This window comes from Dama dama, chromosome 1 (genome assembly GCF_033118175.1).
Source record: "Dama dama isolate Ldn47 chromosome 1, ASM3311817v1, whole genome shotgun sequence".
NCBI lineage: Eukaryota > Metazoa > Chordata > Mammalia > Artiodactyla > Cervidae > Dama > Dama dama.
This window is the reverse complement of record NC_083681.1, coordinates 83,697,275-83,822,415: the sequence shown is the minus strand read 5'-3', so window position 1 is coordinate 83,822,415 and position 125,141 is coordinate 83,697,275. Positions and strand designations below refer to the sequence as shown.

At 40.6% G+C, this 125,141-nt stretch overlaps 1 protein-coding gene across 1 annotated transcript; it reads right to left on the bottom strand.

Annotated features, from left to right (window-relative positions):
• Positions 1–56,276: 56,276 nt before the first annotated feature.
• On the bottom strand, positions 56,277–114,676 carry MS4A13 (membrane spanning 4-domains A13). Its single transcript, XM_061142698.1, has 10 exons — positions 114,236–114,676; positions 108,975–109,178; positions 106,923–107,071; positions 93,084–93,205; positions 91,789–91,929; positions 88,461–88,517; positions 87,376–87,495; positions 74,309–74,404; positions 69,419–70,224; positions 56,277–56,389 (listed from the first exon to the last, which is right to left on the bottom strand). The coding sequence occupies exons 4-9, from the start codon at positions 93,138–93,140 to the stop codon at positions 70,165–70,167; spliced, it is 531 nt and encodes a 176-aa protein (XP_060998681.1). The 5' UTR covers positions 93,141–93,205; positions 106,923–107,071; positions 108,975–109,178; positions 114,236–114,676; the 3' UTR covers positions 56,277–56,389; positions 69,419–70,164.
• Between the last annotated feature and the right edge of the window lie 10,465 nt (positions 114,677–125,141).

Here is a 125,141-nt window from a genome sequence, read left to right as displayed (position 1 = left end):
AACCGTAGGTGTGACATTAAAAAAGAGAAAAGACTGTCCACAGTGCAGGAGCCCTCCCCAGATACATGGGGCCTCTACACATTAGGGTTTTCATGGCATATTAAAGTATGAAGAAAACAGAAAGGCATGATGTGATAGAGGATACCATGCGGGTGAATTTTAAGAGGTTTTTCAAAAAGGTCTCTCAGAGAAGGTGCCGTTTAAGTTGAGATCTGCATGATAAGCATTAAGACTTAGTGAGTGAGCCCTCTGGGAGAGGAAATTGCTACTGCAAAGGATCGGATTAGACCAGCTGAAAGCAGCACTGAATGAAAAGTGTCCAGAATTAGTCAACAGAAGATGCTTAATCTCTCATCAGGATACTGCAACAGCACGTTTCTCTGATGACCAGGCAGAAACTGTTATAACTTGGCTGCGGAGCTGTTTCATCTGCTGTATTTTCCAGGCACTGCACCTTTGAATGCCCATATATTTCCGTCTTTACAAAATTCTCTTCGTGGGAAAAAATTCAGTTCTCTGGAAGACTGCAAAAGGCACCTGGAACAATTCTTTTCTCAAAAAAGATAAAAAGGTTTTGGGAAGATGGAATCATGAAGTTGCTTAAAAAATGGCAGAAGGTAGTGGAAGAAGACAATGAAGACATTGCTCAACCAAGTTCTTGGTGAAAGTGAAAAATGTGTCTCTTATTTTTACTTAAAAACATGAAGGAACTTTTTGGCCAGCCCAGTACTCACTCTCATATAGAGCTGACCTTACCTCATCCTCTCCCGTAGACCTGGCCTCCTGTCTGCCGGCCTCAGCTGGCCCCCTGTCCTCTCAGCTCATCCTCTCAGACAGAGCTGGCCTCCTCTCTGCCAGTCCTCTCTTAGCTCGGTCGGCCTGACCACACGGCCTCCCCGGTGTCCAGTGAGCCCTACAGGGCGGCTCCCAGTCCAGGTCCTGCTCCCCTTGCACGCTTTGCCCCCGGATATCCCTGGGGCTCACTGGGTCCACTCCTCCAGGTCTTTGCTCAAATGTCTCTTCTCAATGAAGCTTGAATACGCTGTAAAAAACTGCAACCCACACTCACCTCATACCTCCTTACCTTCCCCTACATTTTATCCGCCCCCCCACCCCAATCCTTTTGATCTAAGGTAAGGATCTAGGTGTGTATAATAACTGAGGCACTGAGAACAGAGCCTGGCCCACATTAGGTATTTGGTAGATATTTGCCAAGCCAATGAACGGACAATATTTTTGTGAGATAGGGAGATATTATTGAGAAATCCGGGGGAAGGTCAAGAAGATGGAACATTTTACTCTGCTGTAAGACAATCTGCTAGTAATGCAGGCGGTGTGGGTTCGATCCCTGGGTTGGGAAGATCCCCTGGAGAAGGAAATGGCAAACCACTCCAGGATTTTGTCCTGGGAAGACAGAGGAGTCCAGCAGGCTACAGTCCAAGGGGTTGCAAAGAGTTGGACATCACTTAGTGAGCAAGCAACAACAAGAAGACAACACGAATGCCTTAGAAACCCCTGCTGAGTCCTTCCAGATTTCTCTCATGCCAGTAACACCCTGCTTTCTCACCTTTGCTCTTCTGACAAACTACTTTTAAAAGTCCCTTCTGTTGCCTGAGCAGTTAAGCTCTGGCTGTTAGCTTGCTTATTTCATCTGCAAACACGAGCCTTGTAGGGAAGCCCAGCAGTCACCAGCCATCTCCTTCTTGACTAACATGCTCTTTAAGAAACTTACCATTCCTTGGGCCCAACATTCACTTAATTAAATAGAGTATTTGAATGCAAGAATTTTATATATAAATGTATCATTTAAAAATGACTTCAACAGATACAAGAATGAATTGACAGCAGGGACTGTATGTTTCCACTGATGGTATCTCTCTCGTATTGCCTGGCCACAGAAGCAGTCACTAAATATCTTCAAGAAATGAATGAATGCTCACCAGTGAGATTATTTACTTACAAACAAGAATGTCCAAAATGGATATCCTGATAGCAAGGCCATAGCCTTATAGTCTCTTGAAAGTGATGCAAATTGTCTGGTATAAAAAAATAGCCAGATACGTCCCAGAGCACCGTGGATCAGGCCAATCATTACTTGGAAAGCTTACAAGAAAAGAATATCACAATCAATTATTCAGACATAAAATTCCAAGAAAGTTACAATTTGGGTGCTAGGAAGGGCTTAGGGGAGTATAGTTGCCATGTTTCTGAATCATAGGGGTCTCCACTACTATTCTTACTTGGCCTTAGACATTATCAAAAGCTGGGAGAATCCAAGGGGAAGGAGGAAGGTGGCAGCCATCAAGGCACTTGGCGTCTCTGTCTGCAGCGCAGACAGGGGTCACTCACGAGAGCTGTTAGTGATGTGTGCAAGTGTGCTTGTTCTCAGGCAAATGAAGGTGTCAAGGGACTGTCAAGGTGTCAAGGATGCTGGCCCTGGGCCCTCGGGCTCTCAGAGAAGAGTTGAGGCTCTGTAGGCCCTTCTGCCTCTCCTTCCTCTTGCCTGTTTGATGTTGCATGCACCATTCTCGGTCCCAGTTCTTTTCTCTGATACATTTCTACCATCTCCACACCCTTTAGCCAGTTAATGGGACAATGCTTTCCTTCTGGTAGCAGTTCCGACTTTCAGCAATATGAGGTGGGGGGACCCACTCAAAACCAGACCTGCTGAATCTTAAGATTCCAGCCCCAGTGATCTTAGACACTTTCCTGAGGTGTGATGTATCATCTTACAGCCCTGGTTTCTGATCTGACTCAAGGCCCCAATAATTAGGGGGTGTGATGAAGAAAGACACAGCATGCTAGGTTCTGTTGGGACAAAGGAATAGAAAGAGTGGCCTAGAAATTCATCTTCCCCGAAATAAATGTACAAGGAGTATGTCAAGAACACAGAGCTGTGAGGCGATCAGTGTCCACAAAGCCCTGCGATCCAGCTTATCTCTTGACTATAACCCCTGACCTCATCATCTCCTCTAGGGCCCACAGTCTCAGATTTACTTCAAACTCTTTATAAACATACATAGATAGATAGACGAGAAAATCATAGAGGTATGATTACTGCAACTCATTCCATCAATTCTCTTGCATTGGGTAGCTGAGACAGAGGAGTCACTGTCTCTTTTTTAAAATAGTTGGAACTTGCAACATCACCATCATGTATCCACTCAAGTAGCATTTAGTCCTTACCCCCAACATTCTGGTTTCTGTTTTCAACACAAGGTGGCCTGGTGGCATCTTATCCAAAACGTAACATAGGCATTAGAGAGAATGAATGAAATCTATTTCTAAAAGAAAATGTGAAAAAAAACCAACATAATGATTTTCCTGTATAAGCCACTTTAAAGTCACTGAGAAATTTATTCTTGCTTTCTCTAATTTTTCACAATTAAATAACTCCCTGAAATAATAACTAAAAATCAACTTATTAATATGCTGTCCTGGAAAAAGCTAAAAAGTTTTAATTGTCCTGTTAGATTTCATCCACTTTTCACCAAACTTAAAGATTCTCTTCTTAAAGAGTCCTTAGGATTCTTAGATGCAGACAACATAATTTAATCTGAATGGCTTAAGCAAGATAGGATATTAGGTACTAGTGAGCTCAGAGGGCCCAGAGCCAAAGCACCAACCTAGACTGAGGAGACGAATACCCTTGTTAAATCCCTTTGCAGGACTCTGCTGCAGAGGTCAAATCTTCCCTGCTCCCTGGGGCACATCTGTGCAAGCAGAACTGATGCCCAGTGTAGAGCAGGTTTTGTTTTTCTCTTCCAAATTCAATTCCAGGGCATGAGAATGTGATTGGAAGAACCTCAATCAAATGCCCTCACTCTGACTACAGGGGAGGCAGCAGAATTTATTTATTTACTTTTTTTGATTTAGCTTTCGGAAAGACAGTTTTCACAACTTCAGTTCAGTTCAGTTCAGCTGCTCAGTCAGTGTCCAGCTCTTTGTGACCCCAGGAATCGCAGCACGCCAGGCCTCCCTGTCCAGCACCAACTCCCGGAGTTTACCCAAACTCATGCCCATTGAATCGGTGATGCCATCTAGCCATCTCATCCTCTGTCGTCCCCTTCTCCTCCTGCCCCCAATCCCACCCAGCATCAGGGTCTTTTCCAATGAGTCAACTCTTCGCATGAGGTGGCCAAAGTATTGGAGTTTCAGCTTCAGCATCAGTCCTTCCAATGAACACCCAGGACTGATCTCCTTTAGGATGAACTGGTGGGATCTCCTTGCAGTCCAAGGGACTCTCAAGAGTCCTCTCCAACACCACAGTTCAAAAGCATCAATTCTTCTGCACTCAGCCTTCTTTATGGTCCAACTCTCACATCCATACATGACCACTGAAAAAACCATAGCCTTGACCAGACGGACCTTTGTTGGCAACGTAATGTCTCTGCTTTTTAATATGCTATCTAGGTTGGTCATAACTTTCCTTCCAAGGAGTAAGCATCTTTTAATTTCATGGCTGCAATCACCATCTGCAGTGATTTTGGAGCCCCCCAAAAATAAAGTCTGACACTGTTTCCACTGTTTCCCCATCTATTTCCCATGAAGTGATGGGACTGGATGCCATGATCTTAGTTTTCTGAATGTTGAGCTTTAAGCCAATTTCTTCACTCTCCTCTTCCACTTTCATCAAGAGGCTTTTTAGTTCTTCTTCACTTCCTGCCATAATGGTGGTGTTATCTGCATATCTGAGGTTATTGATATTTCTCCCGGCAGTCTTGATTCCAGCTTGTGCTTCCTCCAGCCCAGCGTTTCTCATGATGTACTCTGCATATAAGTTAAATAAGCAGGGTGACAATATACAGCCTTGACATACTCCTTTTCCTATTTGGAACCAGTCTGTTGTTCCATGTCCAGTTCTAACTGTTAGCAACCAATAAAAAAGAAAAGATATTCAAAAGAGGTGCAGCCATGCATGACTGATCTCTGATGGACGCTTTTGGGGGTATATGGTCCACTCACCGCAGGTTCATGCTCCACATCTGGAGGAACTATTATTCCCTGATCACATCTGATTGGAGGGGGAGGCGGAATCTGCCTCCAATTGGATCCAGAAGTGCCTCTTTCCCAGGAACTGTATACTCAGAACAAAGATAGTTTGTTTTAAACATACAATTTAATCTGGGATTGTCTCTTGATAAGAATATATAAACTCTTAATGAGCACTGGCATGTTCTACTATATGGGCTGAAAGGATATCCAGAAAAATCAGAAATGAGGAAAAAGAACAAGAAAACTGATGACTTTCAACTTCCTAGTTCCAATCCTTTCCTGAAACTTAGAGGGCTTTTTGCTCTTGGGTGCTGGATGACATATACATATCCTTAAAACACAGTTTCCTTTGTTTTGCTTACTCTAACATGAGTATTTTCTGTCACTTGCAATCAAAGTAATTTTTTTTTTTAATCTGTGCTTTGTCTTTCCTATAACTATCATCCTATGACTTTGAGAATTCACTTTTTGGTTATCCAAAATCTGATGGATCTTCATTCTCTCCCCGGTTTAGATTTTTTCCTCAATCTTTTGTCAATAGCCAACTCTGATATCTAAGTTCTTGATTTCAAAATTGTAAAGATTTATATTTATTTCTCTTCCAGTTTACATCACCCATCAATTTTCAAGGATAAATTATCAAATAGATGTACCAGAGACATATGAAATAGAGAAAATGGAATATATTCCTGTCAGACAAGTGACACACGTGTGAGCTCACATCTTGCTTGTATCAGTCACTAGTGCGTGCTCAGGGGCTCAGTCGTGTCCAGCTCTTTGCGGTCCCATGGACTGTAGCCTGCCAGGCTCCTCTGTCCGTAACATTTTCCAGGTAAGAGTATTGGAGTGGGTTGCCATTTGAGTAGTAGTGGGATCCCTTACTCAAAGGGATCGTCTCAAGGCAGGGATTGAACCCGCATCCCCGTACTGTCAGGCGAATTCTTTATCACTGAGCCACCCAGAAAGCCCTTATGTCAATTACTAATTGACCCAAATCCTACTCAAATATTTCCGAGAACTAGTTTTCTGATCCCACAGAGTTGGTGTGAGAGGCCAATAACAGGAACTGGCACATACTTGAAAATCAAAATGGATTCACAGTTGACTGTTCTTTCCTATTTCCCTTAACCTTTCTCCGGTTACTTGAGTGTGAGCGCCCACTCGCCTGTTACAGTTTTGGATACTTTTTTCGATATCTATTCTCTATCTTGTTAGAAACAAGTTCATTGATTATTTCATGTAATTATTTTAAATTATTCCCTTGCATTTAGTATCTCCCATCATGAATTTACTCCCAGGTCACCACAGCAGCAATCCTAGTGCGCTTCCATGTTAATTCAGCTCATACGAAGTTGTCTGTAGACCACACACCCAATACGACAGTGGCCGCTGCCCTGTTTATGACTCCATGAGGCCGGGAGACTGAGGTCCCCCTGCCTGCATCTGCCCTACGGCTCCAACACGGTGCTTCATTGCAACAGTGCAGCTTCACGACCCCCAACTGTCTGATGGTCCAAACTGGGTACACCCCTCCAATTATGACCCACTGAAGAACAGGAAAATACAAAACAATAACCCAATGACCACAGGGGAGAAACCTAAAGCCTTAAATCCAGTCTCTGGCCTATGACCACAGTGACATTTCTAAACTGGGGATCAAATGTGGAAATCACTCACTTAAATTCAGTGGCTCCTGGTTCCCTCAGGTCCGGGGGCTCTTTCTGCTGTGTGGAGTGGCTCGGTAGAGCAGGGTATGATTTGACCTCCACTCTCGTCTCCCTACATGGCACCCTGTCCGTGCCTGACCGTGGACATTTTCACTACCAAGTATTATTACACTCACATTTTTAAGCATCTTCTTATATACAGCTTTGCTGCTGCGAAGCTTCACACAGTGTTAAAGTGTCTGGCTCTAGCAACGTATTTGTAAATTGTTGGAATTTGATAATTGCTTGGTAAATCAACCTGACAAATAAAATAAAATTCTGTCTGTTAATCCATTACCACAAGTAGATAGATTTGTTTACACTGGTCATGTAACCTATGTTTGGGAAGGTCACCCTTACAGTGTAGTTTCTCTGGCATTTATTGAATTAAGTTTGGGCGTCCCAGGAGATTACCACAAAGACAAATACAGCCATTCTCTGGAGCAAGTGGATTCAAGAAAAAAAGAAGAGGCTGAGTGGGACTGTGGCATGTACTAAGAGCCTGGGGCAGAGAAAACAAACTTTGGTTTTTATATCTAGTGTCAAACTGAACGTCCATGGGCAGATCAGCTGATTTGCAATAAATAATTCCCAGAAGAACCACTTTTCAATTCTCTGTGGCACATTTACGGAGCTAGTGGGAAGCTGCTATATAACATAGGAAGCCCAGCCTGGTGCTCTGCGACCACCACAGGGGTGGGTGCGAGTGGAGGGGCGCTCACGAGGGAGGGCATATATATGTACATGTATATATATATGTGTATACATATATACACACACAGCTGATTCCCGTTTTCAGCAGAAACAAACACAGCATTGTAAAGCAACTATCCTCCAAATAAAAAAAAACAAAAAAGATCCTCCCAAACAATGCTTATGAATTCAGCTAAGAAAGAGAGCACACAGTCAGAGAAAACTCTTAACTTGCTGTGTTTGGAAATCAACCATTCCTATCATCAAGAATATGAGTTTCTGTTCCTGTATTTTTGATTGCAAAATCGAACACCTATCTCCTGAAACCACAAAAAACATGGGAGTGTGGTCGAAAGGTGGAAAGCAAGAGTTACTATTGCCGCTCCTTGCCCCATGATCCTGGGATCCCCAAGTCACTAGACTCTCTATTCTGTAAATTAGCCAACTTGTTTGTATCTTTGAGGATGCTGTGTGTGTAAAATGGTTGAGTTACTGAAAACGCGCTTTGAAGAGGGGATATTGAGAGGAATAAACAAAACGTAGCAAAACGAATACTTGGGTTCTTCCCAGCTGTAGGTGGTTTGGGAAGTACTCTGGCCGTGGGGTTACTGGGAACATCCTGGCGCTCCCCCCGCACCGTGAAAGTTTATCCCCAGCACCAGCCACCCACCGCCCAAGGTGCCCGAAACTCGGGCGCAGGCCCACAGCGGCGCGACGCTGCAGGCTGTGCCCGGCGGGCCTCGCAGCCGGGTACCTGGAGGGCGCAGCTTCCCCATCCCCCTCCGGCCGGGCTCTGCGGTTGCCGCCCGGCTGCGCCTGGCTGCGGGGTCGCTGCGCGAGGGGACCCCCGCGGACTCCAGCGGGCCCCGGGCTCCAGGCGGAGGCTGGGGTGGCGGCGGGCACGCGCGGAGGGCACGGGCCGCGCGCTCACGCCGGCGCTAACTGCCGGGTCCTCGCGCCCCCGCAGCTGGGCGTCGGCTGCGCGGCGCCGCGGCGCCCGGGAATGCCTGTTCGTAGATGGCGCGTCTGACGTGATTCGGATCAGGTCCGCTGTCGGCATTCGGTCCTCCGTTTATTCTTTTGTGGAGCGGAGATGCTGCTGAATCCGCACAGGCCCATGCGGTAGAGCTTTGAAGAGCGAAGTTTTTACAGACTCCGCCCTATTATACAGTCAGGTACGCGCGCGCGCACACACACATGTAAATGAGGGCAGTCAGGAGAGTCTTTCCTCCAGAGGACATCTCATCAGAGAAAGGCCCAGAGGAGGTGAGGCGAGAACCCCGCCGGCACGCGGGAGGAGAAGACGCAGCACCGGGCCGCCAGCAGGGCGGCGTCTGCGGGCGCGCAAGGAGCAGGGCGCGGCTGAGGGGGCGTGGGGGGCGGAAGCCAGGTCGCACTGGGCCTTCCTAGGACTTTGGCTTCACCTGTGAATGGGATGAGGTGCCTTCGAAAGTTTTATGCTTAACATTTTATCATGGACCATTTCACACGTGCAGGAAAAATACTGTGGGTCCCATGGAGTCATCCCTCAGCCTCAACGATGGCACTTGGCGACCTTGTTTTATCAATCGTCCCCCTTCTCGTTCATGTTTTCCTGGACTGGGCAACTCATCATTTCACTTTTAAATAGTTCAGTATGTGTTCTGAAACACACTGTAAAGAGTTTTTGTTTCTTTTAAACAATATCATTATTAAACTTAATAAAACAGTAGTTTCTTAAAGACCACCTCGTTCCTGGTAGCCTTTAAAACCGCCGCCTCAGGAGAATGGTAGCTGTGAAAACCAGCAGCCTAGCCTGTTACTGGAGGGGAAAACTCCCCCAAAAGCCTTTCTGCCAGAGAACTGTCACTCCTGGGCCAGTAATGGCAGCTCCTTGGAAAAGCCCTAACCACAGGGATTATCTTAATTATGATTTGACTCAGAGCTCATTTAATGACAAAGCCCTAATCCAAGGTGATCTGTGGAATCCAGTAGGAGGCTTTTAAGAATACCAGCTGCCAGGTTACTGAGGAAGCAATACCAGTCGCAATATTAACAAAATTGATGCCGGACAAAAAGTCTGCAGTGAAAATTTAGGGGATAACGTGTTAACAAGCGCTTTGTAGAGTTCTGACGTATCCCTTGAAATCAGTCAGTCTCACACACGGTCAGGGTTGTGCGTGTGCCAAGGAAAGACCTGGGAAAACCCTAATTTTTGCTGACCTTGAGGCTCTGTGTGAGCAGAAAGTACAGGCTAAGGCAGAGTTTTAAACTCTCAAAATCTTGAAGGAATGAACCAGCACGCTTACACATCCCTTCAGCAATGGGTGGAAAACTTGTAGGTTCAAGCCACTTAAGCACGTCTCATTCCAGCCATTAGCTGACCGCTAAATTAATCAGGCAGGAACTTCAGCGTTGTCACATGAGGAAGGATACAGACTTTACAATTAGCCGAAGCAAGCCGCTAAACAAGCAGCGACAAGAAATATTAGAAATCTAGTGAAAACTCTCAGGATCTGACTTCCAAAGTTGCCTAATTATATTATTCAGAGTGTTCAGTTTTAAACAACAACAACAACAAAATTATGAGACATACAAAAAATTAGGAAAATATAGCCCATACATAGGAAAAAAGGTATTAACAAAAAGTATCCCTGAGGAAGTTCAGATAACAAACCTAACAAAGACTTTAAATTAGCTATTAGGAATATATTCAAAGAGCCAAAAAAAAAAAAACACCAACTATGTCTGAAGAATAAAAGGAAATGTACAAGAAGTACAGAATGTCAGTTAGGAGACTAAAATGATAAAAATAGGACCAAATAGAAACTCTGGAGTTGAAAAGTACAATAACTGCAATGAAAAATTCACAAGAGGGGGCTCGATAGCAGATTTGACCGGCTGGAAGAAAGAATTAGAAATCTTGAAGCTAGGCTAATTGAGATGATATAGGTTGATGAAGAGAAATAAAAAGGATGAAGAAAAATGAACAGCATCTCAGTGTTCTTAGGGGTTCCACCCAGAATACCAATACAAGCACAGTGGGAAACTGAGAAGGGAAAGAGAGATAAGGGCATACAGAAGAGCTGAAAAGATGATAGCCAAAATTTCCCAATTTTGATGAAAACATTAAGCCAAGAATCTCAACAAATTCCAAGTAGAGTAACTCAAGGAGATTAATATCTAGACACATCAGATTAAAAATAATGAAAGTCATCTACATCAAAGAAAGAATCTTGAAAATAGCAAGAGAAAAGCAAGTTATGTGCAAGAGATCCAAAACGAGATTAAATAGCTGCTCTCATCATAAATCTTGGAGATCAGAAGATACTGGAATGATATCTTCATGGTGCTGAAAGAAAGGGAATATAAAAGTGAGATTAAATAACTGCTGTCATCACAAACCGTGGGGATCAGAAGATAATGGAATAATATCTTCAAAGTGCTGAAAGAAAGGGAATATAAAAATGAACTTTATATCCAGCAAAAGTAAAAGTAGCCCTTAGAAACTGGAGAAATTAGACATTCCTATGCATATAAAAACAGAGAATTTATTGCTAGCAGATCTGCCTTAGAATAAATATTAGAGAGAGTACTTCGTGCAGAAAAAAAAACTCTAGACATGAAATTAACTCCATTTGAGGAAATAAAAATCATTTATAAAGGTTACTAGATAAATATAAAAGTCAGTATAAATATATTTTTGTTCATAACTCCTCTTATATGATTTTAAAGATAATTTTATAAAGCAATAATTAAGAGGAGGGAGAATATTCCTAGAATAATGAAAATAAAGATAAAAATAAACAAAACTTGACTATACTTAGAAGCTTTTGCACAGCAAAGGAAACCATAAACAAAATGAAAACCCACAGAATGGGAGAGAATATTTGCAAATAAAGAAACCAACAAGAGATTAACCTCCAAAATATACAAACAGCTCATGCAATCCATATATTTATATATACATTTTAAAAAGTATATATATCATTTATATAGGCAGTCAATTATATAGGCAATCAAAAATAGGCAGAAGCTCTAAATAGGGATTTCTCCTAAGAAGACATACAGGTGGTCAAAAATCACACAATATGTGTATATGTATAACCGAATCACTTTGCTGTACATCTGAAACTAACACAACACTGAAAATCAACTAAATTCCAATGTAAAATTTTAAAAAATGTTTAAATGGAGGAGGACTATCACAACTCATTCTATTGATTTTTGACAAGGTTACTTAGGCAATTCAATGGGGAAAAGGATAGGCTTTTCAAAAAATGGTGCTGGGGTAGCTGAATATTTATATGCAAAAGAATGAATTTAGATTCCTACCTCACAACATATGATAAGTTAACACAGAATTGGTTAAGGACATAAATGGAAGAGCTGAAATTCCAAAATGCTAAAAAAATGTTAATATTGATGACCTTGAACTGATCAACAGCTTATTAGATATGATACCAAACTCAGAAGTGACAAAAGAAAAAAATAAGTTGGACTTCATCTAATTAAAAACTTTTGTGTAGCAAAGGAAACCATCAGGAAAGTGAAAAGACAACTCATATAACAGAAGAAAATATTTGCAAATCATACATAGAATAACGGAAGCTTCCCTGGTAGCTCAGACAGTAAAGAATCTGCCTGCAATGTAGAAGACTGAGGTTTAATCCCTGGGTTGGGAAGATCCCCTGGAGAAGGGAATGGCTACCCACTCTAGTATTCTTGCCTAGAGAATTCTATGGACAGAGAAGCCTGGAGGACTACTGTCCATGGGGTCACAAAAGGCCCGACACGACTGAGAGACTAACACACTCATATCCAATAAGGGACTTGTATTGAGAGTATGTAAATAATTCTTAAATGGAACAATAAAAAGCCCCCCCAAGTCTAATTGGAAACTTGGTAAAGGCACATTAAAAGGTGCTCAACATCACTGATCATCAGGGAAATAAAACCTGTTGATAATCAAAACCATAAAGAGCTATCACGTCACACCTGTTAGAATGGCTGTTCCAAAATTGACAAAAAACGTTTTGTGCCCTGTTGGTGGGAACATAGGCTGGTGCACCAGCTATGAAAAGCAGTGTGGAGGATCCCTGTGATCCAGCAATTCTGCTTCTGAGTATATAGCCAAAGAGTACGAAATAATTATGTGAAAAACAGCCAAGACTTAGGTTGACTAAGTGTCCAATGACAGATGAATGGATTTAAAAATGTGCTACCCCAGCACCTCTCCACACAGAAAAAATAACCATACTTATCAATTTAAGCTTTTATTAATGGGGGAAAGGAAATACTGAGATGAATTTAATTAAAATGTATTTCCCCACAAGCCTCTTGAATAAAATGAAGTTCTTCATTCGCCACTAAACTTGCCTCCTTGACTGAGGTCACAATGGTTCTTTAATGTGTAGATAAAGGATCCTCTTCTGCCGTGTACCTGAGGTAAGTTAGATGTTAGCAAATTGATAGTTAATATACTCTTAAATAAAGAACTACAGAATTGGGGGTAGAAATTTGGAAACAGTGCTAACTGGAATATTCTCAACATTGAGATTTTAAAAGAATGCCATATTTTTGGTTTCCTTCCTTCCTTCCCTCCCTCCCTTTCTTCCTTCCTTCCCTTTTGCATCTCTAGGTTGAAAGCCAAAGACCACACAAAGATCTCTGCAGAGAGACAGATTCCAAAACACAGATTGATCATATAAGAACATATATTTTCCTTTTTAAAATTATGAACATTCTTAAATTTTAAAAAAGTTTCCATTATTTTTCAAATTCTTTTCCCATTTAGGTTATTAAAGAATATTGAGCAAGTTTTCCTGGGCTATGCAGTAGTCCCTCTTGGCTATCTCTCTTAAATACAGCAGTGTGTGCACGTCAACCCCAAACTCGGGCTCTATCCCTTCTACTCATACTTTCCTCCTGCGAACCGTAAATTCATTCTCCAAGTCTGTGAGTCTGCTTCTGTTTGTAGATGAGTTCATTTGTATCCATTTTTTAGATCCCATGTGTAAGTGATATATTTTTGTCTGTCTGTCTGACTTACTTCATTTAGTATGATAATCTCTAGGTCCATCCATGTTACTACAAATGGCATTGTTTCATTTTTTATGGCTGAATAATATTTCACTGTGTGTGTGTATCACATTTTCTTTACCCACTTCTCTGTTGTCGACATTTAGGTTGCTTCCATGTCTTGGCTATTGTCAACAGTGCTGCAACGAATCTTGGGTTGCATGTACACTTCCAAACCAAGGTTTTCTGTGGCTGCATGCCCGAGTGGCAGGGCTGCATCATATGGTGGCTCTATTTTTAGTTTTTTAAGGAACCTCCACATTATTCTCCACAGTGGCTCTACCAGTTACATTCCCACCAATAGCATAGTAGGGTTCTCATTTCTCCACACCCTCTCCAGCACTTACTGTTTGTAGATTTTTTGATGGTGGCCATTCTGACTGGTGTGAGGTGGTATCTCATTGTAGCTTTGATTTGCATTTCTCTAAAAATTAGTGATTTTGAACATCTTTTCATGTGCTCCTTGGCTATCTGTATGTCTTCTTTGGAGAAGTGTCTATTTAGGTCTTCTTCCCATTTTTTGATTATGTTGTTTGTTTTTATGGTATTGAGCCATGTGAGCTGTTTGTAAATTTTGGAGACTAATCCTTTGTCACTCACATCATTTGCAAATATTAAGAACATATATTTTTCTACTCAGACTAAATTACATTATTACTTTGTACAGTGTGGTTATATATCAGTTTATCTATTTCAGTAGAAAACTATACTTCTCATATGTTCATGTTTTTTTTTTTCTCTTTTCATGAGAGCCTGATCATATAGCACAACATTTATTTCTGAAATAATTCAGCCCAATCTAATTTCTTGACCCCCGTTTCCCACTACTCACCCCCACAGAGATTGTATTTTAGCCTCACTAATATACTTACCATTCCATAATGATGCTCTGTTTATCTTAATCTGCAGATTGCCTTGCTTAAATAATCTTTATTTTGAATCAGTCTGATAAAATTAATTAGAAGTAGAGAAGGAATCATCAGAATTCCCTTGGATTTTACAGTTTCTCTTGATACAAGAGCTGCATCTCCATTTGTACTGCAAAAGGCATTTCCTTTTAAGCATATATGAGTCACGTGTTACTCCAGAGAAATTTGGGTTTTTAAAGCCTAATACCTCTTGAGCACTGGTTGCCTTTCAGTAAATTTTCTGTAAAATTTTCCTTCCTGTTGCTAGTTTTTGAGATCCTCAAAAGGATGTCATGTGTGGAAGTTTCCCCATATTCTGATTTCTATAATTTCTACCATTATACTTATCATATAGTGACACTTCTGCTTGGAAAAAAAAAAATCAATAGTGTTGGGTATAACTTTTAGCTTGGAGATTTACCTCTGTTATTCCCACTGCTTCATAGCTTAGACCTAAGGTTTCCTTGGCTTTCTTTCTTTTCTTCACATTATTTGGGCATTTTGTTCTCATTTCCATTATCCTATCAGAACAGTGACTGACTTGATCTCAGATATTTGTGCTTCAATATTTAGTTAGCATTGTCTATTCTCAACAGATGCTTGAAGTAGAGGAAAGTATTAACTAGGTATCAGTATTTTCATCCAAGTATCCATGACGTCCCAGAACCAGAAATATTTGAGACTAGGATCTGCTTTCCTCTTTTTTTTCTCAACTCTCCTTTTCCTTCTTTCACTTCAAGATTCCAGGTCCTAGTCATTCCATTCTTTCTTGTTATTTCCTAAATCTCTCTATGTGTCTGTTCTAGGGCACATGGACGAATCACTGTCTCTTTAATGTTAACTTTGTACTTCTGAGTTGTTCTTATGATTCCATTGATCCTTAAGCCTGGACCTGTGCTCTGGCAACTGGGGAGGAAAGAACAGATGTATCTTCCATGAAAGTTCTCTGATTCCGTGATGCTGCAGTCAACTGGAGATAAAGTTTGCCTTTAGACGTAAAGTAGTAGGTATGGAAGAAGTAAGAACATAGCTTTATTTAAAAGTTTTATTATCTTTTCCAACTTCCCAGTTATCACCCCCAAATCTTGGTTCCTGAACCACTGAAAATACTAAACGTCCTGAGCTTTAAGATTCAACTTCTCTAAAATTTTGAGAAGTAAAGTTACGAGCTTCAGCATTTGAATATCCCTATGCCTGATAGCAATCTTTATAAAGTTTTTGTTGTTGTTGTTGTTTTTCAGGGGACTATCTACTGAATTAAACAGACCTGAGCCAGAAAACCATATATCTTTTATCTTATTCTCTTATGAGGTGTGAATATAAAAATATCCTGTAATATAAAACACCTTTGCTACAGAAGGTTATTTACATTTGCATAGAAACCCATGTAGTAAACAACAGTTAGAGCAGAGTGTATTCAGTTACCTATAGTTGCTTCTTAGAGATGATACCATTTACACTTAATTCTTATCAAAACCTTAGTTCTTCAAACAATATTCATAACAGAAGACAACATTTTCTGATTCACCAGGGGAGAAATGAGATACCTACCACATCTTTATCATCTGCTATGTTTTGCTTTGTACAACCAATGGATCAATGTCGATGCCACACACAACTCCAAAGTGGTGAATAGGAACAAATAGTTTGAAAGGATTTTACCAGCTCTCTGTTTTGAAAAAGAAAACGTCATTCTTATATATCTTTATATGTTAACACTTAAAAAAATAAAAGTATAATAAAATTTCAGGAAGATGAAAAAGAGAATAGAAAAACTACTCATATTCTCCCACCCTCAACCATTATGGTTATATATATATATATATATATATAAAATTACATATAATTATATATGATTACACATACATATGGTTGCATATATATATCATACTATGGTTATTAGTTAATTAACTAGTTCCACAGCATATATTAGCTTCCATTTTTCTGAATTTTTCTTATTTCTACATAATGAAAATGATTTTACAGTAATTGGGAAATGCGGTATCCCACATATACCATATCCATATCAATATATGGTTACATATATACATGTCTAGTCAAGGCTATGGTTTTTCCAGTAGTCATGTATGAATGTGAGAGTTGGACTATAAAGAAAGCTGAGTGCCGAAGAATTGATACTTTTGAACTGTGGTGTTGGAGAAGACTCTTCAGAGTCCCTTGGACTGCAAGGAGATGCAACTGGTCCATCCTAAAGGAAATCAGTCCTGGGTGTTCATTGGAAGGAATGATGTTGAAGCTGAAACTCCAATACTTTGGCCACCTGATGCAAAGAGCTAACTCACTAGAAAAGACCCTGATGCTGGGAGGGATTGAAGGTGGCAGGAGAAGGGGATGACAGAGGATGAGATGGTTGGATGGCATCACTGACTTAATGGATGTGAGTTTGGGTAGGCTCCAGGAGTTGGTGATGGACAGGGAGGCCTGGGTGTGCTGCAGTTCATGGGGTTGCAGAGTCGGACACGACTAAGCGACTGAACTGAACATATATACATATATATTAAGTATAACTGATAATTATTGAGGATGATTTTTTTTCATTTATTTTTATTAGTTGGAGGGTAATTACTTTACAATATTGTAGTGGTTTTTGTCATACATTGTCATGAATCAGCCACGGTTTTACATGTATTCCCCATCCCGATCCCCCCTCCCACCTCCCTCTCTACCTGATCCCTCTGGGTCTTCCCAGTGCACCAGCTCCGAGCACTTGTCTTATGCATCCAACCTGGGCTGGTGATCTGTTTCACCCTTGATAATATACATGTTTTGATGCTGTTCTCTCAAAACATCCCACCCTCGCCTTGTCCCACAGAGTCCAAAATTCTGTTCTGTACACCTGTGTCTCTTTTTCTGTTTTGCATATAGGGTTATCGCTACCATCTTTCTAAATTCCATATATATGTGTTAGTATACTGTAATAGTCTTTATCTTTCTGGCTTACTTCACTCTGTATAACGGGCTCCAGTTTCATCCATCTCATTAGAACTGATTCAAATGAATTCTTTTTAATGGCTGAGTAATATTCCATGGTATATATGTACCACAGCTTCCTTATCCATTCATCTGCTGACGGGCATCTAGGTTGCTTCCATGTCCTGGCTATTATAAGCAGTGCTGCAATGAACATTGGGGTGCACGTATCTCTTTCAGATCTGGTTTCCTCAGTGTGTATGCCCAGAAGTGGTATTGCTGGGTCATATGGCAGTTCTATTTCCAGTTTCTTAAGAAATCTACACACTGTTCTCCATAGCAGCTGTACTAGTTTGCATTCCCACCAACAGTGTAAGAGGGTTCCCTTTTCTCCATACCCTCTCCAGCATTTATTGCTTGTAGACTTTTGGATAGCAGTCATCCTGACTGGCGTGTAATGGTACCTCACTGTGGTTTTGATTTGCATTTCTCTGATAATGAGTGATGTTGAGCATCTTTTCATGTGTTTGTTAGCCATCTGTATGTCTTCTTTGGAGAAATGTCTGTTTAGTTCTTTGGCCCATTTTTTGATTGGGTCATTTATTTTTCTGGAATTGAGCTACAGGACTTGCTTGTATATTTTTGAGATTAATCCTTTGTCTCTTGCTTTGTTTGCTATTATTTTCTCCCAATCTGAGGGCTGTCTTTTCACCTTGCTTATAGTTTCCTTTGTTGTGCAAAAGCTTTTAAGTTTCATTAGGTCCCATTTGTTTAGTTTTGCTTTTATTTCCAATATTCTGGGAGGTGGGTCATAAAGGATACTGCTGTGATTTATGTCGGAGAGTGTTTTGCCTATGTTCTCCTCTAGGAGTTTTATAGTTTCTGGTCTTATATTTAGATTTTTAGTCAATTTTGAGTTTCTTTTTATGTATGGTGTTAGAAAGGGTTCTAGTTTCATTCTTTTACAAGTGGTTGACCAGTTTTCCCAGCACCACTTGTTAAAGAGGTTGTCTTTTTTCCATTGTATATTCTTGCCTCCTTTGTCGAAGATAAGGTGTCCATAGGTTCGTGGATTTATCTCTGGGCTTTCTATTCTGTTCCATTGATCTATATTTCTGGCTTTGTGCCAGTACCATACTGTCTTGATGACTGTGGCTTTGCAGTATAGTCTGAAGTCAGGCAGGTTGATTCCTCCAGTTCCATTCTTCTTCCTCAAGATTACTTTGGCTATTCAAGGTTTTTTGTATTTCCATACAAACTGTGAAATTATTTGTTCTAGTTCTGTGAAAAATACTGTTGGTAGCTTGATAGGGATTGCATTGAATCTATAGATTGCTTTGGGTAGTATAGCCATTTTGACAATATTGATTCTTCCAATCCATGAACACGGTATGTTTCTCCATCTGTTTGTGTCCTCTTTGATTTCTTTCGTCAGTGCTTTATAGTTTTCTATGTATAGGTCTTTTGTTTCTTTAGGTAGATATACTCCTAAGTATTTTATTCTTTTTGTTGCAATGGTGAATGGTATTGTTTCCTTAATTTCTCTTTCTGTTTTCTCATTGTTAGTGTATGGGAATGCAAGGGATTTCTGTGTGTTAATTTTATATCCTGCAACTTTACTATATTCATTGATTAGCTCTAGTAATTTTCTGGTAGAGTCTTTAGGGTTTTCTATGTAGAGGATCATGTCATCTGCAAACAGCGAAAGTTTCACTTCTTCTTTTCCCATCTGGATTCCTTTTACTTCTTTTTCTGCTCTGATTGCTGTGGCCAAAACTTCCAAAACTATGTTGAATAGTAGTGATGAGAGTGGGCACCCTTGTCTTGTTCCTGATTTTAGGGGAAATGCTTTCAATTTTTCACCATTGAGGGTAATGCTTGCTGTGGGTTTGTCATATATAGCTTTTATTATGTTGAGGTATGTTCCTTATTCCTGCTTTCTGGAGAGTTTTAATCATAAATGGGTGTTGAATTTTGTCAAAGGCTTTCTCTGCATTTATTGAGATAATCATATGGTTTTTATCTTTTAATTTGTGTGATATTGAGGATATTAAGGAATCCTTGCATTCCTGGGATAAAGCCCACTTGGTCATGATATATGATTTTTTAAATGTGTTGTTGGATTCTGTTTGCTAGAATTTTGTTAAGGATTTTTGCATCTATGTTCATCAGTGATATTGGCCTGTAGTTTTCTTTTTTTGTGGCATCTTTGTCTGGTTTTGGAATTAGGGTGATGGAGGCCTCATAGGATGAGTTTGGAAGTTTACCTTCTGCAATTTTCTGGGAGAGTTTGAGTAAGATAGGTGTTAGCTCTTCTCTAAATTTTTGGTAGAATTCAGCTGTGAAGCCATCTGGTCCTGGGCTTTTGTTTGCTGGAAGATTTCTAATTACAGTTTCGATTTCCTTGCTTGTGATGGGTCTGTTAAGATCTTCTATTTCTTTCTGGTTCAGTTTTGGAAAGTTATACTTTTCTAAGAATTTGTCCATTTCTTACAAGTTGTCCATTTTATTGGCATAGAGCTGCTGGTAGTAGTCTCTTATGGTCCTTTGTATTTCAGTGTTGTCTGTTGTGATCTCTCCATTTTCATTTCTAATTTTGTTAATTTGGTTCTTCTCCCTTTGTTTCTTAATGAGTCTTGCTAATGGTTTGTCAATTTTGTTTATTTTTTCAAAAAACCAGCTTTTAGCTTTGTTGATTTTTGCAACAGTCTCTTTAGTTTCTTTTGCATTTATTTCTGCCCTAATTTTTAAGATTTCTTTCCTTCTACTAATCCTGGGTTTCTTCATTTATTCCTTCTCTAGTTGCTTTAGGTGCAGAGTTAGGTTATTTATTGACTTTTTCTTGTTTCTTGAGGTAAGCCTGTAATGCTATGAACCTTCCCCTTAGCACTGCTTTTATAGTGTCTCATAGGTTTTGGGTTGTTGTGTTTTCATTTTCATTCATTTCTATGCATTTTTTATTTCTTTTTTGATTTCTTCTATGATTTGTTGGTTATTCAGAAGCGTGTTATTTAGCCTCCATATGTTTGAATTTTTAATAACTTTTTTCCTGTAATTGAGATCTAATCTTACTGCACTGTGGTCAGAAAAGATGACTGGAATGATTTCAATTTTTTTGAATTTCCCAAGGCTAGATTTATGGCTCAGGATGTGATCTATTCTGGAGAAGGTTCTGCGTGCACTTGAGAAAAAGGTGAAGTTGATCGTTTTGGGGTGAAATGTCCTATAGATATCAATTAGGTCTCACTGGTCCATTGTGTCAATTAAAGTTTGTGTTTCCTTGTTAATTTTCTGTTTAGTTGATCTATCCATAGTTGTGAGTGGGGTATTAAAGTCTCCCACTATTATTGTGTTACTATTAATTTCCTCTTTCATACTCCTTAGCATTTGCCTTACATATTGTGGTGCTCCTATGTTGGGTGCATATATATTTATAATAGTTATATCTTCTTCTTGGATTGATCCTTTGATCATTATGTAGTGTCCTTTGTCTCTTTGCACAGCCTTTATTTTAAAGTCTGTTTTATCTGATATGAGTATTGCAACTCCTGCTTTCTTTTGGTCTCCGTTTGCATGAAATATTTTTTTCCAGCCCTTCACTTTTAGTTTGTATGTGTCTCTTGTTTTGAGGTGGGTCTCCTGTAGACAGCATATATAGGGGTCTTGTTTTTGTATCCATTCAGCCAGTATTTGTCTTTTGGTTGGGGCATTCAACCCATTTACATTTAAGGTAATTATTGATAGGTATGGTCCCATTGCCATTTACTTTGTTGTTTTGGGTTCACGTTTATACAACCTTTCTGTGTTTCCTGTCTAGAGAAGATCCTTTAGCATTTGTTGAAGAGCTGGTTTGGTGGTGCTGAATTCTCTCAGCTTTTGCTTGCCTGTAAAGCTTTTAAATTCTCCTTCATATCTGAATGAAATCCTTGCTGGATACAGTAATCTAGGTTGTAGGTTATTCTCTTTCATTACTTTCAGTATGTCCTGCCATTCCCTTCTGGCCTGGAGGGTTTCTATTGATAGATCAGCTGTTACCCTTATGGGAATCCCTTTGTGTGTTATTTGTTGTTTCTCCTTTGCTGCTTTTAATAGTTGTTCTTTGTGTTTGATATTTGTTAATTTGATTAATGTGTCTTGGGGTGTTTTGCCTTGGGTTTATCCTGTTTGGGACTCTCTGGGTTTCTTGGACTTGGGTAGCTATTTCCTTCCCCATTTTAGGGATGTTTTCAGCTATTATCTCCTCGAGTATTTTCTCATGGCTTTTCTTTTTGTCTTCTACTTCTGGGACTCCTATGATTTGAATGTTGGGGCGTTTCACATTGTCCCAGAGGTCCCTGAGGTTGTCCTCATTTCTTTTGATTCTTTTTTTCTTTTTTCTCTCTGCTTCATTTATTTCCACCATTTTATCTTCTACCTCACTTATCCTATCTCCTGTCTCCGTTATTCTACTCTTGGTTCCCTCCAGAGTGTTTTTGATCTCATTTATTGCATTATTCATTTTTAATTGACTCTTTTTTATTTCTTCTAGGTCTTTATTAAACATTTCTTGCATCTTCTCAATCTTTGTCTCCAGGCTATTTATCTGTAACTCCATTTTGTTTTGAAGATTTTGGATCATTTTTATTATCATTATTCTAAATTCTTTTTCAGGTCAATTCCCTATCTCCTCCTCTTTTGTTTGACTTGGTGGCTATTTTTCATGTTCCTTTACCTGTTGGGTATTTCTCTGCCTTTTCTTGTTTAGATTGCTGTGTCTGGAGTGGGCTTTCTGTATTCTGGAGGTCTGTGGTTCCTTTTTATTGTGGAGGTTTCACCCAGTGGGTGGGGTTGGACTGTTGGCTTGTCAAGGTTTCCTGGTTAGGGAAGCTTGTGTCAGTGTTCTGGTGCATGGAACTGGATTTCTTCTCTCTGGAGTGCAATGGGGTGCCCAGTAATGAGTTTTGAGATGGGTCTGTGTGTTAGATGTGACTTTGGGCAGCCTGTATGTTGACATTCAGGGCTACGTTCCTGCATTGCTGGAGAATTTGTGTGGTATGTCTTGCTCTGAAACTTATTGGCTCTTGGGTGGTGGATGGTTTCAGTGTAGGTATGGAGGCTTTTGAATGGTCTCTTATTACTTAATGTTCCGTGTAGTCAGGAGTTTTCTGGTGTTCTTAGGTTTTGGGCTTAAGCCTCCTGCCTCTGGATTTCAGTTTTATTCTTCCAGTAGTCTCAAGACTTCTCCAACTATACAGCACTGATAATAAAACTTCTAGGTTAATGGTGAAAAGATTCTCCACCGTGAGGGACACCCAGAGAGGTTCACAGAGTTACATGAAAAAGAGGAGAGGGAGGAGGGAGATAAAGATGAGCAGGAGGAGAAAAAGGGGGACTCAAGAGGAGAGAGACAGATCTACATAGTACTCTGTTCCCAGAGTGTTCTCCGTAGCCCAGACACCCACCAAGATTCACAGAATTGGATTGGGAAGAGAATGGGGAGGGAGGAAATAGAGGTGTTCTGAGGTAGAAAACAGAGAGTCAAGATTGGGAGAGAATAATCAACACAGTCCTGAATAAAAATGGGAACTGAATATTGGATTCTTAAATGTCCAAAATTTATATCACGTACTGAAAAATAAAGATTGAAAATCTAGAGCAGAGGTTAGACTCTTAAAAATACAATATTAAAAACAAAAACACAAAAAAATTTAGAAATATATATGAAGTTTGGTTTAAAAATAGGGCTTCTCTCTCTTTTTTTTTTGCAAGGTTATAGTGAAATGATAATGAAAATTAAGGAGTAGTAGAGGAGTAATAGAGAAATTTAAAAGAAAATAAGAGAAAAAAAAGAAAAGAAAAATAAAAGAGAAAAAAAACTTTTTTCCTAATTAAAAAAACCATAAAAATATATGAAAATGAAAGTTAAGGAGTAATGGGGGAGTAATAGGGAATTTTAAAAGAAAATAAAAGAGAAAAAATAAAAAAGAAAAGAAAAAAAAATTTTTTAATTAAAAAAAAAAGTAAAAATATATCTAGGAGTTTCTCTGGAGCTGTTGCGGTCAGTGTGGGTTTGGCTTAGTTTCAGATAGCTCCTCGTTCCAGCTTACACTTCTCGATATCTACAGGCCTCTTCCGGTGTAGATGGTGTTTTCTAGAGGGATTTTAATCTGTTGCACCAGTCCCTTCTGAAGCGGTTCCCTTTGTTTATTTGGCTTCTGTTTGCCAGTCTCTTCAGTGCTTAATTTCCGCCTTGACACAGGCGGGCGGAGGTGGTCTCTTGTTCAGGTTCGCTAGTTCCGTCGCGCTGTGGGGAGGGAGGGGAACTGCTTTCCCCGTCTACACTGCTCAGGCTCCCGGCTGCTCTATATGGAGCGTGCCCTGCGCTGCGCGCGTTTCCAGTTTTCGGGTATTCCACAAAAGCGCGGACTCGGTTGCGCCTGCGTTTTGTGCCTTCCCCGCCTGAGCAGCTCAGGCAGCCAGGAGCTTGATGGGCGCACTCTCCCTGGGTGCGGGGTGCCTTCTCCCCTCCACGGCCCCAGCCTCAGTTCCCGGCTGCGCCAGTCGGGTTCATGTGCCTTGTGTTTAGCTGCGACCCTCCCGGCGGATGTCGACCATCCAGAATCTCAGGAAGTCTTTGGTTAGAAACTGGAGGACTGTTTGCAGTACGGTAGGGGATGCCGTCTTTGGGGCCAAGTTTGCCCCTTTCCCCTCCCCCCTGCCTCCTGCCTCCGGCGGGGCTGGGCCGGTCCGCAGCCGGCTAGCTCCTCTGGACTTGCTCGGTCCGTTTGTTCTGTGAACGGCCGGCAGTGTGTTCCGGCCGGTTAATTTTCTCTCTCTCTTTTACTATCCCACAGTTTAAGTTGCCATCTCACAAAAGCTCCCTCCGATTGCCCTCAGGGCACTCAGGCCTGGTCCTTACCCTAAGCAATGCTGCCCACGCCTCTCCGTTCTGCCCCCACTTGCTGGTGGCGGATGCAGGTGTCTGGGGTACTTTTCTGCTGGGAGTTGTTTTTAGGCACATAATATGTGGGTTTTGTTTATTTTTCCTCCCAGTTAGGTTGCCCTCCAAGATTCGAAAACTTCTCCCAGACCTGCCAGTGCGAGGGTTTCCTGGTGTTTGGAAACTTCCTCTATTAAGACTCCCTTCCTGGAATGGGTCTCTGTCCCTAGCTCTTTTGTCTCTTTTTTTATCTTTTATATTATGTCCTACCTCCTTTCAAAGACAATGGGCTGCTTTTCTGGGCGCCTGATGTCCTCAGCTAGCGATCAGAAGCTGTTTTGTGAAGTTTGCTCAGCGTTCAGTTGTTCTTTCGATGAATTTGTAGGGGAGAGAGTGGTCTCCCCGTCCTATTCCTCTGCCATCTTGGCTCCTCCTCTGAGGACGATTTTAAGGTAACAGATTTCACCAAATGAATAAGAAGAATCATTGTGTTTTCCTCTGTTGTTGGGTATATTATCAGTACATTTTCACTGAGGCTAATGTACTTCTGAAGAAGATGGAATTGAGACATTTGAGGTTCAGTGTTACAGAATTTTTTTTAATGGAGAGATGTTTAAAATCAGGCCTGTTGTTAGAAAAGGGTCATAAGGAGGAAGTCACAGTGAAGAAAGAGGAGGTTTGGACTGGTGACTTAGGCTCAACACAAAGACTTATGTGTTGGGGGTAGGTGGAATAGACCCATATCCTTGCAAGATATTTGGGTTGGAAACAAGAAAACAGAATCTGTAATTCTGAAAACCAAAACCTGAAGGACCCTTGTGACAAGGCCACCATGGGTTATGGGGATCAGTTTTCAATATTGGCACCATTTAATAGTATCTGAAACCATGACTTCAGATGAAGATAAATTGAAAGTGGTCAAACAGAAGATGACAAGAGTGAACAGTGATGTTTTAGGAATCAGTGAACTAAAATGAATCAGAATGGGCAAATTTAACTCAGATGATCATTATATCTACTTACTGTGGGCCAGAATCCCTTAGAAGAAATGGAGTAGCCCTCATAGTCAACAAGAGAGTCCAAAATGCAGTACTCAGGTGCAAGCTCGAAAATGACAGAATGATCTCTGTTTGTTTCCAAGGCAAACCTTTCAATATCATGGTAATCCAAACCAATACCCCGATCCGTAAAGCTGAAGAAGTTGAAGTTGAACGGTTCTATGAAGACCTACAAGATCTTCTAGAACTATAACCAAGAAAAGATGTCATTTTCATTATAGGGGACTGGAATGCAAAACTAGGAAGTCAAGAGATCCCTGGAGTAACAGGGAAGTTTGCCCTTGGAGAACAAAAGGAAGCAGGGGAAAGGCTAAGAGAGTCTTGCCAAGACAACACACTGGTCACAGCAAACACCATCACCCAACAACACAAGAGAAGACTCGACTTATGGACATCACCAGGTGGTCAATACTGAAATCAGATTGATTATATTCTTTGCAGCCAAAGATGGAGAAGCTCTATACAGTCAGCAAAAACAAGACCAGGAGCTGAGTGTGGCTCAGATCATGAACTCCTTATTGTAAAATTCAGACTTAAATTGAAGAAGGTAGGGAAAACCACTAAACCATTCAGGTATTACCTAAATCAAATCCCTTACAATTATACAGTGGAAGTGACAAATAGATTCAAGGGATTAGATCTGATAGAGTGCCTGAAGAACTGTGGACAGAGGTTTGTGACATTGTACAAGAGACAGAGATCAAGACTATCCCCAAGAAAAAGAAATACAGTATAAAAGGCAAAATGGCTGTCTGAGGATGCCTTACAAATAGCTGTGAAAAGAAGAGAAGCGAAAGGCAAAGGAGAAAAGGGAAGATATACCCACTTGAATGCAGAGTTCCAAAGAATAGCCAGGAGAGATAAGAAAGCCTTCCTCAGCGATCAGTGCAAAGAAATAGAGGAAAACAATAGAATGGGAAAGACTAGAGATCTCTTCAAGAAAATTAGAGATACCAAGGAACATTTCATGCACAGATGGACACAATAAAGGACAAAAATGGTATGGACCTAACAGAAGCAGAAGAGATTAAGAAGAGGTGGCAAGAATACACAGAAGAACTATACAAAAAAGATCTTCATGACACAGATAACCATGATGGTGTGATCACTCACCTAGAGCCAGACGTCCTGGAATGTGAAGTCAAGTGGGCCTTAGGAAGCATCACTACGAACAAAGCTAGTGGAGGTGATGGAATTCCAGTTGAGCTATTTCAAATCCTGAAAGATGATGCTGTGAAAGTGCTGCACTCAATATGCCAGCAAATTTGGAAAACTCAGCAGTGTCCACAGGACTGGAAAAGTTCAGTTTTCACTCCAATCCCGAAGAAGCAATGTCAAAGAATGCTCAAACTACCACACAATTGCACTCATCTCACACACTAGTGAAGTAATGCTCAAAATTCTCCAAGTCAGGCTTCAACAATACATGAACCGTGAACTTCCAGATGTTCAAGCTGGTTTTAGAAAAGGCAGAGGAACTAGAGATCAAATTGCCAACATCTGCTGGATCATCAAAAAAGCAAGAGAGTTCCAGAAAAACATCTATTTCTGCTTTCTTGACTATGTCAAAGCCTTTGACTCTGTGGATCACAATAAACTGCGGAAAATCCTTGAAGAGATGGGAATACCAGACCACCTTACTTGCCTCCTGAGAAATCTGTAGGCAGGTCAAGATGCAACAGTTAGAACCAGACCTGGCACAACAGACTGGTTCCAAATCTGGAAAGGACAATATTCAAGGCTGAATATTGTCACCCTCCTTATTGAACTTATATGCAGGGTACATCATGCGAAATGCTGGGCTGGATTCAGCATGAGCTGGAATCAAGATTGCTGGGAGAAATATTAATAACCTCAGATATGCACATGACACCACCCTTATAGCAGAAAGTGAAGAGGAACTAAAGGGCATCTTGATGAAAGTGAAATAGGAGAGTGAAAAAGCTGGCTTAAAACTCAACATTCAAAAAACTAAGATTCATGGCTTCTGGTCCCATCACTTCATGGCAAATAGATGGGGAAACAATGGGAACAGTGACAGATTTCATTTTCTTGGGCTCTAAAATCACTGCAGTTGGTGACTACAGCTGTGAAATTTAAAGACACTTGCTCCTAGGAAGAAAAGCTATGACAAACTAGACAGCATATTGAAAAGCAGAGATCTTACTTTATTGACAAAGGTCCATATAGTCAAAGGTATGGTTTTTCCAGTAGTCATGTATGGATGTGAGAGTTGGACTATAAGGAGAGCTGAGTGCTGAAGAACTGTGGTGTTGGAGAAGATTCTTACGAGTTCCTTGGACAACAAGTCGATCCAACCAGTCAATCCTAAAAGAAATCAGTCCTGAATGGTCATTGGAAGCACTGATGTTGAAGCTGAAGCTGTAATATTTTGGCTACTTGATGTGAAGAACTGACTCATTGGAAAAGTCCCTGATGGTGGGAAATATTGAAGGCAGGAGGAGAAGGGGATGACAGAGGATGAAATGGCTGGATGGCGTCACCGACTCGATGGACATGTTTTGAGCAAGCTCTGGGAGTTGGTGATGGACAGGGAAACCTGGCGTGCTGCAGTCCATGGGGTTGCAAAGAGTCAGACACGACTGAGTGACTGAACTGAACTGAAGCCATGACAGTGGAAATTACAGGTATGCTGGGGGACCCCTAAGATGTTCCAGGATTGTATCAACTAGAGGTATAGAGTCACTATTGAATTTAAGGATCCCATGTTCTTGAATAACTTGAGAGTATAAACAGGGATTGGACCTCAACGAGATCTCAGATTTATTGCTAATATGAACAATGGAGGTTCAAGAGAGGAATTGGAAAAATGAAACAGTTAAGATTGTGATTGTACTCCAATCCAGTAAAACAAACATTCTTGTTATGCAAAAATAGTCTGAAGCAATATCTAGAGGTTTACATTTATTTACAATTTCACTTTAAGTTTTCCTTCAGAGTAAGCATCATAAAATATTAACATCCTGTACACCAATAAGACAGTTCTTTGATGTGCCATTTAATTGATTTCTCTTAAGGTTCAATTTCATGTAGTGAAATAATTTGGAATTTAGGCCATCCTGATTAGTTCATCAGGATGGCCATCCTGACAAGTTCAGCAAGGGACCAGCCCTGTGGCCCTCAGCCAGTAGGTTAACATTTCTTAAAGTTGTTTCTTAAAGTGAATCAGACATAAGTCATTCCCTGAGGAAGTCTGCTATGCTGATTACTGTAGCTGTTTTCATTATGTAGAAATAAGAAAAATTCAGCAAAACGCAAACTAACATAAGCTTTGGAACTAGTTAATTACTCAAGAGTTTGGGATTTTGAAGTAAGGAGAGCGTGCTGAAAAAACAGGCAATATCCAATGGGCTCTATTCAGAAAAGTTGGTTTCTAGGTCTTGGTTAAAGGCCCAGCTGTTTCGACCTCTGTCATGCCCTGGGTAGATGGGATAGAGCAGAAGAGGGAATCTACAGAGAAGGCTTCAGTTCCTACACAACTTGCTTAGGACTGACTTCCATCTTCTTTCCCCTCTTAGCTTCTCCTCTGCATAGCAACAAACCTATACAGATAAGAGCACGTATGTCTGCCCAACGTCCCACACGCTTTGAAACAGATATACACGGATACTGAACTGCAAACACAACCACACTTAAACAGACTCACACAGACCTGCTGGCCGACAGACACAAGCAGGCAACGCACACACGTCCACAGCCATGTGCATACAGGACCGAGTACACCCGTATTCCAGACTACTTGCATCTACAGAATTCAGCTTTATTCTGCCTATAGACTATACTGACAAAATATATACAGCCCTGATACTGAACATAAATCCTTGGATATTGAAAGTACACAGGATGTTATTTCCTTCACTGAAGATCAAATCTTGCTATAATTACCTTGATCTTCTGAGGCCTCAGAAAGTTGGCCTCAGAGATGCAGGTAGCTGAGAATGCAGGTAGCAGGTACCTGAGATGCAGGTAGCTTATGAACTACTTATCATAAAACTATCTTGGTTACAAGGCGGGGCTGGAATTCAATATAATGCTAAGTCACTCGAAATATATCTATTAATGTTTATGATACATTCCATGTGGTTACTTGAGGTTTTGGGTGATCTGAGGTTTAGGAATGTGAGTATCCCTGATGGCTCAGTGGTAAATTATCCACTTGCCAGTTCAGAAGATGCAGGTTCAATCCCTGGGTTGGGAAGATCCCCTGGAGAAGAAAATGGCAACCCACTCAAGTATTCTTGCCTGGGAAATCCCATGGACAGAGGAGCCTGGGGAGGCTACAGTTCACAGGGCACAAAAGAGTCAGATACGACTGAGTGACTAAATAGCAACAGCAGATTTAGGAATACAGGCTACAGGTTGAGCTGTGTTTATCGTAGGTGCATATGCAGAAGATTTTGGTAGATGAGCGATTTACCAAAGTAAGCACTATGCAAGATATGGAGGTGACTTTCATCATTACTCTTCTGCATATGCGCCTACTATAAACACAGCTCAAACTATAGCCTGTATTCCTAAACCAATACAGTATACTAACACATGTATATGGAATTTAGAAAGATGGTAACAATAACCCTGTATGTGAGACAGCAAAAGAGACACAGATGTATAGAACAGTCTTTTGGACTCTGTGGGGGAGGGCGAGGGTGGGATGATTTGGGAGAATGGCAGTGAAACATGTATATTATCATGCGTGAAACGAATTGCCAGTCCAGGTTCGATGCATGAGACAGGGTGCTCGGGGCTGGCGCACTGCGATGACCCAGAGGGATGGGATGGGGAGGGAGATGGGAGGGGGGTCCAGGATGGGGAACACATGTACACTCATGGAGGAGTCAAGTCAACGTATGGCAAAACCAATACAATGTTGTAAAGTAACTAGCCTCCAACTGAAATAAATAAATTTATATTTAAATAAAGGGTGGGATGGGGAGGGAGGTGGGAGGGGATATAGGTAAACCTATGGCTGATTTCATGTTGATGTTTGGTAGAAACCAACACAATACTGTCAAGCAATTATCTTTCAATTAAAAATAAATTTTTAAAAATAAAAAAAAAGTAGTTGTAAATTTGTGATGAAATTCTCATAGAAACCTGGTACTTACGTGTGGCCAAGCAGCACTTTTAGCTAAAGCAAAGATTAAAAATTCAAGACATAGTAAAAGCAGACCGATCACTGCACTGCAGGCACTCAAGATGTTCAGTACTATAGAATAGGTCATCTGAAATAAATAAAGGAATCACTAGGTCATTGGAAGTTAAGTATGTTCAAGGAGAAGATTTATATAAATTCTGATCTTTCAATGGTAAGGTCATTAAAAGGACAGTCAAAACTGCAGATTTTTCAGAATATCAGTAAGACTGAACTTTTTTTTCCCATTTATTTTTATTAGTTGGAGGCTAATTACTTTACAATATTGTAGTGGTTTTTGCCATACATTGACATGAATCAGCCATGGAGTTACATGTATTCCCCATCCCAATCCCCCCTCCCTCCTCTCTCCCCACCCCATCCCTCTGGGTCTTCCCAGTGCACCAGGCCCGAGCACTTGTCTCATGCATCCAACCTGGGCTGGTGATCTGTTTCACCCTTGATAATATACATGTTTTGATGCTGTTCTCTCAAAACATCCTACCCTCACCTTCTCCCACAGAGTCCAAAAGTCTGTTCTGTCCATCTGTGTCTCTTTTTCTGTTTTGCATATAGGGTTATCGCTACCATCTTTCTAAATTCCATATATATGTGTTAGTATACTGTATTGGTCTTTATCAGCAGATGAATAGATAAGGAAGCTGTGGTACATATACTCAATGGAATATTACTCAGCCATTAAAAAGACTGAACTTTTGATGTGAAAGTGAAAGTCACTCAGTCCTGTCTGACTTTTTGCAGCCCCATGGACTAGAGCCTGCCAGGATCCTCTGTCCATGGAATTATCCAGGCAAGAAAACTGGAGAAGGTAGCCTTTCCCTTCTCCAGGCCATCTTCCCCACCCAGGGGTCAAACCCAGGCCTCCCGCATGGCAGGCGGATTCCTTACTGCCTGAGCCACCAGGGAAGCCCGAGAATACTGGAGTGGGAGCCTCTCCCTTCTCCACGGGGCCTGCCCAACCCAGGAGCTGAACCAGGGGCTCCTGCATTGCAGGCAGATTTTGTAGTATTTATATATTTATTCCTTCAAAGACCAATAACTACTGAACTGTGCTCTTTGTGAATAAAGAGGTAGAAAAGATATGGTCTCTGAACTCAAGGAGCTTTCAGACTAATGAGGAAGACAAACAAGTGCATGTTAAATGTGAATAGAATATTAGAAAGAGGTTAACTCTATAAGCAAATCCAGAGTGCCTCCCAGGGTCAGATTACCAGAGAGTTAATATTCCAGGAGTTTGCCATGGTGCATTTTATAGTGCAAAAAAAGGGGAGCTGAGGGAAATTGTTAGAGAGACATATGCTATCTAGATAAGAGATTTAGGGTTTTATCTTGAAAAATAGTGGGAAATTAAACTGCTCGGCCGGCCTACTCTGGTTTCAGGCCATATTCTTCTTAGACTATGTACTCAAGACAGTATCTATGTAAAATGTTGCTGCGTAATTACATTTTGTTCATATATGATGTCAGAGAGGTGCTAAGATGTGATATGGCTATAGGAGACATTATCTTATTCTTATTTTATTGTTCTAATTTGCATCAGTAGGATTTATTTTTATGTTACATAACTTAGATAATGAGCAGGATAAACTAATGGATTCTGAAACTTATTTCACCAGATCGATCATATGTTTATCTATGTTGCTGTCCATGGTTATACAGTGATCTCAGTTTATTCTTTTGGAAAAAAAAATCTGCTTTTAAAAAGACAATCACATTGAAATAATATATTCATTATTTCACTTTTATAATTTAGACATTCAAAATCATTGCTTAGTAAATCATAGTATAGAAATATAATTCAATCTTGATTTTAAAAAATTGGACTATATTTTCTTTAAGATGTTGTGTTAGTTTCTGCTGTAAAACAACGTGACTCAGTTACGTGTATACACACATCCCCTCCCTCTGGGGCCTCTGTCCACCTCCCATCCCACCCCTCTGAGTCACCGCAGAGCCCTGAGCTGAGTTCCCTGACCTATACGGCAGGTTCCCACTAGCGATTTTACATGTGGTCGTGTATATATGTCAATGCTACTCTCTTAATCCGTCCCACCCTCCTTCCTCCACTGTTTGGACGTCTGTCCTTTAATGTGGGTACTATTCCTGTCCTGCAAATAGGTTCATCAGTACCATTTTTTTTTAATTCCATGTCTATGCATTAATATACAATATTTGTGTTTCTCTGACTTAACTTCACTCTGGGTGACAAGACTCTAGGTTCATCCATATCACTACAAATGACCCAATTTTGCTCTTTTTATGAATGAATAATATCCCACTGTATATATGTTCCACATCTTCTTTATCCAGTCATCTGTCAATGGACATTTAGGTTGCTTCCACGTCTTGGCCATTGTAAATAATGCTGCAATGAACATTGAGGTACATGTGGTCTTTTTGAATTATGGTTTTCTCAAGGTATATGCCCTTGAGAATCTCAAGGGATTGCTGGGACATATGACAGTTTTATTTTTAGTCTTTTTTAAAAGAACCTCCATACTGTTTTCCACAGTGGTTGTATCAATTTACCTTCCCAAGAGGAATTCTTGGGAACAAGAGGGTTCCCTTTTCTTCATATCTTCTCCAGCATTTATTGTCTGTAGACTTTTTGATGATGGCCATTCTGACTGGTGTGAGATGATACCTCATTGTAGTTTTGATTTCCATTTCTCTCATAATGAGCAATGTTGGTCATCTTTTCATGTGTTTGTTGGCTATCTGTATGTCTTCTTTGAAGAAATGTCTGTTTAGGTCTTCCACCCTTTTTTTTTTTTTTGACTAGGATGTTTGTTATTTTTTGCTATTGAACTGCATGAACTGCTTGTATATTTTGAAGATTAATCCTTTGTTTGCAAATATTTTCTCCCATTTTGAGCATTGTCTTTTAAGTAATGTTTATGGTTTTCTTGGCTGTATAAAGGCTGTAAAGTTTAATTAGGCCCCCTTTGTTTATTTTTGTTTTTATTTTCATTACTCCAGGAGGTGGGTCAAAAAGGATCTTGCTGGGATTTATGTCAACGAGTGTTCTGCCTATGCTTTCCTCTAAGAGTTTTAGAGTGTCTGGTCTTACATTCAGGTCTTCAATCCATTCTGAGTTATTTTTGCATATGGAGTTAGGTAGTGTTCTAATTTCATTTTTTACATGTAGCTGTGCAGTTTTCCCAGCACTTTGTATTGAAGAGGCTGTCTTTTCTCCATCATATATTCTTGACTTCTTTGTCACAGATTAGGTGGCTGTGTGTGGGGGCTTATTGCTGGGTTTTCTGTCCTGTTACATTGATCTGTATTTCTGTTTTTGTGCCAGTGCCATGCTGTCTTGATTACCGTAGCTTTGTAGTATAGCCTGAAGTCAGGGAGCCTAAATCCTCCAGCTCTTTTCATCTTTATCAAGATTGCTTTGGCTGCTCAGGGTCTTTTTTGTTTCCACACAAGCTAAACTTTTTTGTTCTAATTCTATGAAAAGTGCCATTGGTTAATTTTTTTAGAATTTATTTTGTAATTGAAGGATAATTGCTTTACAGAATTTTGTTGTTTTCTGTCAAACCTCAGCATGAATGAGCCATAGGTATACATACATTCCCTCCCTTTTGAACCTCCCTCCCACCTCCCTCCCCACCCCACCCCTCTAGGTTGACACAGAGCCCCTGTTTGAGTTTCCTGAGCCACAGAAAACAGACTTATGGACGTGGGGAGAGGGGAGGAGAGGGTGAGATGTATGGAGAGAGTGACATGGAAACTTACATTACCATATGTAGAATAGAGAGCCAATGGTAGCTTGCTGTATGGCCACTGGTTATTTGATAGGGACTGCACTTAATTTGTAGATTGCTTTGGGTGGTATAGTCATTTTCATAATATTGATTTTTCCAATCCCAATCATATTTGATTTCTTTCATCATTATCTTATAGTTTTCTGAGTATGAGTTTTTTGCCTTCTTAGGTAGGTCTATTCAGTCATTTTATTCTTCTTGTTGCAGTGGTAAATGGGATTGTCTTCCTAATTTCTCTTTCTGATTTTTTGTTTACAGTGTATAGGAATGCAAGAGGTTTCTGTGTTTTAATTTTATATCCCACAGAATTACTAAATTTTAACTTTACTAAATTCATTGATTAGCTCTAGTAGTTTTCTGGTGGCCTCCTTAGGATTTTCTATGTATAGTATCATGTCATCTGCAGAGAGTGACAGTTTTATTTCTTTTCCAATTGGATTACTTTTATTTCTTTTTCTCCTCTGACTGCCATAGCTAGGACTTCCAAAACTATGTTGAATAAAACAGTGGCAAGAGTGGACAGGCACCCTTGTCTTATTTCTGATCTTACAGGAAATGCTTTCAGCTTTTCACCATAGAGAATGATGCTTGCCATGGGTTTGTCATATTTGGTCTTTATTATGTTGAGGTAGGTTCCCTCTTTGCCTACTTGTCTGGAGAGTTTTTTTGTTTTTTATCATAAATGAGTATTGAATTGTGTCAAAAGCTTTTTCTGCATCTATTAAGATGATCATATGGTTTTTATTTTTCAACTTAATATGGTGTATCACATTGATTGATATATGTATCTTGAAAATCCTTGCACTCCTTAGGATGAATCCCACTTGATGGTGTATTATCCTTTCAATGTGCTGTTGGATTCAGTTTGCTAGTGTTTTGTTGAGTGTTTTTGCATTTGTGTTCATCAATGATATTACCCTGTAATTTTCTTTTTTGTGTGATATCTTTGGTTTTGGTAGCAGGCTGATGGTGGCTTCGTAGAATGAATTTGGGAGTGTTCTTCCCTCTGTAATCTTTTTGAAGAGTTTGAGAAGGATAGGTGTAAGCTCTTCTGTAAGTATTTGATAGAATTTGCCTGTGAACCCATGTGGTCCTGGACTTTTGTTTGTTGGAAGATTTTTATGCAGTTTCAATTCCATTACTTCTGATTGGTCTGCTCATATTTTCTTTTTCTTCCTGATTCAGTCTTTAGAAGGTTGTACTTTTCTAAGAATTTGTCCATTTCTCCAAGGCTGTCCATTTTGTGGGCGTACAGTTGCTTGTGGCAGTCTCTTATGATCCTTTGTATTTCTGTGGTGTCAGTTGTTAAGCTTCTCCTTTTTCCTTTCTAATTTTATTGATTTGGGCCATCTCCACTTTTTTTCTTGCATCTGGCTAAATGTTTATCAATGTTGTTTATCTTTTCAAAGAACCAGCTTTTCATTTCATTGATCTTTTCCATTGCTCTCTTAGTCTCTATTTCATTTATTTTTGCTCTGATGTTTATGATTTCCATTTGCACTGAAATGCAATGCAATATCTTTTTCCATTCCCTCATTTTCACTCTGTATGTGTCCCTAGGTCTGAAGTGGGTCTCTTGCAGACATCATATAAACGGGTCTTATTCTTGTATCCACTGAGCCAATCTGTCTTTTGGTTGGGACATTTAATCCATTTCAGGAAATTATCAGTATGTATGTTCCTATTAGAATTTTCTTAATTGTTTTGGTTTGTTCTTGTAGGTCTTTTCCTTCTCTCATGTTTCCCACCTAGAGAAGTTCCTTTAGCATTTGTTGGAAAGCTGGATTGGTGGTGCTGAATTCTCTTAGCTTTTGCTTATCTGTAAAGCTTTTGATTTCTCCATTGAATATTAATGAGATCCTTGCTGGGTAGAGTAATCTTGGTTGTAGATTTTCCCCTTTCATCACTTTAAATATATCATGCCATCCCCTCTGGTCTGCAGAGTTTCTGCTGAAAAATCATTTGATAACCTATGGGGAATCCCTTGTATGGTATTTGTTGCTTTTCCTTGGCTGCTTTTAATATTTTTCTTTGTATTTAATTTTTGTTTGTTTGATTAATATTTGCCTCGACGTGTTTCTCCTTGGGTTTATTCTATATGCGACTCTCTGCAATTCCAGGACTCTTCTGCACTTCCTGGGTTGACTATTTCCTTTCCCATGTGAGGGAAGTTTTTGACTATAACCACTTCGAGTGTTTTCTCAGACCACTTCTCGTTCTCTTCTCCTTCTGGGACCCCTATAATTCTAATGTTGGTGCAGTTAATGTTGTCCCAGAGGTCTCTGAGACTGTCCTCATTTCTTTTCATTTTATTCTGCTCCACCATTATGTCTTGCAGCTCACTTATCCATTATTTTTACCTAAGTTATTCTGCTATTGATTCCCTCTAGTGTATTTTTCATTTCAGTTATTGTGCTGTACATCACTGTTTGTTCTTTAGTTCTTCCAGGTCCTTGTTAAACATTCCTTGTATCATCTCAATCTGTACCTCCATTGTATTTTTGAGATCTTGGATCATCTTTACTAATATTACTCTGAATTCTTTTTCAGGTAGATTGCCTATTTCCTCTTCATTTATTTGTTCTTGTGGGTTTTTACCTTGCAACTCCATCTGCAACATATTTCTCTGTCCTCTCATTTTGTCTGAATTACTGTCTGTGGTCACAGTTCCCCTTGCTTCTGTTGTCTGTTCCCTCTTGGGTAAGATTGGTCCAGGAGCTTGTGTAGTCTTCCGAGTGGGAGGGACTGGTGTCTGCAGTCTGGTGGATGGTGCTGAGTCTTTTCCCTCTGATAGGCAGGGCCACAACAGGTGTGTGTTTTGAGGTGTCTGTGAGCTTCGTACGGCTTTAGGCAGCCTGTCTGCTGACAGCCAGGGCTCTGTTCCTGTCTTACTGTTTGGTGTGAGGTGTCCAGCACTGGAGCCTGAAGACAGTTGGGTGGAGCCAGGTCTTGGCATCATGATGGGTACTCACTCCAGACGGCTTTGGGTACAGTGGCCACAAGTGAGGTGTGTGTGTGAAGCGCCTGGGGTGCCAGAGGCCAGCAAAAGCTGCAACAAACTCTTACCTTGTCTGATATTATTGATCCACAACGTTCTTTCATGTGTAAACTGTCTCCAGGAAGATGACCTCTCTCAATTCCACATTCATACGTTGGAGACTTCAGAAAACAACGAGGAGGGAGGCAGCGTCAGAGGTTCCAAAAGTCAGTCCTCCGAAGTGGTCCCAGATTCACCCTTCAGTGACAGCATCCAGAAGGAAGGCAGTGGAAAGGCCTGGGGATCTTTATGAAAGGTCAGAAGTCCTCACCTAAAGGCAAGCAACTCAGAAGTGCCATCATCCTGCAACTGCTCAGCAATCTTCAAGGTCTCCTTTCTTTGATGCAGATCATGTTAACCGCCCGCCAAATTATGGTGAGCATCCCCCTGAGTGTCAGTGAGAAGATTGAAAAAGGAAGAGATGAAGGGAAAAGAAATGGTGGTAGGAAGCTACTGTCTCCTTCATTTTGGAAGGATAATTTGCCTGGATAAAGATTTTTTGACATTTCCCCCACTCCCCCAAACATTGAAAATGTCATCCTACTACCTCAACTTTCTATGATTTCTGATAAAGCCAGCTATAATATTATTGAGGATCTCTGGTACACTATAAATCATTTTTTCATTTGCTGTTTTTGAGATTTTTCTCTTTATTCTTGAGTTTCATCAGTTCAATTTTGGTAAGTCTATATGTGGATTTTTTCAAGCTTATTCCACTTGGAGTCTATTGATCATCCTTAACATTTAGATTATTATTTTTTCATCAAGCTGGAAAATTTTTTGCCAGTATTTCTTCAAATATGCTTTCTGTCCCTTTTACTTTCTCTTCTCTTTGGGGGAATCTCTATTATACACATACATTCGTATGCTTGATAGTGAGCTTCCCAGGTGTCTCAGTGGTAAAGACTTCACTTGCCAATGCAAGAGATGCGGGTTTGATTCCTGAGTCGGGAAGATCCCCTGGAGTAGGAAGTGGCAACCCACCTCAATATTCTTGCTAGGAGAATTCTATGGACAGAGGAGCTGGTGGATACAGTCCATGAAGTCACAAAGAGCTGAACATGACAGAGCAAATGAGCACACACGTGGTTGGTGTCTGATGGTTTTCTGAGTTTGTGTTCATTTTTCTTCATTTTCCATCTTTATGCCCCTCTTATTAAATAATCTCTATTGACCTATCTTCAAGTTTTCTGATTCTTTTTTCTGCCAGCTCTAGTCTGTTCTTTATTTCCTGTAGTGAATTCTTCGTTTATTTAGCGCTTGCCCTTTTTAATTACAGAGTATCTGTTTTTTTTTAAACAGTTTCTCATTATTGATATCTATTTGGTGAGACATCACTTTTATTCTTTCTTTTACTTCTTTAAACATCATTTTCTTTAGTTCTTTGAACATGTTTTTAACAGATGATTTAATATCACTGACTATAAGGTCCAAAGTCTGTGCCTCATTAGGGACATTGTCTGTTGGTTGCTTTTTTCCCCTTGAATATGTGAAATATATTTCAGAGTCTTTGCATGCTTTCTATTTTAAATGGACATTTAACATCATATATTGTAACAAATTTGGCATTAGATTCTTCCTTTCTCATCCAGAATTCATTATTTTTGCTGTATTTTTTGGTTGTTGCTTTCTTGTTCTTGCTTATTTGTTTAGTGACTTTCCTAAATTCATTTCCTAAAGTTTTGATTTGGGGTCTCTGAATTCTCTATTTTTTGAAGAAGTTCCTTTAAAAAATCCTTATATGTATATGTATAATTGATTCACTTTACTGCATACCTGAAATTAACACAACATTGTAAATCAGCTATACTGCAGAACAAAACAAACCAAACTGACTTCCTAGGGGTTACTCCTGGATCAGTATAATTTAGTGCCTTTACCAAGGGGAACCTGTGTGAAAATACACACTTTAAAATTTCAATAAGTTTAGAACACAGTCTTAACTTCCACTTTTTGCTTGCCCAGGGTTTCAGAGCCAGCCAGAATGGGTATTTCTCCTTTCCCAAGTCTTTCCTCTTAGACATGCATAGTCTTCCACATGTATACAGTATTTTTGATCACTAAGAATATGCCGAGGCTTCTCAAAGCTCCCTGTGGTTTTCTAGTTATCAAAGATTTTCTTTTAAATTTCTGACCAAGCTTTGGTTCATTGCAACTGAACTCACAGCTTTATGCAACTGCACTGTAGTCAGTACACTGATATTATTTCAGTACTTTCCTAGTGATAGGACTTTGTTTTCACTTTGTATCTACACGAATAGCCACAACAGCCTGGGGACAGAGATTTTTCAGAATGTTGTAAATTAAGAAAATATCGACTGTGCCCAGAGAACGATGATTTTAAGAGAGCATCAGAGGATGTCCGTCCTCTCAGCTGGCTGCAGGACCTGGCTTTCCCCGGCCACTGTGCAATGAGCTGGGGATTGAGGTGGAAGTGGGAGTGTCTCCAGGTTAAAACATCACAGATCTCTGTTTCCTGACACTCAGTAGTGTCACCTGGATAGACAATTTTCAGTTTTTACTTTGAGTTTGGTTAATGTCCACCCCAGGTGGCGCTGGTGGTAAAGAATCCGCCTGCCAGTGCAGGAGATATAAGAGACGCGGGTTTGATCCCTGGATTGGGAAGAGTCCCTGGAGGAAGGCATGGCAACCCACTCCAGGATTCTTGCCTGGAGAATCCCATGGACAGAGGAGCTAGGTAGGCTCAGTCCATAGGGTCACAAAGAGTTGGACACAACTGAAGTGACTTTGCAGGCACATGCATGCACTTTGAAATTATTAATTTTAGGGTCTTTTTTTCTTTTTTTTGTTGACATTTTCATTGTTTTGGGGAGACTCAGGGACCTTAACTTGGAGGCACGTGGTTCCAGGTGGGAGGGTGAAAGCTGAGCCGTGGTTCAGGCCACAGCCTGTGACTGGGTGGTGGAGGTGGGGGGTGGGCAGAATGGAAGAATGACATCATAGCGTTGCTTGTGCTGCCATCCCAGAAGTCAACCTGCCAGCACTAATATTTATAGTTACTCCAATTTCTTATCTTTCCATCTTACTACCCGTCAACATAAAACTAAACACTAAAAAAAAAATCAACATATTCCAGACTATTTACAATATCTCAAACATATTTTCCATCATACAATCAAATGTTCCTAGAAATATGAAAAAGAAGAAAGGAACAGGTAATAACAGACACTGGATCATTTCGAGAAATCCAAATTCAAGTGTGATAAGCAACATTTTAATTTACATTAAATGATTTATCATAATAGAAATTTAATTCCATGATTAACTTCATACATCTTGACTTATTTTTATGGCTAATGAAATGTAACAAAGATTTCAGTAATTGCAGTATATCCTTTTCATTTTGATAAAGATTCAGTAGAAAATTAAAGTTCTTATATCTTAATCTATCCTCCAAAAATTTGGGTAGGTTTCCAGTGATTCAGAGACAATGCTACTTCCTTATGGACTCTCATCTTGTCAAATAAAATCATCTTTAGAGTTGCTACAAACATTCTGACTTACCAAAGACCTTGAACGCTTCCTCTCAAACAATACTGTAAAGATTCCTGACAGCAAAAACTGGAAACAAAAATCACATTTATTAATACCTTGTCATTACATCTCCATGTAATCAACTTAAAAAGCAAGAGAACTCTGGAATGCCATAACATGAACAGCATCATATTCACTCTTTTGTGGGACCATTGAGAAAATCATGGACCCCTCGAGGTGACTTTATGTGTAAAAAGACTGTCAAAAATTTTTTTTTTAGAAGACTGTCAGATTTTACTTGGATTTTTTTTCAATCACGGGCTTATTTTTCAAGCATGGGCTTATTGAGCCCATGAGGTGAATTACAAGAAAATGCATCTAGTTGATGAACTTACTACTAAAAATGCTATACCTTAGTGATATCACATGCAAGTATGTTAAATATAATGCTGAAATATTTTATTAATAGAAAACATCACATTTAGAAAGTATTTGATTCATTATATATATTTAAATGTAAGAATTACATAATGTCTTCAATGAGTAGCTTGTTCTGTGACCTTCCATCAATCCTAAAACTTGTTAGAAAGATGGCAGTTATGGTGCATCAGAAATTTATTTTTTCCACTGGTGCAACTTTAATGTATGCATGGAAACTTTCAACAGCATTGAAAGAATAACTGTTCAGTTAGTAGTGAAGGAAAAGGAATATTCTATCTCCCCAAAATGGCACCACTAACAAGCCAGTGCATGCATGTGCACTCAGTCACTCAGTCGGGTCTGACCACAGACTCTAGTCTGCCTGGCTCCTCTGTCCACGGAATTCTCCAGCAAGAATACTGGAGGGGGTTGCCAGCTCCTACTCCATGGGATCTTCCTGCCCCAGGCATCAAATCCACATCTCCCGTGTCTCCCGCATTGGCAGCTGGATTCTTTACCTGGGAAGCCCAACATGTCAGTACTAAAGAGCATTTTGGGGTCAGAAGGATATGAGTTTGAATTCTCTGAACTGTGCTTTCTATGACACTCAAGAGAAATTATGTGGCTTGTCATTAAGTTTTTCCTTTTTCATTAGTTAAGTGAGAATAATATTTTCTAACTTGTGTTACTAAGTGGTTATTGTAACAGTTATATATGAAGTAATTTGCTGAATTATTTGCAGTCAACTTGGTCCTACAGTTTTCACCTATGACTCAGAACTACGTTTTCTAGAATTAATTTCTGTTATTTTCAGTTACAATAGTGTGAGAGAAAATCTCAAGCAATATTTGGAAGGTAGAAGGGAAGCAGAAACTGTAACTCTCAGAAGATCATAGTGATCAGACATGGCAGCCATGGCCTCTTTTTTCTCCCCCTCCTCTGTATATTTTCATGTTATCTTACAGAGAAAGCAATTTCTAGATCAATTCATGATCTTCCCTTTGCAACCCCATTCTGGTGGCCTAGAATCCAGAGCTTCAAGATTTAATTACATACACTCTGCCTGCAATGCAAGAGACCCTGGCTCGATTCCTGGGTGGGGAAGATCCGCTGGAGAAGGGATAGGCTACCCACTCTAGTATTCTCAGGCTTCCCTGGTGGCTCAGATGCTAGAGAATCCACCTGCAATGTGGGAGATCTGGGTTCAATCCCTGGGCTGGGAAGATCCTGTGGAGAAGGGAATGGCTACCCACTCCAGTATTCTGGCCTGGAGAATTCCACAGACTATACAGTCCATGGAGTTGCAAAGAGTCAGACACGACTGAGCGCCTTTCACTTTCAACTTGTCCATTCGTGCTGGTGCCTTGTGAAAGTGAGTGTTAGTTGCTCAGCTGTGTCTGACTCTGTGATCCCGTGGACTGTAGCCCACCAGGCTCCTCTGTGCATGGAATTCTCCAGGCAAGAATACTGGAATGGGTTGCCATTTCCTTCTCCAGGGGCTCTTCTTGACCAGGGATCAAACCCGGTCTTCTGCACTGCAGGCAGAGTCTTTACTGTCTGAGCCACCAGAGGGGCCTTAGGCAGGAGCAATTAGTGATCTTTTTTTATGATCCTCTAACCTTTGTTTCCACATCTTGTCTGCAGGAGCTCCCACATTTACAAAGGCTCCAATTCTTATTCCAGTTTCTATATTCCCATAAATACTATGGTAGCCCGTTTTTCTTTACAAAACCCTGCACTAAAATAAGTACCTTATAATAAGCCCCCACATTTGGACAAATGGTAGTCTTAATTTTTATTTCTTTCTCTTACATTTCTATGTCCACATACCTTCCTCAGGATTCTTTCTACTATTTTGAAATGGGTGCTACCTTTGTCTTTCAGCTACTCATCTTAGCCATCCTACACACAGCAAGAGAACACTCTCTTCTCAGCATCCTGGGATTCCTCCATTTGAGGTGCTCATTCCAAAGTGTCTCCCAGAAAATCAAAACATACAACAAAGTCGTCAAAAAAGAAAACAACCACTAGAGCAGTGTTTTCTTTTTTAATCTCCAGCAAAATCAAACTCATAAAGGAAATTATTGTAGCTATTTATCACATGTTGCCGAGGCTTCTTCTGAAGGACTGAAGCATGTATGCTCGTTCTCTCTTGTAGCTCTATTTCTGATCAATGAGAAATTAAGGCATCAAAAGGGTATATAAGCAATAGTGAATGCCAACTGATTTACAGGTAGATAATCAACTGCTTCAAAGGTGTTGATTCCCAGTTTAGTGGGGCTCTGAAGGAGGGCTTATGGCATGCAGACCAGTTAATGGGATGCAGTATGGCAACAGGGAAACCTTGATTATATGGGACTCAAATTGATTTATGGCATTTCTCTTTCCTCTGTTAGTACATTTGTCAGGTAAGGACTAGTGATATGTGGGAGAATAGTTGGGGGACACCTTAAATAGATGGGCCTAAGAAGGTCTCTTGAAAGAGAGACATCAAAGCTGAGATAAGAGTAACCTGAAGTCTTGAAGACTAGAGGAGTTTTCCAGGGAGAGGAAATAAAAACACTTACAGAGGAGAAATCTTTACTGGTTTAGGGAATAGAACAAAGACCAGTATGCCTGGAACATAAAGAGGATTATCACTCCTATAAGACTGCTCTAAGACCAACTGTCATCTTGCAGAAAGTATGCTGTTTATTTCCTTTCTAACACTAACATTTAGAGATCTTAAAATAATTGCTCTCTTGTTAACTTTTGTCTCCTTAACTGAGAGAGTGAGATCTATGAAAGTGTTGTTGGTTTTTTGCTAAGTTGTAACCAACTCTTTGCGACCCCATGAAATACAGCACACCAGGCTCCTCTGTCCCTCACTGTCTCCCAGAGCTTGCTCAAACTCATGTCCACTGAGTCGGTGATGCCATCCAACCATCTCATCCTCTGTCATCCCCTTCTCCTCCCGCCTTCAATCTTTCCCAGCATCAGGGTCTTTTCCAATGAGTCATCTCTTCACATCAGGTGGCCAAAGTATTGAGAGTTTCAGCTTCAGCATCAGTCCTTCCAGTGAATATTCAGGGTTGATTTCCTCTAGGATTGAGTGGTTTAATCTCCTTGTAGTCCAAGAAACTCTCAAAAGAGTCTTCTCCAACACCACAGTTCGAAAGCATCAATTCTTTGGTGCTCTGCCTTCTTTACGGTCCAACTCTCACATCCATACGTGACCACTGGAAAAGCCATAGCTTTGAGTTATGGACCTTTGTCAGCAAAGTGATATCTCTGCTTTTTAGTATGTTGTCTAGGTTTGTCAGAGCTGTCTTTTCAAGGAGCAAGCATCTTTTAATATCATGGCTTCAGTCATCATCCACAGTGATTTTGGAGCCCAGGAAAATAAAATCTGCCACTGTTTCCACTTTTTCCCCATCTATTTGCCATGAAGTGATGGGACTAGATGCCATGATCTTAGTACTTTGAATGTTGAGTTTCAAGCCAGCTTTTTCACTCTCCTCTTTCGTCATTCTCAAGAGGCTTTTTAGTTCCTTTTCACTTTCTGCCATTAGGGTGGTATCCTTGATAGCTCAGTTGGTAAAGAGTCTGCCTGCGATGCAGGAGACCCCTGTTTAATTCCTGGGTCGGGAAGATTTCCTGGAGAAGGGATAGGCTACCCTCTCCAGTATTCTTGGGCTTCCCTTGTGGCTCATCTGGTAAAGAATCCTCCCGCAATGTGAGAGATCTGGGTTCAATCCCTGAGTTGGGAAGATCTCCTGGAGAAGGGAAAGGCCATTCACTCCAGTATTTTGGCCTGGAGAATTCCGTGGGCTGTATACAGTCCATGGGGTCTCAAAGAGTTGGACACTACTGAGCAACTTTCATTTTCACTTTTCATCTATGAAAGTAGAGGTACTTTTTATCTTACTTCAACTTAGGTGTGTATCTTATTCATTGTTTTATTCAAGTCCCTAGAACAGTTCTTACAGATAGTGGCTGTCCAGTATGTTTCCTTACTGAATGAGTGAAAATATAACTTAAACAGTGTAATTCATTTTAAAAATGAGGTCAAACAAACAAGTGAAAAGCACTTTCAATAGATTCCATGTCTTCTGATTCATTCTTCAGAGTTCATCTTCAACTAGTTCCCAGATGGTAGAGACCATGAAACATAGCCTCCTGTGAAATACCAATCACGATCCCTTCAGGTTTATTTGGTGTGTGTGTAAATTACAAACTGACTCCAAAATTTATATGGTAAGGTGATACAAGGATAGCCAAGTTAATATTGAAGAAGAACATGACCACCTGTACTGATATTAAAACTTATTTAAAGACACTGTAGTGAAGACACTGTGATATCATCACAATTATAGAAAAATAGGTTCAGAAATGGATTCAACCCTATGTGGACATTTGATTTATAGAAGCAAAAGAATCTTCTTCCCAATAAATGACACTTTTGAAAATTCATATTCTATAAAAATATAATTTGATCCCTAATGTATATCATAAAAATAAATTCAAGGTACACTGGAAATCCAAATGTAAAAAGGTAAAACAGTTTAGATTCTAGTACATAATATAAAAATAACTTCCAAATCTAAAAGCAGAAAAAATTTATTAAATTAGGTATAAAAAGTACTACCTATAGAGGGAAAATTATCATAGTGGGTAGCACTGAAATTAATAAATTATTTAATTGAAAGACATCCTTTAGCCACAGAGTGGAAATGACAATTAGAATGCATAAACTGAAAAAGAGTTTGTGTCCAGAATATATAAAGAATTACAGCAAATAAGTACAAGACAGAGAGAAAACCCAATTAAAAAATGTGAAGAAACTTGTATAGGTGCTTTTAAAAGAGGATGTCAAAATAGACAATAAGCAAAAAACTTCCCTACCTTATTAGTTAGCAAGGCAAGCTAAAACTCCAAGTTTAGAAGCACTAACCAGAATGGATAACATGAGGAAACCTGGCAATTCAAAGCACCGCGGAGGGCACGCGCGCTTGTGTGCTCCGGAGCTCAATCGCGTCCACTCAGTGTGACCCCATGGACTGTAGCCTGCCAGGTGCCTTTGTCCACGGAGATTTCCAGGCAAGGACACTGGAGTGGATTGCCATTTCCTCCTCCAGGGGATCTTCCTGACCCAGGGACCAAACCCACATCTCCTGCGTCTCCTGCACTGCAGGTGGATTCCTTAGCATGGAGTCATAGAGGGAAGCCCTGAGAGTCTATGAGGAAGCCCACAGAGGATACAGAATGACAGTAATTTACTGCCTCCTAAAAAGGATGCAAATCAGTAAAACTACCTAGGAGAGGTTTAGCATTAAATACTAAAGCTGAGTATGTGTGTAAACCTAAGATGTTGCAATTTTGCTTTTGTATATATACCTAAAAGTCATACCTGCACATGTGTGGCTAAAGGCATAGACAAGAAAGCTACTAATAGCCCACACTGGAAGTTCTGTAATACTTCAAACTGGAAGCGACCTAAATGTCCATTCATTAGATTATACAAACTACAGTAGATGAATACAATGAAATATTAATCAGCAATAATCATGAATGGACTACAGCTATATCACAGCTATATCAATAACAAGGATGGATCTCACAATCCTAAGCTGAGCAAAGCAGCCAAATACAAAATAATACATACTGTCTGATTCTACTTACATAAAGTTTAAAAGCATGTAAGAGTAATGTACGATATTAGAAGTCAGGCTAATGGTTAAGACAGGAGGGAGAGGTTATTGATCAGAAGGGACATGAGAGGAATTTCTAAAGTGCTGGAATTTTTTTTATCTGACCTGGGTGTCAAAGTGAAAAGTGAAGTGAGTAAAACTATGGAAGCAAAAAGAAAGAAAGAAGCTGGGTAGGGTGAGACAAAATGGAATTGCCGGTACCAAAGGGAAATGGGTTATTGTTTCAAACTGAATGGTTCAGGTAGGCCTCATTGAAAAAGTTATTGTTGATAATCGATTATTATAGTGGGTTGGCCAGAAAGTTCATTTGGGTTTTTCCATAAGACCTGATGAATGTTTTGTCTCACCCTACCCAACATTTTCTTTCTTTCCTTCTATAGCTCCATTATCTTCTAACATTTGACTCCTGGGTAGAAAAAAGCTGTGAAAGGGCTGGGATCTTTGCTTTGTTTACTGATGCATTTCATACACCTAGAACAGATACCTGATACATAGTATTAGTATGTATTGGTTGAGTGACCAAATTTCAAATGTATTACTATTATCATTCGGCATTTTGTGGGGATAATAGCATATCACTCACCATACTATCAGACATAATAAAATTTACTTTAGAAACTTCCGTTCAATTCTACCAAATGCTTCTTGGACAGTAAAACAAAAGATTTCATTTTTATTTCCCTGTACAAATTCTATATATTCCACTATTTCCATGGCAATAATGTTCTCACATCTTGTTTGCCCCACTGGAAAAAATAAATGCCCTGTGAGCGGTGGAACAATTTCCTATTTTCCCAAAATGTCCCTCGTGCATCTTACCACTATTTCCCCCTATTGAAGAGCGTGTAAAAAGCGGATCTTTAACAAAACAGTCTCTTATTATAGAAGAATTTTACTGGTATGATCTAAGTTTTTTTCCATATTGGTATATGCCTTTCAACTAGATATAAGAATAAATTCCTTGAAAACAGTGGTTGTGCATTTTTAGTGTAGCATACTGTCTGGTATGCGACACAGCTCAGAAACAATCATCAAATGAATAAATTAATAAAGAACAATAAAGGAGTAGATTATTTACTCACAAAACCAGCTGCCCAAAACGGGAATCCTGACAGTACTGCAACAGGAATATATACTCTTTGAAATGCTATAATTTGTGAGATTAACAAATATGTCCAGAGCAGTCCCAGGGAGTGAACAAACAGACCAGTCATTATTTGCACGGCCTGAGAGAAAAGAACACCATTAATTACTTACTTCTACTCCAGTCCAAGCTTTGAAAGGGACACACATCAAGAGAACGCCGAGGTGGACAGGGAACGTGATAACCTAACATAATTTTAGGGTTTTCAACATTTCATTCAGATGAGGAGGGTTTGTTGATATTTCAGAGCAGTGTGCAGATACAGTGGCTATATACATGTCCAATAAAACTGTACTAAAAGCCTGTTTATCTGCTGCATTCGAGAGACTGTAGGGCACGAGCCTTGGAGCCCTGAACACGCTGATCTCAATACACCTCCGTCCCTGCACGTGGTCAGCGACCGTCGCCTGCAGAGGCGGCTCGTCGGTTTTGCAGGCCACTAGCCCTGCCTTTCGCTCATGGTCCCAAACTGGGACTTGGGCTTTGACTCCTTCTGTTTTGCCCACCCGTCATGCCACGTGCGACAGTGGTTTATATCAGAGTCCTGGGTCTTGTATAAATAAGGGCTAAAGAAAGAGCGTGAACCCTTGAGTTACCTGGTTTTCTACAGCTCTTCCGGGGGCTTGTTACCTGGTGTGGGGATTGTGGAGGATTTCTGCCCACTGAAGTCAGGCTACCTACGGCAGCTTCAGAGCCACAGGAGAAGGACAGTTCTAAGCTTGCTGTGCAGAGCCCCCTAACGCCTCACTGTAGGGCCTTTCAGTGGGTTTTCAAACAGATGTTTCTCAGCCGTGCCCGCTTCTGCCACGGCTGAATAAGGCACCCCTCCCTGCTCCTGGGCGCCCACCAAACATAGGAATTCAGCTTAAAAAAAACTAAAGGAGTTACACTGGCATTCAGAACAGAAATCTCTTGCCTTACTATATCTCATACTTTTTAAATAATTTAATTTCTTTCTTTCTTTCTTTCTTTCTTTTTTTTGGCCACACCTGTGTGGCACAAAGGATCTTAGTTCTCCGACCAGGAATCGAACCTGCGTGGAGATACACAGAGGCTTAAACGTTAGCTAGCCAGCAAAGTCTGTGCAACTCATATTTCCAGAATGTCTGGGTAAACTGATATCCTTTTCCTCAAAAAACATATCCTCTTAAGCAGGATAACTTCAGCTTGAAGTCTGCAGTAGGCTTCTGTTCTGGTTATGTGATCTAAGAAGCGGCTAGTTGGCGCGATACTCCCCTCTCCTGGAGAGGACTCAGGCGCAGCTGGAAACTACGCCTTTAGCGGCACTTCCGGAAGGCTGCAGTGGAAGGAAGAGGCAAGGGGGCGCTGCATTCGCCAGGGCTTCGCCCGCTACTGCAGTGGCACAGAGTTTTAGCTCCTTGCTGAAGCTGGAATACACTGACGTTTTCTAAAGTCTGAGTTTAGAAGATCGAAGGATAAAAAAAAAAAAAAAAAAAAAAACTTTCATATCCAAATAATTATAGATTGCAAAAATATTACAGAGAGGCCCTGTGCCCTGAACCTGGACGCTCCCAGCGGCCGCATAACCGTATCACACCGCCAGGATGCGGAGATGGAGCTTACAGTTCTGTGCCATTCCTTCTGTCTCCCACCACCATGCTCAAGAAACAGAACCTCCAAATTACTACAAAGGCATCCTTCATCCCACATCTCTATAATCACTCTCCTTCCAACTTCCTTAATGTCTGGAAGTCACTAGTGTGTTTTCCATCTCTACACTTGTGTCATTCTGAGAATGTTATATAAATTGAATAATTCAGCATGTAACTTTTGAGACTGACTTTTTTCATTTAGCTCAATGCCCTTGAAATCCATCTTAGTCGGTGTGGGTCTCAATGCATTTTCTTTTATCCATGATATGGATGACTATAGTTTATTCAGTTATTCACCTATTGAGGTGATTTCCACTTCGATAATTTCGACATTGAGGGCTATTACAAATAAAACTATTGGCTTCTTCTTGTGTACTGTCTTTGGTTATAGCATCAGAGTAATATTGGCCTATTCAAGTAATTCAAGAAGTGTTCCCTCCTCTTCCGTTTTCTGAAAAAGATTATGAAGAACTGGTGTTAAGCATTCTTAAATTATTTGGCAGAATTCTTTGGTGAAATATACATGCCTGGCAATTTCTTTTTTAGGAGTTTTTAAATTACAAATTCAAGAGCATTTTATATCTTTCCATTTCTCTGTATCATTTTCAATTTCTTTTATCAACATTTTATAGTTTTCAGAGTATAGGTCTTTTACCTTCTTGGTTAAGTTTATTCCTAGATATTTTTGATGTAATTTTCTTCCTTTCTATTTTTGATAGTTCATTATTAACACACAAAAAAAGAATTAGATTTGTGTATATTAATCTTGTGTCCTGCAACTTTACAGAAACCATTTAGTATTTTTAATAGTTTTTGGGAGCAGATTTAGTGTTTTCTCTATATAGCATCATGTCATCTGCAAATAGTGACAGTTTTGCTTCTTCCTTTCCAACTTGGGTGCATTTTCTTTCTTTTTCTTGACTGATTTCTGTGGCTAATACCATGTTAAATAGAAGTGGTAAAAATGGACATCCACGTCTTATTCCTGATTTTAGAGGATAAGCTTTTAGCTTTCCACCATCACGTATGCTGTTAGCTGTGGGTTTGTCAAAAATGGCTCTTACTATGTTGCTATGTTCCCTTTACACCCATTTTGATAAGTATTTTTTAAATCATGAATGGGTGTTGAATGTTGTTAAATGCTTCTTCTGTGTATTGAATTGATCATGTGATTTTTATCCTTTTTAAAATTGTGGTGTATTATATCGGTTGATTTGCAGATATTGAACCATCCTTGGGTGTGATGGTTCATCATCCTGGGTAGGATCCTCCCACTACTGTGCTCTCTCCTTGGCAGCAGCGGCCTTTGCCCTAGTGCCGAGCAGTGCAATAGGGGTCAGAGTGAGGTGCTTGGCTGAGATCAGTATGTACACTGGGGGTAGTTCTGGAATGCCAGTCAGGGTTCCAGGCAGCTTCTGTCTGCTTGGTCTGCCTTGTTTTGTGATTAAGTAAGCGTGTGAACACCCTTTATGAGTAGAGGTTTTTCACAGCTCTACTGTCAGTCTGGAGCTAGTTTTCAAACATGTTAAGGAAACTTGCCCTCCCTGTGTTGGGCTCCTGGTTTGGAGTGCCTGATATGTGGTTTCAGTTGTTCATTTCCCAGAGAGGATCTCTGAGCCTGTGTGACCCCCTCTGTCTGTGTCGGCCTCCTAGAGACATGGATCCTGACCTGACCTCTTCTTCTCCCCTCAAACCTGACTTTGTGTGGTTCTTCCTATAGCCTTGGCTACATAAGAGTTTTTCCGCCAGTTTCAGTTTGCTTTCAGTGAGAAGTGCTCCACACATAGATGTATTTTTGATGTGGTTGTTGGGGGCCAAGAGCTGCATGTGCTTCTGCTCTGCCATCTGGATCTCCTCTCACATGGAATAATTTTTAATGTTATACTTAAAGTTTACTGATTCTTTTCTCTGTCCTGTCCATACCCTCATTGAACTCGTCCAGTGAGTTTTTTTCCAGTTATTGCATTTTTCAGTTATAAAATTTCCATTTGGTTTTCTCTATTTCTTTTCTTTGAATTTTTATCTATAAACTTGTTTTAAGTATGTTCATAATTGCTTGTTGTTACATTTTTCTAACAGCCACTTAAAAATTCTTATCAGATAATTCTAACAACAGTGTAATTCTGGTATGGGCATCTATTCATTGTCTTTTCTCATGCAGGTTGAGATTTTCCTGGTTATTTTTTGGATGAGTGATTTTCAGTTGTACCGTGGACACCACTTTGCAAATAAAGGTCCATACAATCAAAGTTATGGTTTTTCTAGTAGTCATGTACAGATGGGAGTTGGACCATAAAGAAGACTGAGCACTGAAGAATTGATGATTTTGAACTGTGGTGTTGGAGAAGACTCTTGAGAGTCCCTTGGACTGCAAGGAGATCAAACCATTCAATCTTAAAGGAAATCACCCCTGGATATTCATTGGAAGGACTGATGCTGAAGTTGAAGGTCCAATACTTTGGCCACCTGATGTGAAGAGATGACTCACTAGAAAAGACCCTGATGCTGGGAAAGACTGAAGGCAAAAGGAGAAGGGAGTAGCAGAGGATGAGAAGACTAGATGGCATCACTGACTCAGTGGACGTGAATCTGAGCAAGCTCCGGGAGACAGTGGAGGACAGGCGAGCCTGGCGTGCTGCAGTCCATGGGGCTGCAAACAGTCAGACCCAGCTTAGCAACTGAACAACAACATGGCTGAAAAAATAGGCTTTCCTTGTTTTTTTTTTGTCTGTGCCTAATGGTGTTTTTAGGTTACAGGCTTCTTGAGCACTCAGTTCTGGAGATGTGAAGAAAAACAAACAAATAAAATGCCCCAGGAAACTCACCACCATGTCATTCTTTGGATTTCAAGGTCCCTAGCTCTTCTGCCTTCTGAAAATCTTTCAGTCTTCTTTGTCCAAAGTTTTAGCTGTAACTAGTGGCAGGAATAGAGAAAAGTCTATCTATTTCACCTTGTCCAAAACTGGAAAGTAGAATTAAATGAGATCTAAACTCTTAGATAATGGTAGATCTCATCAGAAGGATAGTAACGTGACCAGTAACATATATATTCTCAGAAACACTTTATTCCTTCTCAGTAACCATATCAGATTAGCAGAAAAGGGGGTTAGGAATCTAGATCTTAACATCAGAAAATTGGGAATGAGGAGTGGAAACTTGGGTTCATTGTCTGCTTTATGCAAGGCTCTTAGTACAATTCTTGTTGAGGTCAGGTAGATCTTAAATAAGGGAAGACAATAATAGAATTGAGGAGTCAGAAACATTCCTGGGCCAAACTTTAATCCTGTTGGTTTAATCCCTAATCTGGTTCCATCATCCAAAAATGTGGGTGGCTAATGAAAAAGGATGTAACCTGCTAGATTTGATGAGTTGATTGGGATAACAGTGCCACATCTGTAGGATGATTTCAAGAATATAGTGCCATTATGATCACTGTCCACAATGCTGTACAGTCTGCAGATTTTCCTGAATATTATTCCCACAATCTGACCATTTCATTTGGGACCACTGTCATCATCAGCTCAGCTCAAAATAATTTATAGATGCCAACAAGGGATTTTTATACCTAGTTCCAGACTCAGAGTATATTTCTTGGGAGTATGACTAGGTTGCAGTGGTTTGGGGTTATTTAAATATAGTTGATAGATTCATAATTTTTGCTCTATTTAACTTTAATATAGTTGATACTTTCAGGTGGCATGTGGAGAATGCAGATATTATTACATAATCATTTCAGGACACTTTCATTACCTCTCTTTCATTTGGGGAGTTCATAATGGAGGTGGTTAAAGACCTCTCCTTTTTATATTTAGATACCTATTTTATATTTAGATTCATACTGATGTTTGACAGAAAACAACAAAATTCTATAAAGCAATTATCCTTCAATTAAAAAATAAATAAATTTTAAAAAAGAAATTGCAACATTTTAGTCATTTATTTGCTTAAGTAGCCTTTAGTTCTTACCCCCAACATTCTTGCTTCCTGTCTTATCCACACAAGATCTTGTGGCATTTTTCACTAAGGATACAAGAGAGAAATGAGAAGATAAATGCTTCTTTTTTATAGGAAAATACGGAGACAAATAAATACTAATTATGTCCTTGAGTAAGATGCTTAAAATTGAGGGAAATTTAATACTACAGCTGCTCATTTTTCACTGTTTCATAATTTCCTGAGAGATGTTTTTCATCAAACCACCAATATCACTATCTTGAAAAATCCAGTAATTAGTTCTCAAATACTTTTGTTCATTTAACAACCTTAAATAGGACTCTCTCTGTGTGTGTTAGTTGCTTAGTTGTGTCCAACTCTTTGCAACCCCACGGACTATAGCCCACCAGGCTCCTCTGTCCATGGAATTCTCCAGGCAAGAATACTGGAGTGAGCAGCCATTCCCTTCTCCAGGGGGTCTTGCCCACCCAGGGACTGAGCCCTCACCCCCTGCATTGCCGGCAGACTCTTTACAGTGTGAGCCGCCGGGGGGGCTGTGAAAACCAGTTTACGGGGGCTGCTCCCGTCCATCAGCCCCTCTAAGTATTACCCACATCCCCACATTTACAGGGTCAAAAAAGCGGGATTTTTTGTCTTGCTGAGTTTCTCACGGCACCTGGCTAACTTCTTGCCTTTAGATTATGTAATCATATCTGTTCATACAATACAATAAATGTACACATGTACCTTCCTTTTGCTATTGCTAGTAAGAGATGGTTTTTTTCTTGCAACCAAATTGTCTTTTTTTTTTTTTTTAATCACCTTGTCCTCTAATTTTTCTCATATGGCAATCTACTCTCACAGTCTAATCTCCCGAATCTCCAATGTCTGGCACCTTTTCTCCCCGTCAACCTCTTTATTTTATAGCCATATCAGAAATATAAGACTTTGTCTTTAAATTCACTAACAAACTTTTCCTTCAATTTACACGAACTCTTAAGGTCTGAGTTCTCTTAGCTGGCCTCCTGAAGCCTGAAACCGAAAGAGGCAGAAAGAGCCAAATTTGAGTCCATCCTTACCCATATCCTTTATTCTCTCAGAGGGTGATTCCTCAGCAGCAAAACCCCTCTAGAATTGCGCAGGGGGGCAAATAAGACCAACGGGCACAAAACGGAAACTCAAGAAGACCTTGCTTGGGGAATGCCCGCCCTCGGCATGGTCTACACCAACCGTGGGTCCCTGCTCACTGAATCACAGGGCGAGCCAGGGGGGGCGCGATCTCGCCGGCGGTGCCCTTCGTTCCGGACCCAGAAGCCCGGGCGGCAGCACTGGCCGAGCCGGTCCTGCCTCCCCGGCCGGGCCCCGCATCCCCCTCGCGCGGCTCCAACGCAGCAGTTGTGGCCGCGCGAGGCGCCGCCCGGGACGCCTGCGAGGGGCGGCCTCGCCCGGAGGTGGAGTCTGCAGGTTCCCGGGACACGGATAAGGATGGGATGGAGCGGCAGAGGAGAAGGGAATGGCAGCCCACTCCAGACCTCCTGCCTGGAGAATCCCATGGAGCCTGGCGGGCCATGGTCCATGGGGTCGCAGAGAGTCGGACACGACTGAAGTGACTAAGCACGCACGTAGGCGGTTAACAGAGACAAACCCTTTGCTGCCTGTGCTGGCATCACACTCTGCGTTTGTGAGCATCACAGTCTGCGCCAGGCCTGATTATTCCCTGGCTGCTTCAGCAGAGACATCTCCATCAAACACACGGTCTCCTCTCCTTCCTCTGTTAGGTTTGTACTAGCAACGGTCGTTCTTTCTGCTTTTAATTTTCACAAGTTGTACCGGGAAGAGAACTGCTCAGCAAAGCTGAGTTCTAGGTTTTATTAGAGGCATGGGTGCTTCAGCAAAATATTTCTCTTTCTTTTTCCTTCGGTTGTTTTCCTGTACAATGAGATAATATATTTTCTGTGTACCTCCCGTGTTCACACTGTTACTCTGAGAACTGAAATCGGGTTATACAAGTTTAAAATACGCTGTAAACAGGTCCCAACAACTAATATATTAGAATTCTAGCTTGAGAGCCATCTCCATGATGACATGATACTGGGCACCATCAGTTCAGTTCAGTCGCTCAGTCGTGTCCAACTGTTTGTGACCCCATGGACTGCAGGCCTCCCTGTCCATCACCAATTCCTGGAGCATGCTCAAACCCATGTCCATTGAGTCGGTGATGCCATCCAGCCATCTCATCCTCTGTCGTCCCCTTCTCCTCCTGCCCTCAACCCCTCCCAGCATCAGGGTCTTTTCCAATGAGTCAGCTCTTCGCATCAGGTGGCCAAAGTATTGGAGTTTCAGCCTCAGCATCAGTCCTTCCAGTGAACACCCAGGACTGATCTCCTTTAGGATGGACTGGTGGGATCTCCTTGCAGTCCAAGGGACTCTCAAGAGTCTTCTCCAATACCACAGTTCAAAAGCATCAAGTCTTCGGCACTCAGCTTTCTTTATAGTCAAACTCTCAATCCACCACATGCTTTTTAATATGCTGTCTAGGTTGGTCATAACTTTCCTTCCAAGGAGTAAGCATCTTTTAATTTCATGGCTGCAATCACCATCTGCACTGATTTTGGAGCCCGGAAAAATAAAGTCAGCCACTGTTTCTAGTGTTTCCCCATCTATTTGCCATGAAGTGATGGGACTGGATGCCATGACCTTAGTTTTCTGAATGTTGAGCTTCAAGCCAACCTTTTCACTCTCCTCTTTCACTTTCATCAAGAGGCTGTTTATTTAGTTCTTCTTCACTTTCTGCCATAAGGGTGTTGTCATCTGCATATCTGCAAAGTAGAGGCCAAACCCTAACTGGAATAGATTCAAGAGAGAATGGGTGAGAGGAGATAGTTTGGGAATAGCCAAAATGGAAAGTTTTTTTGAGTTTCGTTTTTAAACAAAGGAAAGAAATGTTTTCAAAGAAAGGAAAGTGGTCAGGAAGTTTTTGTTTTAAACAGGAGAAACAACATCCTTTATATATTTGTGAGAGTGATCCAGAAGAGAGGGAAGACCTGAAGTCATCAAATGAAGTGAGGATGGAGTGGGAAGTCTTTTTGACTGTCTCCTGGAATCTGCATTTTATTGGGCACAGACATCTGTATATCTCTAACCTCTTCACAGCAAACATTCTGTATCTCCTTTTCCTGAAAACCTTCCTTTCTTTTGAGGGCAAGACTTTTCTAAGCATTTGCTCACTTTCTGGAACCAAGAGTCCTTAGGTAGGGTGAATGATGAATACATTTTCTGTGAATTCTACTGAAACTGCAAGACCCACATTGCCCTTCAGTAGCCACATGTGGCAATTAAGCCTTTGAAATGTAGTTCGTCTGAGCTGGCATGTTAAAATGCACACAAAATTTTTGAAGACTGGATATGATAAAAAAGAGTGTAAAATATCTAAATATTTTTGAAATGTATGGTTAATGAAATATATTATTAAACTTAATTTCACCTATTTCTATTCACTTTCTTAGTGTGGCTACTAGAAAATTTTAAATTACACATGTAGCTCATGTTATTTTTTGTTGGATAGAGGCACTCTAGATCTTTTCACTCTCCTATAAGCCTCTTCCTTCTTTCAGTTCATCTCTTCTTGATGTCTTCTGTCTGCATTTACATGAAATCTTAACAAGGCCCAAAAGGCACCATGTGAGCTCTGCCTGTCTTTCCAACTTTGTCCTTAATCACCTTCCTTTTTAATCAATGAGTTCTAGACATGCTATCGTCTCAGACCAGCCAATCTCTTTCCTTTCTCAGGATTTTATTCTATTGCCTCTGCTTAGAGTACTTGTCTTCTGACTTGGAAAATGGCTTGAAAAACCACCTTCTTAGATAAGCACTTATTTTCTTTCTTTTTTTTTTAAATTTTTTTTTCATTTATTTTTATTAGTTGGAGGCTAATTACTTCACAACATTGCAGTGGGTTTTGTCATACATTGACATGAATCAGCCATAGAGTTACATGTATTCCCCATCCCGATCACCCCTCCCACCTCCCTCTCCACCCGATTCCACTGGGTCTTCCCAGTGCACCAGGCCCGAGCACTTGTCTCATGCATCCCACCTGGGCTGGTGATCTGTTTCACCATAGATAATATACACGCTGTTCTCTCGAAACATCCCACCCTCGCCTTCTCCCACAGAGTCCAAAAGTCTGTTCTGTATTTCTGTGTCTCTTTTTCTGTTTTGCATATAGGGTTATTGTTACCATCTTTCTAAATTCCATATATATGTGTTAGTATGCTGTAATGTTCTTTATCTTTCTGGCTTACTTCACTCTGTATAATGGGCTTCAGTTTCATCCATCTCATTAGAACTGATTCAAATGAATTCTTTTTAATGGCTGAGTAATATTCCATGGTGTATATGTACCACAGCTTCCTTATCCATTCGTCTGTTGATGGGCATCTAGGTTATTTCCATGTCCTGGCTATTATAAACAGTGCTGCGATGAACTTTGGGGTGCACGTGTCTCTTTCAGATCTGGTTTCCTCAGTGTGTATGCCCAGAAGTGGGATTGCTGGGTCATATCGCAGTTCTATTTCCAGTTTTTTAGGAAATCTCCACACTGTTCTCCATAGTGGCTGTACTCGTTTGCATTCCCACCAACAGTGTAAGAGGTTCCCTTTTCTCCACACCCTCTCCAGCATTTATAAGCAGTTATTTTCTATCTAAAATAGTGCCAGCTATCCACACCATCTCTCTTCCCATTATCCTAGTCATTTCCTAAAAACATTTTCTAACGCCATGCTTCCTAAAATTCTCCTGCAAAGTCATTAAAACAAACAAACAAACATATGTATCATTTATCTTCTCCTTGACTCCATTAGAGCAGGGATCTTGTCTGTCTTGTTTACAACCAGGATCTAAAACAAGGATGGATATCTAAATAGATGATACATGAGCACAAGCAATAAAAATTGATTATATGTATGATAACATAGGAATACTTAAATGTTTTAGTCAAATTTGGTACATGTCTGTTTGGGTAGTATGTTATTGGAAATTATAGAAATTAAAAATAAGTGATTAAAGCTGCTTTAAGTAATTACGGCTGAAACAGCTTGCGTTCTCACCACTGTCTGTCTGCTCCTTTAGTTTCAGCACTTGACTCTCCTAGTTCTCTGAGCACGCGTAGTGGACTCCTTTCCATGGCCTTAAATGAAATTCTTCCCTAGGATCGCTTCCATTTTTACTCTTGTCAAAAATCATAACTAGAGAAGACCCTTTGTCTCTGATTTTAAGGCCATTCGATGAGGCCTGGATTCTCTAAGAGGCCATCTGGTCCTTACTTTGTAACCTTTCATACCTGGTTTCTCATGGACATTTGATTGCTGAATCTGGGCTTTCTTGATTAGAAATGCCATTTGCATATATGGAGTGCACCATAATCCTATAAATAACTTCCAAAGCTAAATTACCATTTTAGAATTCTCTACTGAATTCCTAGTCTCATATTTCCAACTTCCTAATAAATGCTTCTACATAGATTTTCCAAAAGCACCTCAGATTAAAAAAACAATCCTATCTAAATGCATCATCTGCCTGTGATAAACCTTTTCTTTCCCCTCTATTCCAGCTAACTCCCAAGCCCCAGCACTGGTATCACTTGCAAATATAACCAATCTCCAAATTCTACTGATTTTTTCTTTCATATACATCACGAACTTTTCACTCCTTGTCTTCATCTCCCATATTCTAGCTGTAATATGCATCATCTCTCCTCTAGAAAATTGCAGCAATTGTCTAACCTAGATATTCCATTTTTAGTACAACGGCCACCTCAGTTACATTCTTCACATTCCCACTTCAAGAACTAACCAAAAGTCTGTGTTTCCACAGTACTCCATCATGGACTGACTGGAATTCCAGTGCCTTAGCATGTCATTCAAATCATATTTTATTTTCCCCTTGTTGACTGTACAGCCTCACTTGCTACCTTCTCTCCACAGACACTGTGGTTCATTTATCAAACTACTTTCCAGTCTACAAATATGCCATACCTTCTTCCTTCAGTCAGAGCAGGTCAAGTAGCCATTGAATATGAACTCATTTTAATTAAATCTCTATTTTTGAATGAATTTGACTAAGTCTAGTGAGTAGGGAGATACCATTATCAGACATTAGAACTCGTGTGTGTGTGTGTGTGTGTGTGTGTGTGTAACATTATTTTCCTTTTCCACTCAATTTCAGGGGCTGGCTCATAATATTTAATGACTGAAAACATTTTGTTTTCTTAAAATGTATGGGCTTAATGTCAGTTTAGATAGTTTGAGTTCTTAAAATTTTGGTTGATTAATAAAACTGAGGCACTAGGGTCAAATTATCTGTGTGTTTTCTTTTCCCTTATTGGTTTCTTCTATAGAATTGTCTCTCTGGGAAGTTTTTTCATATTCAAGATACTATAATCTTTATTGATGACTATCTCTGTTATCTGACATATTTGTTTTGAGTAAAACTGAAAAGTCTTAGGCCTAACTTGGTGAGTGTGATAACCTGTTCTTCTAGACTAAAACTCATTTTATTTCTTCACAAAATGTGAACTCTGTTTTTACATCCTGTCTTCTATCAATCACTTGTGCTTTGAAGTGAAAGTGACAGTTGCTCCGTCGTGTCCGACTCTTTGTAACCCCATGGACTATATATAGTCCATGCAATTCTCCAGGCCAGAATACTGGAGTGGGTAGCTTTTGCCTTCTCCAGGGGATCTTCCCAACCCAGGGATCAAACCCAGGTCTCCCACATTGCAGGCAGATTCTTTACCAGCTGAGCCACAAGGGAAGCCCAAGAATACTGGAATGGATAGCCTAGTATTCTTTATTTGTGCTTTTATATGAATGAATTTCAGAATTGGGACTACTATTAGTCTATTCCCGTGAGAGCCTAGGATTAGAAAGAATGATTATCTGGGGGAACTGTGGTTTGACTCAGACATACATGGACCACCTAAAAGTAGGCCTCTTTTATCATCTGGTTCCTAATCCCCTCCTGCTGCTGAAAGTCCAACCCTCAGCCCTTCCTTCAGTTCTAATGTTGCCAGGTAGCAGAATTTTTCTCATAAATTCCTAACCCCCATACTCCTTTGGAGAAAAGATATGCTGTCTCTGTTGGACCCTGGTATTGCCTTTGGATTTTTTGTTAAGTGTGAGTCTGTGGCATGGGCCTTAAAAACAGCTGACATGGAAATTAATTGCTGGGTAGTAGCAGGGACGGGGGAGCCTGGTGGGCTGCCCTCCATGGGGTCGCAGAGTCGGACACGACTGGAGCGACTTGGCAGCAGCAGCAGCAGCAGTGTTCCTCACTCAGTCGTGTCCGACTCTTCGCGACCCCATGGACTGTATCCTGCCAGGCTCCTCTGTCCATGGGATTCTCCAGGCAAGAATCCTGGGGTGGGTTGGCATTCCCTTCTCGAGGATCTTTCTGACCCAGGGATCGAACCCGGGTCTCCTGCACTGCAGGCAGATTCTTTACCGTCTGAGCTATCTGGCCCTGAGATTTTGTTTGTTGGGAGATTTTCGATTATTTATTCAACATCCTTGCCTGTTACTGGTCTGCTCAGATTTTCTATTACTTCATGGTTCAGTCTTAGTAAGTTGTAGGTTTCTGGGACTTTATCCATTTCTTCTAAGCTATCTAATTTGTTGGCATGTGATTGTTCACAGTATTCTCTTATCATCTTTTATAATTGGCATCAGCTGTAATGTCTCTTTTTATAATTTTATTAATTTGAGGCATCTATTTTTTCTTAGTTTAGCTAAGACTAAGAAAAATTGTCAGTTTTTTTTTTTTTTTCAAAAATCTAACTCTTAGTCTTGTTCATCTTTTCTACTGTCTTTCTAGCCTCTTATTTACTTCTGCTCTAATCTTTACTATATTCTCTTTATTAACTTTGGGTTTAGTTTGTTCTTTTTCTGTCCCTGAGTTGTAAGATTAGATGTGTACTTGAGATCTTTTTAATGTAGGCATTCATTTCTATAAACTTCCCTCTTACAAGGGCTCTCACTGCATCCATTTTAACATGTTGCATTTACACTTCTATTTATCTCAAAATATTTATTTCCCTTTTGATTTCTTGACACTTTGTTCAGAAGCATTTTTTTCATTTTGTGTAAAATTTCCAGCTTTCCTCAATTTCTTTGTAGTTTTATACCATTGTGATTAGAAAAGATATTTGGTATGTTTCAGTCTTCTTAAGTTTGTGAAGACTAGTTTTTTTTGACCCAGTATATGATCTATCCTGGAAAATGTTCTATGCTCCCTTGAGAAGAATATGTATTCTGCTGCTGTTGGATATGATCTTCTGTATATATGTTAGGTTCAATTGTTCTAAAGTATAGTTCAAGTGCATTATTTCCTTACTGACTTTCTGTCTGGATAATCCATTATTGCTATTAATTTCATTGCTGTCTATTTTTGCCTTGAGATCTGTTAATAATGTTTAATATATTCACGAACTTCAAAGTCACATTCCAGAGAAGCATGCAAATGGGGATGTGAAGAATTTGTGATCGTTGTGCAATGTACCACTTAACCAGTTTTATCTTCTTTCTCTTGGCCTGTATGCAAACTTAACTTTCCCCTAACCTAAGAGCATAAATCATATAAATTAGCATATGCTCTAGTGTTTACATTTTCATGTCCTGTTAAGTATTTTTAACTTCCTGCAATTTGGCCCAAGATGTAAGTACTGAGACTTTATTATTTGCCCTTTCCATTACTGACTTATTTGACTAACTTGAATCCCTATCTTGGGACTCCTTTGGTTTCATGATACTATAATTCCTTCATTTTCTTTTTTCCCCCCTATGACCACTTCCCAGATTCTGCTGCATCTTCTTTCTGGTCATGATCTTAAAGTTAGTTTTTTTCAGAGTTCTTCCCTTAGTACTCTTTAACTATTCACTCAATACTTTCATCCTGTTTGGTTTTATCCATCCTCATACTTTTAAAACCAATTGAAATTGTTAGTCTCTCAGTCAGGTCCAACTCTTTGTGACCCCATGGACTGTAGCCTGCTGGGCTCCTCTGTCTGTAGAATTCTCCAGGCAACAATACTGGAGTGGGTTGCCTCTTCCTTCTTCAGGGGATCTTCCCAACCGAAGGATCAAACTCGGGCCTCCTGCATTGCAGGCAGATTCTTTACTGTCTGAGTCGCCAGGGAAGCCCTTAAAAATAATTGGGCTGAAATAAATATACCAGAGGCTATCCATATCAAGTATACAGTTAGATGAATTAAGCAAATTGAAAATCCATGTATCCTTCACCCAGTTTACTAAAGAATCACTCACTGGCTCTGTGGTATCACAACCCATATCTTTTCTGGTTTTAACTTCGACAAGGCTTACACAGTGCAGAGAGGTCCCACGTCGTCTTTACCCAGTATCCCCAGTGGTTACGTCTTATGTAGTACAGTACAATATTCAAACTAGGTATTTCATGTTGGTACTATGTGTGTAGTCCTATGCCATTTTATCACGTATGTACAGATTTCCTCTGCCACCTGAAAGTAGAGTGTTCCCATGAAACCTTTTGTAAGCTGAAATGGCGTCAAGTGGAGACTCAATTACCTTAGGATACATCTTACTAACAGATACACAAAATAAATCTAGATAAAGCACAAATGCTCAGAGACACAATTCAAAGCTATGGTGACTTGATGCTGAGATGCTGAGTTCTGGAGAGGGAGCTTGGCAGTACCTCTCTTGCTGCTTGAAGTGCTTGCTGCAAAATAAACACTGGATGCTATTTTTGCTTTCTGCCCTTTTTTTTTCTTTCATAAAATTGAAAACACTCTTCAGATTTCTTTCAATTAGGTGAAAACAGGTTCTAATGTAGGTCTTTCATAAAAGTGAACATAAAGTGAACTTTTAGAAAGTGGGGGAATGCCTGCAGAGTCATGTGACATCTACAGCAATCAAGACCCAGAGCTATCCCATTACCACAAAGATGGCCCTCACCTGCTCCTTTGCAGCCACACCCAGCTCCACCACCCTCAATCAGCAATCTGTTTCCCGCTATCTCCGTGTTTGCCATTCAAGGATATTTATACAGTGGACCCTTGAGCAACATCAGGGATTGGGTCCAGGACTCACCAGGGACACCAAAATCCACAGATGTTCAAATCCCACAGTTGACTGTTTGTGGCTCTGCATCCATGAATTCAACGAACCACAGTTCATGCAGTGCTGTGGTATTTATTGAAAAAAAATCTGTGTGTAAGTGGACCTATGCAGTTCACAACTGTATTATCCAAGGGCCAACTGCATGTGCTGCGCTGTGCTTAGTCAGGTCTGATTCTTTGCGACCCCATAAACTGTAGCCCGCCAGGCTGCTCTGTCCATGAGGATTCTCCAGGCAAGAATACTGGAGTGGTTGCCATGTCCTCCTCCAGGGGATCCTCCCAACCCAGGGATCAAACCCAGGTCTTCTGCATTGCAAGCCAATTCTTTACCATCTGAGCCACCAGGGAAGTCCAAAAACAAACAAACAAAAAAATGTGGAATGATACAGTACGTGACCTTTTTGAGACTGGCTTTCACTCAGAGTAATGCTCTTGGGATCCATTCAAGTTACTATATTTGCTAATGGCATTTTGTTAAGAATTTTTTTTTTTTGCATTCTAATGAAGGATATGGTCTGTAATTTTCTTCTTTTGGTATTGCTTTTTTACTATTTTACCATCATGGTAACAGTGTTTTGCCTGTTCTATTTTCAGGAAGAGATTATGTAGAATTGGTATTACTTTTTCTTAAAATAGTCCATAGAATTCTCCAGTGGAACCACGTAGGCTTGAAAAATTATTTGCAGGTAGTTTTAAAATATACATCAGATTTGAAAAATATAAGAATATTGAAAAGTTCTATTTCATTTTAGCAAGTTGTGGCAGCTTGCACTTGTCAAGGAATTGATCCATTCAAGTAAACTGTCAAATTTATGCATAGAGTTGTTTGTAGTGTTCCCTTACCATCCTTTCCGCTCACCACAGGTGGAAAATGCTTTATATTCCCCTTGAACTGATGATATTCTACACGTGGTGGAAACTATCTTAGAGTATGGGTAAAGGATCCCAACTGCGAGATCAGCACCCAGGAGCACTGCAGCGTCCAAATATATCACCATGTGATGGAGAAACATGTCATCTGCTTGATTTTACAGAAAAAATGGGGGATTTTCAAGTCTGTAAAGGAGGACGGCTGCAATACCATTCATCTCTGTGTCAAGGAATGCAGGGCTTTCATGAATCCAAACACCAGAACCCACAGTCTACAGAGCTGGACTTCACGGTGACAGGGTCCAGGGGCTGCCAGATGGCCATGGAGCAGTCATAGGCCACTGTGATCAGGAAATTTTTGTCCAAATCTGCAAAGTGTAGGCAAACACGTATTTGGCCGAGTTTGCTTTCTTTGGGACCCCTTCCCATCCTTTTCATGTCTGTGGGCTTTTTAGTGATAGATCTCATTTCATACCTTCTGTTAGTAATGTGTTTCTTCCCTTCCTTAGTCTTCCTCAAGTTTAGTCAGTTTCATCATCAATCTTTTCCAGAATTAGGTTTTTTTTCCTGGTTTTGATTTTTCTAGTTTCCTGTTTTCAGTTTTATTGATTTAATTTTTCTGTTTCCTTCTGCTTGCTTTTGGTTCCTTTTTTTTTTTAAAGTTTCTTGAGTTCAAACATCAGATTGATTTAAGGCGTTTCCTATTTTCTAATGTAAACATTAAATGCTATAAATTTCACTGTTTTAGCTGTATCACAATAAATTTGGTATGTTGCATTTTCATTCCCATGTTGTTTGCATGCATGCTAAGTCACTTCAGTCATGTCTGACTCTTTGTGACCCCATGGACTGTAGCCCGCTATGCTCCTCTGTCCACGGGATTCTCCAGGCAGGAATCCTGGAGTGCATTGCTGTGAAACATTTTTAAAAATTCCCTTGAGACATCCTCTTTAACCTGGGCATTATTTATAATTATGTTGTTTAATTTCCATCTTTTCTTCTGAAAAGTTACTACAATCTTGACTTCCAATAGGTATTTTGTTGGTTTTTAATCCTTAAACAAATTGAATCATAAAGCATGTAATACTTCATGCTTGATACTTTTGCTCAACACTAAATTTACTTCGTGAGATTATTCTACCACTGATGGACATTTGGATTTGGAATTTTAGATTATTTTTCCAGTTGGGGTTTGGAATACAGATTCTAGGACTATTCTATGAATATTCTTATCTTTTGTTAAGAGCATATATATTAACTTTTACACTTTGAATCTAGGAATGAAGTTTCCATATTGGATATTCTCAAATTGGTATCCAAAGTGGTTTAAGCAATTTATATAATTCTATCAGCAGGGTATGTAAATTACAGATTCTACACATGATTCCAAAGACTTGGTATTATCACTGCTAAATTTTTTTGCCATTCAGGTGTGTGAGTAGTGCTATTTTTTACTAAAATCTTCAACATATTAATGGTTTTTGTCTGCTTATTCCATCAATTATTGAGAAAAGTTGCTAAAATTTTTCCAGTATAATCATGGATGATTACTTATTTTAGTTCAACTTGCTTTATGTATTTTAATATTATTCATATACAAATATAGAATTATATCTTCCTAATAGATGGACTCTTTTGACTGAATTTCCTTTACGTCTTCATTTTTCTTGCTTTAATATTTTCTCTAAAACTACTTAGTTTACCTCTCCTTTTCTTGCCTTCTTTTGAATTTTTCACGTATTTTTATTTCATTTTTAATGAAATAAAATTTCATTTTATTTAGTTATTATAGCTTTTATTATTCTTTCAGTGTTTGCCTTAGAGGTTATAACAGGCAACCTCAATTTATTAGGGGCTGTTGTAAATTGTCTGCTTTACAGACAAGGCAAGACCTTAGATACTTTAATGACATTTATCACCTGCCTTGTGCTATTTCACTCTCTTTAAAGGTAGTTTAGTATGCCTAGCGATGACCATTTATATGGTCACTATTATTTACTCAGACATTTATCCTTTTAAATTTGTACATCTTTTCCTTTTCTGCTTCTTCAGGTTTCCATCTGAGATCATTACCCATTTGTCTAAAGAACACTTACTGAAATTTTAGTTCAACGTTGAAGGCTTTTGGCTTTTATTGGTTTTGGTTAACAAGTCAGCCATCATTCTTTTTATCATTGTTCTTTGAAGCTAAAATGTCTTTTTACCTTGTCTACTTTTATGACTTTTCTCTTTGTGGCTGGTTTTATGCAGTTTTACTATATTGTACTTAGATGTGGGTTTCTTTATATTTACTTAGCTTAGGATTGTAGCTCTTCTTGAATCTATAGCTAGTCATTTTTAAAAATAAATGGGAAAATTCCAAGATATAATTTCTTTAAGTATTACTTGTTTTCTCTTATCTCTACTCTCCTTCTGAACTTCCAAATACACGGTATTGGACCTTTCACCAGTTATCATGTCTCTTACCTTGTCCATTATTGCATTTTCCAACATTTATCAATGCTTCAGTTTTATTTTTCCTTTTGCTTTTTCTTCCAGCTTACTAATTTCTTGTCAGTTATGTCTACTTGCTGTTACATTCATATATTTATATATTAACTTCAGTTGTAGTGCTATTTCTCATTTCCATTTGATTTTTTTTTTTTTTTTTACAGTTTTCATTTCTCTGCTGAAATCCTGTCATTTAAAGTTTTATAGTTCTGTTATTTGGTCTATTGTGGGTCTGTATTTTTTTATTGGAGTTCAATTAATTCTTGTTTTACTTTGATTGAATTCCAGACATTGGGTATGAAAAACTGTAGTGATAACTTGATGCTTTGGATAATGCTATCTTCCTCTTGAAATGATTTATACTTGCTTTGGTCAAATGTTAGATTTGGGGAAGCTTATTTTCATACAGTCTGCAATTGAACTGAGCATCAGTCTATGAGAGGGATGGCTCATTTTTGTTCACCTTTACTGTTAGGATATAGTTCTTTTTTTTTTCAAATTTAATTTTTTTTCTAAATTGGAGAATAATTGCTTTACAATGTTGGGGTGATCTCTGCCGTACATCAGTGAGAATCAGTCTCATCATATAGATCTTCCCTCCCTCTTGAGTCTCCCCCCTCTCCCACCAGCCCACCCCTCTAATCACAGAGCACCAGACGGGGGCCCCCCGTTTGACACAGCAGCTTCCTGCTAGTTCTCTATTTCACACATGATAGTGCATATATGTCAACGCGACTTTCTCAGTTTGTCCTACCCACTCCTTCCTCCACTGTGTCCATCAGACAGTTCTCCACATCTGAGTCTCCATTTCTTCTCTGTAAGTAGGTTTATCAGTACTATTCTTCTAGATTCCATATATATGAGCTAATATACAATGGAATATTACTCAGCCATAAATAGGATATAGCTTTTATAAGGATCATAATAGGAAGTCCTGGGTGTCTATGAGCTTCTGGTGGGCATGAATTCCAATTATTACCTTCATAATTCTTTAAGAATATGAGAAGCACTTAAGTTTCTTAACACTTATCTGTTGTTTGCAATTCAGAAAATGCATCTGCAGGAAAAGCTATGCTAAAAGTCTGTATCATCTCTTGGTTTCAATTCTGGAATCTTGGTTCCTTAAATCCCAGCTCCCTTAAGTCCTAAATTTCCAGTACCTTCAAACAGACGATGCTTTAAAATTTTGACTTGCTTCTATTTATTCTTTGTAGGAGGCTTGGACTTCAAGAACTTAGTTTTTAACTGCTGGAAATGGAAACCCTCCTATTTCCATATTTGAAACTGTCATCAAATCATTCTCCTTCTATATAGCTAACCTTTTCCCCAGCCTCCAATTGTGTATTTTCAACTGCCCAAGAGACATCACCACTTTAATATCTCATATCAATCTCAAATTCAACTATCTAAAATGGAACTTACCACTTTATGCAATCCTGCTGTGTCTTCTGCATTTTGTATGCAAAAACTGAGGGTCATTTTAGACTTATTTTTCCCCTTAATACCTTATTTTTAATCAGTCAACAAAACTAAAACTTGTCCTTTTTTCTCTGCTTGCTTGAGTCATTGCATTAATTAGCCATTACTCTCACCCACAGTCTACTTGTTCTTATCAAAGTTTTCCTCTTTAACGCATTTCCCTCCATTTATTACTTTTTTCTCAGGTGTAACGTCAAGCTTATTGTCTCCTCCTTAAAAGCTCTTCAGTCATTTTGTACTATCTGCAAGATGTATTTCAACACTTTAGTCATAGGTCTTTGATGATTTGACTCTATCATCTGGTCTCTTCCTACTTTTCCAACTTTTACTCTCGACCTATTTCTCCCTGTCATTATGTTTTAATGATACATATTTATTTTAGCTATTAGAATATGCTGTGATCTTTTTCACACATCTTTTTTTGCATGAGCTAATCTTTTCATTTCAAATGTCTGTCACATTTCAATCTGCTTGGTAAACTATGATTACTCCCCCGCTCAGAGGTCACATTCTTCAACTTTATTCCTTCCTATTTCCCAATAAAAGAATCATTATCTTTTTTCTTCTGTTTTTCTCATAATTATGTTAATAAAGTGTCACACTACAGTATTGATTTGTTAACTGTTTGTTTCCTTCCTTAAAATAAAAACTCTTTGTGATGAGGTGCCTCATTAATTTTTGATACTACAAAGTTTAATGTATTTGTTGGTACATTGTAATCACTCAATTAATGTGTGTAAGATAAGCACTAAAATTCTTAGAACAACAAAATCTTCATTTGTATTATTAGATAACAATTGATGAAACTTCTTGAGAGACAAGATAGAAAACAAACAAATAAAAAACAGTAGCACATTTAAAAGAGAGCTACATATACTCACTGGCATGATTAATATTGCTGAGCAAGGCTCTCTGAAGTTCTTTTCCATATTTGAAGGAAGGATGACTCTGAAGTCACAACAGATCCTTGGGAAATTTTCCTTAGTATGGAAGAGCAGCCTGTTGCTTTGAAAAGCAATTGAACAGGTGATCCAAGCAATGAAAAGAAATAAGAAGCAAGGGGGAAACAAAAGGGAAAAAAGACAGCAGAGACTTTTAGGGCAGAAAGGAATTTTAATGAGGAGAGGAGCCGTCAATGAGGGGACTGAATCGGATGCCTTTTGATTTGTAATTTGTTCAGGCAGCTAGCTCGGGTAGAAGAATTCAGACTGAAATGTACCCTTTACTCATAGAATCAGAATCTTAAGTTATTTAAAATTTTCCTGAGAGTTATACAATATCATGCTCCAAGTCTGTGTAGCTTGTACTCTAGAGACAATCGCAAATCTTTTTAACGGTTTCTTACAAAAGCTCTGTTAGGAAGAGTTGACAGCTATTCAGTGTACCTAGAAAATAATTTTTTCCTTGTAACAATATTATATTTAATTGGGAGAAAAGCTTTCCAATTGGAGCCTACAAAAATATGTGCAAAGAATTTTCTTGAATACTGAAAAGGAAAATTCAGCTTGTTTCATATTTTCTTTTGCACAAAAACCTGTGGACTTTGCAGCAGCTTTGTCACACAAATATATCATTAGGGCCCACGTCAGGTAAGAGCATCAGGAGAATTCTCACATTTCTAAGGTTTCTATAAAGCATCCTCAACTTCCTCTGTGACAGCCGTATGAGCATCTTCATTTTTGCGACACTGAAAAAAAAATTAACATCTTAAAAATCACATTATGATTCCTAAAACCATACATGTAGTAAATACTTAGTTTTTTAAAAATACAAGCAATAGTGATGTTTATAGAACAAAATGTTAAAGTGCCATTTGTCCTCTTTTGGTTTCATCTCTATCTCAACCCACTCTCTTAATTGCTACTGAATCACATATAACTTTTGGTATACTCCCAGACTTTTAAAATAAAATATTCATGGTCTTCTACAACATCAACAAATGCCAGCACTCCAAATGGGAATGTCATGACATTCCCAATTATTACCCATTCCTTTCCTCTGAAAGTAATGCCCTTTTCACTTACAGGCAATCCATCCTTTCTTTTCTTTCTAATTTTACCAATAGCTTCCAGCCCTCCCTCTAAACATAATTTAGCTTTAGTTTTGCGTGATTTCAAATATTCTCTGAGTAGAATAAAAAAGTATGCATTCTTTTGAACTTACTTTTTAATAGTCAAGATTATTATATAGGATTGATCTATCTTGTTAAGTGTAGTTATTCCTCATTTTAATCACCGTGTAGAACTTTATTCTCAATATATTCACCACTCACTGAATGCATTTCCACTTCGGGACCATTGTGAATAATACTGATACACATGTTTATTTTTTTCCCTAGAAGTTTATCTTGCTTCATGTGTACACACATTTCTGTTGGGCACATAATAAGTTACTGGTAGGGTATGCATAGCTTAACCTTCAGTAAATAATGCCCCGAAGATTTACAAAGTTGTTGCAGTAATTTATGCTCCAACTAGGAGTGAGAAATTTCATTCATACACAGTCACTGCTGCTGCTGCTGCGTCGTTTCAGTCGTGTCCGACCCTGTGCGACCCCGCGGACGGCAGCCCACCAGGCCCCCGTCCCTGGGGTTCTCCAGGCGAGAGCGCTGGGGGGGCCGCCATTGCCTCCCCCATACACAGTCACTACCACCACTCAAAACTGCACTCTGAGATTCAGTCATTCTGTCGGGCACTTAATATCTCATTGCAGCTTTATTTTAATGTTATGTCTGACTGCTTGCTGCGTGTTCTCTACATGTCTCATGTCTTTTATATTCCTCCTTTACTTGTTTTTCTAAATAAAATACTTTCTACGTATTATTTTAATTTCTTTGTTAATTTTACTTTACTATAATTTTGGGAATTTTCTTAGTCATTGGTCAGGGGTTACAGTATGCATTTTACCTTATCACAATTTCCTTCAGATGAATGCTAATTTAATTCCAGTAAAATACAGAAACTTTGTTCTAATGTGGCTATATTCCTTCCCCTTCCTTTGTGCTATTATTGCCACATGTATTACATCTACATATGTGACATGAAGAAGGAAATGACAACCCACTTCAATATTCTTGCCTGGAAAATTCCATGGATAGATAAGCCTGGAGGGCTACAGTCCATGGGGTCACAAAGTGTCAGACATGAGCACATGTTGTGTAACCAATGATAGAGTGTTATAATTCTTGCTTTTATAATCTTATCTCTTTTAAAATTTCATATAAGGAAAAAAAAATATACCTATAGACACAACAGTTGGCAAACTACAGCACATGAACCAAATCTGACCCATTACCTGTTTTATAAAGTTTGACTGAAACAAAGCCACATCTATTCATCTAAACACTGTCCATGGTTGCTTTCATGTTATTAAGTAAAACTGAGTAGCTGGGACAAATGGAATTAATGTTGATCATAAACATGAACTTAAAATAAGGAGATCTTGGACTAACTGGGTGAGCTCAATGTGATTTATGCAACTGTCTTTTAAGTTAGTTAAGAAAGAACAAATGACATATTTAGACTATTTTTTAAATAGTTATCTGCATAATTACCTTTACTGATGCTGTTTCTTAATGTGTATTTGAGTTCCACCTGGTATTATTTCCTTTCAGTCTAAAGAGCTTCCTTTGATGCTTCTTGTAAAGAAGTTCTGCTAGCCACACATTCACAGTCATTGTTCATCTGTATGTCTTTATTTCACAGTCATTTTTGAAGGATAGCTTTAAAGGATATAGAATTCATGCTTGGCTGTTTTTTTCTTCCAGCACTGTAATATGCGTTCCTACTACTTCAAGGCCTCCATTGTTTTTGATGAGTTAGTGGTTAATCTTATTATGGATTACACTTACACTGCCCATGAAGTCATTTTTTCTTGCTGCTTTCAAGACTTTCTTCAATTAGTTTATTTCTGAAGCACCTAGGAGTGCATCTCTTTGTGTTTATTCTGAGATCACTGAGCCTCTTAGATGAATGCATGATGCATGCTAAGTTGCTTCAGTTGTGTTTGACTCTGTAATCCTATGAACTATATCCCGCCAGGCTTCTCTGTCCATGGGGTTCTCCAGGCAAGAATATTGGAGTGGATTGCCATTTCCTTCTCCAGGGGATCTTCCCAAACCAGGGACTGAACCTGTGTCTTAGATGGACAGAATAATATTTTTCCTCAAATGTGGGAAATTTTGGGCCATTATTTTTCAATTTTTTTCCTCATTCCCTCCTTTCTAGTATTCTCATTATGCATATGTGAGCGCAGTGGATGGGGTCCCCCACAAATCTCTGAAGCTGTTTATTTTTCTTTTTTTTTCAGTTCTTCAGACTGGATGATCTATATATACTGTTCTATCATGTTTGCAGATTTTGTCTTCTGTTGACTCAGATTTGCCCTTGGGTTTTTCATTTCAGAAAGGATGTCAGTCCTGAATATTCACTGGAGGACTGATGCTGAAGCTGAAACTTCAATAATTTGGCCACCTGATGAAAAGAACTGACTCATTTGAAAAGATCCTGATTCTGGGAAAGATTGAAGGTGGGAGGAGAAGGGGACGACAGAGGATGAGATGGTTGGATGGCATCACTGACTCAATGGACATGAGTTTGAGTAAACCCTGGGAGTTGGTGATGGATAGGGAGGCCTGGCATGCTGCAGTCCATGGGGTCTCAAAAAGTCGGACACAACTGAGCAACTGAACTGAATTGTGCATCTTCTGGTCTGGCTGGTTGTCAATTTCTTGCCCCAATAGTATTGTAATCTTAGTTAGGCCAGGTGTTAGATTGGCTTTTCCAGATTGTTTGCAACTGAGATCACCATTGTTTTAATAGTACCCTGGCTCAGAGGTTAAAGCATCTGCCTGCAATGCGGGAGACCTGGGTTTGATCCCTGGGTCAGGAAGATCCCCTGGAGAAGGAAATGGCAATCCATTCCAGTACTCTTGCCTAGAAAATCCCATGGACAGAGGAACCTGGTGGGCTACAGTCTATGGGGTTGCAAAGAGTTGGACATGACTGAGCGACTTTACACACTCACTAGTCATAAAAATTTCTTTGCTCTACTCCAAATAAAACCAGTCCTCTGCAGCAGTGAGACTGCTGGTCCCCACAGTCTGACTCACCCAGGTAAATTTCTGTAAAATGGAACCTGGAGTTGAGGGGGCAAGTTGGAAGGAATTGGAGAAGTCCCAAGTTAAACTGTCATAGACATCCACTGCTCTTACCCAAGGTTTAGTAAGTTTTTTTAAATAAACACTTTTCAATTTGTTGTGTTGTTGTTTAGTCACTAAGTCATGTCTGACTCTTTGTGACCCCATGGACTGTAGCATGCCAGACTTTCCTGTCCTTCACCACCATTGCTCAAACTCATGTCCACTGAGTTAGTGATGCCCTCCAACCAACTCCTCCTCTGTTACCCCCTTCTCTTCCTGCCCTCGATCTTCCCTAGCATCAGGGTCTTTCCCAATGAGTCACCTCTTTGCATCAGGTGGCCAGAGTATTGGTGTACTGGAGCTTCAGATTCAGCATCAGTCCTTCCAATGAGTATTCAGAACTGATTTCCTTTAGGATTGACTGGATTGATCTTGTTTTATTTTTGCTTTAATATTGTTTCATGTATTATTTTTCTAATTTTATGAACAGAAAAAACAGAAAGTGAAATAAATATTATATTTTATTTTTATTAGTACCAAACATTATATCAGAACACTTTATCTCCTCATAAAGTGTACTTACTAGAAATTACATCTCTAGTTTTGCCAGCGAGTTAGATAAAACACTTACCAAACCAACACAGCCGAAGATTGTGTATGTGAATGCAATACACAATTCCAATGTGTAGAAGCTCAGTAAAACACGTGAAATCTCTCTCCCAAGCTTCTGAAATCAGAAAATAGAGAGACATTTTGCATTATTATCTTTTTTAAAACTTAGAGAAAATTTTGGTTGAAGTCTAGTTAGTTCACAACGTTGTGGCAGTCTCAGGAGTATAGCAGTGATTCAACCACACACACAAATGCACAGATGTACGCACACGTGTGTGCTCAGCGGCGTCTGACTCTGCGACTCCATGGACTGCAGCCCACCAGGCTCCTCTGTCCCTGGACTCTCCCAGGCAAGTGTACTGGAGCCGGCGGCCATCTCCTCCCCCAGGGGAGCTTCCCGCCCCGGGGATGGAGCCTCTGTTTTGCATCACCTGCAGTGGCAGGCGGATTCTTGACCACTAGCACCACCTGGGAAGTGGTGTACATATGTATATATTCTTTTCCCTTATAGGTTATTACAAATATTGAGCACAGTTACCCATGCTACACAGTAGGTCCCTGTTGGTTACCTACTTTATATACAGTAGTGCACATATGTCAGTCCCAAACTCCTAGTTTATCCTGCACTCCTCCCTTTGGTACTCTAGGTTTGTTTTTGATGTCTGTAAGTCTGTTTCTATTTTTTAAATAAGTTCATTTGCATCTTTGAGATGATCATACAATTTTTACTCTTCAATTTTCAAATGTACTGTCTCACACTGATTTGCAGATATTCAAAAATCCTTGCATGCCTGGGACAAATTTCACTTGATCATGGTGTATGATCTGCTTAACGTATTGTTGGATTTGGTTTGCTAGTAGTTTGTTGAGGATTTTTGCATCTATTTTCATCAGTCATACTGGCCTGTAATTTTCTTTTCTATGGTATCTTTGGTTTTGGTATCAGGGTGACGATGGCCTCATAGAAGGAGTTTGAAAAAGTTCCTTCCCCTGCAATTTTTGTAGTAGTTTCAGAGGACTAGGTGTTAACTCTTCTCTAAATATTAGAATTCACCTGTGAAGTCGTCTGGTCTTGGACTTGTTTAATGGAAGTTTTTAAATCACAGAATCAATTTCAGTTCTTTCAACTGGTCTGTTCATATCTTCTATTTTTCTTTCAGTCTTGGGAGATTGTGCCTTTCTAGGAATTTGTCCATTTCCTCTTGGTTGTCCATTTTATTGGCATATAGCCGCCTGTAGTCATCTCTTTTGGGCCTCTGTATGCCTGTGGTATCAGTTGTAACTTCTTTTTCTAATTTTATTGATTTGGGCCCTCTCCCTTTTTTTCTTGTTGTGTCTGGCTAAAGTTTTATCAATTATTTTGCTTATATTTTCAAAGAACTAGTTTTGCATTTCATGGATCTTTTCTCTTGCCTTCTTAGTCTCTACTTCATTTACTTCCGCTCTGATGTCTGTGACTTCCTCCCTTCTACCACCTTTGGTTTTTATTTGTTCTTCTTTCTCTAGTTGCTTTAGGCGTAAGGTCAGTTGTTTGAGATTTTTCTCATTTCCTGAGGCAATCTTGCATCACTATGAGCTTCCCTCTTTAACTACTTTTGCTTTGTCCCATAGGTTTTATGGATTATCATGATTTTGTTTTCATTTATCTCTTAGGTATTTTTATTTCTTCAGTGACTGTTTAGTTTATTATTGTTTAGTTGCCACGTTTGTGTTTGTTTTTTTCTTGTTGTCTTTCAGTCTTTAAGTCATGTCCGACTCTTTGTGACCCCAAGGACTGCAGCATGCCACGCTCCCCTGTCCTTCACTATCTCCCAGAGTTTGCTCAAATTTATGTCCACTGAGTTCTGTGATGCTATCTAACCATCTCATCCTCTGACATCCCCTTCTCCTTGTGCCTTCAATCTTTCCCAGCTACAAGGTCCCTTCCCAAAGAGTACGCTCTTTGCATCAGGTGGCCAAAGTATTGGATCTTCACCTTTAGCATCAGTCCTTCCAATGAATGTTCAGGGGTGATTTCTTTTAGGATTGACGGGTTGGATTGCCGTGCAGTCCAACGGACTCTCAAGTTCTTTATAGTCCAACTCTCACATCTGTACCTGACTACTGGGAAACCCAGAGCTTTAACTATACAGATCTTTATCAGCAAAGTAATGTCTCTGCTTTTTAATATACTGCCTAGGTTTGTCATAGCTTTCCTTCCCAATAGCAAGCGCCTTTTAATTTCATGGCTGCAGTCACCGTCTGCAGTGATTTTGGAGACCAAGAAAATCAAGTCTGTCACTGCTTCCACCTTTCCCCCTTCTATTTGCCATGAAGTGATGGGACTGGATGCCATGATCTTAGTTTTTTGAATGTTGAGTTCTGAGTCAGCTTTTTCACTCTCCTCTTTCACCTTCATCAGGAAGCTCTTTAGTTTCTCTCCACTTTCTGCCATTAGAGTGGTAACATCTGCATATCTGAGGCTGCTGATATTTCTGCCAGCAATCCTGATCCCAGCTTGGGATTCATTCAGCCTGACATCTCACATGATGTGCTCTGCGTGTAAGTTAGATAAGCTGGGCAGCAACACACAGCCTTGCCACACTCCCTGCCAAACTAACCAGTCCACTGTCCCATGTCTGCTTCCGTTTCTTCTCGTAGCTTATTTCTAACCTCATAGCTGGAATAGATGCTTGACTGACATGATTTCAGTTTTCTTAAATTAACCGAGGCTTGCTTTGTAGCCCAGCATATGATCTCTCCAGAAGAACATTCCATGTGCACTTGAAAAGAATGTGTATTCTCCTGCCTTTGGATGGAATACTGTATAAATACCAGTTAAGTCCATCTGGCCTAATGTGTTATTTTTAAAGCCTATGTTTCCTTATTGGCTTTTTGTCTAGATGGTCTGTCCACTGATGAAAGTAGGGTGTTAAGTCTCCCATTATTACTGTGTTATAGTCAATTTCTCCTTTTATGTCTGTTCACATTTGCCTTACATAGTGAGGTGCTCTATGTTGGGTGCATATATATTTACAATTACATCTTCTTGGATTGATGCCTTGATCATTTTGTAGTGCCCTTCTTTGTCTCTTAGAATAGTCTTTATTTTAAAGTCTATTTTGACTGATATAAGTATGGCTACTCCAGCTTTCTTTTGATATCCATTTGCATGGAATCCCCTTTTTCATCCTCTCACTTTCAGTCTGTATGTGTCTCTAGGTCAGTGGGTCTCTTATAGACAGCTTATATATGGATCTTGTTTTTTATCCATTCAACAAGTTTATTGCTTTTGGCTGGGTCATTTAATCTGTTTACATTATACATGGTTGAAGTTGCTGATCTCTTTATTCCCAATGCACACTAAATATCCTTCATTTGTATTAATACTTTCTTCCTCTTACAGTTACTGGTTTTGAAATCATATTTGGGTGTGGATTGTTTCCTACCTTAACTATCTGTTTGACTTTACCATGAACTTTCCCATTTTGTAATTTTCTTGTTTCCAGTTGTGGCCTTTTCTTTTCTGCCTGGACAGAGTCCTTGAGCATTTGCTGTAAAACTGGCTTGGTGGTGTTGAATTCTTTTAGTTTCGGTTTTCTGTAAAGTTTTTGATATCTCCATCCTAAAATCTTAACATGAGGCTTGCTGGGTAGAGTGTTCCTGGTTGTAGGCTTTCCCCTTTCATCACTTTAAATAAATCATGTCCTGCTCAGTTGATAGTTTTATGGGGATTCCCTTGTGTATAATTTGTTGCTTTTAATATCTTCTTTTTATCTTTACTTTTTGTCAGTTTGATTACTATGTGTCTTGGCATGTTCCTCATTGGGACTCTGCCCTTCCTGGTCTTGGGTGACAGTTCTCTTTCCCAGTTTATGGAAGTTTTCAGCTATTATATCTTCAAGTATTTTCTCAGGCTCTTTCTTTCTTCGATGGGACCCCTACAGTGCAAATGTTGGTGCATTTGATGTCGTCTCAGAGGCATGTTAACCTGTCCTCGTTTTTTTTCATTTTCTTCTTTTCTATGGCACTGATTTCTACTACTCTGTCTGCCAGCTCACTGATCCATTCATTTGCCTCATTTATTTTGCTTTTGATTTCTTCTAATATATTTTTCATTTCAGTTATTGTATTCTTCAACCATTTTTGGTTGTTCTCTATATTTTCTAACTCTTTGTTAAAAACTTTTCCCTCTGTGCATCCTTCTTTTCCTGAGCTCTTGGATCATTTTTACAATCATTATTTTGAACTCTTTCTTGGGTAGACGGCCCATCTCCACTTCACTTAGTTGTTCTTCTGAGGTTTTGTTTTTCATCTGGATCATGTTCCTTTGCTGTCTCATTTTGTTTAAACTTCTTTTATTTTTATGAATGTGGTAGGTTACATTCCTCAATCTTGGAGATCCTCTGTAGGGGGTAGTTTCTGTATCCCAGAAGGACATTCCTCTCTCATCATCCAAGGGCAAGGGACCAGCTGGCCCCAAGATAGTTTCTGATCTGTTTGTGGACTCATTTCTATAGGCTGTGGGATCAGTTTCCTTGCTCCTGGTGTCTGCCTTTTGGTGGGTTAAGCTTGTTTATAGGCTCATGCAGCCTTCCTGGCAGGATGAGTTGGTGTCTGCCCACTGGTTGGTGGAGCTAAGTTTTGGCCCCCTGTGTAGGGCTGTGTTAAAGGGCTATGGGCTCAGAATGTCTTTAGGAAGCCTGGAGTTGTGTGTCAGTCTACTTAGCTATTTGGCCAGAGGTGTGCCAGCACTGGAGCCTACAGGCTGTTCAGTGGGGCCAGGCCTTGGTGCTAAAGACCCAAGCCAGATGTCTGCCTCAAGGAGAGTTCATACAGATGAGTAGTCCGAGATGTCTGCCACCCACTTTTATGACCTCAGAGGGAACAGCTACTCTGTGCTTCCCTAGGAGACCTGCTAAGACCAGCAGGTAGGTCTGACCCAGGTTTCTATGAAGTCCTTGCTTTTGTCCTGGGTCCTGGTGCTTGCAAGGCCTTGCATGTTCCCCCCAAGAGTGGAATCTGTTCTCCCCAGTCCTGTGAAGCTCCTGTAAGCAGCCCTGCTGGGCTTGAAAGCCAAATACTCTGGGGGTTCCTCCTCCTGATGCGACCCCTAGGCTGGTTAGCCTGATGTGAGGCTTAGAGCTCTGACTCCCGTGGAAAACTTGTGATATATTCTCCAGTCTGTGGGCCGCTCACCGTGGAGGTGTGAGATCTGATTACATCATGAGTATGCCCCTCCTACTGTCTAGCCGAGGTTTCCTCTGCATGTCTTTGGAGGCAGAGTATCTTCTTTAGTAGGCACTGGTCTTTTTTTATCCATAGTCGTTCAGCAGTGATTCTGTGATTTTGGTGTGCTTTTGAGAGGAGGTGAGCTCAAGTTCCTTCTCTGCCATCTTGTCTCCTTCAAGTTTAAAGTTTTAAGATACCTAGAAGATCTTGAAAACTAGGTTTAAATGTGTAGGGATGGCAGAGATCTGCAGTGAGATCCAGTCTTGAGCCAAGTCATAGCACCAGAAAAGTGCTCGGTCCTTATGTGGTTCTCTTAGCTAAGAATCTGGGCAACCTGAAGAAACAGAGAGGAAGCACAAGAAGATTGGTGCTTTGCTCAAGTCACAGAAAAGCCTGGTGGATGCAGTGACTTTACTTGCATTATTATCTTTAGTGAGAGCAGATATGTTCATAGAAGTAGCTCCTAATATGACAGTCAAGGAAAAGAAGGGAAACAAAAGAATAAATCAGCTCCTTTCACTATCTGATTTCCCTAGGCATTCCTACTGCTGTGCCTTCTGCTTCACTTTCCTAGCTTTCATTCCCCCAATTAGTCATCTACAGCTTTAATTCTTGATCTTCTTCACTCAGCAGTCTTACCTCAATTCTTGCATCTCTTCATTCTCATTCTTTCACTACAGTCTCTGGTATAGCTCACTAGCCAGACTCATCAGTCAACAAGATTTGGCTCACGTCTCCAATGATAAGAAGACTACCAAGAAATTTTATTGAACATCAAGCAGTTCTCATTATTAAAACAGCTATTATTACAAATACTTAAATTTACATGTGTGAAAATCTCACATAGAAATTGCTAGAGTATCAGACAGAAGAATCAGTTCAGTTCAGTTCAGCTGTTCAGTCGTGTCTGACTCTTTGTGACCCCATGGACTGCAGCATGCCAGGCTTCCCTGTCCATCACTAACTCCCAGACCTTGCTCAAACTCATGTCCATCGAGTCAGTGATGCCATACAACCATCTTATCCTCTGTCATTCTCTTCTCTTCCTGCCTTCAGTCTTTCCCATAGACAGAAGAATGAGTAATTTCAAAAAAGAGAACATTTCACTTAGAAGTATAAGGTGATTGTGATTTCTGTGATAAATACAGCAGATCCCTTTTGTTGCTACTGGAAAGATACTTTAAACTACATATGAGGATGAATGATTTGGTACTAAGCCTGAAAATAAATGTAGTGCTTGTGCTGGCTGTGAAAAGACAAGAATGAAATACTGATCTAGATGAAATAACATCACAATTCTCTCTCCTTCAATTCCTTCACCTTCCCCCTTCTCTTTTTCTGGCTTTATTTAATACCTTTTATATGCAAGAAATTATTGGGTGATAGCCATTATATGGTAAGAATGAAATGACAAAATTCCTGATTTTTCAGTTTATATTCCTGTAGAAAATACAATAAGGATAATATAAGGTTATATATGAAAAGGTTAAAGATGTCAAAATGAATGAAAAACTTGATCAGTAATCACAGGGGATAGGAGACTCATCTTAAAGTCATTCACATCTAGGAAAGCTTCATAAAGAGGTAGGACATTTGAAGTAAGGACTAAGAAAAATGAAGGAGGAAAACAATAGTCCAGGCAGCTTTAATTTACTTGTTTTTCTGTAACCTATTTTGTTTAAGATATATTTAATATATCTTAATTATATATATTTAATAAATAAATACATATATTTAATAAATAATATTTTAATAACATAAATTGGGACAAAAATAATTAAGAAATGGAGACATTAAAAATAAACCCAAACTATATATCATATGATCTACAGTTTGATAATGTGAGCAAAAAACTAAATGCAAGAATGAACTAAACATTTTTTGAGAAAATTATAAAACAAGTTAAACAGGAGTAAAGTGTTCATTCAAGTTGATATTAACAGGAAAATAAAGAAAAGGCTGTAGTGGGTTTGAAATAGCAAAGTAAAGAATTCTCATTTAATTTTACTGACAGAAACATAGTTACAGCATTTTAGTGGGAAAATACTTGTAATCTTTTAGCTGACAAGACTGTAAAAAGTAATTTTGCCCTCACTCCTTAATTTCAGACAAAGTCTTCTCCTACAAGTGGAAAGTTGTGTATCTGAGAAAAATAATAGGAAGCATGACTGACTTCTTAATGTATTATTTAATTCAGCTTAAGTCAGTAAGTACCCCTTTTCTGGAAGTCAATTTGGGTTGTATTTCTTGTCTCCACTAAGTGATCCTTAATTCATAAAAATTTAAGTAAATGATACACAGTAGTTGGTAACTGAGAAGACAGTGTAAAGCTAAGGGTGAGGTTTAGTTTAAGGCTTTGAGACTAGGATATCGAAATAAGGGAGTCTTGCAATACAGTATTTTTGAGGAGGCAAATATTTTCTATTTTATGTATGCTGAGTTGAGATAATGGCAACAGAAGCAAATCCAAGTAGAAAAGTCATTAGAATGTTAAAACAACAGGCTTGGCATCTGGGGAAGACAGAGCAGTTAACTAACAGATATGTGATAGCATTTTCTGCACTTATACATACATCAAGGAACAGGGAAGTTAAACTTGTTCAAGGGGTTACACACAGTGAGTATGAAAGGTAGCGTCTGAATAAATGCAGTTTATTGGTTTTGGATTTATTGTACGAGAAGTATTTTTCAGAGGCATGAACTTTTGAGGACTGCTGAACCTACATGAGAACACTGATGACTTGTTGAGTTTGTGAATTTAGTCAAGCCACTGGTTTATGTTAGAAAAGCTGGCATTTAGAAAATCTTGTGAAACACTGGCTACCTTAGAAAATGTTCAGTTCAGTTCAGTCGCTCAGTTGTGTCCGACTCTTTGCAGCCCCATGAATCGCAGCATGTCAGGCCTCCCTATCCATCACAAACTCCTGGAGTTTACTCAAACCCATGTCCATTGAGTTGGTGATGCCATCCAACCATCTCATCCTCTGTCATCCCCTTCTCCTCCTGCCCTCAATCTTTCTCAGCATCAGGGTCTTTTCCAATGAGTCAGCTCTTCGCATCAGGTGGCCAAAGTACTGGAATTTCAACTTCAACATCAGTCCTTCCAATGAACACTCAGGGCTGATCTCCTTTAGGATGGACTGGTTGGATCTCCTTGCAGCCCAAGGGACTCTCAAGGGTCTTCTCCAACACCACAGTTCAAAAGCATCAATTCTTCAGTGCTCAGATTTCTTTATAGTCCAAATCTCACATCCATACATGACTACTGGAAAAACCATAGCCTTGACTAGATGGACCTTTGTTGACAAAGTAATGTCTCTGCTTTTTAATATGCTGTCTAGGTTGGTCATGACTTTCCTTCCAAGGAGTAAGTGTCTTTTAATTTCATGACTGCAATCACCATCTGCAGTGATTTTGGAGCCTAAAAAAATAAAGTCTGACACTGTTTCCAATGTTTCCCCATCTATTTGCCATGAAGTGATAGGACCGGATGCCATGATCTTAGTTTTCTGAATATTGAGTTTTAAGCCAACTTTTTCACTCTCCTCTTTCACTGTCATCAAGGGGCTCTTTAGTTCCTCTTCAATTTCTGCCATAAGGGTGGTGTCATCTGGATATCTGAGGTTATTGATATTTCTCCCGGCAATTTTAATTCCAGCTTGAACTTCATCCAGTCCAGCATTTCTCATGATGTACTCTGCATATGTTAAATAAGCAGGGTGACAATATACAGCCTTGACGTGCTGCTTTTCCTATTTGGAACCAGTCTGTTGTTCCATGTCCAGTTCTAACTGTTGCTTCCTGACCTGCACACAGGTTTCTCAAGAGGCAGGTCAGGTGCTCTGGTATTCCCATCTCCTTCAGAATTTTCCAGTTTACTGTGATCCACACAGTCAAAGGCTTTGGTACAGTCAATAAAGCAGAAATAGATGTTTTTCTGGAACTCTCTTGCTTTTTCGATGATACATCGGATGTTGGCAATTTGATCTCTGGCTCCTCTGCCTTTTCTAAAACCAGCTTGAACATCTGGAAGTTCACGGTTCATGTATTGCTGAAGCCTGGCTTGGAGAATTTTAAGCATTACTTTACTAGCGTGTGAGATGAGTGCAACTGTGCGGTAGTTTGAGCATTCTTTGGGATTGCCCTTCTTTGGGATTGGAATGAAAACTGACCTTTTCCCGTCCCGTGGCCACTGTTGAGTTTTCCAAATTTGCTGGCATACTGAGTGCAGCACTTTTACAGCATCATCTTTCAGGATTTGAAAAAGCTCAACTGGAATTCCATCACCTCCACTAGCTTTGTTCATAGTGATGCTTCTTAAGGCCCACTTGACTTCACAGACCAGAATGTCTGGCTCTGGGTGAGTATGAGTGATCACACCATCATGATTATCTGGGTCGTGAAGATCTTTTTTGTACAGTTCTTCTGTGTATTCTTGCCACCTCTTCTTAATCTCTTCTGCTTCTGTTAGGTCCATACCATTTCTGTCCTTTACTGAGCCCATCTGTGCATGAAATGTTCCCTGGGTATCTCTAACTTTCTTGAAGAGATCTCTAGTCTTTCCCATTCTGTTGTTTTCCTCTATTTCTTTGCATTGATCACTGAGGAAGTCTTTCTTATCTCTCCTGGCTATTCTTTGGAACTCTGCATTCAAATGGGAATATCTTTCCTTTTCTCCTTTGCTTTTCGCTTCTCTTCGTTTCACAGCTATTTGTAAGGCCTCCTCAGGCAGCCATTTTGCTTTTTTGCATTTCTTTTTCTTGGGGATGGTCTTGATTCTTGTCGCTTGTACAATGTCAGGAACCTCCATCCATAGTTCATCAGGCACTCTGTCTATCAGATCTAGTCCCTTAAATCTATTTCTCACTTCCACTGTATGGTCATAAGGGATTTGATTTAGGTCATACCTGAATGGTCTAGTGGTTTTCCCTGCTTTCTTCAATTTAAGTCTGAATTTGGCAATAAGGAGTTCATGATCTGGGCCACAGTCAGCTCCTGGTCTTGTTTATGCTGACTGTATAGAGCTTCTCCATCTTTGGCTGCAAAGAATATAATCAATATGATTTTTGTGTCAGCCATCTGGTGATGTCCATATGTAGAGTCTTCTCTTGTGTTGTTGGAAGAGGGTGTTTCCTATGACCAGTGCATTCTCTTGGCAAAAGTCTGTTAGCCTTTGCCCTGCTTCATTCTGTACTCCAAGGCCAAATTTGCCTGTTACTCCAGGTATTTGTTGACTTCCTACTTTTGCATTCCAGTCCCCTATAATGAAAAGGACATCTTTTTGGGGTGTTAATTCTAAAAGGTCTTGTAGGTCTTCAGAAAACCATTCAAATTCAGCTTCTTCAGAGTTACTGGTTGGAGCATAGACTTGGATTACCATGATACTGAATGGTTTGCCTTGGAAACAAACAGAAATCATTGTGTCGTTTTTGAGATTGTATCCAAGTACTGCATCTTGGGACTTTTTTGTTGACCATGATGGCTACTCCATTTCTTCTAAGGAATTCCAGCCCACAGTAGTAGATATAATGGTCATCAGAGTTAAGTTCACCCATTCCAGGCCATCTTAGTTCGCTGATTCCTAGTATGTCGACATTCACTCTTGCCATCTCCTGTTTGACCACTTCCAATTTCCCTTGATTCATGGACCTAACATTCCAGGTTCCTATGCAATATTGCTCTTCACAGCATCGGAACTTGCTTCTATCACCAGTCCCATCCACAACTGGGTGTTGTGGAGCGGCGGCTGCGACGGCACAGCACTGGCCGAGAGGAGCTACCCCACGTCCAAGGTCAGGGGCGGCGGCCGAGAGGAGCCACCCCACGTCCAAGGTCAGGGGCGGCAGCAGAGAGGAGCCACCCCACATCCAAGGTCAGGGGCGGCGGCTGAGAGGAGCCACCCCACGTCCAAGGTCAGGGGCGGCCGGCCGAGAGGAGCCACCCCACGTCCAAGGTCAGGAGCAGTGGCTGCACTTTGCTGGAGCAGCCGTGAAGAGATACCCCACGTCCAAGGTAAGAGAAACCCAAGTAAGACGGTATGCACTGAGAGAGGGCATCAGAGGGCAGACAGACTGAAATCACAGTCACAGACAACTAGCCAATCTGATCACAGGACCACAGCCTTGTCTAACTCAGTGAAACTAAGCCATGCCGAGTGGGGCCACCCAAGACGGACGGGTCATGGTGGAGGGGTCTGACAGAATGTGCTCCACTGGAGAAGGGAATGGCAAACCACTTCAGTATTTTTGCCTTGAGAACCCCATGAACAGTATGAAAAGGTAAAAAAATATAGAAAATGTAGGTATATAATTCTATAATGCCTCTAGGAAAAGATACTGTATATAAGTTCATTTTGTGTAATTAATCACAGCAAATAAAATTGAAACTTATGTTTGGGAGATTGTGAAACTGATTATTAGTATTGAATTTATGTCAGATAAATTCAGTATACAACAGTTTGTAATACTGTTTGCAAAAGGTAGCGAGTGAGTGAGTGAGTGAAAGTCGCTTAACAGTGTCCGACTCTTTGCAACCCAATGGAGTATACAGTCCATGGAATTCTCCAGGCCAGAATACTGGAGTGGGTAGCTGTTCACTTCTCTAGGGGATCTTCCCAACCCAGGGATCGAACCCAGGTCTCCAGTATTGAAGATGGATTCTCTAAGTCTTGGCAATTATGCCATATCTTAAACTAAGATTATAAGCTTATGAGTAAGAGGGGTAAGTTGAAATAACTTGAAACAATTCTATACTTAAATTCTATCCCTCCCTCTTCTCTGCCCCTGAGGTTAGAATGAAAGATTGCTAGATTTGGATTTCCAGGGCCAATGGAAATTTTCTTATAGTTTACAGGGGAAATCTAATGCAGCTTATTTAAATCAATACATCATTCATGACTGACAATCTATTTGGAGGTATTACTGTGTCTCCTCTCACTGTCTTGTTGTCTTCTAGACTTTTGTATTCCATGTTTAGATTCTTTCATCTGATTCCTCCAGTCTTCCTTTATCATATACTGCAGGTATGGACAGAGGGTATACAGGGGAGGAGGAAGTTTATCCCTCACCCGTAATGACCCTTCTACTCAGATTATCTTAAAATAAAATTTCCAAATTGTTATTTGTTTTACTCCATTGTTAAGTAACAAAGAGGAGCTCCACTCCAATCTGTTCTCATTTTAAATGGAATATTTCTATAATTATTACTAAAGTCTTCTGCAGCACTAATATTCTGTGATTCTGAATCTAAAGTCAACACAACTAAAATAAATCTATTATAGTGTCAGTAAAGATATTCACATTTATTGGAGAATGTTACTATCTTAGAAATACGGTTATTTTTCTAGTACAATGTATGTGATTAGACAGTTAATTAAATGGAAGCAATGCAGATTCATGCACATTTGTTATTTGAGGGGCTAGAGTAAAATTCATGTGAGACACAAAAAACAGGCTATAAATGAAAATATCTAGATTAGTCTAGAAATGAGTAGCTTTATACAATTCCAACCATATGCATCAATATCAGAATTCTTCTGCTAATTTTGGGATAGGTTTTAAGCCTTGGATTATGCTTTTCTTTAAGAGAATCATCCTAACGTGTGCGTGTGTGTGTGTGTGTGTGTGTGTGTATCACTTAAGTCTTGAAATTTTTACTTAGTTTTCATTGGGCATGTCAGGAATTCAAACATTCTGTTAGTATTTACAAAAAATTATGTTGAGTAATTTTTTAATTAAAACTTTCAGTCAAAGCTTACTACTAAATCAAAGAATTTCATGGGGATGAATGAAAGCTTTATTTTACCTCCTAAGGTTTTAAAACCTCTGAAAAGAATAATTCTGAAATTAAGATGTTCCCACAGAATTGGTCACTTACCGCTTGTCCATAATTCCTGTATGACACAGACTCAAAAGAAGACAACTCAACTACTGTTAGAATCGTTGAAATAACTGCAACAATTATGCATAAGATGTTCATAAGCATAGCACAGGTAAGCTAAAAAGAAGATATAGAGTAAATTTATTATACTCAGAATAAATGATTTTGTTAAATAGTTTGTATTACTGAAAAAAGAAATCTAGTTAAAACTTTGATCTAGCTTCTGAAGCTTTACAAGTGTTGTTATACTTGCCATCAGAGTGAAACCCTTCTCTGATTTATATGAAACCTGATTAATTTGGAGTAAATATCAAAACATCTTCATACCAATAAGCATAAATCTTCCATTTGGGCTCAAAAATATTATCTTTTACAATCTTCTGAGTCATTTGGAAGAAACCCTTATAATAAATGATTTGAACAAAAGGAGTTCCACATCAAAGAGAAAAAAGATGAAACATGACTGCTTGTAGAAACAGGATGAATAGGATTCAATGAATTTTAATCCAGGGTTTTAATTCTCTAGGGAAATCCATCAACATCTTTGGATATTAGTTTTTTATCTCTACAACCACAAGAGTAGACTAGTTCATCTCTAAGGTATCTTTTAGCTCTGAGATTCTAAGATTATTTTCCTTCCCAATATCTTTTTACCTATAATATAGATGGATCTTTATTCTGAACAGATTTTCTATTTTGTTACAAGGTACAGTTGTGTTCCCAAATGAGAGTTAGGAAAATGAAGTTTTACAACAGTATTATGTCTATTCATAAACTCACTGAGTTCTATTAAATTTTTTTCTAACAGTAAAATTCATATAAGGTTAAAAAAAAGATATAACACCAAACCAAAAAACAAAAGACCTCTATACTTAAACTTAGAAACTTTTATATAATATGACTCTAATATAGCATACCTGTCTACATTAAATTATATGCTCCTAGATTTTCATTTAACTCCTTCACTTATTTTACAGATAGGGTAGATTCCTTTATTGTTTAGAGGCCCACTATGTTTTCATTAAAACCTACTTAGCTTTGTGACAAGTGATTTCTAGAGTATACTAAACATTTTAACTTACCTGGCGTTGAGATGGGTGCCTTGTTACTCTTATTATGGTGATTCCTGAAATGATAAACTGAATATAAAAACATATATTTATAAATACTCATTGATAATGCTCATCAACTTAAAATATATTTTAAACAATTCCCTCTTCTAAGTCAATTAGTTTTAGAATAGTCAGAGTAGAATAATATAAAGAAGTTTCAGTAGAAGGGGTTAGGACAAGTTTACATCTATAGTAATGAAGATAACAGTAGGATCACTAATAATAGAAACACATAGGGGACAGTGTGCATAATTCAGACAGTGGGATGTAGAATATGCCAAAGATGACTTAAGCGGTCCTGAATCAGGGACCAGGTTTGCTTGTATCTGCACATGCTTTCCAAACTCATTCAATTTTTACTTCTAGTGCTATACTTCTGACTGAGATGCTATTACTGATTATGATTACTATGTATATATCCAGATGTGAAAAAGTAGTCCATCAATCTATATTCCAACTTCTGTTTGTACAAAATATATCTCTTAACTGAGATTGTAGCCATTACTAAGGTAACAGATGTTATTCCTATTTTTGGCTTTACTTTATAAAAAGAAGTTTTATTATTTCATACCAGGCTACTCTGTCTATTTCCCAGAAGTGTAAAGCTATGCCTTATTGTTTGAAAGTGGGTGGCACAATCCCTTTGAAATATTCCTTTTGTCTTCTCTGTTTTAATGACTTTGACAAGATCTAAGTTAAAGGCTAATTTGTAGAAAAACAGTATTCATACTATACCCCATATACAGGAAGGCCACACTTGAGGTTTACTAACTACTGGAGGATCACTTAAATATACATACACAGCACGTCATTCTGTAGCAAAATTGAGATTTCCAAGAAGACAAAGTGCAGGTAACAACTAGTTCAGAGTACAAAGTGAAAACACTTTGTGAATTTTAAACTAGTGCTAACTAGATTACCAAACTATGTGCCTTACAAAAGGCCTTTCAAAGTTTATGACCTAAATGAGAAGTTTTGAATTAAACTGCACTTAATTGAAATTTTAGATAACTTAATATAGGTGACAACTATGATATTTTTATAGCATGATGATTAGAAACACTGAAGGCCAGCAATCCTTTATCTGGATTTTACCTGCACAACTCACTGTTTTTCTCCTATTGTTTTCCAAGGCAATGCTTTGACATCTGTAAGCCAGCATACAAAGGCAGAGGCTCCCTAAAGGCATCTTGCTTCATTACAGCCCTATTATATGTGGCGTCTGATCTCCTACTGCCCTCCGACCATTGGTTCTAAGCATGGGTAAGTGGTTCCCTTGTTCCTTCCAACCATGCTCTCTCCTCCAGCTTTGAATCAGATGTCATCAGATGCTATCACCCACCGTCCCTTCTGGTTGAAGTCTTGGTCACTCTTTTCTTTCTGCATGCTTAGTCACTCAGTCTTGTCCAGCTCTTTGCGACCCCATGGACTGCAGCCTGCTAGGCTCCTTTGTCCATAGTGATTCTCCAGGAGAATCCAAGAATACTGGAATGAGTTGCCATGCCCTCCTCCAGGGGATCTTCCCAACCCAGTGATCCAACCCGCATCTCTTACATTGGCAGGTGGATTCTTTACCACTAGCGCCACCTGGGAATAGTAACACCTTTCAAATCTCCATGTTAATTATCCCACTTTGTCCATCAACTCATGACCTGCAGTTTTACAATTCTAATAATCCACTGACCCCATGTGGATGTATAATCTGAGCCCCTTACTTCTTTGTTATATTCTCTCCTTTACCAGTTTAAATTCTATGACCAGCTATTAAAAACGCTTTTTTACATTCTCAACTCCTCTGCACCTTTCTTGATTACAGTTATATGGATAGGCCAAAATCTTGATTAAACATAGTTCTCCTTCTTCTTACATGCCTACACCCATGTGGCTGAACATGACCTGAGACAGATGTACATAACTATCTTGATGCACCACACTATGTAATCACGTTCCAAAAGCTTGAGTCTTTAATGCTGCATGAAAGTCACACTACTTTTCCATAATCCATGCACACTCTCATTTTTCCTAGGTGACCATTTCCTCATTCTCTTTTCTCACCTCAACCAACCAATCCATTCTCCACTCACGCTCTCAGAGCATGATCCTGCTTTCTATATTACTGAAACAGTTGAGGCCATCAGAAGGAAAGTTCCACAAGCTCCCAATACCCAATGGCCTGAAAATTGTCCTTTTTCTCTATTCCTCTACCTTCCTTCCTGTTACCTGCCTTGACACTATCTGCATTAAAGATGGATAATCCTTTGTTGGGGGCTGTCCCTTGCAGTATAGGATGTTCAGCAGCATCCTTGACTTGCCCACTGGATGTATACCCGTTAGCCATGAAAACTAAAAATGTTACCACCAAATGTCCTCTGAGGGGAGCCATCACCTCTAGCCGAGAAGCACTGCTAGAGGAGAACTATCCATGCTTCTGTTTGTGCATTAAAATGCATTCATTTCTTGCGTATAAGTCCATGATTCTAATAATCTTCCCCATCACTTATCATCAACTTTCTTCTGGTTCAGTCCCCTCAACAAAAGACACGGAACAACTTACTGAAACAAATGGGGTAACCCTCTCCTGACTCAAGTTTCCAACAACCTCATTACTCTACACCACCTTACACCAAAACCCTTCAACTGTCTGTATTTGCTGTCTCTAATTCCTCTCCTTTCATTATTTTTTACACCAATTCCAGTTAGGCTTTTGCCCCACTTTCCACTGAAACTATTTGTCAGCTTACCATTGGCCTTCATATTGCTAAATCCAATGGTCAATTCTCAGCCCTCCTCTGATTTGACAACATAACAGAATTAATACAGTTGGTCTTTCCCTATTCTTTGTTTACTTGACTTCCAGGATGTCACACTCTCCAGACTTTCCTATTACTTTATGGCTATAAGAAACCACAGAAGACTGCAGGTGATGAAAAATTTTAACAACGTGTGAATATAGACTCATTGTGTGAGGACCCTAAGGCAAAGACCCTAGGATGAAAACTAACCAGACTGATGGAGCTTACGCTTGCAATTCTTGTATAGATATGCTAACATACCTCAGGACAATCCAGCCTGTGGTTGTCATTGTGTATTCAGTCCTATATCAGTGTCTCTTATAACAGCACTGTAAGTTAAAGGTGCTCAATAATATTTGTTTAAAAAAAGGGATCTGACTTTGAGTTATCAATATGGGATTTAGCTACTTAACTCTCCTGAAAACTTTAGAAACTCTTCCTATATTCTACTAGTGGCATGAGTATTATTTACTGAATGATTAAATTAAAAAATGTATTCTACTCACAACAATTCCCCATAAAGAACATCCTGTTTTGTAAGTTATAGGTTCATATGTCCCAAAGACTCCTTTAATTTGTCCCATATACAAAATCAATAGGAGATACCACATGAAAACACAAAAGATGCCAATCATAATCTGGATAGCCTATGGGAAGAGAATGCTATTAGTATTGAAACCATGTAATTTATAACAATTCCAATAAGTGTTAACTATAAAAAAAATACAAAGTTTTTACAAAAGATGGTAGTAAAATAGAAATGCACATAACCATGAAATTCCTGGATTGGTTAGTCTAAAAAGAGGGCCCTAACCAGGAAGTACTGAGGTTTACCCAACAGGAATGAACCATACTTGGAGCATCAGACTGTTCAGTAGGAATTCTGGTGAATTCTCCCATAAGAAAGTTGACAATCTGACTCTACTGCTGGCTATCCTCTCTATCAAGTAATGACATGTCAGGAGAATACTGAGGGTACTTCATTCAAGGCACACTTGATATGGATCTTTTCCACAAGCATGCTGAGATGAGGTAGAGTCAACACAGAGATACAAAGAATACCCAAAGTAGACTTACTTGCCCACGGTCTTTCTGTTGGATAGGGGTTAGTTTAGGGTCAGGGAGAATTATTACTCAACTTCAGTTTGTAAAAAGGCAATTATAATCCCAGTAAATATGTACCAGTAGATTTCTGAATTTATATGTAAACTTAATATTTCAAATACTAAATCACATTTTTAATCACTCTTTAAAAATTTCAAAGGATACATTATTTTCACTTTCATATAAACTTTCACTATATAAACTTTAATAGGAAGCTATTTAATGTTTTAAGTTTGGTAGTTTCAGTTCTTTACAAAGCACGTGATCTATGAAACACATAATGCAACTGATTAATATTAAAGGAAGCTAATATTCCTAATATTAATGGGAAGCTATTTAATGTTTTAAGTTTAGTAGTTTCAGTTCTTTCTTTGTAAAGCAAGTGATCTATGAAGCACAAAAATGCAACTGATTAATATTAAAGATGTGTTTTAGAGAAAAATTTTTGCATAGAAAACCCACTTTGAGGGGATAACAATCTCATGCATTTAGATTCAGACTTCAAGGTTTCCTCTGCATCAGATTTGGGAGAACAACATCATTTTCAAAGGTTCTTTAGATTTGACTGGGAGAAAATCCTCTACTAGATCTCAAAATCCTTGAGATTTTGGTCTTCTGCATTGCAGGCAGATTCTTTACCATTACTAAATAGAAATAGTGCATGATCTTGAATTTAGTTAAAGTAAGTCTTACTTACCGCTAAAACAAGAGAATCTGCTTCAGAGACTTTTGTACAACATGCACATACAGCCATACTACCAGCATTTCCTCTAGATGATTACGTCTCTAATCTCTGGTGATATCTCTATTAGCAAACTTCTACAAAACAGTACAAAACACAAATACAAGCTTTGCTCAAAAGAAAATACTTAAGGTCACTTCTTTTCTTACTGTTTTGCAATTACTTTCCCAAACTCTGAAGCAATCATTTTCTTCTCTCCTTGCTTTTTTAGAAGGAATTTGCATTCACCTGTTTTGAGTTAGGTCTCCAGAACTGAAAAGCCTCCCTTTGACTAAAATATTTTGATATATACAATATTACACATATTTTCTCTAAGTAGTGAACAGCATCTCTGGATTATGAAGTATAAAGAAAACCTAGGGAATAGGACCGGAGAAGGCAATGGCAACCCACTCCATACTCTTGCCTGGAGACTCCCATGGACAGAGGAGTCTGGTGGGCTGCAGTTCATGGGGTTGCTGAGAGCTGGACACGACTGAGCGACTTCACTCTCACTTCTTACTTTCATGCATTGGAGAAGGACATGGCAACCCACTCCAGTGTTCTTGTCTGGAGAATCCCAGGGACTGGGGAGCCTGGTGGGGTGCCGTCTATGGGGTTGCACAGAGTCAGACACGACTGAAGTGGCTTAGCAGCAGCCATAGCAGGGAATAGGACTAGTACTAGAGGATCTTAGTAAAGCTTTTAATAGTTCATTTGCAATTCATAATCAATTCAATGTAACTCATAATGCCATGTTTGCATTTTTAAAACCAAAGTCTTGGACTTAAATTCATCATGGGCTTGTGACTTTTTTCCCCTGACATATATTTGCTACCTAGTTCTTATTTCTGTAAGATGCATTTTTCTTCCATCAGACAACTTATTAAAGTTGCTTCCACAATCCTAAACGCTCTGTTATTCCTGCAGCTTCCCATTGTGCTTAAATCACTTTCTTACTTATATGAACATTAAAAACTTGGCTAAACGCATCTCCTTCTGAGATTTTACCCACTTGACGATCTGGAATAACACTGCTTAATATCTTCTAACATGGCATACTTAGGCCAAAAACATGAGTTATGTCACTTAGCCACTCAGGTGATCACCTAACAGATGATCTCAAAACTTTCCTTGGACCTTCCAGAAATGAGAGAAGAGTTTGACTAAATGATCTGTCATTCCCTGCACCCTTAAAACCTCCTGAATTGATTATTTTAATGAAATTCTGGTTTCTAAATTTGATTTCCTGAATGTCTCTTAATTGTATAAAGTACAGAAACAGAAAAAGTTACGTAAGAATACAAGAACTGTGACAGCAAATAGAGAAAATATTTTAATAACTGAATTGTAGCTACTAAGCTTTATATATTAAAACATCACTTTCGAGAAATGTTAAAGAAAGAGTATAGGCCTATAAGCAATGAAGATCAATCACTCTATCATGCTTAAATTAAAGACAAAGAATTATAGAATTCATGTATAGAGTAATGAAGAAAAGTCACATTTAGACTGCTATTATTTGCCCCATTTTAGATAAAAGAAAGATAATAAAAATAGTAAGTCTTTTTGTATGTATAGAAAAAAGTCTTTTCACAGTTTATAGTGGAAGCACCATGAGTGACTTGGGAAGTAGAACATTTAGCATCATTATAACTGCCATCAGGCCCCCACCAAAACCACTCCAAATGAAGTATTCACTAAAATACCAAGAAAAAAATTATGTGTTAAAAATCCTCAGCTTAACTGACCGAAGGAAGAGAGTAAGAAATGCTGCAATGTATTCCTACAATACATGATGGCTAGAAATTAAAGAAAAAATTCTACATGTGGTTACTCTACAACCCAGTTAAAAACTAAAAGAATATAAAAAGAAAATTAATGATTTATTTATTTTTATCTTCTGGTGATCCATCACTAAGCCAAAGGCAGCTACAGGAAAGCCCCTAGCCATTATTCTCAACCCCATCCTCACCCCTTAAATTAGTGCTACACAAAAATTCTGGAACAATTACAGAGAGCTCATGTGGAGAAACCACTGCTCCATCTTCAATGCCTTTAGCAGGGCTGCAACTCCTAACGGTCTTCAGGATAAAGTTCAAATTCTTTGGCAGGGCTCATAAAGCCCTTCATGAATTGCTCTCTGCCCATCTTCTCAGCCTCATCCTGGCCACTCCCTTAGTTTGAGCCCTAACAGTGGCAGCAGCAATATTCTCCAGGAAGCCTCTGCTTCGTGAGTCTGTTAAGATATTCCTCTCCTTGATTCCCTAACATTCTGTGCATACTTCCTATCACCGTGTAATCTTAACTTGTGATTTTCAGGACTGGTTCCCAAGGTCAGTGTGAGGTCCCTGAAGTCCACGAATTCATTTCTGTCTGCCAAGGCCAGTCCTGCACTGTGATCAAGAGACTCAGACTTTATTAAATAAGCTACAATGAGATATTAATCACCTCCTTCCAGGCAGAATGACCATCATCAAAAAAAATCTACAGATAATAAATGTTGGAGAGAATGTGCAGAAACCCAGCTCCAGATGGAGCCCTGTTACACTGTTGGTGGGAATGTAAACTGGTGCAGCCACTATGGAGAACAGTCTGAACTTCCCTTAAAAAACTAAGAACAGAGGTATCATATGACCCAGCAACCCCATTCCTTGGCCTGGAGAAAAAACTAATTCATAAAGATGTTCATAGCAGCACTATTTACAGTAGCCAAGACATGGAAACAATCTAAATGTCATCAACAAAGAAATGGATAAAGAAGATGTTATACACACACGTATATATACACATATATGTATACATATGCAATGGAATATTACTCAGCCATAAAAAATAATAAAATGCATCTTTAGCAACATGGAAGCCCTAGGGATTATCAGTCTAAGTTAAGCAAGTCAGATATTGAAAGACACATGTATCACTTCTCAGGGGAATCTTAAAAAAAACAGTACAAATCAACTTACTTACAAAACAAACTCACAGACATGGGGGCGGGGGGAAACTCACGGTTACCAAAGGGGAAAAGGGAGCAAGAAGGTTAAGTGAGGAGTGCAGGATTAACAGACAGACGCCACTAAACACGAAATAGATAAACGAGGATTCACTTTACATACAGCAAAGGGAACAAAGCGCAGTATCTTGTTCACGTGAAACTCAACACAATATTATAAACCAACTACAGTTAAAAGGAAAAAAAAGAGACTGGTTGTGCGGGTGGGGGGAGGGGGGTGAGTCCCAGCCCCTGCAGACAGTGGGAAGGAGACAAGAACAGGGGGTGGGCGTGAGGAGGCACTGAATTCTGTCTCTGTGCCTCCTTGGGGCTTTTAACACTTAATGAAGCTCAAAAGCAAAGAGACATCATTACCCCTCATTTTACTTGCTCACGGTCCTTTCGCCCTCCCTGGCCCAGGCCCTGGCTAAGGCGGGGGTCCCGGCGCCGGCAGGTCACCCTGCTCCGGAGCAGTTGCCCAGACTGGGTCCTCCCGCCAGTGCCCAGGCCCGGCTCTGGGGGCGGGTCTCTGCTAGCCGCGCCCTCAGGGCCAGGTCCCCAGACCCCACCGAGCCGTCATCCTGGAAAGATCAAGGGGCCGGGGACCCAGCCGGCCCTCAGGCTCCGCAGGCAGCGCAGGGCTCCAACGGCAGCCTCGCGATCCCGCGCTCCCGGCCCTTCCTGCGCCTGCGCGAGAGCGGGGCACGGGAGAGGGGGCGGCGCATGCGCAGGCTCCCTGGCGCCGGGCCGGCCACGTGCTGTCTTGTGAACTGCCTCTCTGTACCTCTAGTGAGGGCCTCTCCTCCAGGGACGGCCTCTCCTCCAGTGAGGGCCTCTCCTCCAGGGACGGCCTCTCCTCCAGGGACGGCCTCTCCTCCAGTGAGGGCTTCTCCTCCAGTGACGGCTTCTCCTCCAGTGAGGCCCTCTCCTCCAGGGACGGCCTCTCCTCCAGGGACGGCCTCTCCTCCAATGAGGGCTTCTCCTCTAGGGACGGCTTCTCCTCCAGTGAGGGCCTCTCCTCCAGGGACGGCCTCTCCTCCAGGGACGGCCTCTCCTCCAGGGACGGCCTCTCCTCCAGGGACGGCTTGTCCTCTAGTGAGGGCTTCTCCTCCAGTGAGGGCCTCTCCTCCAGGGACGGCCTCTCCTCCAGTGAGGCCCTCTCCTCCAGGGACGGCCTCTCCTCCAGGGACGGCTTGTCCTCTAGTGAGGGCTTCTCCTCCAGTGAGGCCCTCTCCTCCAGGGACGGCCTCTCCTCCAGGGACGGCTTCTCCTCTAGGGACGGCTTCTCCTCCAGTGAGGGCCTCTCCTCCAGGGACGGCCTCTCCTCCAGGGACGGCCTCTCCTCCAGTGAGGGCTTCTCCTCTAGTGACGGCCTCTCCTCCAGGGACGGCCTCTCCTCCAGTGAGGGCCTCTCCTCCAGGGACGGCCTCTCCTCCAGGGACGGCCTCTCCTCCAGGGACGGCCTCTCCTCCAGGGACGGCCTCTCCTCCAGGGACGGCCTCTCCTCCAGGGACGGCTTGTCCTCCAGTGAGGGCTTCTCCTCCAGTGAGGGCCTCTCCTCCAGGGACGGCCTCTCCTCCAGTGAGGCCCTCTCCTCCAGGGACGGCCTCTCCTCCAGGGACGGCTTGTCCTCTAGTGAGGGCTTCTCCTCCAGTGAGGGCCTCTCCTCCAGGGACGGCCTCTCCTCCAGTGAGGCCCTCTCCTCCAGGGACGGCCTCTCCTCCAGGGACGGCTTGTCCTCTAGTGAGGGCTTCTCCTCCAGTGAGGCCCTCTCCTCCAGGGACGGCCTCTCCTCCAGGGACGGCTTCTCCTCTAGGGACGGCTTCTCCTCCAGTGAGGGCCTCTCCTCCAGGGACGGCCTCTCCTCCAGGGACGGCCTCTCCTCCAGTGAGGGCTTCTCCTCTAGTGACGGCTTCTCCTCCAGTGAGGGCCTCTCCTCCAGTGAGGGCCTCTCCTCCAGGGACGGCCTCTCCTCCAGGGACGGCCTCTCCTCCAGTGAGGGCCTCTCCTCCAGTGAGGCCCTCTCCTCCAGGGACGGCCTCTCCTCCAGGGACGGCTTGTCCTCTAGTGAGGGCTTCTCCTCCAGTGAGGGCCTCTCCTCCAGGGACGGCCTCTCCTCCAGTGAGGCCCTCTCCTCCAGGGACGGCCTCTCCTCCACGGACGGCTTGTCCTCTAGTGAGGGCTTCTCCTCCAGTGAGGGCCTCTCCTCCAGGGACGGCCTCTCCTCCAGGGACGGCCTCTCCTCCAGTGACGGCTTCTCCTCCAGTGAGGGCCTCTCTTCCAGGGACGGCCTCTCCTCCAGGGACGGCCTCTCCTCCAGGGACGGCCTCTCCTCCAGTGACGGCCTCTCCTCCAGTGAGGGCTTCTCCTCCAGTGAGGGCCTCTCCTCCAGGGACGGCCTCTCCTCCAGGGACGGCTTCTCCTCTAGGGACGGCTTCTCCTCCAGTGAGGGCCTCTCCTCCAGGGACGGCCTCTCCTCCAGGGACGGCCTCTCCTCTAGTGAGGGCTTCTCCTCCAGTGAGGGCTTCTCCTCCAGTGAGGGCCTCTCCTCCAGGGACGGCCTCTCCTCCAGGGACGGCCTCTCCTCCAGGGATGGCCTGTCCTCCAGGGACGGCCTCTCCTCTAGTGACGGCTTCTCCACACCTCCGTTTGTGATCGTCTCCCTTCTGGTGTGTTTCTCATATGTACATCCGCTGCAAAGCAACCAGAATCTCTGAGGAAAAGCCCGTCTTTCACCTGCTCTCTTCTCAAAGAATAATTTTGGCCACAAACATATTGCAAAAGGTGAGTAGCTGAGTCATTGACTCATGAAACGTAAGTAGCCAAAGAAGGAAATTAAATTGAGAGAATATTTAGCGAGACACCAGGATGACTTTTTGGTCGACCGGCTGAGGTGAGTTTAGCTTTTAGGTTTTTCCTGGCATCAGCTCTCTATTGCGTGTGGGCAGTAGTTAAAACAGTGCTTATGAAGAGACATGTAAAGAAGTTGGAGAAGGAAATGGCGACCCACTCCAGTATTCTTGTCTGGAGAATCACATGGACAGAGGAGCCTGGCGGACTACAGTCCATGGGGTCGCAAGAGTCGGACACGATTGAGCGATTAACCCCCACCAGGTAGAGAAGTAGGGGGTAGCAGCTCGAAAATAGAGAAGTTCTGGAAAGGTGGATGAGGAAGTGGAAAGAAAAAGAGCAGTCATCTTGAATTAACTGACAAGTACAAATAACCGTGTTATGCAACCATTAGGACTTACTGAGGCATTAAAATACCTGGAGAGCAGATGGCCTGCAACTCCTGAATGTTATGAACTGTGATATAATCCAGGAAAGTTTATCTTGGCATTTTGGAACTTAAAATTCAGGTTTGGGGTGTAAATATTTAGTGAAAGATACAGCCAGTGAGCAAAACATTCAGAAAGAGAAACTGACTTTTCTTTTACACAGAAATTGCCTAAGTGCCACTACTACTCTTTGCCAAACCTCAAAAGGTATGTCTTAAGCTGCTAAGATCGTTTATGATTACTGTATAGCCTGAAAATCGATTATAAACTCAATAACTTTGCCTTTAGCCCCATGGCTAGCTTTCTTACATAGTGACTCTAAAGTCTCCTCATTTAAAAGAAAAACATATTGCAGGCTTTCCTAAAACCTTTACATTTTGTATTGGTCGGTATGTCATTGAGGGTATTTTCAGTTCAGTTCAGTTACTCAGTCCTTTCTGACTCTTTGCGACCCTATGAACTGCAGCATGCCAGGCCTCCCTGTCCATCACCAACTCCCAGAGTTTACCCAAACCCATGTCCATTGAGTTGGTGATGCCATCCAACCATCTTTTCCTCTGTCATCCCCTTCTCCTCCTGCCTTCAATGTTTCCCAGCATCAGGATCTTTTCCATGAGTCAGCTCTTCGCATCAGGTGGCCAAAGTATTGGAGTTTCAACTTCAACATCAGTCCTTCCAATGAACACCCCGGACTGATGTCCTTTAGGATAGACTGGTTGGATCTCCTTGCAGTCCAAGGGACTCTCAAGAGTCTTCTCCAACACCACAGTTCAAAAGCATCAATTCTTCAGCAGTCAGCTTTCTTTATAGTCCAACTCTCACATCCATACATGACCACTGGAAAAACCATAGCCTTGACTAGATGGGCCTTTGTTGACAAAGTATTGTCTCTACCCTTTAATATGCTGTCTAGGTAGGTCATAACTTTCCTTCTAAGGAGTAAGCATCTTTTAATTTCATGGCTGCAGCCACCATCTGCAGTGATTTTGGAGCCAAGAAAAATAAAGTCAGCCACTGTTTCCACTCTTTCCCCATCTATTTGCCATGAAATGATGGGAGCGGATGCCATGATCTTAGTTTTCTGAATGTTGAGGTTTAAGCCAACTTTTTCACTCTCCTCTTTCACTTTCATCAAGAGGCTCTTTAGTTCTTCTTCACTTTCTGCCATAAGGCAGATGTCATCTGCATATCTGAGTTTATTGATATATCTCCCAGCAATCTTGATTCCAGCTTGTACTTCATCCAGTGCAGCATTTCTCATGATGTACTCTGCATATAAGTTAAATAATCAGGGTGACGATATACAGCCTTGACATACTCCTTTGCTGATTTTGAAGCAGTCTATTGTCTGCTTCTAACTGTTGCTTCTTGACCTGCATACAAATTTCTCAGGAGGCAAATAAGATAGTCTGCTATTCCCCTGTCTTTAAGGATTTCCTTCAGTTTGTTTTGATCCACACAGTCAAAGGTTTTGGCGCAGTCAGTAAAGCAGAAGTAGATGTTTTTGTGGAACTCTCTTGCTTTTTCTGTGATCCAGCGGATGGTGGCAATTTGATCTCTGGTTCCTCAGCTTTTTCTAAATCCAGCTTGAACATCTGGAAGTTTACAATTCATGTACTGTTGAAGCCTACCTTGGATAATTTTGAGCTTTTTTTTTTTTTTTTTTTGCTGGCATGTGAGATGAGTGCAATTGTGCAGTAGTTTGAACATTCTTTGTCAATGTCTTTCTTTGGGATGGAATGAAAATTGACCTTTTCCAGTCCTTTGGCAGCTGCCAAGTTTTCCAAATTTGCTGGCATATTGAGTGAAGTTGGCTTAAAGCTCAACATTCAGAAAACAAAGATCAGGACATCCATCCCATCACTTCATGGCAAATAGATGGAGAAATAGTGAAAACAGTGGCTGGCTTTATTTTTGGGGGCTCCAAAATCACTGTAGATGGTGACTGCAGCCATGAAATTAACAGACGCTTACTCCATGGAAGAAAAGTTATGACCTACCTAGACAGCATTTTAAAAAGCAGAGACAGTACTTTGCCAACAAAGGTCCATCTAGTCAAGGCTATGGTTTTTCCACTAGTCATGTATGGATGTGAGAGTTGGACTACAAAGAAAGCTGAGCACTGAAGAATTGATGCTTTTGAACTGTGGTGTTGGAGAAGACTCTTGAGAGTCCCTTGGACTGCAAGGAGATCCAACCAGTCCATCCTAAAGGAAATCAGTCCTGAATATTAATTGGAAGGACTGATGTTGAAGTTGAACCTCCAATACTTTGGCCACCTGATTAGAAGAACTGATTAGAATTTGGCCAACTGATTTGAAAAGCCCCTGATGCTGGGGAAGATTGAAGGCAGGAGGAGAAAGGGACGATAGAGGATGAGATGGTTGAGTGGCATCACCAACTCAATGGGCATGAGTTTGAGTAAACTCTGAGAGTTGGTGATGGACAGGGAGGCCTGGCATGCTGCAGTTCATGGGATCACAAAGTGTCATACATGACTGAGTGACTGAAGTGACTACCTGACTGACTTGCACAGCATCATCTTTTAGGATTTAAAATAGCTCAACTGGAATTCCATCACCTCCACTAGGTTTGTTGGTGGTGATGTTTTCTAAGGACAAGTTGACCTCACACTCCGCAATGTCTGGCTCTACATGAGTCATCCTGCTATTATGGTTATCTGGGTCATAAAGATCTTTTTGGTATAGATCTTCTGTGTATTCTTGCCACATCTTAATATCTTCTGCTTCTGTTAGGTCCATACCATTTCAGTCTTTCATTCTACCCTCTTTGTGTGAAATGTTCCCTTGGTAGCTGTAATTTTCTTGAAGAGATCTCTAGTCTTTCCCATTCTATTGTTTTTCTCTATTTCTTTGCACTGATCTCTTAGGAAGACTTTCTTATCGCTCCTTGCTATTCTTTGGAACACTGCATTCAGTTGGATATGGCTTTCCTTTTCTCCTTTCCCTTTTGCTTCTCTCTCTTTTTTGGATCTTTGTAAGGCCTCCTCCGACAACCGTTTTGCCTTTTTGCATTTCTTTTTCTCGGGGATGGTTTTGATCACATCCTCCTGTACAATTTTACCAACTTCCATCCATAATTCTTCAGGCACTCTATCAGCTCTAATTCCGTGAATCTGTTTGTCACTTCCACTGTATAATCATAAATGATTTTATTTAAATCAAACCTGAATGGTATATTGATTTTCCCTACTTCTTCAATTTAAGACCGAATTTTACAAGATAAAGTTCATGATCTGAGCCACAGTCAGCTCCTGGTCTTGTTTTTGCTGACTGTATAGAGCGTTTCCATCTTTGATTGCAAAGAATGTAATCAATCTGATTTCGGTATTGACCATCTAGTGATGTCCGTGTGTAGAGTCTTCTCTTTTGTTGTTGGAAGAGGCTGTTTGCTATGACCAGTGCGTTCTCTTGGCAAAAGTCTGTTAGCCTTTGCCTTGCTTCATTCTGTACTCCAAGGCCAAACTTTCATGTTACTCCAGGGATCTCTTGACTTCCTACATTTGTATTGCAGTCCTCTATGATGAAGAGGACATCTTTTTTTGTGTGTTAATTCTAGAAGGCCTGTGAGTCTTCATAGAACCATTCAACTTCAGCTTCTTCTGCATTAATGGTTGGGGCATAGACTTGGATTACTGTGATATTAAATGATTTGCCTTGGAAATGAACAGAGATCATTCTGTTGTTTTTGAGATTGCATCCAAGTACTGCATTTGGGACTCTTTTGTTGACCATGATGGCTACTCCATTTCTTCTAAGGGATTCTTGCCCACAGGTGTAGTTATAATGGTCATCTGAATTAAATTTGCCCATTCTGGTCCATTTTAGTTCACTGATTTCTAAAATGTCGATGTTCACTCTTGCCATCTCCTGTTTGACCATCTCTAATTTACCTTGATTCATGGACCTAACATTCCAGGTTCCTATGCAATATTGTTCTTTACAGCATCAGACTTGACTTCCTCCACCAGTCATATCCACAACTGGGTGCTTAAAAGTATTTTCCTTTCAACATTTTTTGGATGGAATTCTCTGAGTAGGTTCTGTGTCTTAAGGGTACTTACTGCCTTGGGTTGCTGTCATAATACAAATTTCTTTTATGTACTGCTTTCTTTATCACATCCCTTTGTTTTCTAGAAGGAAAATAAGATGCTCATGCATGAACTGCTGAGTTCTATTTTGTGAATATTCATTCTCAAATCAAAGACTAACATGCCTTTTTAAAAAGAGATACTTTCTTTTTTATCAAAAACATAATACACTTACTTTTTGCAATGAATATTCAGCAGGATTTCAAGTATTCTCATGTCATTTACATCAGTCACATTAATTTCTCAGTCAACTCTGGCTCCATTTCTCAAACCAGTAGATGGTGGTTGCATTTAATTTTTCTTGCCAGATCACTATTGTGATTATACATATTTCACTGGCGTTATTGTCACTGAATTATCATTTTAGAAGTACGTTAATCTAGGACTTCCCTCATGGTCCAGTGGTTAAGAATCTGCCTTGCAATGCAGGGGATGTGGGTTTGATCCCTTGTCAGGGAACCAAGATCCCACACGCCACGGGGTAACTGATCCCCCCGCTGTCACTGCCGAGTCCGAGCACTGCAACTGAGACCTGGTGCAGCCAAGGTAATTATGTAATCAGCTAATTAAAAAGAGAAGTACATCGATCTGTGCCTACTTGATTCCTCAATCAGAAGAGTGGTATGGCCCCTGTAAGAGAATGCTGTGCAGATTTATAGAATCTGCTGCCTCTCTGGGGTAGCATCTGAGCAGTGCAGGCCACCTGAGGTAGCCTTCTGGGGACCCTAAAGTGGCCAGCTGTTTCCTCTTTTCTCTTGTTCCGTTGCTGTATAAAGATACCTTGTAGCAGATAAATTTCTGGTCCATTTATTAAAATAAGCACATCCCAATCTTCTAGGATTTGCATATAAGTAACTGAGTAAACTTCCTCGGTGGCTTAGATGATAATCGTATGCTTCCATAATATTTTTCACATATAAATTCAGCTGACAGTTGAGTAAATTCCCATATAAATTCCCATATAAATTCAGTTGACAGCTGAGTGAATTTATATTGGGAAAATATTATGGAAGCATATGATTTGTTCTTTTAGGCAATGAATTTTTACTGTGTGTGTAAACTTACTAATACTCTGTTGTACAGCCATCAGATCTGTTATTACATTTCAAATACAATGAAAAATACTTCTCTAGATAGCTTTCCTGATAAGGAAATCATTCTTTCAGAAAGTTTCAAATCTGGGGGAATTGGCCTAACTGTGGAGCTGTATTCCTAAGAAACAAATCAAGAGTCCAGATTTCAGGTAGCATTCCAAGAGGTGTGGTCCATGAGCTTGCTTCCTGCAGATGTGAGGCCCTTGCCTGGGTCAGCACTGAGTCATGTGTCAGGATCACTGGCCCAGGACACAGTCCTGTGTTTCACAGGCTGTCGGTGAAGAAAGACCATTAAAAATCTTACCGATCCGTTGTGGGCCAATGCTTTTGTAAAATGTGGAAAAAATGACGTACTGGGAAAATAAAAATACAACAATTCAAGTCCAATTCTTTTGTTGGAGTCAGTAGGCATGAAATTTGGTTTGTTCTTCCTTTGTAATTTTTTTTTTAGCTACAGTTTTGAAAGGACACAAAGTTGTGTGTAATACAATTATATTAATTTCCTGTTAGCATTTTTAAATTTGTGATTGTTTTCTATTTTCCCAAGTTATATTTGTTTAGATTATATTTATAATAACATAAAGTTACAAATGAAGAAGTTTCCATGTTAGAAGTCTATACTCAAGCTTGGAATGAATATTGTGTATGCCACTTTATAAAGTTTCACATTTTAATGACCTTTTTTCCCCCTTTTGCTTAATTTGTTTCATTTAAATTGGATTAATGGCAGTGCTGTGTGCACATTTGTGTTCTTGGGGAAACACGAACAGTTCACTCCTTGTTTCAGATATTCTCAACAGATTTTATCATTGAGGAGTAAGTTATAAATAATGCTTGAAAGTGATAAAGAAGTGAAAGTGTTAGTTGCTCAACCTTGTCCAGTTCTTTGTGACCCATGGACCCTAGCCCACCAGGTTCCTCTGTCCATGGAATTTTCTGGGCATGAATACTAGAGTGGGTAGCCATTCCCTTCTCCATGGGATCTTCCTGACCCAGGGATTGAACCCAGATCACCTACATTGCAGGCATATTCTTTACCATGTGAGTCACCAGGGAAACCTTACATTTTAATGCTTACGTTTTCTCAGTTTTTCATATTTTTAGGGGAGGAGGGGTTGCAGCTAATAAACCAACCTTCATACATCACACATTGTAATGTTGGACCTGCAAGGCACAATCCAGGTGACCAGACCACATGCAGCTACATACACAGGTTTGAAAATAACTAGAAAGGTCTGTACCCTATCCAGTGAGGTGAGAATCACTAATGCTTTACCGCTTTTTTTTTCCCCCTGTATTTATCTTCTCACTGATTTTTGTCTGTTTTTTTAAGAGGGTTCCAGCACTGGTCTGTGTTCTGTGGTTAGAGGGGCACCAGCCTGTTCAGGCATGATGGCTCCATGTTTGCCAGACAGACTCCATCTTGTAACCAGAGGTGTAGGGAGCCAGATCCAGTTTCCTGGGAAGGGATATGGTGAGGGATTGGTCTCTTGGGGCTGAGGTCTCAGTAAAGAAACCAAGGCCTAGTGATATAAACTGGCTAAGAATAAGGAGAGGAGGAGGCAAGAGATGCCTTGGGCTCCTAGAAAGTATGTGGAATGAAGGCCGATTCTAAACCTCAGTCTCTAGTGGTCAAAGGATGGTAGTATATTTGATACTAGAGAAGGGAGTGGCAACCCTCTCCAGTGTTCTTGCCTGGAGAATCCCATAGACAGAGGAGCCTGGCAGGCTACAGTCCTTGGGGTCACAAACAGCCAGACAGCCCTGAACGACTTCACACACACACAAACACACACACACACACACAGACACACACACGCACCCACACATGAATTAGTTTAGAAATAACGTCCCATGCTGTTTATCGGAGACTATTTGGTCTTACATTCACCTCCGTTGTTTATTCTCATGAAAACCCTGTAATAAATTTAACTGCCGCTTTGAACGTGGGGAAAGTGCGCCCGTAGCGTGGTAAGCAGTCTGACTGAGGTCTTAGTCAGGGGCTGTGTCCGCAGGAGCCAGGCTCCGTCTGGAAGCAGGGCCCCTGCAGCGGGCTGGGGCTCAGTGGGTCTGCAGACGGAGGCAGCGCGCCCTCCAGCAGGAACGGCGCCCTGGCGGCGCTCTCCCCGAGGCGGGGATGCTGCGCGCAGCTGCGCCCGCGCCGTGCCCTCTAGTGGCCTGTGTGGCCCAGAGACGCAACCCTGACGGGAGGCTGACAGATCTCACCACCAGATGTCCTTCATGGCTAATCTGGGCCTCTTTTTTTTTTTTTTTTTAATTCCCCTTCAAAGTTCTTGCCTGTTTTGAGCAAGGGCACTTTTAATTCTTTTTCTGACGTACCAAGAAGTTGCCTTGGAATCTTGGAGAGGCAGGAGAAACGTGTGCCTTCTCTCCTCCCCGGCACTGTGCGGCTCTGGAAAGTGACAGAGAGTTGGCGATCTCACAGTATTGCTCCTACACTGTGTGTCTGCGGGTCAAGTGACTTGAACCTAGAGAAAGTGTCGAATATTTAATGTCTAGGCAGAGGAAGGTGAAGCTGAGAGACAGGATAAAGTTAGCAGCAAAAGAGAGACAACAAGAAGGGTGTACTGTTGTGGAAGTTGAGGAGAAAGTGTTTTAAAAAGAAACACGATATGGTAAGGATGTTACTTCTACCCAAATTGACAGAAAGGTTTAATAAAATTCCTACCAAAATCCCAATGAGGTTTTTGTTAAACAGGCACAGACTTACTCTAAAATTTCTGTGGCATGGCACAGGATAAAGAACAGCTGAAACAATCCTAGAAGAGAATAAAGTAGAAGGATGCTCTCTATGCAGTGTTCGGGTTCACTATGTAGCTACAGGAAATCAGTCCTGAATATTCATTGGAAGGACTGATGCTGAAGCTCCAATAACTTGGCCACCTAATGTGAAGAACTGACTTGTTAGAAAAGACCCTGATGCTGGGAAAGATTGAAGGCAGGAAGAGAAGGGGACAACAGAGGATGAGATGGTTGGGTGGCATCACTGACTTGATGGACATGAGTTTGAGCAAGCTCCAGGAGTTCGCGATGGACAGGGAGGCCTGGTGTGCTGCAGTTCATGGGGTTGCAAAGAGTTGGACCTGACCGAGCGCCTGAACTGAACTGATGTAGCTACAGGACTTCCCTGGTGGCTCAGGTGGTAAAGAATCTGCCTGCGATGCAGGAGACCCAGTTTGATCCCTGGATTGGGAAGATCCCCTTGGAGAAGGGAATGGCTACCTACTCCAGTATTCTTTCCTGGAGAATTCCATGAACAGGGGAGCCTGACAGGCTACAGTACGTGGGGTCGCAAAGAGTTGGACATGACAGAGTGACTTCACTTTTCTCAGGTAAGTACAATGATTGAGACAATGTGGTATTGGAGAGGGATAGATAGATCAATTGGAATAGAACAGAGAACCCAGATGCTGCTGCTGCTAAGTCGCTTCAGTCGGGTCTGACTCTGTGCGACCCCATAGACGGCAGCCCACCAGGCTCCGCCGTCCCCGGGATTCTCCAGGCAAGAACACTGGAGTGGATTGCCATTGCCTTCTCCAATGCATGAAAGTGAAAAGTGAAAGTGAAGGCGCTCAGTCGGGTCCTACTCTTAGTGACCCCGTGGACTGCAGCCTACCAGGCTCCTCCATCCATGGGATTTTCCAGGCAAGAGTACTGGAGTGGGTTGCCATTTGCCTTCTCCAAACCCAGATGCAGAAGCGCACAAATATACCTAAGTTTTCATGAAAGTGCAAGAGCAACTCAGCGGAGGAAAGGTAGCCTTTTAAACAAGGTGCTGGAGCAAGTGGCACCATGAAAGTGAAAGTGAAGGTCTTAGTTGCTCAGTCGTATCCGACTCTGCAACCCACGGACTGAATCCTGCCAGGCTCCTCTGTCCATGAGGTTTCCCAGGCAAGAATACTGGAGTGGGTTGCCATTTCTCCTCCACGGGATCTTCCCGACCAAAGGATCAAACCCAGGTCTCCCATGTTGCAGGCAGATTCTTTACTGTCTGAGCCATGAGGGAAGTCAGGTGGCACCATAAATAAAAACTAAAGGACTTAAACCTAAGTCTCACACCTTACATAGAAATTTAACTGAAAATTAGTCACAGACTGTAATGTAAAACTGTAAATGTGTACAACATATTACTATAAAAATAAATTTACTGTAAATTTATGTTTCAAAACATAGGCACAGACCTTAAAAATCTAGGGTTAGTGGAGAATTCTCAGATTAGATACCAAAAGCACAATTTGTAAAAGGAGGAAAAAAAAAAAAGGTTTGTTTACTGAAGACGTTGAATTAAGGACTAACTGGTTTTGTGACCCTAGTCAGCACAAGGAAAGTACAAAAGAACAGAGCACATTTTAAAATCCACTGGATGCTTACAGAGGCCCACCTTGGTGCTGAGTGCTGCCCTAGGCGGTGACGCGTGACCGGGACAGGAGGTGCTCACGCAGCCCGAGGTTCTGTGTCCTTCAGTTGCTCCTCTTCCTGCTGTTGTGTGTGAAAGCCTTAACTAGGCAGGCAAGGCAAGCCTTCCAAGATAAGGTCTTGTCATCAGTCTTCCAAGTTCATGGATGGGCAGAAGACCTGGCATTAGTTCAGAACATAAGGGTAAAGGCTAAAGACATTGCAAATACTTACATCCTATACATGCAAGGGTAGAGGATGTTCCTAGAATGTTAATACTTTCAATGTCACCAGTGGGTTCCAGTTCTAATATGACCACACTACGTGATAAGCCACGCATTTTCAAGACAAATTCTGACTGTTCTTATCCTCATTAGCCAAGGGTCTGATACTAATTGCCTCTGGAGCATGGTTTATAATTAGAAGGCCAGTTAACTATCACCATTCCTAATTTAAATGGTCACTACATTGGTTTGAACTTAATGCAACTAAAAAGTAACCAGAATTATGCTATGTTGAAGTATTTGAACTATAGATATTGTAACCCTGGGCCTTACTCACAGACATGCAGATAGAATGGGTCTTAAATGCGGTCCATAATTCTGCATTTTTAGCAATCATATCCAGTTTAAGAAAGGCCTCCCACCATATTTTGAGAATCACTAGATTATTCTAGTAGAAGCAGAGAATGCTGGGAAAAAACCATAGTGGTAAGTAGACAAACAATATACTTACTCAGTGGAATACTACACAGCAATAGAAAGTAACAAATGATTGACACATACAGTGATGGATCGCACAGGTGTTAGGTTGAGTGAGAAAAGCCAATCTCAGAAAGCACACACTGTACAATTCTATCTGTTGATTATTCTTTCTTTCTTTTCTTTTCCTTCCTCCTTCCCTCCCTCTTCCGCTCCTTTCTTCCATCCTTCCTTCCTCCACACAGGGTCTTTAGTTCGCTGATGAGGGACCCCCTGCACTAGGGTCACAGAGTCTTAAACTGGACCACCGGGGAAGTCCCTCGGCTATTCTTAAAGTGACGAAATACATGTCGGTGATTGCCAGAGGTCAGACACGGGGCTGCAACTCTGCAGGGGTAATCCGAGGGGGTTTCGTTGCGGTTATAGAAGCGTCCTGTATTATCAGGGGAGTATTTTGGGGGATGGCAGAATTGTGGTTTTGGTGACTGTATTATGATTATGTAAGATATAGACATCAGGGAAACTGGAAGAAGGGCACCCAGGAGATTTTGTACCATGTTAGCAACTTCTATGTGAATGTAAAATCATTTCAAAATTTAAAAAAACAACAACAACAACAAAAAAAGCAAACAACCACAGAACAAACCTAGGCAGATGTGAGGTTGTAAATGTAAGGATCAAAGATGGTGTTTGAAGAAGAGAAGGGGAGGCAAAGCCCATAGAGGTTAACAGCGTGATGGAATCTACACGCTGGTTCAGATTTCTACTCTGCCTCTTGCTACACAAGACCCTGGGTGGATTAGTTAACCTCTGTTCTTTGGTCAACTTGTGTTTGAAATAGGGAAATAGCAGCATCTAGGCAAAAGAAAGGGTTACTGTGAGGGCCACATGCAGGTATGTATGTGAAACACTTAGTATGGTGTTTGGTGTGTGGGAAAGACTCAAAAAACTTGCCTCATTTGCTTAGATGTGGGGAAAAAGTCATCACGGCTTGGGTTCCGAGGCGTGGGCGAAGGGACAGGGCAGATCCCAGCGCGGCGCCAGAATCATTACCGAGAGGCTGGGAAGGGGGTGCGCTGTCCTTGGGGAGGTTGTGGGACCCGTGCAAGACTCAGTGGGCCTTCCTGGTTGGCCTGGGGACAGGACTCCAGAAGATGCAGAGAAGACGGTTTCCTGAAAGTGGTGATTGGAACAAAGTTTGGAGCCAAAAGAATAGAAGCTGAAGTGCTTGGTACTGATCTCTGGACTATTTGAAAGAAAGTAGTGTAGAATGTAAAGAAACACTTTTGTTCTGACTCATGTGCCCAGAGCAGTCACTGTTGCCGATGGAAACTGTGTCAGAGATCATTCCACGGAGCTCGTAAAGAATGAAGTCTGACTTAGTTATTTAAACACTGTATTTTTATCCTTCAGTTTTTACTGGAATATAGGTGATTTACAGTGTTGTGTCTCTGCTGAACAACACAGTGAATAAGTTATACACATGTTCACTCTTTTTAAGATTCTTTTCCCATATGGGTCATTATGGAGTATTGAGTGGAGTTTCCTGTGCTATACAGTAGGTCCTTATTTTGTTGTTACTTGGTGGTTAAGTCATGACCGACTCTTTTGTGACCCCCGCAAGGCTCCTCTGTCCATGGGATTTCCCAGGCAAGAATTCTGCAGTGAGTTGCATTTCCTTCTCCAGGCGATCTTCCTGACCCAGGGGTGGAACCTGCCTCTCCTGAATTGGCAGGCAGATTACCACTGAGCTACCTGGGAAGCCCCAGGTCCTTATTAGTTACCTGTTTTATATGTAGTAGTGTGTATATAGCAATTCCAATCTCCCAATTTATCCCTCTTTCTCCCTTTTCCCTCACTGGGAACCATAATTTTTTTTTTTTTCAATCTGTGGACTCTATTCTGTTTTCTAAATAAGTTAATCTGTACCATTTTTTTCAGAGTCCACACAGAAGCAATATTATACTTTTTCTCTTTCTCTCTGACTTACTCCATTCAGTATTTGACAGTCTCTAGATCCATCCACATTGCTGCAGATGTCATTGCTTCATTCTGTTTCATGGCTGAGTAATATTCTGTTGTGTATATGTACCACATCTTCTTCATCCATTCCTCTGCCAGTGGACATTTATGTTGCTTCCATATCCAGGCTATTGTAAACAGTGTTGGTTTGAGCACTGGGTTGCATGTATCTTTATGAACAGTAGCTTTGTCCATACATATGCCCAGGAATGGAATTGTTGGGTCATACAGTGGCTGCATTTTTAGTTTCAGAAACATCTAGACTGCTTTCCATAATGGTTTTACCAATTAAAATAAGTATTAATTTAGCAGGAAATGGGGATGTTGAGATGAGTAAAGAAATGGCTTTTAACCTTCAAAAAGCTCATATCCTGATCAAAGAATCAGGGAATAAAAGTCAAAGAAATACAAGTTATGATAGTCCATGAAGAAGAACGTAAAATGCCGAATGGGGAAAGGCTTCACAGAAGATGCCACCCTCGAAGCTCCCTTTGAGCAGGACTTCCTCGGAGATGACAGGACCTGTGGGCTCTCTGGGGCTAAGCAGCAGGCTTCAGTTTAAGAGTAGCAGCCTGAATTCCTGTTAAAATACCAATGGCATTTTTCACAGAACTAGAATAAATAAATTCTAAAATTTGTATCAAAGGACAAAAATACCCTGAATCTTGAGAAAGGAGACCAAAGCAGGAGGTATCATGCACCCTGACTTCAAACTATGCTAAAAAGCTACAGTAATCAATACAGTATGCTATGGTCTGTAACCAGACACACAGATCAGTTGGGCAGAGCAGAGAGCCCGGAAGGAAACCCACGCTTACAGTCAGTCTTCACTGAAGGAGGTAACAGTGAACAGTGGGGCAGAGGACAGGCTCTTCAGTAAATAGCAGGAGGAAGACTGTACACCTGCAAGTAAAAGGATGGGATTACTTTTTCACTCTTTCATATCAAACTAAACTAAACTCAGACTAAAGACTTAAATGGAAGACTTGAAACTCGTAGAAGAAAACAAGCACCCTTAACCTATGGCACCCTGAGATTTCAGAGATGTTATAATGTGAAAAAATAGTGGATCGTAGAATTGATATAAGATGGTGTATCTTTAGATGGAAGACAGAGATGTTCCTTTTTAGTCTTAAAAGAGACTGTAGCAGAAAGGATGAGGGATTTGTGGTTAAGCTGAAGTTTGGTCTCACCCGCTGACACTTAGCTTTGTAATTCTGGGAGGAGACGATACTTTACACTCCATTTTCTTTCTAATCTGTAAAATGGAATCACACTCACCCCAGCTGGCTTGAGGTGGAAAACAGTTTGTTGTTGCTTTTCAGTTCCCAAGCCTCGTCTGAGTCCTCATGGCACCGTGGGCTGCAGCATGCCAGGCTCCCCGCCCCTCTGTTGATGGACATTTAGATTGCTTCCCTGTGCCTCACAAACAACTCACCATCATTAAAGACATCCACAGACAATACGTGTTGGCGAGGTTGTGGAGAAAAGGGTTCCCTCTTGCACTCTTGGTGGGAATGCAAATTCCCACAGCCACTGTGGAGAAGACTACGTGTGTGTGTGTGTGTTGTCAGTTATGCCCAACTCTTTGCAACCCCATGAACTGTGTTCCTCTGGCCATGGAATTCTCCAGGCAAAAGTACTTGTGTGGGTGGCCATTTCCTTCTCTCAGGGATCTTCCCAACTCTGGGATCTTCCTAACCCAGGGATTGAACCTGGGTCTTGTATTGTAGGCAGATCCTTTATCATCTGAGACACCAGGGGAGCTGACGGAGAACAGTATAGATTCCTTAAAAAACTAAAAATAGAGTGCCGTATGACCCAGCAATCTCACTGTTAGGCATGTACCCAGAGGAGGACATAATTCAAAACAACACCTGCACCTTAGTGTTCATAGCAGAACTATTTACAACAGCCAGGATAGGGAAGCCATCTAAGTGCCCATCCCCAGGGGGCTGGATAGGGACGTGGTACCTATATACGGTGAAATATTGCCCAGCCATAAAAGCAATGAAATGGAATCATCTGTAGAGATGTGAATGGACTAGAGACTGTAATACAGAACAAAGTCAGAAGAAACAATTATCTTATGTTAATGCATATATATTACATCTAGAAAAATGATCTTATTTGCAGAACAGAGATAGACACACAGACTTAGAGAACAAACGCGTGGACTCCACAGGGGGAAACGGGTAGGATGAGTTGGGAGAGTGAGACTGATACATATATACTGTTGATCCTCTGTATAAAGCACATAACTAATGAGAACCTAGCAAACGCTTTGGTTCCTTTTTAAAGAAACTTATTGGGTGTAATGCTTTTACCCCAATGCCTGACAGATGGTGTATATTTAACAAAAATTAGTTTCTCTTCCTCTTCCTTAAACCAATCTATTTCTTGTATTAATTTCAATCACTTTCCTGTTGTTTCAGTCCTCTGTTGGGTAGGCATGGTTCCACATGGAGATTGCCTTGTACTGAGAAGTCTTAGAACAGAGCATCGCTTTCTTACCGTTTCTGTGTCCCTGGTCTCTGTCCTCGTTCCCACGCTGCTGGTGGAAATGTGGTCTTCAGTGATTTATTATCCAGACATATGCAGGATGGGAGTCATTTGCCTCTGGACACCTCATCTAGTCCATGATTTTGCCTGCTTTTGCCCCGCCACGTGGCCTGGGGGATCTTCCTCCACCAGGGACTGAACCTTGCCCCTTGCAGTGGAAGCATCAAGTCTTAACCACTGGACTGCCATGGAAGTCCCCCTTTTGCTTCTATCTTAATCTCAGATTGCCTGTGAAATCTTTTGTGGACCCCTAATTTTATGCACGATTGAATATCCGTCTATGATCACCAAAAAAGCAACTCTCATTTCCCCTATTATGGAAAGTAGCTTGGCTCAGCAAGGTCACTCCCCGCGTCTGGTGTCCTCCTCCTGCATGATGCCGTAGACTGTTGTTGGTGTTGCCTCTTCATCCTCTGGGTTTCCTCCAACAATACTCTCACCATCTCTGTAACCATTGCATCTTCTCTGACTTCATCTCACTCCACTGTGTCTTCACCAGCTCTGCTTTATGTGTCTTTGTGAGACTACCTCTTCAGAGGGATTCACTTTTTCATTTCTTCAGAAGTTATAGCATCCGCCTCTTTAAAGGTGCTCCCTCCAGAAAACGTCGAGCCAGAGAAAAGCAGAGAAGGAAAACAAGAAGGAAGGAAAGGAGGAGGAGGAAGGCAACTTTGCTCCAAATTGTCGGGTTTCGTGGTTCGGTGTGTCCTGCATTCTCCTGTGTTCTGAACACTTGATACTATTAAGTTAGTAACAGTGTCAACAAAGGTAAATCACATTTTAGTGGGCAGAAAATGTGAACAGAAAATAAAAAGAAATTCAGTTAGTATATGAGAATGCTGTTCTATTCACTTGCAACAAGAAGTTATCAAGATGGTACAATGTTCTGTTTAATGAATTGAAGAGGGTGTGAAAGAGAGAGTGGTAATTTATTAAAATTAGTCTAAATTTAGTGAACAGGGCACACCTGTCTTTTAAGGGGACTGCATATCTTAACTAAAAATATTAATATATAGAAAAAATCACCACACATGAAAACAAATTATTGAAATCCCTTTGATTCAACATTTCACTGACCTCTAATGTAAACTTAATAAAGGGATGAAAGACGAATAAAACTGAATGCTCCTATTTTAACTGATAAATGCAAAGACAAGCAGACAGGTGGGTGAACACACATGGGCTTCCCGGGTGGCTCAGTTAAGAACCCGCCTGCCAGTGCAGGAGACCCAGGCTCGATCCCTGGCGGGGATGATCCCCTGGAGGAGGCAGTGGCAACCGGTCCCAGTTTCCTTGCCTGGAGAATCCCATGGACAGAGGAGCCTGGCGGGTCACAGAGAGCTGGATGCGACCGAGCTGCTGATCACACTCACAGGTAGACATATACAGTTAGAGTCAGCTCGGTAGAGAGTTCACAAACAAGGTAAATGGACGATTTGGGCTTTCTCATGGTGGACTCTTACGCAGCCATGAAAATGAGAACATGGAAAGCTAAAGGTACGTACACAAAACCCATCATAAAGGTTATGTAGGGAAAAGAACATGTCTGCTGATCAGTTTGGTTGCAAGTGGCCATAAACAGAACTGATTTTTAGTCATCACCCTTTAACACATGTTGTTTGGGGCCCCACTCCGTGTCAGACTCTTTCAGATGCTGCAGTTTTAGTGGTAAGCACAATAGGCAAGCCCTAGACCTCAGAGAAGGCAACGGCACCCCACTCCAGTACTCTTGCCTGGAAAATCCCATGGACAGAGAAGCCTGGTAGGCTGCAGTCCGTGGGGTCGCGAAGAGTTGGACAGGACTGAGCAACTTAACTTTCACTTTTCACTTTTATGCACTGGAGAAGGAAATGGCAACCCACTCCAGTGTTCTTGCCTGGAGAATCCCAGGGATGGGGTCGCACAGAGTCGGACACGACTGAAGTGACTTAGCAGTAACAGTAGGCCTCAGGAACTTGTCTTCTAGGCAGGAGAAGCAAACACTCAAATAAACGATGGAAGCATCCAGTTGTGATAAGTGAGTGCCAGGCAGAGAATAAAGATGAGCTTTGAGGGAATGTCAGGAGAATAAAGTGCGACTGCGTGGTTTTATGTTTTTTATTTTTTCCCTGTCATGTCTGCAAAATTCTGAAGTGTTTTTTCCATATAAAGTATATTTAAGAAGCTATTGGGTTGGCCCAGAAGTTCACTTGGGGTTTTCTGTAACAACTTAGGGAAAAGCCTGAACAAATTTTTGGGCCAACTCAATATTTAAAGTTATAACTTGTTACCTATTTTTTTTTAAAATCTTATTTGAATTCCATAGAAAGAATTTAGAATAGTGGTCCTCAGATTACTGCACATTAGAATCACATGAAAGTTTAACAAAATTCAAGTTTTCTTAATAAAATGTATGTGGTCTGACTTCTCTGAATCAGTTTTAATAAAGTTTTCTACCATCTCATGACTTGGATTGTTCTGTCTTAAGCATATATTCACTGCAGCTGTTTCCTGCAAAATGCAAAAGTGTAACTTTAACAAGTTTCGTTTCCTATACAGATAAAAGCACAGAGCATTGTTGATAGATCTCTGGGCAGCTCTTCCCCTGCAGAAGCTGATGAAAACTGGTGCCCAATAATTATGCTGTGAGTACTTCTTGACATTTTAGGGGGCCAGTGACTTCTCCCTTCCTTGATCCCCTCGGTCCCTGGAGTAATACTGCATCTGTCTGATGCTGCAGCCCACAAATTTGTGTCTACTATATTGGCTGTTGTGGTTGTTCCTGTCAAAGCTGAGGAAATACTGTTTTGAAAAATAGAAAATTGTAAAAGCTACACCCGATCGTCAGTAAGTTATGAGAATGTCAGTAAGTTGGAGCTGAAGCACCTGACACCTAACTCTTCAGTGAAAACAAATGTGACAGCTGATGAATGCATCTGAAAGATGTCAGCTCCACAGAGGGAGGAATTTTTGTCTGTGTTGTTCACTACTTATATCCTCATCACTTAGAGACAGTCCCAAGTGCAGTAAATATTCGAATTTGTTAAAGTGTGTGTGTGCTGAGTCCCTTCAGTCGTATCTAGCTGTTTGTGGCCCCACGGACACTGTAGCTTGCTAGGCTCCTCCGTCCATGGGATTCCCCAGGTAAGAACACTGGAGTGAGTGGCCATGCCCTCCTTCAGAGGATCTTTCCAACCCAGGGATCACCCCGTACCTGTCTATGTCTGCAGGTTTTACATCATCCACTCTTTTGAATGGGTTTCCCTGGTGGCTCTGGTTTAAAAAAAAAAAAAAAGTGCCTGCCAATGCAGGACATGCAGGAGACTCGGGTAGGATCCCTACGTCGGGAAGATCCCCCGGAGGAGGAAATGGCAACCCACTTCAGTATTCTTGCCTGGAAAATATCATGGACAGAGTAGTCTGACGGGCTACAGTCCGTAGGTTCTCTAAAGAGCCAGACACAACCTAGTGACTAAAGAACAAGCATTCTGAGTAATTCCTTGCCCTGCTTCTCAGTCAAACCATCAGTCATCTCTCTCCTTCCTTCTGTAACCAGACATTCCCAAAGCAGAGTTTTATTCTCACAGTTTAAATGTTTTCATGTCACATTCATTTTTTTTTTTTTTCAGTGAATTGCTCTCTTTCCTCTCTCCTTAATACTTCTCTAAAATTGTTTCCCCTGATACCGCCAGTAACAACCTGATGGCTAAATCCAGTGGGCTGTATTCAATCCCCATTCTTCAGGATTTCTCAACAGCATTGCTCTGCTTCCTCCTGGCCCTGTGAGATGCTTGTCCTTCCTGAGCTTCCAAAACTTGAGCCCCTCTCTTAGTTTCTTTGATGTCCTCAAGTTCATCTTCATTAATTTCACTTTCTCAGCCAGGTATGCCATTCCTTACAAGGTGTCCCCTTCCCTTGGAACTCTCATCCATTCCCATGAGATCAGCTTTAGGTGAACCTGTCATGCGATGCCGTGTGTGTTCAACCCTGTTCTCTTGTCCGACTTGCCACCTTGCATTTCTAGCGGTTTGCAATGCATGTCGTAATGAATCTTCAGTCTATAATGTCGCTTACAGAACTGGTCCAGTTTGAGCTCCTCATCCGACTCCCGAGCTTCTGCTTTCTCAGCTTCCCATGTCTCTCGCTCAGCATCACGACCATCTAAAGCCCTTCCCGCTCCCCATCATTCAGACTCAGAGCTGAGCGGTGTCTGCGATTTCTTCCTCTTTCTCACTCTTTATATCTAATAAATTCCTTCACTTTATTAAATCTTTTCTACCCTCAAATATCTCTAAAATGTAATACCCCTTATTTCTAATTTTTAATTCAGTCTAGTTCCTCGTTTACTCCTACTGTCTCACTTACTCTCTAAACCATTACTTCTAGTTTCTTTCTTCCCTACTGAGTTCACCTCCAGTGATTCTCTCATGCTTACGGATTAAGGTCCAGATGCCATGGGCATGTAAGACCCCTACATAGTGTGGTTTCAGCCTCTTTCTACTACCTTAAGTCTGATCACACCCTGTTTTACTGTGAACCGTCTGGGTTATCATTACTGGCTCTGAACACAACTAGAATGTTTCTGTTTCATCCTGCATAGGTATGTTCCCTCTTACCTGGAATGATTTTTCATTTTTTATTATATAATTTCTACTTACTCTCTAGGACACAACTCAAATCTCTCCTATTTCATGAGGTTTCCTTGTAATATATTAGCCTTCATTGGCTCATTCCTGTAATATTATGGAGCATTTATTTTCTGCTAGGTACTAGAGCATTTTACTGTTATTTAGCCCTTCCTAGCTGTCTTAGGTGGAGAAGGCAATGGCAGCCCACTCCAGTACTCTTGCCTGGAAAATCCCATGGACGGAGGAGCCTGGTAGGCTGCAGTCCATGGGGTCGCTAAGAGTCGGACACGACTGAGTGACTTCCCTTTCACTTTTCACTTTCACGCGCTGGAGAAGGCAATGGCAACCCACTCCAGTGTTCTTGCCTGGAGAATCCCAGGGACAGCGGAGCCGTCTATGGGGTCGCACAGAGTCGGACACGACTGATGTGACTTAGCAGCAGCAGCAGCTGTCTTAGATCACTTACTCTCTCTTTTTAAATTATTTTTATTGGAATATAATTCACATACCTTTTATAGATTTTTAAAAATATATTCACAAAACTTTACACCATTGTATAAGGACTTCCCTGTAGCTCAAACAGTAAAGAATATACCAGCCAATGCCGGGGACAAGAGTTCAGTCCCTGAGTCAGGAAGATCCCCTGGAGGAGGAAATGACAACCCACTCCAGTATTCTTGCCTGAGAAAAATCCGATGGACAGAAGAGCCTGGCGGGCTGCACAGTTCATGGAGTCACAACGAATCAGACATGACTGACTGAGCACACACAAAGGAAACCTAATTGATTAATTGACATTCATTCCATGTCTCTTGTCCCCCATCCCCAGCCTCTTTCTACTTTTGGTTTTTATGTATTTGCCTATTAAGGGCATTTTATATAAATGGAATCATATAGTGTATGGTTTCTTGTATCTAATTTCTTGTACTTAACATGAAATTTTTAAGACCCATCTGTGTTATAACATGTACCAGTACCTCATTCCTTTCATGGCTGAATAATGTTCCATTTTATGCATATACCACTTTTTCTCTGTCTGTTTATCAGTTGATAGACATTCGGATTGTTTTTCACTTTTTGCTCATTATGAATTATGCTCCTGTGCACATTTGTATTAAAGTTTCTGTGTCATCCTGTGTTTTCATTTCTCTTAAGTGTATACATAGTAGGAGACTACTGGACTGTATCAGTTCAGTTCAGTCGCTCAGTCATGTCTGACTTTGCAACCCCGTGGACTGCGGCATGCCAGCCTTCTCTGTTCGTCACCAACTCCCGGAGTTTACTCAAACTCATGTCCATTGAGTTGGTGATGCCATCCAACCAGCTCATCCCCTGTCCTCCCCTTCTCCTCCTGCCTTCAATCTTTCCCAGCATCAGGGTCTTCCAATGAGTCAGCTCTTTGCATCAGGTGGCCAGTTATTGAAGCTTCAGCTTCAGCATCAGTCCTTCCAATGAATATTCAGGACCGATTTCCTTTAGGATGGACTGGTTGGATCTCCTTGCAGTCCAAGGGACTCTCAAGTGTCTTCTCCAATACTATAGTTTGAAAGCATCAATTCTTTGGTGCTCAGTTTTCTTTATGGTCCAACTCTCACATCCATACGTGACTGCTGGAAAAACCGTAGCTTTGACTATATGGACCTTTGTCAGCAAAGGAGTCTCTCTGCTTTTTAATATGCTGTCTATGTTTGTTATAGCTTTTCTTCCAAGGAGCAAGAGTCTTTTGGCTGTAGTCACCATCTGCAGTGATTTTAGAGCCCAAGAAAATAAAGTCTGTCACTGTTGCCACTGTTTCCCCATCTATTTGCCATGAAGTGATGGGACCAGATGCCATGATCTTAGTTGGGCCTTATAGTAACTCATATGGTTAGCTTTTTGAGGAACTGCCAAACAGTTTTTCAAAGCAGCTACACCCTTTTACATTACCACTAGCAGTGTATGAGGGTCTAATTACTCCAGATCCTCACTAAACTCATTACTTTCTTTTTGATTATCGCCATCTGCATGGGTGTGAAGTCATATCTCATTGTAGTTTTTTGTTTTTTAAAGATGTTTTGCTATGGGCCATTTTAAAAGTATTGAGTTTGTTACAACATTGCTTGTTTTATGTTTTGGTTTTTTGGCAGCATGTCATGTGGGATCCCAGCTCTCCTGACCAGGGATGGAACCCACACGCCCTGCTTAGGAAGGTGAGGTGTTAACCACTGCACCACCAAGGAAGTGCCTTCATTGTGGTTTTGATTTGCATTTCCCTAGTGACTGGTGAGGAGCATCTTTTCATATGCTTATTGACCATTTGCATATTTTCTTTGGAAAAATATATAGTCACATCCTTTGCCCAATTTTTAATTGGGCTATTTGTCTTTTTTATTGTTGAATTGTAAGCTATCTTTTCACATTCTGGATACTAGACCCTTATCAGATATATAATTTGCAAATATTTTATCCCCTTCTGTGGGTTGTTTTCATTTTTTGTATAGTGTCCTTTGAAGCACAAAAGTTTTTAGTTTTGATCATCTGTTCTTTTAATTTGTTTACGCTTTCACTGTCTAAGAAACCATTGCCTAATCCAAGGTTATGAGTTTTGTATCTGTTTTCTTCTAAGAGCTCTGTAGTTTTAGCTCTTACATTTGGGCCTCGATCCATTTTGAGTTAATTTTTGTAAGTGACATGAGCTAAGTGTCCACTTTTACTCTTTTTGGTCCGTGACCGCCCAGTTTATCCACCAACTGGTTGAAGGATTCTTCTCCCACTGAATTTCCTTGTATCTGTACTGATTAGCTTTTAATGCATATGGTTCTTATCATCTCCAGTTAGGCACTAAAGGGCACGGGTTTTTCTTATTTTTGAGGGAAGGGAGCTTTGGGGGCGGGGGTTTTTCTTATTTTTGAAGGCAGGGAGCTTTTCTTATTTTTGAGGGCAGAGGACTTTTCTTATCTTGAAGTAAACCACTCTGTTCTTAACAGGATGTCATACCCATAGTAAGTGCCTTGTGAGTATATTACTAATCTCTGTCTAACCAGATAGTAAGCTCTACAAGGAGGAGACTCTGCTTGTTTTTGCTTGCTGATAAGCTGGCATCAGTAAGTGCTTTTTGGATAATTAAATCAATGATTCCCCAATGATTAGTTCACGTCTTACTTTAGGATTTTTGTTCTCCCTTGCAGCAGAATGCATACTAGGTAAGAATAACTTTCTTACAGTAAGTCATAGGGGAAGAGGTGAGCGGGGGCAAACATGCCTCCATGGGAAACTCCTAGCTTAGCTGCAACTTTGCCACCCAATGATTCTACCATATTCAGTTTATATTGCTTGGTTCTCTTTAGCTGAGAACGTATAAGCTCTCAGGTTTACAGACTTATGAAGATTTCTGATTGGTGTTTTAAGTTGTGTACCAAGAGTTTAAAAAAGAAATCAAATCCAAGCTACTGTTTCTGAGTATTGGATTTTTCTCTTCTCAAAGTATGATAAAAACTAATTCCCTGGCTTTTAACAAGTGCCAGTGCTTCCTGCTGGTGGACTTTGACAAGGCCTGACATGTGAAACCACATTTTGAATAATGAGAACAGGAAATATGTTTTTTTCTTGCTCATGGTTTCTGCAGCTATAAAAGTGATTTGCAAAAAAACCAAAAAAACAAGGAAATACCCTAAGTACCCAATTATAGAGGAATGGTTAATTATCCTATATTGATTCAGTGAAGTACTAAGTTGCAACTAAAAATAATACTTAAGAAAATTATATACTAATAAAAAATTATGTAACAGTAAAGAAATACCTACTTTTGCTTCATTGACTATACTAAAGCCTTTGACTGTGTGGATCACAGCAAACTGTGGACAATTCTTAAAGAGATGGGAATACCAAACCACCTTACCTGCCTCCTGAGAAACCTGTATGCAGGTGAAGAAGCAACGGTTAGAACTGGAATGGAGCAACAGACTGGTTCCAAATCGGGAAAGGAGTACATCAAGGCTGTATATTGGCACCCTGCTTATTTAACTTATATGCAGAGTACATCATAATAAATGCCAGGCTGGATGAATCCCAAGCTGGAATCAAGATTGCCAGGAGAAATATCAATAACCTTAGGTATGCAGATGACACCACCTTAATGGCAGAAAAAGAAGAAGTAAAGAGCCTCTTGGTGAAAGTGAAAGAAGAGAGTGAAAAAGCTGGCTTAAAATTCAACATTCAAAAATCGAAGACATGGCATCTGGTCCCATCACTTCATGGCAAATAGATGGGGAAACAATGGAAACAATGACAGATTTTATTTTCTTGGGCTCTAAAATCACTGCAGACAGTGACTACAGCCATGAAATCAAGATGCTTGCTCCTTGGAAGAAAGGCTATGACAAACCTAGACAGTGGATTAAAAAGTAGAGACATCACTTTGCCAGCAAAGGTCCATATAGTCAAAGCTATGTTTTTTTCCAGTAGTCATATATGGATGTAAGAGCTGGACCATAAAGAAAGCTGAGCACCGAAGAATTGATGCTTTTGAACTGTGGTGTTGGAGAAGACTCTTGAGAGTCCCTTGAACAGCAAGGAGATCAAACCAGTCAATCCTAAAGGAAGTCAATCCTGAATATTCATTGGAAGGACTGAGGCTTCATTGAAGCACCAATACTTCGGCTACCTGATGCAAAGAGCTAACTCATTGGAAAAGACCCTGATGCTGGGAAAGATTGAGGACAGGAGGAGAAGGGGACGACAGAGGATGAGATGGTTGGATGGCATCACTGACTCAATGGACATGCATTTGACAGGGAACCATAGCATGCTGCAGTCCACAGGGTCACAAAGAGTCAGACACAACTGACTGACTAAATAACAACAACAAAAGAAACATATTTATGATATAAATTTAAGTATAAAATTATTATATTTTTATGCAGTGATTGCATCTGGGTAAAATCATGTATTGTCTTGAACTAGGGTGATCAACCATTCATCCTGGTTTGCTTCAGACAGTCTGGATTTTAGCACTAAACTTCTTGTATCCCAAGAAATCTCTCAGTCCTGAGCAGAGTGGGGTGGTCAGTCACCCTGCTAATGAACAAATTGCCAAAGAAATAGCTGGAGAGAAAGTCACAGCAAGGATTTTCATTTTCTAAGAGTAGACATCAGTGGTGTCTTGTGATAAGGAGTTAATGTAGGCTCAGTAAAAACTAGTTGAATATATAAAAATGAATTGATTTAGTTACTAAGTCAAGTCCGACTCTTGCGACCCCATCGACCATATCCTGCCAGGCTCTTCTGTCCATGGGATTCTCCAGGCAAGAATACTGGGGTGGGTTACCATTTCCTTCTCCAGGGCATTTTCCCAACCCAGGAATTGAACCTGGGTGTCCCGCATTGCAGGTAGATTGTTTACCGACTGAGCTATGAGGGAAGCCCTATTTTAAAAAATGAATAAAAGAAATGAAAATACTTAAGGAAGCCATGTGTTTGGAGAAGGATCCTCATATATATTTCAGAAGTTGAGAAAATGAGATAGAAATAAGATTTTGTGTCTTTTTTTTTTTTGGCCATGCAGCATGGCATGTAGGATCTTAGTTTCCCAATGAAGGATCAAACCCATGCCTCCTGCATTGGAAGTGCAGTGTCTTAACCACTGGACAGCCAGGGAAGTCCCAAGATCTTATCTTTTCTGAAGGTTTTCTCACCAGTTTTTGCCTTGAGTTGGTCACAGCTGCACCCTCTTCCCTGTCCCCTAGTCCAAGGCAGAGACTGGTCCTAGTCCACCACCGTATAGTCCAGTCACATTCTGGAGTGAACACAGAAAGGAATGTGTTACTAATGACCTACTCTAGGAGAACTTTCCTTGGGAGTGTGTGTGTGTGTGTGTGTGTGTGTGTGTGTGTGTGTTAGAATATATTGACACGAATAGTCAATGTCTTGACATCTCACGGTTCAAACCCAGACTAGGGTTCCGTGAATCTGAACTTGAGAGTGGTGGAGGCTCCTGTGACCAGAATGTTACAAGAGTAAAAAAGCTCAGGGAAATACCATGTTGGAATCACCTGCTGCAGCTGAGCACACGCAGAGAGTTTTATTAATTTAAACCATTTTCAAGAACTTTACATAGAGAAATGCCCCACCTACTTTTTTTTCTCTAATCACCAGAAATATCTTTAATTCGTGGTCCCTAACAAAGTGGAACGGAGAAGGCAATGGCACCCCACTCCAGTACTCTTGCCTGGAAAATCCCATGGACAGAGGAGCCTGGTAGGCTGCAGTCCATG

Bases quoted from the DNA above. Each gene is read 5' to 3' on its own strand.
- MS4A13 (XM_061142698.1), bottom strand. From the start codon at position 93,140: ATGGCTGTATGTGCATGTTGTACAAAAGTCTCTGAAGCAGATTCTCTT. The intron at 91,930-93,083 runs GTAAGTAAGACT...CTCTTCCCATAG, and splicing joins CAGATTCTCTTGTTTTAGCG to GCTATCCAGATTATGATTGG. The intron at 87,496-88,460 runs GTAAGTTAAAAT...TCTTCTTTTTAG, and splicing joins GGCACCCATCTCAACGCCAG to CTTACCTGTGCTATGCTTAT.